Source organism: Anomalospiza imberbis, chromosome 2, assembly GCF_031753505.1.
Source record: "Anomalospiza imberbis isolate Cuckoo-Finch-1a 21T00152 chromosome 2, ASM3175350v1, whole genome shotgun sequence".
Lineage (NCBI taxonomy): Eukaryota > Metazoa > Chordata > Aves > Passeriformes > Viduidae > Anomalospiza > Anomalospiza imberbis.
In genome coordinates this window covers 8,797,710-8,941,888 of record NC_089682.1, presented here as the reverse complement: position 1 = coordinate 8,941,888, position 144,179 = coordinate 8,797,710, and the positions used below count along the sequence as shown (strand labels likewise).

Here is a 144,179-nt window from a genome sequence, read left to right as displayed (position 1 = left end):
CTCTGCCCAAATTAAGACAAAGCAATGTTTTCTGCTGAGAACATTTTTGTACTGTGCATTGTGCATTGTTTTGTGGACAAAGATGGCTGATAAGCCATTTGCAGCTCTTGTCAAGATTTCTGTTATGTCTTCTAAATTAAAATACTGAAATGCTGTTGTGTCTTTGTCTCTCCTAAAATGAATTACTGGAAACTATGTCATCCAGGAGTATCCCATATTATCTCACTGAGGTAAAGACATCATATATATGTGATGCAATGGGCCTGGCATGTTTTCAGAGGTGGGACTACATTGATGGTGTCTCTGTCTCTCCTTTTTTTGTCTTAAAAGCACTTAAAGCATAGAAATTAAGCTATATTTTATTTCCTAAGCATTAAATTTGATTTCTTTTAAATATGTAATTCTAAGGAAAAGGAAAATACAGCATTCTCTTCCTCCTCACTATAAAATTATTTTACATGTATATTAACTCCACCTGTTCACCAGGTCCTCCCCTCCATTTCGCAATCTCCTGCCTCTTCCCTAGTTCAAGGTCCTGCCCACCTGACCATCCAGGTATGTTCAAAATGCATTTTTCTGTAATTTCTGGTGCTGATTTCTTTTTTAATTATAAGAAAAATCAACAAGCATTCGACCCCTCAATTTACACTTTCAGCAGAGTCGTGTTCAGTTCAACGTACCTCAGAGCTGAGAGCTCTCTTACATCTTCTTGTGGTTCTCCAGTGCCCTGGGCTGTTGTGTCTTGCTGTGCCTTCCCAGTGAGAAAGGAGGCAAGCCCTGCTCCTGGGCTCTGGGCTCGTGCTGCCTCTGCTCCCTCTGAAAGCCTGGCTCAGTTCCTGTGCCCAGGGTAAGGGGAGACCAGCTCAGCAGGGCTCAATGGTCTCTTGGTGTGGTTTGAGCACAGGGTCTTTTGCCCTCACACCACTCTTGTCTAGCTCGTCCCTCTGCTGGTTCTGGCCTTTATGGCCAGGTCAGACACCCAAAAACTGGAAAGCAGCTGCAGGTAGGGGAAGAGCCCTCCTGCCATTTCTCTGCTCTCTGTACCTTTGCTCAGGACTGTACTCAAGGACTTGCTTGAGGGTCTGGAAGACACCTCTGTCACTCCTGTACAACTGAACATTAGTTCCTCCTCCCCTTCTCTTGGAGGTGACAGATGACAAATTCTCAAATTGTAAATTTGAAGCATGGGCCATCCTAATTATTGAAATTCAGGTTTTGGTTACTTTCTGGCTGCATGGGTGGCAATGGGAGACATGTTGGTAACTAGATATGCACAAACGCATTCTGTATGGACACAGGCATTCCCATTTGTTCCCTCTGTGTTTCACAGCATGCAGCAGCTGGGTCACTGCTTGAAAGAGGCCAGAGAAAAAACACATGTGCTCTCCCCAGCTGCCCATGTCCTCACTGGCTCCTCTAGCTCAGGTAGCCTTGCTGCTCTCTGCCTTCCAGCAGCTGCAGGTGGTTTCCCACTCTTCCCCTCACCAAGCTGCCATAAAAATATCCTCCAGCCACAACTGGGGAGAGAGAAATGGGCAGCAGCTACATGGCCAAGAGGAGCTGTGCCACCTCCTGATGGTGTGAAGCACTTTTCACTTCCTGGGGATGTACAGCAGGAACAGAGACTGTGGTGAGTGGCTGGAAGCGATCAAGCACTGAGATTGCACAGCCTGAGCTCTATTATTCCCCCACCTCAATTTAAAAGGTGAGTTGTGATTGTAAGAGTATTTAAATACATTGTAGATTACTCTTTAGGCTCTGCATTTTCATTAATTACGTGATGCAGTCTGACTCATGCTCTTATGTAAATACTGAGCTGTAATGAAGTCCCATGTTGTGGTCATTTAGTGCAGAGCTGTGAAGGATCATTGGTGTTTTCATTAAAACACAACACTTTCTGTCCCAGAGGGCTTTGAACTTCAAGAATAGGGATGTGCAACTTCAAATTTGTTTCTCTTCTGCAGCTGTAGAGGAGGTGTGTGACAGCAGGGGTTGTTCTCATCTAATTAGGTGGATTATTGGGTAGAATCTGGGGAAAATCAGGCCATTTACAAAATTGGTTTTTGCTGAGAAACTGCTGCCTCCCACAATTTATCTTAATAGTTTTGTTTGTAAAAGATACTGCATGTCAGGAACAGTAATTCTTTTCTCATCTGAAATAACTGAAGTTTTCTGGTTCATGCTCAGAACCAGATTGATGTAGGAACCTCCAGCCCATGACTGTATCCACACACTGTGATGTGTCACATCTCCTGCAATGAACAGCCTGGAGGTGGGATGGAAAGGGTAAGACTTATGGCAGGTCTAATATTCATGTTTTCAATCAGCTTTGCATTCTGACAGCAGTGGTAGGATTGGAGCTATGGTAAGAAGAGCTGTGTTGACAGTAGGAAAGAGACTCCAGCCAGCATAACTTTGAGGGAGCAGAATTTCTTGTGAAATCTTTAATAAAAAAAGTGCAGTGGTGCAGATACTGAACCTTGCTTATGTAGTGTTTTTTTTTTTTCTGGGACCAGAAGTGTACAGGATGAGTTGCTGAAATATATTTGCATATATAAATGCTTGGCTAAAGCCAGAACTAGTTGTTCTAGTAAATCCCTTGTTCAAACACTCCCAAAAGGCCATTTACCAAATCCCTGCATACCATACATGCAGACTAATTTGACTTCAAAACAGAGATGGCAACATGGTATTTTTCACTGTTCCCCACAAAAACATAAAACAGAAAATGCCAGAAACCTTGTATTACTAATCAAGAGCAGCTTTTCTTAATCACAGGATTTTAATAGATGTTCTGTGCAGAATATAACTAGTAATCCAATCACTCATGCACTCTCCTCCACTTAATTCAATTTCCTGTAACAGCCTAGTGATTGCAATCACTTCCCTGATTGTAGCAATTTTAAAGCCCTGCTCCTGTTCATCCAGTCGTGAAAGATGCACTGACTCTGTACCTAAATCAAACTGGAGCAGCAGCAGATTGGAGTTGCAACAATACAGGAGAAAAATCAAACCCATCTGAGATTTTTATTTTTGTATTTTTTAAATCATTGGAAATCAGTTGCTCTCTTTTTTCAGTGAGGAAAGTGAGGGAACAAACCTCCCTAAATCTGTCCACTTGTGATTCATGCTCTGAGCATGTGCATGCAAAAGAACCTGAGCCAGAACTGGGGCCACAGCAGTCTGTGTGTGGATGTGTCCTTAGGCTGCCTCTGTTCCACAGGCACAGAATCACAGAATGGTTTGGGCTGGAAGGGACCTTAGAGATCATCTTGTTCCAATCTCCCTGCTGTGGGCAGGGAATCTTCCACAAGACATGCTCCAGAGAGCCCCATCCAACCTGGCCCTGAAAACCTCCAGATTCCTGGCCCTCAGCACCCTCAAAATTTCTTCCTACCATCTAAACCTGTCCTCCTTCAGCTTAAGGCCTTTTCTGTCACTGCATGCCCTTCTGAAAATCCCTCTCCAGCTCTCTTGCAGCCCCTTCAGGCTGCTCTAAGGTCTCCCTGGAGCCTTCTCTTCCAGGCTGAACAGCCCCAGTGCTCTCAGCCTGTCTCCACGGGAGAGATCCTCCAGCCCTTGGGCCACCTCAGTGGCTCCTCTCTGGTCTCCTTCCACAGGTCCATGTCCTTGGTGTGCCCAGCCCTGATCTCCTTAACCACTGACTGCTGTTAGGCAGCAGAGGGAAGGCAGCTTGGGGTACAGCTGTGTCCACCAGCCCACGGGCTCTTGCCCTCCTTGCTCCTTTACAGTGGGTTCAGTATTTATTGTTTGGTCAGGTCTGGAAGAAAAATGGCATTTCTGTGATTTTTGTCACCAATCCTGATCTCACCCCTTACTCCTAACACCAACATTTGGAAAGCCCAGGGCTTCCTTGCTCCTCAGTTGCTCATCCTGGCAAACTTGGCACCAGCACCTGCAGAGTTCAGGGTGTACCCTCAACTCCTTGGCCATTGGCACCAGCTCTACCAGGGCCAAGCCATGCTTTCACAGCTGCTCTTGGGTGTTCAGCAACACTCTCCTAACGCTGGGAAGCAGATCATCCTGTTCAGAAGACATGGCGTACCCCCACAAAGCTCCTCCTTGGTGCTGTCACGCTTCAGCCCACAAATTAGCTTTTGCTAGGAGGTGTCAAGGCCGACTTACCTCACTCTGTATCCAGTCCCTCATAAATTCACTTGCATGACCAATCTTTTTAAAAAGAGTTTCCTTTCCTTTTTTTTCTTTTTGTCATTTCAGAGGATGCAAGAGACCAAATTCTGGTAAGGATTGCTTTAAAGATGGTGCTAAAACTGTTCTTCTGCTGACACCACTGTAAAATTTAAAACTCTACCTTATGGTCAAAGTCAAACAAGCATTTGGCTGAAAAAAAGACTGTGCTCTTGAGGGGCAAGAATGAACAGCACAGATGCTGGGTGCTAGCTCAGACAGTCAAATCATACCTGATGAACAGGCATCCAAACTGTAACTCACAGTTTTCACTCCTCTGATACTTGTATTCTTTATGCATTATGTGTATTCTTTGCAGTGGATTGTCAAGACTGTGAGCTGTAATGAAACAAATGAAATTTTTTTCCTGTTCTGATTGCCTCCTGATATTTTTTATTTAACAGGAAACTTTTGTTAATTTCCAAGTGATGACTTGCAAACAAGTATTTTCACAGCTCTAGAAGTGGCAAATCCTTGATGAGGTTTCCCTGGAGTAATGTTTCCCTGCCATCAACTCAACAGCCTGGTCTGTCTCCAAGGTGAAAGGGAGGGGGGGAAGTCTGCTACTCCAAGACTGTTGGACATTAAAAGCCAGAAGCAGAAGTGTAGCAGGTAAGAACATATGTTCCTATTAAGAACTGCAGTACATGGGCCTTAGTAATTACTGCCCATCCTCTACACTGATCACTGCTCCTCCATCATGTTCCCTGTGGCAATGACTTCCATGCTCCTGCTATCACCAATTTTCTCCTTGCTGCTGCTGAAAATCAATGGTTTGTTGCCTTTGGTTCATACTTTTTCTCTGTGATTGACACTTTTTTTAGTGGAACTAAAAGGCACCAGTGGGTTCCTAATACACTTTCAATGTGAGGCTAATGTCTTATATAATGGTTTGTAGAAAGATATTTTGAACCAACTTTTGTATCAACTGACCAACTTTAACCCCCAAGAGGAATTTTAGACAACTATCTGTTTGCAAAACAATATTTTATTAATAAAAAGAATTATAAACAGTAAGAAAGAAACCCCAATTTTACACTGAATGAAAAATCCAAAATAAACTCCCAGAAACGTGCCTCAGTTCTTTACTCTCTGTACAAGAAATTCCATTAGGTAGTAAATCCTACATCCACATTCATCCAGCTGTGGGGTCTCCAGCAGGAGGAAGGACATCAACCTGTCAGAGCAAGTCCAGAGAAGGCCACCAAGGTGATCACAGGGACAGAGCACCTCTCCTGTGAGGAAAGGCTGAGAAAATGGGGATTGTTCAGCCTGGAAAAGAGAAGGCTTAGGAGTGACCTAATTGTGGCCTTCCAGTCCCTGAACAGAGCCTACAGGAAAGATGGAGAGGGATTTTTTACAAGAATCTGGAGTAACAGACAAGGGGGAATGGCTTGAACTTGTAAGAGAACAGGATCAGATTAGATATTAGGGGAAAATTCTTCACTGTGCAGGTGGTGAGGCACTGGCACAGGCTGCCCAGAGAAGCTGTGGCTGCCCCATCCCTGGAAGTGTTCAAGGCCAGGTTGGATGGGGCTCTGAGCAACCTGATCCAGTGCTAGATGTCCATGACAGCAGGGCTGGAGCTCAATGATATTTAAAGGCACTTCCAACCCAGGCCATTCTATGATCTAAAGATGACTGAAAGTACAAAAGAGCATCGTGCACCCTTCTATGCAGAGCAGCTGCATGGCTGGACAGATTTACCAATGCACACAGAAAACCACATCAGTGATTAAGCCATGCTTTGTGTAGCACCAAGGGGAGAATTCTGTAGATCAAAAAAAATTCACCGACAACTGCAGGCTCTGAAATGCTGAATTAGGGACATGACTGACCAATTTCTGCTTGCAGTTTCATCTCATCTTTTCTCAAGGGGAATTTGTCAATCAGGGCAAAGAGCTCAGCTGGTGTTGCTGGGAAAGGGTAGCGTTCCTTGTCCATGCCATGCTTGTCCATCACCACGATGTTGAAGTTGTAATGGGGGATCCTCAGCAGCAGCCTGCAAAGTAAGCAACTGGTTTTGTTAAAGGGCAGCACCAGCCTCTTGGGTCTGAGCAGAGGAAAGGGGGCACGGTCACAGGGGCTACACAGAGTGCAGGTTTGGTTTCAGCATTAACAAGGAGCCAAATAAAGAGCAGATGCCTGCACGTGCTGCAGGCTCTGCCTCTGCATTAGAGGAGTGTCAAGGTGACTACACCCAGCTCTGTCCTCTGCTATTACTCATTGCTGTCATAGGAGTGAAACAAGGTTAGACAAAAGAGGTAGTATGAACATTGCCTAAATAAACCCTTGTGATGAAGCTTGAGTTACAAGTAAGACTATTCCCTTTCTTGGCTTCCATTTCTTGGCTTTCCTTGGAATGAAAAGTCACAGTAAGAAAAAGCAGGACACAATTATCAGAGTCTGCTTTCACTGCTACCTAACAATAACAATCATCTGTGACTCTAATTTTAGAGGAACAAAAGCCACTGCTAATCATGGAGGAGTCCTTTTTCCGAAGTGGTGAAAGAGGTCATTTAAGCTCCTCTAGTAGCAAAAGCTACATAAGTAACAAAAGTTTATCTGTGGTGCTCTTTTCATCTTTTGATTGAAGGAGTAATGTACTAGAAGGTGCTTGGATATGCAGTCAGTCAACATCACTAGTGCGGGGTAAATAAATACAGGCAGCCATGAGAGAATGAGAGAAAGCTGCCATGAAGAAGAATCTGAGGGGATTTTGGAAAGGTATGAAGCACCAAAATTGGCCTTCCACAGCCTCCTAACAAGTTTGAGTGCTCTAGGCATAGTCTTGTTGCAATTAGGGAGCTTGGCCATTACATTCAAACTAAAATAAAGATTAAAGCTAAGCAATAGTGATAGAAAACTACACTCATCTTGCACCATATATTACCTAACAAAAAAATGCTTCGAAAAATCCAAACGCTAAACTTCTGTGCTTTCCAAAGTTTTAACTGGGGCACCTGTGCTCATTAGCTTAGTGAAATGTTAATTCTAGACAACACCTTTATTCTTAAGAGTGCATTTCATATTGATTTGAGCACCTTGCAGAAGTGGAAAGCTGTAATTCACACACTAAGCAATAATAAAGACAAAATCAATGGAAAACTAACTTTGAGTGCAGGGCAGGTCATACTATACCAATTTCTGAAATGTAGCTTCATTAAAGGTTGCAAGGGATCGGGGAATGCGATGTTAAGAGAGCTTATTATTTTCTACAGAGCCACAAGTAAACCATTTAAACTTTAGTAAAAACATCTTTATTCAAAAGAAAGAGTGTTCTTGTGCTCTCATTTTTATTTATTGAGAACAGTTTTTTTTAAATACTTCTTAAAAATCCCCTCTCTGCTGTGTCAGCAATTTTCATTGTCTCTAATTAAAACTTACTCCCTTTTCCTTAGGCATATCATAGATTATGTTGCTTAAAATGCTCCTTTACTTTTTTCTAAACAACTCTTTCCTGCCAACAAGGCTTTCACTTTTGTCTTTTTTTCCTCTTCCAGTCCTTAGGAAATGCTGGCACTTTAAGTCTTCCTTTCAACTGAAAACCAATCCTCTGCCAGTCTAAGCCCAAGTCAAAACAGTTTAGGCACCTCAGTAAAACTGCTGATGCTGCAGTCAGGCTGGGGAGGCTGAGATAATTTCCTCTTTGAAATACTGCCCATCTCATTCCTACATATGGGACTTCAAAGATTTTCCCCTTTAGCCTGGCCACAACCACCACCAGCCCTGGTGCAGAGGATGAGCTGTCTCTGCCACCTGGGGCAGTCCTTGCAAAGGAGCAACTCCAATACAAATACAGACAGACTCTGAAGTATTTTCAGTGGCAGCACCCAAAAATACAGACTTATATGCCTATGAGCATAGTCACATTAAATATATAATTAAATAAATTTGTTATTGTGCTTTAATTTGCTGAAGCTATTACACAGACAGCAAATTAATCCTAAAGTGTGCTCACCAATACCTACTTTCCAGTGTCTAGCTGTGTACATTAGAGTAGAAGACGTGGTGTTTGCAGAGTAAGTTGCAGGGATCAAAAGCAATGCAACTTGTAGGATAAGGTGCAAACACAACAGCAGTGAGAGCTTCCTTTACCTGAGCTGCAGGGCAAGTGATGGGGGCAGCAGCTTCACTCCTATTCTTCCTATCTGTGCTGGGAAGACACCAACCAGCTCCACCACGGTGACGTGTCGCAGGTCTAACCCACACTGCGCCGGCTGCAAGGGTTCAGAGGAGAAAGAGGGGGGTTGGTTATCCCTGAGAGAACAGGGAGATGTTTGGAGTGTGCAGCAAGGGTTCACAGAGCCCCCTCATCTTAAGTTAGTTAAATGTTTTAAACTGATTTGAGAGCATGTTTTGCGAACACTCAAATTCCCACAGCAAAGAACTGGAGCTTCGTGACTCCAGGGGAGGTTAAGTAACATTTTCAGATACTCTAAGAAAGCCAACACACAGGGACCACCTAGGAGAATGTTCAACTTGTCTCTGTAGTTATATGAGAAGATGCCAGGATACTAAGCATTGTACCAATAATTTAATTTGGCAATCAAAGCAAATTATGTGAAACAGAAGTTGACTGCAGAAAGTTTTCTTCCATGCCAACTCATTTGCCCGCTGCCAAGAAGTGGAAAATGTACTATAGCCATTAAATTCAGTTTGATCAATATATTGAATTTTCTTGCCAAGTTTATCTAATAGGGAAAAGGAGCTGCTTTGTTGGTTTTATTTTCCTTAAATACAAGTATAATTTAAGCCAGCAGTAAAAAACATCATCACATTCATATCTCGATTATTTATATTGCATTTTGTTATAATTTGTGAGAAGAAAAACAAGATCAGAGTGCTTGTAGCTGTGAAAGAATACAGGACTGGTTCCTTTCCTTCCTTTCCCTAAGGACACAGGTATGTTTTGGAGATCTATCCCTAAGACTAGCAAAAAGCCAACAAGGGCATCACACAACACATAAGAAGGAAAATTACCAGGTGTTTGGGGTTTTTGGAACAAAACACCCCAGTGTTAACTCCAGCACTCTGGATGATTTCTGTGTTGTGTCTCTGGTCCTTTGTTTGCTGGTGCACTTTTTATTTCTGAAGCTATGCACACTTCCCTTGCATTGTAGTTGCAAGTTCTGTAAGCCTGGTCTGCATGAGCTGCTTAAGAGCTGGAAGGTTGGGTTTGTGGGTTTTTTTTAAACTTCTTTAGCAGCTGAGATAGGGAATTATTATTGAGCACGAGTTAAATTAATTTGGGGAGGATGGAAGGGCCAGAACTGCCTGAGATTCAGCGACTGGTCAGAGGCAGCACAATCCAGAATGGAGCTGAGTTAGAGACTGGGTAGATATTTCAACTCAAACTGCTGTGAAAAGGATTAATCTGGAACCATGACTGCTTGAGCCAGATCTTCCAGTGACTACAATATAACAGCTGAAGTTTTTGGATTTACATAAAACAGTGAAGCTTCTTCTCTTGTGTCTTTCTTTAAAGAAAAAAAAATAGTTGCACATCCCTCTTAAATGTGTTTTACCTGCAGCATCCCCAGCTGCATCCTGTAGAAGAAGTTAGCTGCAGTAGGAGTTGAAATAATTAGCAGTCTCCGCTTCTCATAAAACTGATCCAGAAGTGCAGCTGCAGTCCTCACATTCACATTTATATTCATGGCTGGAATAAAATTAAAACAAAAGCTATGGAGCATACTGAAAACAAATCTATTTCTAGAGGCAGAGGTCAACAGCAGAAACACAAGAACAAATAATAAAGAAGACATGAGTGAAATGCTGGCCTCATTGAAGCCAACAGTTTTACTGTAGACTGTTCTAGCTTGCACAATGGATTGACTCCAGAATGTGACATTTTGTAGAAAGCTTTGAGCTGAAACAAACTCTAGGAAAGAGCAGTCAAAGATGTCAAAGGCTTCAGCTGTTAAGTGCAAACTGGCAGAGGAGACAAAAACGATGCTAAGTTTCCTACCTCTGGGACACTGCAGCTGTATTCCACCCCCCACCCCCTTTCCAAATTCTCACTGCCCTAAGAATCATTGTGCTGGATTCCTCCTGGTAGAGTGGTGAAATACTCACGTGCACAGGTTGGCTCCACTCCTGACCACCCCAAATTGTACTGGCAGACTCGAGCTGGGCTTCCTTGCAGCTCGTAGCCACCAATGCAGGAGAACTCACAGGTAGCACCATAGTTATTTCCATCACCGGAGCACTTGATGTAGCCATTATCTGGGGCATTTAACTTCACACAGCGCCTGACTTTGAGCAAGAGGAAAAAAAAAACCAAAATGAAAGACACAGCATGAATCACCATTTGTTACTAAGGCAGCACAGGTCAGTGGAATACCAGAACCAAAGACATTTTTCTGTTTGCTTTCTGTGTTATTAGTCATGCACTTAAAAACCCCAAGCAACCAACCCGAACTCCCCCACCCCTCAACTCTTATGTAAAGTGAAACAGATGTGTAGGTGTATGCATGTGACAAAAGGTCATGGAGCACAAAGGGCTGAAGCTGAAAACTATAGGTCACCTCTGTATATTCAACTCCAGTTGTTAACATCTGGACCTGTGAAAGGGCAGCCCTGCTTGGGAGATGTGAGCCTCAGCAGAAAAAAATGCCTTCACCTCCTTGTTTCAGCAGCTCACAAGCTATGTACCATGGAGAAGCTGGCAGGAGGGAAGGGGTGTGGAGCTGGAGGCAGGGCTGGTCAAAGCAGCTCTTCCTGGATGTGCAAGAATGCTGCAGACCTGGCCCCCAGGATTGTGGTATTCACATTCTCTGAACAGAGAGAGACATAATTCTCTCTCCCAAGATTTTTCCTGGGAAGTTGTGAGACACAATGAGAAAGCTCAGAGAAAGAAGAAAACAATTCTTATCTCTATTCACTACTCCTGTTGTTTGGCACATGTAGAATGTGTTATAAAGACTGTTTACCAAAGAGTGATTTGTTAATTACACACCAGTGATAGTTGTCTAGATTAACTGACCAAGTGAGTCAAACCTGTGTCGTGACTGTCTGGAGACAGTCACAGGTTTTTTTTTTATATCTTTTTAGTATAATATAGTTATAGTATAGTATAGCATTATTGCAATATAATTTAGCTTAATAAAAGCAATTTATTCAGCCTTCTACAACATGAAATCAGAACGCGTTATTCCCCACACAAAGAAATCACACTACTGCAATACAGGGTCTTCAGCAAGACTCTGTTCTCCCTTTCAGCATCAGCACAGCAGTTTATATACACAGACACATGCAGATAAATACAGAAATGAGGACATTTTCAAACTGCCTACTAAGCCAGATGCAAATCAATGTCTGTATTTACAGTGTAAAACATCATCTTTACCTCTGACTTTAACAAGAAATTTGCAAGTGCCTTTGTTTTCAGCTCTGTCGTACACAGTATATTGGATTTTGTGGTCACCTTCTGGAAAATGTGACCCTGGTGGCAGGCCTTTCAAAATAACACTAAAACAAGAGATAAAACAGGACAGACATTCATAAATCCACCAGTATTTATTTACTTACAATGGTGTAAAAGCCTGAAGAGGGAGGTTTGTGGCATGCTAGGATTGTCTGGCTGCCTGCAGGACAGAAGACTTGAAAGTAAGCAAAAGAAGAAGCTGAGCAGCAGCAACCAAATTATTTAAATTTGCTACCTACAGCACACCCTGCTGAGACAAGGGGGTTGGAGTGGGCAGGGTCTGCTCCCTTCGTATAAAACAATCCATAGTGTAGCCAAGCCCATCATGCCCAGAGGAGCTCAAGCTTCCTTTGCCTCACATAAGAAAAAGTCAACATTAAGAAAGAAAATTTCCAGCCTCTTACAGTGGGGATATATTCCCAACTGGCTGCTCTGAACTGCTCCTATGATTGTAATTTTGATTGTTAATATGTACAGAAATGGAACAGAAAGTGAGATTCAGTTTCACAGCAGAAGGCTGTAGGGATCAACAGCAGCATTTTCACCTGGAATGTGCCCTGTCCTGCAAACAAGGTGGGAGAATTCAGATGTGAAAAACATAATCTCAGTATTAAAGCAGAGCATGTAACCAAAGAGGCTTCCATGTGATAGAAAAGCTTTTGTACTCCTGAAACTGAAGGACTGTGCATTTAAGAAAAGCACTGCGTACTCTATAAAACAGCACAGTTTAGCAATATTTTATAAAAACAGAGATGTGGTTTATGGAAAAGCTTCCACTGAAGCAAGAGCTTGGTTCTTTTGAGCTGACAACAGTTACTTGTATGACAAAGTCTACATGGGATACTCCCCATTTTTTTATGCCTATCAGACATTCCTTTGTCAAAAAGACTTAGGAATGTCTTCATTCTGACATTTTCCAAGTTTTTACTTTACCAGGTGTAGTTTTTAGTGTTGTTAATTGTAACCAAATTGTTACATCAGACCTCAATGGCAATTAAGTTTTTAATTATGTAATGAATTCTTCTTTATGAAATTATTAAATTATAGCAATAAAAGGGCAATATCATTGTCTTACATTAGTTTTTTGTATTCACATAAAACTGTAAACACCTTCAAGCTTAAGAAGTTTGAGCTTTTAAGCTTTACTAGTTCACTAATGTAATGATGTAACTTGCTTACTGAAAGAAACAGATTTTCCATGCTCCCACCATCACAGTAATCCAGATATATTGACCTAAATCCTGCATGATAAAAATGGGAAAGTCAGAAACAGCAGTACCACCAGAAATACACCTACTCTTCTGGAAAATGGGACTGTGAAACCATAGAAATTGACAAAGAAACTTTTGAACTGTAATGTCTAAATCCAACGTTTAAATCCATCACGGTTACAAACAAGAAATGTTACTTTAAAGGTAACTGCAGAATCCTGGGACATCAGTAGCCAGCACTACCTTAGGAAGAAACCTAAAGATGATTGCAGATATAATTTTGTGACACACCTTGGCTTTTTTTAAGACAGTCAAACTCACCTCTTCTTTTACCTCCAATGCACTACTCTGTTTTCATTGTTATGGTTACTTGGTGTAAGAAAACTTGTTAATTACGAGACCCGCAAAGAAGCTCTGCAAAACTTCATAGGTGCAGTAAAAATGCTGCTGTTGTTTATTCCACCAGCTCTAAATACCCACAACTGGGTAACCAGTTCCTGAACAACTCACCTCCAAACATGCAGTTCTTTATAGAGCTGCATATGTGACAGCTATAAAAAAAGCCTCTGGGATGAATGAAGGGAAAAGGGTACCTGGCCTGCTGAACTGCTAACAGAAGAGTAAGAAGGAGAAAAAGCACACATGTAGAGATTTTCACCCACTCGGTCAGAATCCCGTCCGCGGTGTCCCGTCCCTCCGGGGTGTCCCAGAACACTCTGGCTGTCAGCTTGTTGGGCTCCGCGCTTTTCTCCTTCACGCTCGGGCACTGGATCCTCGGAGGCTCAGTATCTGTTGAAATGAATGCCACAGGAAAGGGCACTGAGCATCTGCCAGAGCTGTGCATTTTCTCCACAGCTCCCTCCCTGCTGTAAGGGTAGCCCAGGACCACCTCCAGCTGGCCTCCTCAGCCCTGGATTCATCCCAGCCAAGGCAGGGGGAGCCTTTACTTCTCACCTTTTTGTAAGAAGAGCTGACAGTGATCAGCCCTTTGCAATGCAGAAAACCCAAGTAAAAGTAGTTACTGAAAATTTCTGTACATAGTTCAGTTAAAAAGTCACGTTGACAAACGGATGGCTTTGAACTCCAAGGAGGGATGTCCAATATCACACCCAAGGAGCCTGGATGTTCTGTTTACCTGCATCCTTTTCTTCGTCCATCTGTGCAGTAGTTGATGTGAATAAGAGCATTTTTAAAGCACACTGAACATCAATCTGTTTCTGCACAGTAACTCTGCATGTTACTCTTAACATGCTGGTTATTTTTCCTGCAGTGATGGCAAAATGAGAAACAAGAGAAGACTGGTACAATTACCATTTTGTGGAGAATCAATGCTGCATTTGATTCTTTCCTAGTAACTCTTATAATAATGTCTTACATCAGTAGCCAGCACTACTAAGACAAGCATCCTATCAATACAGCCTCAGGATGTGACAAAAGGATGACTTAGCTTGGTGACAGCCATTTAGCACAACCTCTGTTAGACAATCTGCAGGAAAAGGCAATCTTTCCAGAAGAAAAGACAGGGACATTTTTTAATCTTCTAGAGGAAAGTATCTATTCCAATACATGTTACAGTGCATTAAAGATATAATGGAAATATTATTCAAATGAGTATTGGCATTTTTAGCTGACTGATAACCAAAACCAGGTGTACACTGATTTTTATTTTAATCAAAATTATTTCAGCAACATGAGGGATATCCTTCCTCTTACAGGGTGGGGGCAGGACACAGTCTGCTTTGTTACGCAGAATACTCACCAACTATAAGGACTTCTGTAAGTCACTGCTAGAACATATCTAATTTTAAAAATATATCTTTTTCCCCCTTTTAATTAATACATGTTTGACTACTGAAAGGCCTTATGCCTTTCCTACATGGATCTTCACTGCTCTACTGCAAAGCCCACATAATTTAGTGCAAAAATGCTATACAGTGCAACTGCAATATAAAAGGGGAGAGAAAAGCCCCGTGTTTCCAAGAGCACTTCAAGTTCAGGTCTGAAGTAATTTTAGCCATACTCAATACAAGAAGGTGTGGAATCCCCAGGAGACTTCAATGACATGAAATTTACCAGCCCATGCCTCTGATCACATTTAGCATCCCTACTGTGCACCACACAACTAACTGTTTGTATATTAAGCAGCCTCTTTGCCTTTGTATTTCTTTGCTCTCCTCAATTTCACTCCTCAGCTAAAAGTGAGCTGCTCAGCCAGTCCTCTCCTGGCCACTGTGTAGGCTGCAGCTCTGTAACTTCTGCATTACACGAAGGAACAAATGTTCAATTGCAAATGTCATTGTACTGTTAGAATTATGCCTGGCCACAATTATGTCTGTGATGTCTGGTCACAAAAAAATCTCTATCCTGTCTATCAAGAGGTCAAAATATAATTTTATTGAACACTCTGCTAACAGCAGATCTCACTATTTGCATACAGGAACTCTGTGCACACAAGATTTGAAGGGACCTTCTCCAAACTATGCAGTATTACCACAACTTAATTCTTAGTATTACTTTTACTGGAATACTTAGGACTTGTAATCCTAGGCAACAACTGGGACTTGAAACCCTGTGCAACAACTACTCTTCATTTTTGGAATAAAAAAAAGTGTTAGTGCTAACTTAGCCTTTTTGCTGCTTAGGGTACTTGCTTACATTACTCTGCAAGACAGCACCCTTTGTAATAAGCACACCACCTCTGCAAACAGATGAGTTTCTGAAAGTGCCAGGAAATATAGAGGACAATATTTTATCATTTCCAAACTTAAAAGGTTTGTTTTTCTTCCTCTGCCCACACCACTGAGAAGGACAAAGCTTGTTTTTGCAAACAAAAACAAGAGACACCACAAATGGTCTAGACCCAAGCAGCTCATTTCTACATTTGTGCAACACTAAATAACAGGAAACCTGAAAAATATTTTATGAACATCAGGCCACAGTGGAGAGGCTCCAAAGCCATTTGCCAACCTAGACTGAGCCACAAGCATTCTGAGGAACACCAAGTTATCATACACACAAGATACTAAGCACAAACACTCTACCACCCACATGCTTTAAATTACTGGCAGCCATTTCAGATGGTCAAAAAATATTCTTCCTTTCTGGGTGGCTGCTGAAGCTTTTATCAGAGGCTTCCCAGAAACAGGGGCAGCAGGCTGAGACTTCACTATGTGCTGAAATTTCATAAGTAGTCAGGAAAGTTAAATCTCAATATTTGTTTATCTCTCTTCTGATTTATGTATATAGAAATACTTATTCCAGCTAAGGTTCCCAGGAGACCACTGACTATGTGATGAAAATTGCTGGCGTAACTAGAGTGAACTAGGCTGAAAATTAAATTAGCTCACTGCAACCATGCTGGTAACTACAAGCCATGCACATTTTCCGGATATATTTGAAGACTATGATCCCAAGGAAGAAAAACAGTTCAGACAGTGGGTATACTTTCAAACCTGTTTTTAATCATTAAGCAGAAGAGTGTGAGAGACTCCAGCACAGAGAACATGCTGGAAGAGCAGCACAGTAACCACAGGCTACCAATGAGTCACTCAGGAATCACCAAAGGCTATTACAAGCATTGTAAAGTGCTGGCCATTTACACCAGACTCATCTCCATTAAAGTGGCAATGCTTGGCTACTCGCTTTGGACTGAGAGTAATGAGTGACAGAACCTTGCACCCTTGGAAAACTGTTCTCTGCTTCCTTAAGAGGGACAGTAGTTTTTTTTCCCCCCATGAACTGGATCAAAAAGGCAGTTTGGAGTTGATGTGTGCAGGACTTGGGCAGTGGCAGGTGGCTCGGGATGAGACCAAACAGCCCAGCACCGCACTCACCGACGCAGGCCGCCGGCCGGCCGCTCCAGGCTTTGCTGTCCATGCAGGTGACGATGCGGTCCCCCTTCAGCTGGTAGCCCGGGGAGCAGTAGTACTCACACCTCGAGCCAAAGTAGGCACCATCCAAGCACTTGAAGCCTCCGTTGGTCGGCATGGACAGGGTAGGGCAACGCTTTTCTGGAAAAGAAAACAGGGACTTCTGCAAACCCGTTACCCTCCCTTTACAGTAATGCACACGTGGGGTATTACACAGAAATAAAGACACAGCTGGCAAACAACAACTGGGAGAAAGTCTTGTTCCACGTGAGGTTTTTCCACACTGTTCTCATTAGCTGCATTTCAAATTTAACTCTACATAAGAGATTCTCATTTAATGAGAAAAGGGATGACAAGTACATATTCATCTCTTCTCAGGAAATGTTTTCCTGTTAAGAGCCCATTTAGACACCTGGTACAAATTGTGTCAACTTAGAAAGTCTAAGATGGGCAATATTTTAAAACAGCTTTATGGCTCTGTCATAAAACTATTCCCACAAATCAAAATCTCACACTGAAAAAATATTCCCTATCTGCCAAGTGTATTTGTACCACTGAGATGCTTATCATGTCATGCACCCCTGTGAGATTTTCAACATCAAACTAATCTACCTATTGAAGCATACTGCCAAACTTTAAAAAATAAAACCCAAAACAATTCAAAGACCAGTTTCAATGGCAAATAAGAAATTATTGTCTGAACCTGGAGCACAAGTCACACACAGAGACATTTTGCAACCACTTACGTTTGCACAGCACCTTCCCAGACCAGCGTTTGCTTGACTGACAAATTAGCTGGTGAGGGCCATGCAGCTCGTAGCCTTTCTGGCAGCGAATGTCACATCTTGTGCCCAACACATTCTTGTAATATTCCCCTTGAGGTGTCCTGCAGTTTGCATAACCATGTTTCACTTTAATGGGGGAGCACCACGGTGTTTCTGACACAGAGAAGAAAAAAGTCCCACACATAATGATTAGAAAAATGTAAAAGTTCAGACACAAATATAAAATCACTTTGCTTAATCAAGGTCACGGAGAAGAAAAGAAAAAACCCTCATTTAAAAAGCCACCAATCTTTAAACTGGAGAACACTGCAGAGGTGCACTTGCTCTTTTTTTATGACAAACATTAAAGATTGTAGCCATTATATTAGAGGGGTTTGTGAGGGCAGATGGGGTTTTACTACGCTTTTTGTCTGTGGAGTAAGTGTGCCACCATGTGGGCAGTTTGATGACAACTGGGCCATTGTTCCCTCTTGTTTTTAAGCAGACACATCTAACTGGTCTTTGATAACAGAAGTTTGCACTAGGAACATCTTGGTCTAGCTGCAGTTGTCAGCCTTCCACATTTAGCTTAGTGCTCATTAAAAGAAAAATTAAGTTCTGCTTCCACAATAATCTGTGCCTTGCAAAGCTCAGAGATGGTTCAAGCTCTCCCACAGTTAGAAGACACCACTTACATAAATCATACTGCCAACATGCCACATTGAACCTGCCTGAACTGAACCTTTACTGACTGGCCAGGGCTGTGCTGTAAAATATTCAGGACATGGGTACCCCCACCTTGTGAGGATTTACCACCACACTGTAGTGCTGATGAGAAGAGTACCAAGTAGAGACCTCCCTTCCCAGCAAAAGTTTCACATCCTTTGTTTAGCTTTGACAACAGGGTGCACCAAGAAAACAGGCAGCTCCTCAGTAGGAGGTTCCTACACCAGGAATGACTAAGCCTGCCCCTTTCTCAGATCCAAGATTTGAAAAGCACGTACTGGGAGAGGAGAGAGGGAGGGAGGGATTGCAAAGCAAAAAGGAAAGAAGACAAATCCTGAAATCCTGTGTGACAATGTGTGACATGAGGGAGGGGCATGAAAAAACATTTGAATTTTGCAAGAAAGATGGAAAAAAAACCCTAAACAAAGCACAGGATTTTTTGCCTTCATACTTACAAAGTCACCAACAACATTAAAAAAAAATTCTAAATCATGTTTGGCAGATGTTCACTTCTACCTCCATTCCCATAGTTATTAAGTGCATTTTCCTATACTAGTTGGATCAGCTCCATACATAAACAAACAATAATCAATACAGCATTTCTCATACATGGAATACTTATAATCAGCGTGCTATGTCTCCAGGACATATTTACACTTTCCCAATGGAAACTACATTTTACAGATGTATTTTTCAGTGCTGGTCCTGAATAAACACAAATAGCATCGGCAGACTAAAATTAGAGACTAACTATCAATCCTTTGCCTAGACCAAGGGTGCATTTCCTCTAGACTAGATCATTTCTGAAGCAGTTGTACTGTGATATGCTTATTTTTGTCTTTCAGCAATACAAGTAAAAACCCTTTACAAAAACGTGTAGGTAAAATTACTCCCAGTGTCACCAAACTCACAGTAACTGAGGCACAGGACACAAGCAGGCCAGTCTAACAGCACCCCTCAGGTTCAGGGTAAGTACAGTTCAGCTTTCAGCTTTTTGGCTCAGCCATGCAATCATACCAGCTCTGTTTCTTCCCACCTATAAGCCTGTTTTCTGAATGTCAAATACATCCTCTGCTATTTATCTTACAATTATACAAAGTGCTCTGGCAGAGAGTGGGTTTTGGTTTGGGGGTTTGATGGTTTTTTTTAGAACTATTTCCTGTCCTTCACCCTAATCTCTATCCCACAGCTCCCACAACACATTTAAAAAATCCCCACATCCACTCCTTTGGGCCATTTTGTTGAGGGGCTGTATCACAGTGCCTCCCATTTTTCATGCTTGTTGTGCACCAAATTAAAACTGAGACAACAGATGAGGTGTGTGAGCTAATGGGAGCAGAAGTCAATTGCTGAAATAATGAGAGATGCCAACACCCAGCACTGCCTCCTTAACTGCTATCCCAGGGCTGCTGGTGCAGTCTTGGGCACCACCTCTGACCACTCTCGGGGGGAAGCCAAACATCTTGGATTCACAGCCCCTGTCGCATTCACCTCCTGGAGAAATCCTCCTACTCCTGAACTTTCCCATAATCTCTGCTTCAGTGGTCTCATGCCCAAACTCTCCAGCTTTTCTGTCCCACTTGTCCTTCCCATGCCCACAGACCTTAAACTTCCATTTATTTACATACCCAAGCTTGTATGATCTCCTTAACTAAGAACTAGGCCTCAGTTTTTCTGCAGAAGGGCTTAAACCTGAAGTTACTAAGACAACACTGTCTGCAAGGGCAGGACTGGGTGGATGAAGATTGGGCTGAGCTTTCACCCCAGCCAGATACATAATCCTTCAGCAAACCAGTTCAAGACATTTATGCCTTGGGTTCTCCTCATGTATAAACTCCAAATACACATTGCTGACTTCCTTTGTAAAGGGTATTAAGACAAATATGCTTTGCAACATGATCAAGAGGCTAATAAAAATTTAAAAAGGCAAAGAAGCTGCTTCAGGTATAGCAAATTGCCTGAGTTTTTCTGCAATTTTTTGTGGTTTTACAAACACACCTGACTTGAGTAAACAGCTACCCATATATATATTAAAAAAGGTAACTAATAGCTAAAAAATACAGTTTAATGCACAAACACAACACTGAAAAAGTAAAAGCCTTTCCTGTAATATCGTTGCAGCTACAGTGGTTTCCAGAGAGAAACAAAACAAGCTCCTAGACAGGGGCAAAATGCATCTTACATTGGACCAAATGATTCTGCCAGAAAGAAAAACAAAAGCAAACATGCTTTTGGATGCAGATAACTTGAAGAGCTTAGGAGGAACATCTGTTTGATTTAAAACATTACAGTGCTTACTCTAGAACTGATTGTGATTAGAAGAAAGTGGGTGAGGTGGGGTTTACAAGCCATTTACAAATATTGGGGGTTAGACCAAGCAATACTGCTGGAAAAAACCCAGCTAACTTGAAAAGCACATCAAACAATATAACAAAGTTTTAGATCAAAGTTTGTTTATTTTTAAGTGAAGGCACATATTGGTTTTCAAAGGCTAAGCAGCTACATAGAGCACTTGTGGAATATTAGGTTTGTGTGAGGCCCCAAGGGGTTACACAAGCTGTTCCCTGCCTCAAGGCAAGATCAGCCATGTTCCTGAAGGCTTTGGGGATTATAAAAGCTAGAGATTTCCCACACACTTTTTCTGCAACTTCACCATCTATACCAGGCTCTTTTCACTCAACTGAAATTTGAGGTTTTAGGTACCAGGACCTACATACTGATTTTTTGTTTATTAGAAAGTCTGTACCTCAGCACAAAAAAGAATTAAAAAGTCCCTCAGTAATACAATAGTCTGAATTTTCACTTAGCAGTAAAAAAATCCAGAGACTCAATCCTCTGTTTCAAACCACTGGAAAACAGGTAGCAAACAGAAATGGTTGAAGCCCCAGTGTTGCCTTTAGAGCTATGGATACTGCTTGATCATTACAGTATCTGAGAAAAAATATTAGGAATGAGGATTGCCAGAGCTGTGATGAACACAGGAACTGCTGTATTCGGGAAACCTTTCCTCATGAAATATGATCAGAGATGCCAAGAGGCAGGAAGGAAAGCACTTTCTCGAGCATCATCTGCCCCAGCCCCTTGGTCCTGTTTGAACACCTTGAGCCCTTCCTTCACAAACAGCAGGCAAAGTGACCAGCTGTACTGCTGCTTGCTGCTACACCAGCCAACAGAGCTGATGGCTCACCAGGGAGGAAGGGAAAAACTCCTTAAAAATGCTGTAGGCACAGAAAATCTTGGCCATGTTTCTCTGGAAAGCTGAGCAAGTGGGAAAACATCCAGATGAAGACAAAAGGGTTTAGTAGGAGGTCAATATTCACCCCTCCCAGTAAACTGCAATGTTTTGTTTGCAGATGTCAAAGAGGATGAATCTGTGTGCTTGCTTGCACATGTGTAGAAAGAAAAGTCCAATGCTGCTTACATATGTGAACATCGATTACAAAAATCCATTCGGTTTCTGTTACTGGTAAGTTTTATTTGCTAAGAAATGGGCCACACCCAAAATGCTGGACTGCACATCTGAGGAGAGGCTCTGAAGACTGCTACACAGCCTGTTTTTCCTTGCTTTGTCTTCCTCCATCCCCTTCCCCCCAAAACCAACATAAAGAAGTATGCTAATGAAGAATCAGCCTTTTCTGTTCCAATGCTTTATATTCTTAGATTCACATTGTCTGTTCCTCAACATTTGGCAGTAGTGCTTCCAAACTTGGGGCAGTTTTTAATATCTGTGTGAATGAGTCATTATGTTTCACTTACCCTGGTGACATTTTGGCTGACATGAGTATAATCCATTTTGGATCACCATACAAAAGGAATTTACACAGAATCCACATTTTAACTACTTGCCTGCCCTGGCATGAATTGGCATTGATTTATCTTCATGATCTCTCAGTTCTCTTTCTATGTGTCTGCAGAGGATCACACGTTAGAAGGCAAAGAAAAATTACTTAACCTAAATCAACCTTTAGAGAATTATTTGTGCACATGTTTGAAAGCAAAATTTTATACTTGAGTATTTTACTGGGAGGAAGATGAGACATTTATGAAAACAGCAACATAGCCATAAAAGCTGTGTCTTCCCTTGGCTGTTCATAAATTTCTGAATTATTTTATGACTTACCTCTTATACAGTCCTTTGATTCTTTGCAGAGAATCAATAATGTACAACAAGACACCAATGACCAGCATTTTTAAGTAATCAAAATGATGACAACTCTAGTATAGCCATAGATTAATTTACTAAAAAGAAACACAGTTACCATTCAGGCGACAAATGAAATGCTACATTTCTTTAATGTCTAGGCTTCTGAGGAATTTTGGCAGAGGAGAGTGATATTAAGACAAAAGCAGTCTTTTTAGAAAATGGATACAGCAAATGGAAGATTTACTGGTAGTGGCAAAAAACTTTTCACTCTTGCTGAATGGCAAAGTCTTCCAGAATAGGGAAGAAAACCTGAATTTGCTTTATAAACATGCCCATCCCGTTCACTCATCCAGCTACGTAATTTGGTTTTGGAGTGCACACATGCGTTTGTTAAACAAACTTCACTTGGCACTTCAGGTAGCAGGTTAACCTGAAATGCAAGTAATTCTGTGGAAAGAAAAAGTCATGAAAATCAAGTTCTCTTGCCTTCTATACATTACCATCAGTAAGCCTAGGTTTTGAGTCAGCTTATCATTGATGGCTTTGTTAGCATGTATGGATAAGAAAGAGAAGCTCTTCCTGATTTTCATCATTCAACAATCTGATCTCCCAGTTGCAAAGGCAATGTAAAAGTTACTTACTCGGGTGCATGAAAGAGCTGTGATCAATATTTGGTCTAATTTCCATTGTTAAAAACAGCAGAAATTAAATCTTGAGCTAAATATCCATGAGAAAAAACAAGGAGCTGGATCACCAAGATTGTATAATCCATGGAAAGAAAAAAGAACGAAGCTTTCTGTCAGCAAGCAGTTGATCCTCTTTAGCACATAAGCAAAGCATTCACCTTTGTATCTACTGCGTGCATAAACATCCTCATCATCTTCAAGGGGTGAATATCCCGATCCTACAATACAAAATAAGAGAAAAAAAAACTGCAGCAAGAAAGGAAATATAAATTAAAAATAAAAGAAAGCCTTGAGAAAAGACATGCAAGATTAGGATGCAATAATCTATGCAATGTCATCAGCACGGGCTTCTCTGAAGCTCAGAGTCATAGCAGACCCACTTTATAGTGAATTTGGAAGGGGCAAATGGATTTGATAATCAAGTGAAATAGTAAATTTCTCTCGGTGCTCCTCGTGCAATGTTAAGTGGCACATGCCGAGTCACAGCTCCTCTGTTACAGATACCATGTAGGTGATCTACTGAGCAGAGAGAGCAGAGCAGGTACAGGTGAAGGGGCTCATCAGAGGTTTCACTGTAAAGTGGTTCCATAGCATCAATGGCAGTTAACAGCCATCAGGCCAAACAGCAAAAGTAAAATGTAAATAACTTAAGTACAACCATCCTTAATGACCTGTAAGATCCTGACATCAAGAACAAGACATTGAGGTACATGACCTGCAAACACAAGTTACACTCAAATCAAAAACACAGTTTGGTTTCAAGCATTCTTCTGGCATTGTTCAAATAAAGAGACAACAAAGCTCCATACTTTTAAAACTCTGTGCAATGGCTGAAAACTTAAAATAAAGGTAGAAGCTGCTTTCTAAAAACCAGAAACCAGCTGGAGCACTACTACTCAAATAAACCATCAATAAAACAAAGCAAGTTGGCATGAAAGCCTCCAAAATTCCTAAACAACACTTACTTTACATTATCAACTTCAGAGCATGAAGCCTAGTCTATTTCAGCAGAAATCAAACCCAAGATTTTGATTTCTGTCAACATCTGTCAACAGATTCCATTTCTTATTAAAAAAAAAAATCTGCTCAGGAAATGGTGAAACATGATTTCTTACTCTACCAAACTCAAGAAAACCCAGCCCATGTATCTGCAGCTGGTTCACAGGAGCACTTCCCCAGCACTGGATCACTGGGAATCCCTCCACCAGTTTGAGCTGGGACCTGAAGTGAATTTCCAAACAACTTCTCCTCTGAAAGGAGGGATTTGTACACAATGAAGTCTTATCACTTAGAATAATTTCTCTGGACTTTTTATATTTATTGTTGAGGTTCAATTTTGATACCTAAACACTGACATCTGAGAGACTTCTGAACATAAAACCAAACTTTTTCGCACTTGAAATCTGACTGCATAGCAAAAAGAGCAAGCTGTGATCCTGAGGGCTTTAGGAAAACCTTGATATGTAAATGAGCACCTAAGCATCAATTTTTGTGCCAGAAATTAGAATACTCTTAGCTAGTTACTCACTTTGAGGGTTATAAAGTTCAGTGTTATCACTAATAATTGTCCAAATTTAAGTGTGCAGTGACTTTAGCATTTAAAATTAGTAAATCTTAGAATTATGTGAGCTTTTATGCATTTGCCTTTCCTTAGATGAGAAACAATTAAGTGCTTTTGGAAGTTTTCTAAGAAAAACTGGCCTTAAAGATTTATTCACTACTTTTGCCCTGAGACAAGGCTCTCTTGATGGAGCTTGACATCTCTCATTTCCAGCTCATTTTCTACCTCAAAATGAGAAGTGAGTCAGATCTCTTTCCTAACAATCAATGTTTTCTTAATAACCACAACAGGCTTGGCTTGGGGAGCCATGGAAGAGGTGTTTCCACTTCATCTGTGTTTTCCCAGCCACAAATCAAAGTGTTTCTGCTTCACATACATTCAAAACTAGCTACCAAGCCATGTATGGAAAAAGCAAAATAAAATTCTGTCCCCATTACAGAGGTTCACTTCTACAAATCTGATGGCAAGATCAGGGCATAAGAACATTGTGCCAAGCCAGGCACTGCAAACACATGAACAACACTTCACATGCTTTAATTCCTTTGTAACAGAAAAAGAAGGAATGTGACACAGAAGAGGCAGATGAGGTATGAACACTTGCTTTCCCAGGACTAAAGAAAAACATTATAAAAAGAATTATAAAATAATTATTTACCACTTTGAGTTTAAATGAAAGTAAGCCATAGACAACTACAGTGTAGCACATAAAACTAACCTGAAACTTTTCAGTTTACTGCCCTGAAACAGCACAAGTTCTGGAACACAAGCTCTATAAGGAATTGCTGAAGGACCCAGGGCTGTTAAGCCTGGAGAAAAGGAGGCTCATCACTCTGTCTAACTCCCTGAAAAGATGCTGTAGCCAGGTGGGGTGTGTCTCTTCTCCCAGGTAATAACCAACAGGATGAGAGAGAGGAAATAGCCTCAGGCTGGGCCAGAGAAGTTTAAAATAGCTATTAGGAAAAATTTCTTCACTGAACGGGCTGTCAAAATCATTGGAACAGGCTGCCCAGGAAGTGGTTGAGTCAGTATCCCTGCAGGTATCTAGAAGATACCAAGATTTGGCACTTAGAGACATGGTTTAGTGGAGTACTAAAAAGAGACATTTTGGACAATCATTTTACAACCATCATTTTTTGGGGTATAAGCCCATACCTTCAGCTTCTGTAAACGGACTTTACCCCAGAGAGCACCTGAAGAAAGTGTGTCAGGAAACAGTACTCATCACTGTGTCTACCTTAGTGCACTTTTTATGCTGCCAAACGAACGGATAATTTGGCCTCCAAGATTCCTGGTAAGTACCTTGACGGGAGATTCTGAGAAAGCACTTACGCCACTGCAAAGTTCTGGCACGGAAAAGGGCGGTGAGCACGGCACGTGGGGAAAGCAGAGCTCGGTGCTGTCATTTCTACCCTAGAATTCAGTGCAGCGGCCCCGGCCCGGCCCCGCTCCCCGGCCCGGCTCTGCCCCGGCCCGGCTCTGCCCCGGCCCCGGCCCCGCCGCCCCTTCCTCACCCTCGTACTCCAGGCTGGCCCGGGCGCCCAGGGCGAGCAGCGCGGCGAGGCGCAGCCAGCAGCTCCCCATGCTCCACACGGCGGCTCTGCCCGGCCCGGGGCTGCGCGGCCGACGGGCAGCGGCAGCAGCAGGAGGAGGAGGAGAAGGGGGACGGGGACATTCTCCGAGCGGCTCCCGGGCGCCGCCGGAGTCTCCTCCTCCCGCTGCCCGGCCCCGCCTCGCCTCCCGGGAAGGCGCTCCGGGACTCCGGTGCCGCCTCCCGGGAAGGCGCTCCGGGACTCCGGTGCCGCCTCCCGGGAAGGCGCTCCGGGACTCCGGTGCCGCCTCCCGGGAAGGCGCTCCGGGACTCCGGTGCCGCCTCCCGGGAAGGCGCTCCGGGACTCCGGTGCCGCCTCCGGGACTCGCCCGGCGCTGCCCTGCCCGCAGAGATGTGCGGATTCCCCGCCTGGCCCGTGACCCGGACTTGCTGCGCCGGCCCTGCCTCAACCAGGGCACCGAGGGGCCGGGACAGCGTGCCTGTCCAGGTGTATTCCCATAGGATCACAGAATCAACTGGGTCGGAAAAGACACCTGAGATCATCGAGTCTAACCTGTGACCACCATGTCAACTATAACATGGCGCTGAGTGCCACGTCCAGTCGTTCCTTAAATACCTACAGGGAGAGTGACTCCCCCACCTCCCTGGACTGCCCATTCCGATGGGTCATCACCCTTTCTGTGAAAAAAAAACAAACTCTTCCTAATGCCCTCCCCTGGTGCAGCTGAAGACCACATCCTCTCATCCTATCGCTTGTTACCTGGTGGAAGAGACCAACCCTCATTTTGCTCTACCCTCCTTTCAGGGAGTGCTAGAGAGCAACACGGGGCCCACCGAGCTCCTTTATTCCAGGCTAAACCCAGCTCCCTCAGCCCCTCCTCACAGCACTTGTGTTCCAGATCCTTCCCAGCTCAGTTCCCCTTCTCTGGCATGCTCCAGCCCCTCAATGTCCTTGCTGAACTGAAGCGTCCAGAACTGCACACAGCACTGGTGGTGTGGCCTCACCAGTGCCCAGTACAGGGGACAATCACTGCCCTGGTCCTGCTGCCACACCACTGGTGACACAGGCCAGGTGCCACTGGCCTCCTTGGCCCCCTGGATTATGTTCAGCCACTGCTGACCAGCACTTCCAGGTCCTTCACCTCCAGGAACCTTTCCAGCCGCTCTGCCCCTAGCCTATAGTGCAAAGATCACTGCACTTCCAACTTTTTTAATGCTGCTGGGAAACGGAGAACAGCAAAAACCCCTAAAAATACAGCAGTAATAGCCAATTTCAGCTGCATGGCAGATTTTACAGAATATCAAACAGAAGAGAGCAAAAGGAAAAACAACCAAAAAAACAAAAAGCCACCTCAAAACCATAATGACTGTGTCTTCAGCACACAGAAACAACATTAATTAAATGAACCTAGGTGGCATCTTCTGTAGTGTGCAGACACTGGCTACTCTTGATACTGGGAGGAAAGAGAAAGCTCCTTCACATTTAACCTATTCTTCAAATCAGAGGAAAAAGTGCTTGGGAATTCCTCCCATTTTCAAAAAGTTCATCAGTTTAAGCATGTGTAAGGAGAGAGTGACCAGTTTCCACCAGTAAGTCCACAACATCTGGATTTAGTTCCTCCAATGTTTTGCCTCGGAGTTTTACATTCCACAGTACCTGCAGGCATATCAAATATGTGCCATACCAAATATGTGAATTTATAACCTTAGCTCTACTGCAGCAAACTGAAGAGCTTCTTGGAGTATGGCAGTGCTAAGGTCACTCTAAGACCTCAGGAGTCTGGAAGAAGCATACAATAGGGCAGAAAAGGCACAAAATGGTCATGATGTTCACATTTTATGCGTAATAATACTTGCACTCATCTTTATGATGGTACTAAGAATGGAAAGCTGGGTTTTTCATCTCATTCTTTACTGGCTGAACATTACACCCCAGAGGTCTGCAAAGTTCATGTTTTAAAACCATTCATTTGTTTAAAAACTGCCTGCACTGTAAAATGTTTTGTTGCATCTGAGCTATGAAGCCTTATATATATATTTTGTTGTTGTTGTTGTTGCTGTTTTATTGTAGAAATCCTACAATCATAGAATGGTTTGGGTTGGAATGGACCTTAAAGCATCGAAACACAACCATCTTGTATTCAGCAATAACTGTGCTTAACTGAGAAGCAGAGATCAAGAAAATCATGGCATGTTCCTGAATGCCAACCAAGTTAATAATCATATGTGCAGTTTATTAGCCCCAATGAATAACTTCCAGAGATGTTTAGGCATTTCCCTGCTCATATATATATAGAAATACACAGGTGTATATCACAGATTTGAGTTTTCATGCACAGCCACAATCTCCAGTCCACTGTTGTGCTCTATTCTTTGCAGGTGTGCAGCCTTTCAGGCACAAAATGCAATCCTACACCAAGAAGATCCCCCCTCAGGGCTGTACACAGATTAATTCACTGTGTCTCAGTATTGATTAAGATGCAAACACCGTGTATTAGTGCACAGGTTTTAACTTGCTTCAAAAGAGATGCCTCATACAAGATCCCATCAAAGAACAGCTCTTTCAAAGTCACAATCAAAGCACAACTGAAACACAGAACAGAAATATTCAGAATTATCAAGCTCAAAAGAGGTCAGGGATGCCTGAAGTTTGCACACCAGCGGTATCTTATGCTTTGTGAAGCAAAACCACCCAATTACACAGAAATCATGAACCAGATTAGGAAAATGCAGGCATGGGTTCTTCTCCCAAGATTAATCTCTTTCCTCCTCCCTTGCCATCTGTGACCCAATGTCACTGTGAGAAACACTGTAGCTGACACCAAACCCTGAAGGTGTTTCCAAATAGATTAATTACATGCTGAGAGAGCTATTGCTTTGAATAGAAGGTAGATAACAAAACAAAAGTCGTTTCATGTGTTGGCAAATACTGTCCAAAAAAAAAAAAAAAAAAAAAAAAGCACTACTCCTGGCTCAAGGAGTTTCCTTCACTTCAATGAAGTCCCATATCCAGAAGCAGGTAGCCATGCCCATGCAGTTTACTCTCAGAAAAATCAGTGATGGGATGGAAACTGCATGGATACAGAAGTTAGTGCTAGTCCAGGAAAGCTCTGTAAAATACAACTGAACCCTGCTTCCTTTTATAGACACACATAGATAACTTAGATACAGCAAAACCAAAGCAAAACACTTACCACCATTGATTTTGGTTTATTTTTCCACTCCAGACTGGCAATAAAAAGTGGAAGTGGCTCAAGTGGCTCTGACTCAATGCAGGCAGCAGTCCTGTAACACAGCTGCAGTGAAGGGAAAGCTGGCAGACATAACAAGAAGCTACAAACCCCTTTGCCAACACATCCATAAGATCCAGAAACCTTAGTGCAGTCCCAGGCTGCTCCTGGATACCTTGCTTCATTGCAAATGAATTTGTGATCAGGTGTTTGGTGTTAGAATGAGCATTATGTTCAAATGCTGCCTGCAGTTTACACAATTAAATGGCCAAAGTTGGGTTTTTAAATACTATTCACTTGAAGCTGTTAAAAAAAATGTCCTTAATGAAAATGGTGTCCTTATCTTCAATGGTGTCCTTATATTTTGTGAAAACAAACAAGAATTTCCAGAATACCAGTTCTGGAAATTCTAAAGAAAATTCCAGATTCCTAATTCTGGAAGTTCTGGTTTGCCCTGAATTGTTCTTGTGATGTGACATTTTGGGTGATTCAATGGAAAGTGACAATTTAATTTAATTTCAAGTTATCAAATGTGTATACATCTACATACTGGGTTTTCAACAGAAAATTAAGGAAAATGTAGACCTAAAAAAAGTGCAGTATATGGATGAAAGGCCTCTGCTATTGGAATAAAGTGTTGATTACTGTGGGGGGGAAAAAAGGAAGCTCAAAAAACCAATAAAGATACATTTGGGAGTTAACATTGGTACAACTTCAAGAAAAGTATCAGTCATCTCCTTTGTTGATCCATGTTTCCCCCACATAAGCCATGTTCCCTTGGTGGCTGAGCAGTATGAGCCACAAGGTGCCACAATGATTCACCAAGAAGATGAGATCAAGCTGGGAGCTTGGCTCAAAGGGAAAAAATCTGAATATTACATACATGAATAGTGCCCTCAAGTGATAGTGATTTTCAGCCTGACCAGTGAGTTGGTTTTTGTTTGTTTTGGCTCATTGCCCAAAGTCGTAAATAATGAGGAGCAGAGGAAAAAGAAGAGTTAGTTTCCATGATTTTTTAAGCTGTCAAGAGAAGGTCTGAAAGCCTCTTTCCTCCCTTTAAAGGACTCCACCTGAATAAGGAACTTTCAATACAGTGAAATACAGCAAAACAAAATTAAAACTTTGAAAAGACAGGCAAACAAAAGAAGTCACTGATCATTTGGAAAGGCACCTAGTTATGCCAGCAGGAGACTAACAGGGAGGAGACCGGAGAAAAATGTTTCCCTTGTTCAGGCTGTGAGGAACTCAAAGTTTACTCCTCAATAAATAATGCTAAAATATTTAGTGGCAGCATCTCTCTTTATGATCAGAAACTGTTAAAGGCTGTTACCAGAGAGAGGATGAAAAGTGTCATGAACACTAAAATGCAAACCAATTCAGCTGAACAAAATGTACATCCATAATCGATAGGTTTAAGGAAGCTACGTGCTGCATTACATCTACACAAAACAAACCTATTTAGCTGCATACTGCAAAATACATTTGTTATCCTGAACACAGATGTGTCTGTGCTTTCCTGTTATGCCTAAACTCTGGCTAAGCCTTCAAGAGGCACAGCAGCTAAGGGGTTGTCCATGGATATAGAAGAATGTTCCATACAGAAGAATTTGCTCTCTGTGTCTGACAAACTACAAGAGGCTCTGCAAAGGCTGTTTCTTGTGAGGGGTCAGAGCCTGGAGCAGTGTCTCAGTGGTTATTCCATACCATGAGATGGTGCTTAATCCATGTACACATCATCACTGCAGTCAGGAGTAAGGGACTCTCCCTTCTGGGAAGAAGGGAGTGACTTTGAGTGGAAAACAGAGAAATAATTCCTGTGAACATACTTCAATATGTTTGTTTTTTTTTTTTTTCCCTTACATTAAGACATTAAGTGTCTTTAACATAGGCTTAAATTTTAGGAGCACATTGAAAACAGGGAAAAGCAGGAAGTCACCTATAGAAGGCCACTAAGAGACTGAAAAGAGGTAGAACTACTAGTAACTGTTTAATTAAATAAAGATATTTAAGCTGAAAGTCTCTTTAATGACAAGTTCCAGTGGACTTTGGATAACTTTCCAAAGGAGGAGATTGAAAACTAATCCTGATCTATTCTGAATTGGTGGCAGATGGAAGAAATTTTTTTCTTTCTTTCTTTTTAGTGCTGACACTGGAAAATGGCACATCTCAGTTTCTAACTTTTAATACTACAGTACCAGATACACTGGGGTTTTTTTATCCTTCAGACACGTTATTTCTGAAGCTCTGCCATTTTAAAAAGGTTGTTCAGATTTTATGAGCAGACTAAAGAAAGGCTCCCTATGAAAAAAATCTCAGCTTCAAGTGTCAGACACTACACCAACACTTGAAAACTAGCATCAGGAGCTGCCTGTAATCCATAGGAAACTCTCCAACAAGTTCCTAGAAAATAGAAGGGGAGTGGAAAAATGAGATGTTACTCACAGTGATTTCCTCCTGCTCTTTAGTAAGTGGAGTCACAGTGTCAGAAGCAACACAGAAGTAGTGTAAACATAAGCTGGCAGTGAGCACCCTTATTTGAAGAAAATAAGGACTTTAGGGCTCCAGGGCTACTTCTGCTCATGCTTTAATAGTGCTTTGCAAGGGTATTAAAAAAGCAGGCATTACACCAGTGAGGAACAGCTGAAGGAACAGCTCCAGGGGAAGTAGGGCAGTCAAGAGGACAAAAACTGAGCAAAGACAACAGATAAACAGGTGGAACTCAAAATCCAAAAGAAGATGTAAAGGAGTTTCAAATTTAATAGCAAACCAGTAATTGAAGGAAAAAGTAAGCAACTGCTGTCAAGACTCAGGAGATAAGAATTTAATTTCTTTTTACTATGAAAAGCATTAAAAACAGCCTCACAACAAACAGTATTTAATATAGCCAAAAGCACAGAAGTTGTATAAGAAATTTATGAGAAGCAGCTTGCTCCTTTTGTTTAAAATAATCAATGTTAATCACATCCTAAGGTAGAGTCAAAAGTTCTTTTCACAGAAACAGCAAAAAATAATGCTGATTAGATTTTAAAGGAACATTTGAGACAGTCCCTCCAAACCCTTGCTTTTTTTCATTAATATTCATGTCAGTGGCAAATCCCCATCAGGAGGATGTTCTCGCTCCCATCAAAATCAAGAGGATACACAAATTTCCTTCTGAAAGAGTGGTTACCAAGGTCATGTGAGAGGATATTGGCTTTGAAGATCCAGCTTCACTGATGATACACACTGTTTGGAGCACCACAGTATAAACAAGATACAAAGCTATTAGAGAGCATCCAAAGGAGGCTACGAAGATGGAGAAGGGCCTTGAGGAGAAGCCCTGCGAGGAGAGGCTGAGGGCACGAGGAGGGGCAGGCACTGATCTCTGCTCTGTGGTGACAGTGACAGGACCTGAGGGAATGGCCTGAAGTTGTGTCAGGGCAGGTTTAGGTTGGGTATCAGGAAAAGGTTCTTCCCCCAGAGGGTGGTTGGGCACTGGAACAGGCTCCCAAGGGCAGTGGTCACAGCACCAAGCCTGACAGAGCTCAAGAAGCATTTGGACAATGCTATCAGGTGTGGCTCTTTGGGCTGCCCTGTGCAGAGCCAGGAGTTGAACTTCGATGATCCTAGTGGGTCCTTTCCAATCAATTCAGGATATTCTATGATTCTTTATCTATATACATCTGTGTATACACACACACACACACATATACACATAGCTGTAGTGCCAAAGACAATGCTCAGAAACTGCAAATGCCCCAGTCTAGAAAGTAAGTGAATAAAAGGAAATTAAAAAAATATTCCACTTCCTCTGCCTTTGGAACCCTAACTGCTGGTTTAAGGCAAAAGGATACCTGGCAACACCAATGTAATAACTTAAACAAACTCAATGATCTCAACACTGTGAGGCCATGTTTCCAGAATTACATCCTGCTTCTTCAGGAGAGGGAAAAGGGCTATGGAAAATCCACTGCCACTACCAGAAAACAGGAGAGGTGACTGAAGCACCTAAAATGGAATCCTAAAAGAAACCTGTTTGGAAAGAAGAGGAACATGGACATGGCCAACTTGTAGGTTTTAAATACAAAAAAAAAAAAGGTAAGGCTAGCACCATGGTCCTCAGCAAGAAGGATGATGATGCCCTGTTTCCTTCAGCACCTAAAAATGCAGTGGCAGGTCCAGGCCCAGCCTCCTGACATCAGAACAGAGTGTGCTGGGAAGCTGCAGGGCTAAGCAGGGAATTGTGAAGTTGTGCTGTGTTTGGTGCAGCTCTGATTCCTAAGGATGGCCATGCTCTGGGTCCCTTTCATAAAGGGCAGGCTGATATATAGGGATTGATGAACAACATCTGGCAGGAATGACCAGCTGCAGCAAGCAAAGCTGGCAGACAGCTTCAAATTACCAAGGTCAAGGTTCACTTAGCATAATTAGGATATCATCCATTAATAGTCAGTTCTGTGAATTTTAGTTTCCACAAAATCAGTTTAATACTAAAAAAATTCTCACGTTTCATAAACATCCTTAAGATGACAACTAAAGACTGTCAGAAAAAAAAAAAAACAAAAAACAAAAACAAAACATGAGAAACTTGTAGCAGAACAGCTATTTTTAAATAACAGATGTACAGACTTGTTGGTATTCTTGTTACACCAGTTTCTTCTGAGTGTCAAAATATTATACTAGTCAAAGACACTGAAAACATACACCAAAGATCAGGTGTTTGCCTCAGAATGGCAGGATTGAGATGCCATTGTATTTCTCACTGTTTCCTCCTCACAGAAGAACTGAAGTCTGAGAAACTGACTTGTGAGGTTTCAGGGCTTGCCATTAAAAGCAGACTGACAACCTGCAAATCTGCCATGTGGACTAGAGATGGATGTAAAAAGGGAGCATGTGAAACACACTGCGGGGAAAATAATCCACAGAAAAGGTACAAAGCTAGTAATAGTTCTCATGGAAAAATGAAACCACTGCTTAATTGTTCCTGAGAGTTAATACACTGGAAATAATGTGGAATTTCCCCCAAACATGTGATATGTATCACTAGCCATAACGCTCACAGCAGCTCCAGCGCTGACAGGGGCTTGGCCTCGGGGTGCCCCTGTCCCAGCAGCCAGAGCTGATCCCTGTCCCAGCTCTGCTCATGCCTCTGGCTGCTGTCCCACTACCAGCCCTCACAGAACCAGGACAGACCTTACCCTGAAGTCTTCTGTGTATAAAAGAGAAATTTGAATCCTCCCCCTTTATTTTTTAAATAATTGAAAAATATCAATTCTGCGGTTTCCTACGTGTCTCAACCAGGTACAAAATTTCATAGAAAAATAACCTCTTCAGCTGAGGAACCTACATAGGTTTTGCAAAAAGCCATAATGATTTGGACCACTCAGACACAAACATAAAATCAAGTGCTCACATTCCTGGATGCAATGCTTTCACCTTCCCTTTATAAATCTGAACCCATGTCATTAAAAATGCTCAAAGATTTGACATGGATTTCCACTGTAGACAGAACAAATAACCAAAGGATACCCAGAGTTGCCTATGTAAAAACGTGCTTCTGAGTTGATTCCTTTTCATGATTTCAAGTTTCCCCTCTTACAGAATTTTACTATAACACACAAAAAAATTAGAAACATACTGTACAGTCAGTTCCAGTAGTGTGTCTTGTGTGCAACAATCAGCATCACTTCCTGGCTATTATCACAGACCTGTACTGGCCTCATTACATCGAGGAAAATGGGATGTTGTGTTTGGCAGGAAGTCCTGGCAGAAGGCAAAGGGTCAGACAAGCCACACATGGCAGCTCCCCAGGCACTTACCTCTCGCTACTCTGCCGCTGTGCAGTCACAGGCTCTTATTTGTAAGGATTTAACAGCAACCTGAGACAAAATCAACATCTGACACTAAGAAAACAGCCGAAGGGCAACCTCCAGCAACACCTGACAGTAACCCAGCTCACTCTGGGAACAGGAAACATTTTCTGGGAAAAAGCAGATACATACAGCTTGTTTCAACCATCCCTCGACAACCCTCTGCCTTGGAAGGAGCTGTCAGCAGGAGCAGTCCATCAGCCAGCTGCCTGATGTGAGCTTGCTCCAGCTGTTGGAGTTTTTCAGGAGCCTGTTACAGGGCTGGAACACTCTCACTGCAGGTGGCTGACAAATAAAAGCCCAGAAGAGCTGCAGTCCTGCCTGAACTTGTGAGTTGCTGTGCACCGTGGTGCCTGCCAAGCTTTCACCCCCACTGCTCAAACACACACAGAAAGTGCCTCACTGCAAGGGCAGGGATTCCTCACAGCTCTTTCCACACTGGAAATGAGGGGTGACCAGGAATTGAACAGCATGGTTTTAAAAGCAATGTTTATAATACAAAACATGAGTTGCTGCATCAGCTCTGAAAAGGGCTTGGGAGGAGGGTGATGAGTTTGTTGAATGGAACTGGTGCCCAGGGCTTGCCAGCTGAACTTTATTTACATTACTGATCTTTGCAGCCATTAGGTCTTACTTTTGTTTTCCCTTTGTGCACTTCTGTTGCCATTTGTCAGTCCCACTTACCATGGTGCCTTCATACAGGAAAGGCCAACACCATTTTGGAGAGCATGGCTTCCTGTGAACTGGAACCTTGAACACCATCTACAGTACAAAATCCATTATTAATACTTTATTTTATTCTCATGTGTCACATACGACAAGTTTGATCTTTTTCTGTTCCCTGTCCTGCCTTCTTGTGTTCTGTGCAGTCAGAGAAGCTTTGTTAATGGCAGAAGAGTAAACAGAGACCGGGATTGTACTTTAGAGACAACATTCACCCACTGCAAATAAATCTAAGCCCATACTCCTTGTGATGGGCTTACAAATAGGGAAATATTTTCTAACTCAGATGGAGGAGCTACTTTCAATTCCTTTGGACTGACCTGTTTTGGCAAACCAATTTACTCTTCCAATAGGGAAATGAGCTATAAATCAATATTATCTTTCTGCAGAGCTAAAAGTTGCCTTTTATTACACACAAAATATTTATGGCTTTTAATGCATATTATTGCTAAAATGAGTGATTTTATAAGTATGACACATATTAATGATTTGCCTACAATATGGCAGACAAAAATATTGCAAAAGAATGGGTTTGAATAAAACAAAAGAACTTAAAGGGCTGCAGTGCATGTCTCATGCTGTTACTGGTATCTAAGAGGTCTGAAATGCCGTGCAGACATCTAAAGGTACAGTTTAATATTCTTGGTTTTGACATGCCGTTGGAGAGAGGTACAGAATCACCCAATTAGAAACACTTCTCCTAAAAACTGAGCCAAACACAATTCAGGTGTTCCAATTTCCAAAAAGATGACAAGCTGTCAGACAGTCAAACACTGCAAGCTTCCAAAGTGCAGGTGAAACAGAGGAATCAGTGATACACCAACAGCACTGCTGGCATTCCCACAAATGCTGCCTTCCCTTATTAAAAAAAACACTCAGGATTTGATGTATTTGACTGGAAATTTCCCTAAACTCTAAGTCAAAGTAAGTTTCCAATTATAGTTATCTCCTGTTCCTCCCAGACATATATTTCCTACCTCATTATAATAAATGTCAAGTACCAACAAGGAACTCAAAATATTGCTCCCAACACCCACCAAAATGGATGCACATCCAGAAGCATTAACTGAAGCAGTAAGGAGAGCAATGGAAAGACAAGCCAGAATAGCACACAGGAATGCCCAGAGCCACAACCAGGTCCAGGTCACCCCTTTTCAGCTCCAAAGAGACACAAAAGCCACGTGTAGCATTCCCATAATACACACACATGGTGTTACTCAATATGGTGCACTGCTCGTGCAATGGCAATAACTGCAGCTGAATGAATGTTTTCAGTCAAAGCTCTCTGGACAAACCATATTACAAAGGGGATGCAGACACAGGCCAACCAACTGTTTTAATGTGACAAAATAGAAATCAGTGCTGCAAAGCTGAAGCAAAACAAACTACCAGTCAGATGCCTTCAAAAGAAACACCTTCAGCAAGTCATCTGGTTTTTTTCTTACTACAGTAATGGGAAAGGTACCTGCTTTCAGCACAGGGCACTCACACCCACTCCTTTCCCAGAGAAGTATGGGAAACACCTTTTTATTATTTGTTGGGATGATTTTCTTATTTACACATTTCACTATGACTGTAACTCAGTGCTAGGTGTAATGTTTCTGGTATCTGTCCCTGGGCAGCTTAAAACAGGGAACGTCTGCAAGCCAACATGATTTTAATCTTCAGGAATAACGGTACAGAGGCATGTTAATTCTGGGCTCTTTTACTAACAAATCACACAGGATATATAACTAGAAAGCCACAATGGATAGACTCAAGACAGGCAGACTTGAATAGAATAATTATATTTGAGTGCATTGCCCTGAAGGTGACAACTCTAAAGAAAACTCCAACAGGCACACGATCACAATTTAGCTGAGGCAGGAGGTAGAAGCAGCATCTTCCCCCATCTGGCCAGTCAGCATCAGGAGGCCTGACAAAAGACCTCTGAGAGACACCAGGATAGACCACAGATTCTGGCAGGTTAAAACTCTCTTGACACAGCCTAAAAAGAGACAGACTTTGCTGAGTGAATCATGTTGCCAGCCCATGCTGGTTAAGTGTAGCTTTGGGTAAACCATGCAGCACCACATGGCATGGCTGCCAAAGCCTGAATACAGCACTACTTCCAAACTGCAGTGCTAATCTTAGCCAATGTGAGGGCAACACATCTCAATCCAGTACCCCAAATAGCAATGGCATTTCCTCAAAAGAACAAGAAGAGGGTGAGAAGTAGGGAAGAAAAAAATCAGATGCCTTTAATCATGCTGCTCAAATTATAAGGAAATGTGTCTATTCAGAGTTGTGACAAATTTTAAATTTTGCACAACAGGAAAGAAAGAGTTTCCTTCCATATCAACACCACAGTAATTTCAGAATCTTCAAAACAAGATTAACTTATAAAACTTCCAAATCATCCAATCTGCACATGTGCAGTACTCTCACACATGCAGATTTTTATCTACTGCAAGATCTGAAGCAAGTGATAGCACTAACATAAAATTTCATGTTATATATCTTACTGCAAAGCTGCAGAAGTTTCTTCTGTGTCTCCCTGAAGGACACAGCTGCACATCACAAATCAAAGATGTATACACACATATTCACCAGTTTCAAACAAATGAATGCAGTCAAGAATCTTTATGATACACATCCTGCATGTTTCAGTTGTGGGTCTTCTTTTCTCTCCTCGAAAACAGTTCATAATGGCCTGCTAGTGTCCCACAATAAGAACCGAAAATTTCAAGCATTCTTTGTTTTTCAGGTCTATGCATCAGGCAGCAAAACTTGGGTCTTTTAGAGCAGCCCATCTGAATCCCAGAGATGTCATCTGTCCTTAGCTGAAGACATATTTTCATTGAGCAAGCAAAAAAAGCATGAAGTTATACAAACGCTGTCTTCTCAAATGGCAAAAATCTTTGCCAAAAAATGTCCAGTCAGCCCCAGCTTGAGCTGCACAGGCTGGCAGAAGCTCAGCCCTTTGACAGGGCTGGAGGTGTTTCCCTCTCCCAGCCTGTAATTTGCCCTGCACGCTGCCAGGAGGGGACAGCAGCTCTTCACAAATACTGAGCCCATGTTTGACAGCCAAAAAGAGGGCAGTGAAGACGTGCAGAAGGCTGGAAGAGAGACAGCACCATCCAGAGCAGCAAGATGGGTCCCACCCTCAGTGCTTATTTCACATCAAATAGCACAAGAGGGCACAGGAGAGAACATCCAAGAAAAAATCATGTGAATCATGTCCTGATTTGGCTCACTAGCAGACCTCCCTCTCCCCAGAGGCTTGTGATCCCATGGAACCCACCCTGTTAACTCACAGCCAGGGATGCTCACCCAGGGGAAGACAGGACAGCGGACAGCCCACCTCAGAGGCCAGGGGTTAATTTAAAATACACAAGCAGGAGAAACTGCTTGTTTGAAAACTGCTGCCCAGGATGAGAGAGAGGGGAAGTTTCCAGAAGTGCAAAATAGGTTTGGGAGAAAGGGATTTTGGAAATCTCCCCCACGCTGCAGATATGCCTGGAAGCCCTGGCCAAGGTCTGGACCTGAACAGAGACTGAGGCAAAGGATCCTGCCCAAGGTCTTGTAAGCCTGGAATGAGGAGCAGGGATGGGTAGGAGGAGTCCAGGACAGCCATGGAGAGAATACGGAGTCCACCAGGACCAGCAACAGCCCAGAACTGCCTAATGTTTCTTGGAGGGAATACACAGCTCCCAAAAGCAATCAAATCAAGAGATGCTGCTGAGAAGAATGACAGGGTGAAGGAAGGCAAAGTAGCTGCTTTTTCAAGGTAGCATCTGCTAAGTGCTAGAGGAAAAGCACAAAAACAGCACTAAAAATAAAATCAAGAGGGCTGATGATAAGGGCCAGCCAGCCAGTCCAGTAACTTGTGTTTAGGAAACAAACCAAAACTCACGAGCAACCCTTTCTCTCCAAATAAGCCTTTCAGCAGAAAAAATTCATTTTAACAGTAGTCCAGCACCAGGGTATTTGGACAGACTCACTTTTGCAAGCTACTGTCAGGCTCTTAATGTGCCCCCAGTCCAAACGCATTCTCCCTCCATCTTCAGAGAAATGAAAAAGTGTAATTTTAGACATTTCTCTCAGGAAAAATTCCTGCCGCTGCCAAGAAACGTCATTTAGAGGTAATGGTGGATTGAGGAAGGATTTCTTATCATCCTGATGCTGCATTTCATAGAGCTTTACTCTCTGTGTAACTACTTCTTCCACATTTCTGTTTTATGTACATGCTAGAGATACCACTTATTTCCTCAGGCACAACAAAATCTGGTCAAGATTGTTCAGGCATATCAATGGAAAATATTGGCAAAGCTGAGCTTGCAATATGTATTAACTTGGGGAAACATTTTTTTTTCCTTGGATCTCTCCAGAAATACAAAAATCCTTTCTCTCTTCCTGTGAAGATGTGCCAAATGACAAGTCAAAGAGACAAAGTGGTTTCAAACTCAGGCAGAGAACTTAAGTGGCTATTTCAAGTTACAGGAAAGATCAAAATAGTTAAATTTAAAACCCTCAATTTGGAGCTGTTTTCAAGGTACTGCAGCACAAATTTTCAGTTTGAACAAACTTAACAGTAGCCTTTGGATACAACCAAAAGTTAGAAATAGTGGCAGGGAAGTGCCAGCCATGTCCTGTATGCTGAGATGTTCATTTAGTGCATTAAAAAAAATTAAGTGAATGCCTTGTGAAATGGGTCATACAAACACATTGTTATTTTTTACATAACTTGAAACAGCAAATTCAAAGGAAAAAAAAAAAACTCAAAACAACCAAAACACAGCCATTTTGGAAGCTGAAAAATTAGCCAAGTATTTAGAGGAACATGTAACTTGTTACCCCAGTCAGGGAGAACACAGAGTTTCAGAAGTTTCACGTAAGTACCAGGAAAGATTGACAATATTAAATTATGGTCTGTATTACAATGCATTACATATTAGGATTTTATGAAGTATTAGATTACTGATATGCTTTTTGGACAAAAAATTAGTAGTGTGATGGGGGTGCAGGGAGGGAGGCATGGGTTTTGGTTGCCTCTTCACTGCTTTCCACTCCAAACAATCACAGTGCTGGACTGTGGATCCCTGCCTTGGGAGCAGTCTCTCCCAACAAAGATACTCCTATTTAGCAACAAACATCAAAACAGCTCAGTGTGGGCTTAAGCCCATGCCCATCTCCAAACTCTGCTAAGGAAGTCTAAGCAGCTTGCCTAAGGCTATATGTAAAATGTGTATGGAGTGTAAATTTTCAAACCAGTGACTTATTCAACTGAATGCCAACACAAGAACTTGCCAAATCTTGCTCCCTTCACAAGCCACAAATTTGACCATCAGTACCCATTCTGTTCATAGCTCTAGAGTGAGAGAATAAAACCAGCTTTCAGTGATGTTCATTTCTAACTACTCATTTCAATTGCCAGACAAGGAGACAAAAGTAAAACACAAATCAACATTTCCAAACTATTTTCAGAATCAATGTTTTTGATAAACCAAATTATAAGCACATTCATACTCTTCACAGAAAGAACCTCACATATATCTCAAGTGCAAGCTTTTATAAACACTCTGGTTTTTACACTGTAGATGTTTGGCAAGCCCTTGTCATGCCAGCACTTCCTGCTGCAGTGGATAAGGGGTAGAGCAGCTTGTAGGCATGAAAACGGTCATTGATGGTTCTGTGGCACCTCCTGTACCACCTCCAATGCTTGCCCAGACCTGGCTACCCAAGGCATTAAATGCAGTTAATTTGTCTGTGCTTTGAGGCAAGGTGTATTTCACTTTGAGAGAAAGGACAGTTCAACAACTCATCGAAATATCCTTAATTTCACTCTCTCTTAATGTGATCTCACCCTGGAGATTACAGTTGCACTGAAGCCCCCAGGTGCTGCTGAAGGCTGAGCAGAGAGGATGCAATGACCTGATTATTTAAGACCACTCAGGAAGAAATGTACTGCCTTGATAACACTTAAAAGCCACCAGGAGTTTTCAGCAGGGAATGACTACAGCTCATGAAAATGCTCCACTTCACACAGGAATATATGAAGGCAGTGTCAGGAGATGAGTTAACATTACTGATTGATATTAGCATGACATATCTGTTATGCCTGAGGTCACCTGAGAATGTAATTTCTATCAGGCTTCTCTGCTGCTGGAAATCTTATTCATATGCAACTATCTAGGTAACTGGAGCTTGTTTAGACAGAGCCAGCCTATCCAAAGCACAACCGAGGATGAAGCCGTGCCTTAGAATACCTGTTTGTATTCAGAACATCCCAGAATCATAGAATGCTTTGGATTGGAAGGGATCTTAAAGCTGATCTAGTTCCAAGCCCCCTGCTGTGGACCAGGACACCTTTCCTTAGACTATTCATTCCCATGCTGGGTTTTGTGCTGTTTTTGGACAGCACACAACACGCCCAAGTCTGTGCCCACCACGGGTCACAAGTGGCGCCCGTGGCTCCACACTGGATCCTGCACATACAAATTGTCACCCAGAATTGGCAAGGGAGCCAGCAAACTGTGTTTAAAAGAAAAACACAACACAAGAACTCTCAGCTGACACAACAGGCCCCACCCTTGGCACTGCAGAGCACCAGCTGCTCAGGGCCCTGGAGATTGCTTCTTGACCATTCTGCAGCTTGGTCTGATGGAGAGGATCTAGGAGTAGGAATCAAATTATTGTGATGCCAGATTTTTTAAAAGCCTGCCCTTTGACTTTAAGCAATCTTAAATACTTACTTCCTTCAATTTTGTCCTCTTATCCTTTGTCTATTTGTAGTATAAACACTACTGAGTGTTTGTAGTATAAACACTACTGCCTCTCTCTGAAGAGCTGAGGCACTCAGAAGTCTCACTCACAGATGCACTCCTTGATCTAGCACACAGCTTTGAGAACTACCATTTCCACACCCTCACATCCATCTACTCATATTTAATCCAGAATATACATAGGTTATAAGCATATGGTGCTTATGTAGACATTGTTTTCTTTGAATTAAATCTCACACAGCTTTTGAAAATAGTTCCATAATGTTACATGGTTTTCAAGTGATTTTAGTGACATCTCTCTAAAGGTTCATGGCCCCTTCACACCAGTACCCTGTTCCAATGCACAGTTCCCATTCATTCTATCACAGCCAAGCTTTTCTTTTCATCTACCAAAAGTGTAAGACACAACTACCAGTCTTATATCATACAGTGCCACTCGATTTCACCTTCACACCCCCCAAATACTGAACAAGTGATCCCCATATATATGTACATATGGACAGCTGTACTCTCCCCAACACCACAGAAAATCACTGAAGAGCTCCAAGGGCACATCTCCCTCTTCAGCCCTTAGGGAAAAGGTTGTAGGCTTGTTTTAACTTCTAAAAGGTGCATCTCTAAACTGTTTTTGAAGAGAAAACAGACTTTCCTGTGAGTAGTGACACCAGAGAGATTTTGTCAGTGCCTTATTAGCTTTGAATGTACCAATGTAAGAATCCACAGCATCCTTTCAAAACTTGAAAATACAGTTACAGTTAAAACAACTGCTGCTTCAAGGCTTTTAAGTATTTTAAGAATTTTAATTATTTGGATATTTTTCAGTTTTCTTTCTTATGCCAAGCAGGTAATTAGTTCAATTACATTTTCCCAGGTGGAATACTGGCTTGATTTCTATTTGCCTGCCATCAAAAAATTGACAGCAGAATTCTTAGGGCAAGAAAATTACACCTATTTAGTGTGGTGTTTAACAGTGTCTTTGGAATTGTGGAGCACAAATGTCCTACACCAGAAACTTCAGTGTTACCAAATTATGAGTTCATAATTTCTGATATTTAAAGAACAATCTACTATTGAATTACAAGCATTTTGCATGAATCCAAAACAGACTGCTTGGCTTTTCCTACAAAGTAGACCAGAGTCAACATCTTGGAAAGGGTTCAATAAGCTTGTTCCTGTATAATCAAGAGGGCCCCACACACACGTGCTGTAGAGATTTTTTTAAGTCTATTTTAGTTTACTTAATGGTATTCTGTACCTAACGTGCATGGTTATATACCAACACAGTACCATTAGAGAAAAACCTATTAACAATTTCACTAGATTTCATACTGGGAATAAAGATCTCTACTAAAAATAAACAGAAGAAAAGTAACATGAAACATTAACTTAATATTAGGGTTAACAATTACAGCTGCTGATGATTTAAGCTCTTTGGAGCCTTTGACACTAAGCATAAGGAGGAAATTAGACTTGCAAATGAGTGAAAGACAAAACAAGCAGGCTTTTGTGCAGCCAACTTGAAGATTACATGCAAAAATTGGACTTTTGAGATTAAAGAGGTTACAAAACAGAGGATAGGATATTAGCATCCTCTGTAAACTACTTGAAGACTAACATTCACGTGAATCGCAAACGAAAGCATTCAGTCATCCTTCTAAGAAAATAACGAGAATTTGGCAGTACAATAATCCTCAGAGAAATGCCAGGACAGGAACTTCTGTCGTCCTTGTTGATTTAGCAACTGCTGTGTCCAATACCTTAGTGTTTGGTAAAGAAAGAGCATAAATGTGTGTTCCAACATCTTTCCTCTTGGAAAGAAGACACTTGTAACCTGCCAACGAAAATAAGGAAAGCTAAACCTCAACACACAAATACCACCACTATGCCATTTTACACTCCCCCATGGACAGAACTAGATATTAGGTAGGGATAGCTCCAGGAAACAAAAAATGGGCATCACCAACATGCAGCTTCGAGTTGTATGAGACACCTTTCTCGCCTGTCCACTGCCGTCCTTCCCTTTCGACCCAGTAACGCACCTCAGTTTGAAGCCATACCCACTTACGTGGAAGGATCTGTTTTGACCACAAATGCTCAAGGACTACACCTGTTAAACCACAACCAAGGCATGCCAGTTTACACTGGCTTTGCTTGCCATGTCTGCCAAATCAGAAGTGTTTAATCAGACAAGACACAGCTGCTGTAGAACAGGCAAAAACCACATACCCCTTTCCTTTCGCATGGAAATGGAACCTAAATGTGAGCTCATTTCAAATTTTGCTACAGGAAATGCAAACAATTAGAAATGAAATAGCATCAGCATGCTTTTTTTTTTTTATTTATTTATTAGGTGCCTAAGTCCAGTCAGACTGACCCATTCATTTTTCACATTAAAAACTGAGATTACTTTGCTGCATGCACAGTCTCACCCGGGCACCAAAAACCGCTGAAAGGCTCCGAAGTGCCACGGTCCAAGAGGCAGGGCTGGCCCATCGGACTTACATTTACACTTAGGGACAACACAGAGCCTCTCTTGTTCAGCAGCTTTGAGCGGGTGCCACCTCCCCTCTCCGAGCGCCCAGGTGGCGGCACGGAGGTGCAGATGTGACACCCGGGGCGAGAAGGCGCCGGACTGCCACCAACCCGCACCCGGCAGTGCTCACACCCGGCACGAATGGAAGCTCTACCGGCACCCTCCAGCAACAACCCGGCACTCCGCACCCAGCATGCGGCTTCATCCGCGCTGACGGGGCTGCACCGGACACGGAGCGAGACACAAAGCGCTGCGGGCGGGGAGCGAGCGAGCAGCACGGGCCCCCGGCCCCTCGGGCTGCCGCGGACACCGCGGCGCTCCCGCCGGCCCCGGCCCGGCCCCGCTCCCCGGCCCGGCTCTGCCCCGGCCCGGCTCTGCCCCGGCCCCGGCCCCGGCCCCGCCGCCCCTTCCTCACCCTCGTACTCCAGGCTGGCCCGGGCGCCCAGGGCGAGCAGCGCGGCGAGGCGCAGCCAGCAGCTCCCCATGCTCCACACGGCGGCTCTGCCCGGCCCGGGGCTGCGCGGCCGACGGGCAGCGGCAGCAGCAGCAGCAGGAGGAGGAGGAGGAGGAGGAGGAGGGGGACGGGGACATTCTCCGAGCGGCTCCCGGGCGCCGCCGGAGTCTCCTCCTCCCGCTGCCCGGCCCCGCCTCGCCTCCCGGGAAGGTTTGGGATCCGCCGCGGCTCCGGTGTCGGCTGTGCCGTGTGTTGTCTCCCCCGAGGGGCTCCCGGTGCCCGCTGCCCTCCGACGTGGCCTCCAGGAATATCCCGGTGATGCTCTGGCCGAGATGGGTCACAGAATCACAGGATCAGAATGGTTTGTGTTGGAAGGGACCGTAAAGATCACCTCGTTCCACCCCCGCCCCTCTGGACTCACTCCAGCAGCTTCGCGGCCTCCCTGTGCTGGGCTCCTCAGAGCTGGACGCACCGTCCAGGGTGGGGTCTGAGAGAGCAGCGGGGCAGAGCCCCCGCCCTGGACCTGCTGCCCACGCTGCTCTGGAGGCAGCCCGAGTGTGGAGCCCCGAGCTGAACCAGGGCGCCGAGCTGGCCCGGACAGTGTGTCTGTCACCGATGTCCTCCCATCTGTCCTTCCAAGGCAGGGAGCGAGGCAGGAAGGCTCCCAGTGAACAAGGGCACGATGGGGAGGATGAGCCCCTCCTGCTCCCTCCGGTAACGTTTCTGGCACGGTAGGACTTCCCTGGGGAGGTGTCATGCTGCCGGCCCCCATCCCATCCCATCCCATCCCATCCCATCCCATCCCATCCCATCCCATCCCATCCCATCCTATCCTATCCCATCCCATCCCATCCCATCCCATCCCAGGTGGCAGTGCCCTGTCTACGCAGGCCTGGGGTTTTGCAGGCAGCAGTCCAAGGAAACAGACTTCAAGATGAACTGCTCTGGTTGCTCAGCAGTTTGCAGATGGCCAGCTTTAAACGTTAAAAAAAAAATCCCTAAGTCATAAGAGTAAGAAAAGAAAGTTTGGAGTCATCACATTTCTCATTAATTTTTTGAGCTGCCAGGGTGTTGCGGAGTTACATTTTCAGGCTTTGTTCCATAACCACAAAGACTAGAGGCTTTTCTTCCTGACTCTAACATGAAAGCAAATTCCCCAGACACTCCAAGCCCACGGAGGCGGAGGCTTCAGGCAGAGCATCATATGCTCCAACACTTGATTTGACATCTGTCAACCCTGCAGATTGACTAGAGGTAGATTTGGGGTTTCTTTCTTTTTGTACTTCCTACCATGAGCATTTGATGTGCCATCTAAACTGGTGAAGGTGTGGGAAAAGCCCTAGCCTCAGCCAGAGTTTGTGTGCTGGAGCAGTACAGGGGAGCAAGCCCAGGGAATTCTGAGGGTTCCTTCCACATTCTGCACTGTTTCCTGGACAAATAGGGAAATACCATCTGGTCAGGAAAGGAATGCTTCTTTAAAAATAAGGGGCACAGAATTGAAGAGGAAGGAGAGTCATCTCAAGGGGAAATGTTAGTCTGGAAACAGAAGAAGGTGACAATTTTGCCACACTTTGAAGCTGTCTATACCAAAGTGGCCTAAGAAAAATGTCATCTTGCTGGTAATTAAAATAAAAATCTGTGTGGGTGCTGTGTTTGGCAGCTTTCTCCAAAGGATTTTCTTTTTATCTGACTTTTCCTTTGGATCAGGAGTGCCACTGGATACCTCCCCACTTGGATCCCCTAATTTGCTGTCTGAGACTGAGTGAGTGCACCTCCTGCATCCCCAGGGCCAAGCTAGAGCTGCTCTGGAGTAAAATACCTGGTAGGGTTGGGTGGGCACTGGGTCCTCAGCACAAACTGTTCTCCAAGTTGCTCTGCCCAGTACTGGTGGAGTCTGAGTATGCTTGGGCTCAATAATCCATTTTGAACTTGTTTGCCAAAAAATGAAAAAGGTGGTAACAAAACCAATGGCAGTTTCATCAGAGTAACTGCAATTTAACAGCCGAAGGAATTCGTAGATTTCCACATGTGAAGAGATTAAAATACTAACATTACTCTGTTTAACAAAGAACATCAGGAAAAGGAGTGCTTTAATCTGATAGTGATAATTGCTGTGGTTGATCTGTGCTGCAAGGCTTTGGTTAGAGCTCAGCGTTCCAATGTCCTGGAACAATAAAGGTACCTGAAGCAGATCTTAATGGGCCAGGTATCTCTTGCTTTCCCTTCGTGTATTGTCCTTGTAGCTGCCCATTTCCAAAACACTGGCTTTCATTTGGGTATTTCTGTGAGCATAAGGTCTGTACTGGTATGAGAGCATTGTACAAGAAGCCACTGCCAGCAGACGTGTGAATGCAGCTGCACTTCTCCATCAGCTGTCCCAACACCACCCTGCCCATAGGTCACAGCCTCTCTCCTGGGCAGCCTTTTTGGCCTTTTCAGGGTGCAGAAATGTAGTGATTGTGGTGACAAACCCTCCTTGCTGGGTTGTCTCCTCAGTGTGAGAGACAAAGGTGTCAGTACTAGGTGCCATCAGTGACTGCAGCTGTGGTGTCCAGGTTAGTACAGGCAAGAATCCTGTTTGATTCCCTGGAGTCAGTGGGACCTCAGACTGCTTTCCTGTTGCTCCTGGTTGTGCATGTGCAATTCCATCTGCTCAAACAACACAACCACTGGTGTTTGCAGAATTTTTACTCTGTCTTGCCTGTCCACTGAGCAGGGTTCTTGCAGTGGGCACTGTGAGCGGGCGTGCCTGCGATGCTGCTTTTCCTCTGACATCCAGCTCCTGGAGTGTCCTGACTGCCCTGAGAAAGGCAAGAGATTTAAGAGCTAACACAGTATGCAACTTGCAGCTCAATTTTAGACACAGTGAGCATAAGTAGCAGTGGGAATGTGTCCTTCGTGACCCATTTGAAATGAGCCTTGGGAAAACACCAGTGCCAAGGTGTGCCTTCATCCGGACTCCAGTTTGCTCTGGAGTTTCTCTGTGCAATGTAACACTCATTCTCCGTGTTTGATAGAATGACAGCAATGTGAAATCACTCAAAAGACTGGAGCTTGAAAAGCAAATTCAAGGCAACTTTAAAAAAAAATGTTGAATTCCTAATAACAAATTAGATTTTTGTAGTTTTCTTAAGGGACCTTTTAATAGGAGGAAGCATGTGGAACTATGAATGAATTAAACAAATCTCACATATATTGAATTTGAAGGCACAGTTCATTTTTTTTTCTCCCAGTTCAGCTTTTAATTTCTATAGAAAAAAATTTCAATTATTTAAGCTTGTGGTCAGTTGGAGTTCCTGGCACTCCTGGTATTACACACTAATTACTCAGTCTGCTTGTCATGGAAAATTCAGGTTTTGACTATTCAGAGGTAAAAGAACATTTTGAAGACTGAAATCAAGCAACACTAGAGGACTGAAATGTGTGAAAATGTCTTGGTTGAATAGAAAAATAAATCCCAAAGCAAAGCTAAGTGCTCTTGGAGACTTAAAAATATTCTTGTTACGTCAAAGAGTAATTATAAAGACATAATTTTTCTTTTCTGCTTCTTTTAATAGCAGTTCAGAAGTATAATTTTATTACTCTGAGCCAGAATAGCTGTAAAAACTGCAGTTACAGTGATAATAAAAATACAATTTTTGATGAAGAGGAGAAATAAATTAAAATCAAATTTTAATAATGTTTAACAATCTAATATTTTTAATCCAAATAGTAAAAGAATGATAAGGAAATAAAAACAATACCCAAACAGCCCACATGTGTGTAATGAAGTTTTGGAACCCCTGAGTGAGGTCTAATTAATCACAAGAGGATGACAAATAGGGCCCCAATCCAAACCACACAGTTTTAGTCCAGTGAATTGCCTGACTGAATGCAAATGCTCTGATACTTAGAATTACTCTTGTAAATATCTGGAGAAATAGACAGTCTTAAAATAAAATAATAATCATAATCATGCATTTCTTCTGTACAATTCCTATAATTCTTGGAGCTTGATATTACTTTGTCATCATGTTTAGTGGCAGCAACAGTTAAAAATACTCATTTGTAACTGAACACCTCCTTCCATCTGCTGGTCACTGCCAGCTCCTGTGGCCAGATTTTTCCCTCTGGATGTCAGCCTGTTGCACATGGGCTGCACTCAGACACTTGTCCCTTTGGGACCCCACTCAGAGACATTCCGTGGGGTGCACTCCAGTGTTGGGACATTTCAGAAATGTGGGAATCAGAAAAACAGAAACTTCCACAGACACTAAAGAGTTTGATCTGCAGCCTTAGAAGAAGCCTGGATTGCTGTAAAAATACAATACACAGACATTATGTAGAAAAATCTTGAACTTATGTTTCTGTAGTTGTAAGTAAGAAAGAAACTGTATTGGGTAAGATGATGAAGGGTCTATAGTATAGCAATGTGACTGTATAAAGTTAAGAGTATAAAAGTTATAATAGAAGCATAAGTGTATATGTGTGATAATAACCTATTGGGTCAAAATATCCACAGTGCAGTAGAAGTGAGTAAAGGTGATAGGTTAGAAAAGCAAAATAAACCTTGTAGTGACTGTCCATTGGATTAGAAAGTTATATATTGTCTTGTAACAAAGAACTTGTGACTACTCTTGAGCTATGGGCAGATACTTGCTCCTTTAAAATCTCACAGCCTCTGAGGCTGATGTTTATCTGAGCAATAAACTGTTCTTAGCCCACAAATAGTCCCATCCCTTCATTACTAGCAGCGATAAGGATACAGAAACTGACAGAGTCTGGGAGAGGGAGGCTGAAATGGAAGCAAAGATTGGGGTTGACCTGTGGAGGCAGCAGGCAGGAAGAGCAGATCTCCCATAGGTGCTGCTGTGGTGAAGGCATGAAGAGGAAAATAGGCAAAAATATTCAGAGGAAGACATGGGCAGATAGAGGCAGGTGGGTGAGTGTCACGTAGGGTGCTCTCTCAGGAATGATTGACAAAATTCCTCACACACTGTGCTGCTGCTGTCAGCTCATGAGTGGAACCCCAGTGCTAGCCAAGAAACACAACTGCTGGCCCAAGATCATCCCTTCATGCAGAGTTGGTACTTCACTCAGTGCAATTTTCAAAAGGCATCTCCCCTGCCCATGGACATGCCTGTCAAAGGCACTTGGCTCACTTTGCATTTTAAGTGACATATTCACATTTGTTAATAGGAAGCCGCTTTTCCTAAAATGACAGACAGGAAAGAAACACTTGGAGGCCAGCCTAAGAGAGGACAGCATTGGCTAAAAATGTCAGGAAGATGTACACCAGTGGAAGTTCTTGTTCTGGAGCTTAAATAACAGAGATGATGATCACACAGTTTCTTCACTTATATCCTAATAACTTTATTTCCTAGGTCACACCTAAACTTCAATGGCACACTCCTTGTCAAAAATATAAAATAAGATACTGCCCTGACTGTAAAAACAGCATATTTTAGGGAAGCGAAATGTTCTTCAGGGCAGCAGTCTCTGGCTGTGAGTCCCATCCCTGAGCACTTTCCTGCTCCCTACGCGTGTGATCTGAAGAAATCTCCTTGGCTCTTCCCAATTACAGGTGGCCTCCTAAAAATGGCACAAAGGAGATGGCAAGAGTAACTTTCCCTCAATTTCTCCACTGCCAAAACCCTTGCTGGAAAATGGAAAATTTCAATATGACAGTCTGGGTCAGGCACAGAGAAAGGACATACACGGAGTACACATGTAGCAGGTCTTGGAGAAGACCAAGTTGCCTTTTTCCATTCCATCTGGCAGGGTTGATGTGTCTTAGGCAGCCAGCAAAACAGAAAATTTTGTGGGGAACACAATATTTCATTCCCAGTTAGACACTGACTGGATGCATCAATATGTTGTAAATCAGCATGGTAAATGGTAAATCATGGTCTCATGTATAATAGGTGTACTGAAGAACAAAATGTCTGTATTTTTTATTTTCTTGATGATGTTAACATCCCTTAAAATTCTAGCTTCATAGCTCTTCAGTTTTTTATGAGTGTGATTGGAAACAGCTGTGTCTAAACTGTTTTGACATTAAATGGGAATGGTATTGAAAATAAAAGACTTCTATGTGTACAAATTAAAGAAGTACAGTTTAGCCAGATTTAGATTTTGCAAGGCTTTTGCTGAGCCATTACAATCTGGTCCTGAAAAATAAAGTGGTAATTACATAGCATGAACAAAATGTAATTGCAGAACAGTCTTGAAAGGCAGATAGGTGTGAACTTCAGAGCTCCTCACTATGAGATACTGAGCAAAGCAGATTTACTACCAAAGCATTAATATCTGCAATTCTCACCATTAATGGTGGTCTCATTACACTTAATCAAAATATTATTTAGGTCCTTAAAGGAATTTAGACATAACTGAGTGTGCAAATTTTGTAAACTCCCCTAAGTAATGAGTAGTATTAATAATATAGCTCTTAAAAGCACTATGAGGGAATGTAGCAAAAGTATATATTTTTTTAAATTTATATATATATATTTTAAAGAGCTAAAGTAGTTTGAGTACATAAGTATGTTTTAAGTGAACCCATACTTAGTCTCTCAATAGTCATGCAAGATTAGCTTCTGTATTCATGATTATCAGGGCTTACAGTGGTTTACCATCATGATATGAATTCAGTTTACTTTAAGTACCCTAATGTCAACAGTAGGACATAAAATATTCCTCAGGGACAAAGACTGGAACTATTTTGCATACTGTACAAGTAATACTTGGAAGAAAAAGGAAAAGTTAATTATGATTATTAACTTTGGGTGTATAAAATAGTGTCTAAACAGCATGTTCTCTCCTTTTTTAATTTCAGTCACCACAAACCTGCATAGGAACAGCAGCTGCATAAATGAATCCTGTGCTTCTAGAAATCAGTAAACTTGTATATGTAAATATATGGATTAAATGGAACTTTCAGGAGGCCAGGCACACATTTGATCATGCATGTGCACACACACACATGCACACATATATCTGTATATCTGTCTCTTTGTCTATAAATATACACATATACATATATATATTTATATGTGTAAATATACGCATATATCTCAGTGCATATATATATCTTTGTGTATGTAAGGTGCACCATACCACTTCAATTTAAATCAAACGTGTATCTAGACTTGATTTATTTATCAGAACTTGACCACTGTCCATCTGTGTATACTTAGAAATAAATGACCAACTGTATTTTTTAATCTTCATATTTTTACAAAGACATACAGTTTAAAACTTTCAAAATGCACTATATAAATACACTGAGGTATCAGAGTACTTAAATGCCAAAAGCAATATGCCAGAAAACATGAAGTTTTCTGAGAATTTGGAAACAGAAAATTTGATACAGAATGAGCATCTTTAACTTTTTTCAGGGGCCATGAGAAGGAGAATTTTTGGCTCCAGGGGCTGGTTATACCTTTGAAGAGCACAAACTCCACCTAGTGATAGGTTTAGTGGTGAAATTTTAGAAACCCAACAATTCTAAAGCACAATCTCAGCTGTATAGCAGGACTATAAAAATGAGAAATAGAGACTTAAGTTGATACACTTAATCTTTGGCAAAGTAAGAAGAAAACAGAGAAAGATGTACTAGAAATGTTTATAGAATTTTTTTGCTACTCATCTGTTTATAAAAACATTTCAATAATAAAAAATCTTCACATTTTTATCATAAATATTGTGAACTTGTTAAAAAACCATATAAATTAATACACGTACACATGTAAGTTGTTTTATTTGTTTAATCTTTTTTATTAAAAATGAAGACATGTAGAAAAGACATCAGAATGAATTTAATAGTTCCTGCTTCTTGTTGAGCAAAGTGTGTGGACAAGATAAATGTACCAGTCCCTGAAACTGCTCAGACATACAGCAGTTTACAGTCCATTACATAAATTTTTGTAGTGTTAGACTTAAGGGCAATTCCCATTTTAAAGTAATATTTCTCACTAAATTAGTTCACTTTTAAAAAAAGAAATTGTTCTTACAGTAACAATTTCTGTGACTGATCTCCCCTTAAAAAAATAATTAAAGCTTATTTAAATTAAAGAGGGCACCATTTACTATATTTCTCCTTTTCCACTTTATTCTTCTCAATAGTATCCAAGGAGAACAGAAACCACATGTGCATTCAGAAGAATAAGAAAATATGTGAATATAATGGAGGAAAAAAACCCTCATGTAAGGTTCACTGCAGAGCCCAGGAGTAGCCCAAAGAAAAATAAAAGACACAAAAGGATCCTAATTAACTCTGGCAAAGGATGACCCAAGCATCCAGGTTTTTAGTATGATGATTGTGGTAGCACAGGGGAAGCCCCATGAAAGAACCTGGGCATCTGCCATACTCAGAAGGACAAAGCATTTAGGTGAACCTACTCCTGGGATGAAATCAGTTCTGGACACTTCTGACCTGTTATATAAAATTTAAGCAACTCTGAAACTAGGAAAATTGGAGGAAGAATGGGAAAGCAACCAGTCCTGTTGTCCCACCTTTCACCAGTTCACTGTGTGGTCAGGGATCACTTTGGGGTCACCGACCACCAGGGACCAGCAAGGAGACCTCCAGGACAGAACGTGTGTAAATGGGAGGGAAAATATGTTAATGATTTCAGGGAAATTATTTATCATGTGTATGTTTATTCTGGAAAAATCAATGACTATATATGTAAAATAGAGTATGTAAACAGGAGCTTTTTCTGTATTCAGCCTGCACAGTATTTTGGAGGAGATATCCCCTTGAGCATCTGGCTGAATATAGAATTCCTGCTTCTTAATGCTGCAGTGGTGTTAAGCAGTTTTTATTTGTACTGATTTTTGGCTCCTCCTGCTAAGTGTCCATCTGAGGAAAAGCTAGTCTGCCTGAGAAAAACATGAATATTTACCCCATAATGATCAGTTTGTCATACTGATGCCACAGTACCTCTGGTTGCATTATTTTCCTGTGAGAAAAGCTTCACTGAAGACTCATGAAGGTGTGGATGTTCAGAGAATACAGGATTAGAATCCAAGTGAAACAAGAGTGAGGGTATCCAGATTTCACTGGGCCTGATTCAGTGAGGAGAGAGGCCCATCAGCTTATGCCAACTTCAGCAGGAGCAAAGGCTTTCAGCACCTCTCAGAAATAAAAGCTTTCTCCCTGTCCCAGTTTGGCAGGATACTTCCATCCTTACACTGTTTCCACTGGGACTGCTGCCATGTGTGAAGTTAGGCACATACTCAAGTAACTTCTTCCATAATGGCCTACAAGTTAACTTGAAGGTTTTACTGCTATTTTTTTCTATGTCAAAATAGAAAGAAACATGTATATTTCCAAGTGAGTACCTTCAATATTCTTAACTAGGTTGTTAAACCAAATAATATCTTACATCAAATATTATAATTTTGCAAGAGTATCATGCTGAAAGTAGTACTCCGTAGACTGAAAGAGAATAAAAATATTTAGCAAAAGCCATAAAATGCCTGTATTCAACTTTTCACATAAAAAACCCCCATATTTTGCTTTAGAACATCAACAGGTAAGGCCACAGATCTCCAGAAAGGTGCTGATAAGCATATCATTTCAAACTATTAAAATTACCAATAAATACCAAGAAAATAATCTGCCTATTTAAAATTACAGCAATCCAATCAATCAAAAAGAGCAGCCATCAACATCTTGAGTCATAACTGTTTTCAAGTAAAAATTGCACTATATGCCTTAAGACTGTCACAGTCTCATATATTATAACAGTGTTACAGCAATGTACATGTATTAACTTTCATCCTTCTGTCCTGGTTAGTCACAGTTTCACTGGAATTCTCCAGTGTATGATTCTGATTTTCATCCTTACTGCCTTCACCAGTTAAATCTTCCTTTTCCTTTTCTTCACTCTGCAATGGCTTTTCAGAGCTGTCTTCCTTTCTGCTACATACATTTTTCTGGCTTGTCAGTGGCTTTCGCTTAAACAGGGAAAACTGGAGTGAAAAAAACAGGTAAGTGACATGACTGAAACAGTTAGCAATGAAATTCAAGATGAAAAAAAAAAACCACAAAGCCCTTTTGTATATACCAAATATATTTTAAAAAATGACTAAAAATATTAGCGAGAAACATTTTTAATATTTAAAATGTGTTAAAATAGCACATGGGAGTCAGAAAAGTTAAAGTGATTGCATTTTGTCAAATTACACATTGTACAGTTTGTACAAAATGCTGTAAGTGGTGCATTTATTTGGGTTTCTTTCAAATAAGAGCCTGAGGCAAGGTCCAAAAATGAAGTGCCAGAGCAGAAAGTGCTTACTATGCCTCCTGATAAACTTGTGTACTGCCATAAATGACAGTGCCTGTGCTCAGTGAGATCACACTCTGTCAAAGTTAACTACTGCTTAGGGTCTTTGGTCAACTGGAAACTCAGCAGCCTCTGCAGGAGCCTCTGAATCCTACAACCTGTAAGAAATTCGGTATCAGGTACTCCTCAACGTGCTCATACACCTATATAGAGAGATATATAGGATCACAAAATCAGTGCATGTTGCAAACAGATGCAAGGTCAGTGAGCTCAGCTGCTACTTTCAGAGACAAATAGGAGGGGAAATCTTTTTAGATAATGTCCCATAGGAATGAAGTCCTAAGTTTTCACCTCACCAGTACCTGATGTGATAAACAATCTCTCTGTCAGTGACATGCCATCCATGAAGAGGTCATAATGGGCTTTCACTCATTTCTATTTTTTGGACAATTTAAAGTTATTTTATCAAAAAATAAAATCAAGTCTTAAACAGAAAGAACAGGTTGCCCAGCAATTTAATTATCTATGCAGATATGTGAGTTGAGGTATTTGCTTTAGTAACTGCCCACTGGCTTCTTAGTCATTGGCAAAGCTAGAAAGAAACATCAGGCCACAAACCTTTTTTCTCCCCACAATTCCTCCAGTTTTTTGGTCATCAGTGTTCTCTGAAGAATTGTTCACAGTGTGATTGTCAGTGCTTTCCTTCTCTACAATAATAATTTAATATAATTGTTTATATTAACTTTCTTCTGATTCATGCAAATCAGAAAAATATCACAGAAAAGCAGAAAAAATTACTCTTCAGATTATTTTTGAACTAGAGGTCACTGAATAAAACTGAAAAAGCAGTCAGAATATTCAGTAAAACTTGATGCCCAGCCTGAAAAGACTATTTTTATTTTTTAATCTCTCCATATAATGTCCTGATATTACTCTCCAGATGCTCAATTTTTAAGAACAGAACACTTACAGGTGTGACAATATATAAAATACTTTTACTTGACACTCACAGTTTCCTCTTGCAGACAGGAGACAATGTCTTGCACACTTATATGCAAGTATATTCTAATTTGGCAAAGCTGATTTTAGGCCAGGAGTTACGTTTCAGCATGAATTTTATTCCATAGAAACAATTCTGGGAAAGAAAATACTTTCCATCTCAGTTGATGTTCCTGTGTTTAAATTTTCCTATACTGTCTGTATGAATCATATAAATTTCAAACTTAGTATCAAAACTTCCAGATCACTGGATAGTAGAAAAATATTTAAGTACCCCTTCTGTACAAGCTATTTCCATTATAATATTGAAAATAAATAGCACAGCTTCTTCATTATAAAGGCTGTGGTCTGTTTTATACCACACTTGTTGTTTTCTTTCAAGGGAACCATTCTAGATTATTCCAGATTTCTAAAATAAAATAAGTCCTACACATATAGGGCACCCAACTTCATGTTCCCCAGCTATTCTAAAGGAATATACAGATCTCATAAACTGCCATCAAAACTGCAAGGAGCTTCTAGACTTACATCTTCAGCATCCTGAACAGTGTTCAGCAATTATCACATTTCACCTAAAATAATCTCTCTGTGAATAGAATGAAGAAATGTCAGCTGAAAAAGATGGGGAAGAATTCTGAGAAGCTTCGTGATTGAAGTGAGGCTCAGGGCACCTCACCTCATGAAGTTGCCTGGAAGATAATAAAATTCCCATGACTTTGGCACTGCACAGCCAGAACTGCTCTTAGCAGGACACAGTCCTGCAACATGTGACTGGGAAAATAATTTATTTCTTTCAAATCATTAACAATTAATAAAGGGGGTTTGCCCCTCAAATTTCATCACCTCTCAAGAACTGCTTTGCCAAATATGAACAAGAACTGTGTTGTCCAGTATCTTTACAATATTGTTTAGAAAACTTTTATCTGTCTTTAGAATGTCCAATTCTTAGGAATTGTATTCTTACCCTGCTGAACGATGGTCTCTTTCTGAGTAGTCTCCTCTGTCTATAGACCAAAAAAGAAACCAAAAAAACAACTCTTTCAAAATTGTTTTAAAAAAAAAAGTTGTTTAACTATTAACACCTACATGTGTTTCTTCCTCTACCAAAACCACCCAAAACAACAAATTTGCACTTGCAGGATAGGTACACATGTATCAAACTGAAGTCAGTTATAGAACCAGATTCTTTCAGAGACCAATAACTTGATAGGAGTAAATGCCTTTACCTCTCCAGTTTCCACAGTGCTACTACTACTGCTTGTCTCTCCCTCAGGTGATTTACGATCCTTCTCTTTTTCATTTTTTTCCTCTTTTTCTTCTTCTTTCTTTGTTCCTTCTTTTGTTTCATCTCCTTCTGTTTCTTCTTTTCCTTCTACATCTTCTGCTTCTGCTTCTTCTTCTTCTTCTTCTTCTTCTTCCTCCTCATCATCATCTATTTCTTCATCTCCAGACAAGTTTTGTTCCTTGGACAAAATTGCCAAAATATAATTTTGAAACTCAAGGTGTACAATGATCATGATCCTCATCCTACATCAGTTCATCACACATCAGAATTTGACTAAGAACAAGAAAACTCAAAAGGGAATGTTCTAAGGAGATAGAGTAAGAACAGACACAGGAGACCTCAATCAAAGTTTGCTAATTTTAATATGTTTTTTAAAAACTGACCTCCAGGGAACATTAGGAGTGCAGCTGACTTATGTTTTGCCAACATGTGCCTTCTTAAAGAAAAAGCAATGAAAATATCTTATTTTTGGAAAGAAAATATTTATTTTAAATGTTTGAAATGAGCCTAATAGACACAAGCAGTAATAATTCCAACACCAAAAAAGATTCAAATCTATTTCTCAAGAAAATGAAGAAATGCCAAATAAAAAGTTTTGATTCATGTGATTCAATACAGACATTATAATTTGAATTTAAATTATTTTCAGCCTAAGATAAAACTTCAATATAGTAAAAATAAAATGGTCAAGGGCATTATAAAATAAATATTTAAAAGCATGAATGCTATTTTTGTAAAATGTGCAGAAAAATGAATCAATTATATCCTTCTTACTCGCTTCAATCAGATTGTCATTATTATGCCAGTATGTACTTATAACAGCATAAAATGCAGTATTTAAATAAGAAGCATTCTCCTTCCCATTGCAGAAATATAAGGGCCTAAACCAAGGGCTTCCAAGGTCAAATCAAGTGAAGGCACATCACTGCCCAGAGGAGAACATTTCTGTTCCACTGCAGCCAATGTCACAGTGGAAGCTGGTGGGAAGTATCTGCACACCCTTTTGGAAGTGTGGTGGAGAAGTGAGCCTTACACTGAACTCCTTCCTACACCTGGTTCCAAATGTTGTCTCCTGTTGTTGGTAATGTTTTCCCTATTCTCTCTTACTTCTTTGGATTTTTGCCTGTTGTCTCCCCAGCTGCTCTCATGGTCATTAGAAGGTAACTTGCTGGTGAGGAGGAAACCACCAGTGAATGTTTCCAGAAGTTGGAACACAGAGACCTCCTTTGCTAAGCCCAACTCACATATCCCAGGAATCTGAGACATCCTTACAGGGGACTTATGGAGACCTGCATCATTCTGGAGCCCAGCTCACAGCCTACAGCACCTAAAATCACACTAGATGAATTTATTTCAGCAACTAAGCCATGCTCCTCATCCGAAATAAAAAAGGTGGAGGAGAGAGACACTCATTTTATTCCAAGGAAGCCACCTGTTTAACTGAACAGCTTCCCAGACTGACCCCATTTCCATTTACTGCAGCTTTTCACAGGTGTCTCTGGCTGTCACCTCATCTGCTCAACTCCTAAAATAGCACATTTTGCATCATAACTCTGATAGCACAGTTCTGTTCCTGTTACTTCTGCTTGCCCATTTATAGGCATGGTTTAGAGATTTCACCAATGGTAGGGAATGATCTGAGAATGTCATATTACAGATATGCTTTTATCTTGAAGGATGAATCATCTGACCATTCAAACTTATACCTGGAGAATTTAATTATCTAAGCATCTAGGCTACTAATTAAAGTACATATATGTGTGCATATATATATGGATCTGTTAAATGCATATATTATATATGTACCTATAATCTCTTTATTATTCTCTTTCATCATGCTTTAGGGGTTTATTTTCTTATTTGACTCTAAATTCCTTTTTCATAGAAAGAAAATGCTGACAGAATACCTTCAATACCTCTAAAGTTGAGACAGAGAGAAGCTGTCTGGGCCAAGGTCACACACAGAAAGTCAGAAGTAATAGAGAGCTTACAAGTGAAATATTTCAAATTGGTTTAATTTAGGCTTGAGGTTCCAGTTTCTTCAAGGACAAAACCATGGTTGTTACTATGAAAGAGCCTTAAACATTTTGTACCTACAGTATAATAAATCAGTGCAGCAGAACAGCAATCTAGAAAATATAACCTTGCAGATTTAACACAATACACAGATTTTTATAGAGCTGTCTTTGCTGATTTATTTTCACACATTTATATCGGTTTTCCTGTAAATCCAGACCTTCATAACTAGACATTCTTGAACATAAATTTGCTGTTTCCAAGCTTATGGGGACAAATGACTTTACTTGCACTGGTTTGGGCAAAAGTATTGCCTTAGTTAGTATAACTCAGTGTGTATAGCTGTCTTCTGCTAAAATGGCTGCAGCTGGCTTTTCTTTGGGCAGATTAATACAGAATAAAGACATTTCTTTTCAGAATGCTCTATAAAAATGTGGTCCTATGTCCACAGGAGAGAGGAGAAAAAACATCACTCTGTTCTGTACTGCTGTTTCACCTGGTGCCATGCTCTGGCTAAAAGTCTCACTGAAGACTGAGACTCATGGTAGACCTTGCTCAAATGACAGCTGCAAACTAGGTTTCTCTGTATTTCTGTAATTGTTTCATTGTGGACCCCTCCTGCTTAGTTTATGGAAACAGCTCTGGCAGATGGTCTGCTCATAATTAGCATTTCAGAAGGGAAGGCTTATGGTATTTTTCCACATCTCCTCAAGAAGTCAAAATAATGTTTGCCATGACCATTTTATATTTTTAGGGAAGAAAGTCTCAAACCCACTGATGGGACAATTTTAATTGCAGATCTCTTAAAAATCTGGTGAAAACTCAGTGATGAAGAGAAAGCTGTAATTACTATGGGTACCACTTGAAGTGAAGAGTTCTAGGAAGCTCTGGTTTACAGAAATGTTTCTGTTTCCAGTTGCCTTGGAAACAGTTAAAAATCCACAGAGAAGGTTATTAAAGAGAGTTGAGAATGAGCTAGGTAACTACATGCCTGTTGCTGTGTGGTGTTCTGCCAAGCAGCCATAAACCAGCAATTGCTTAGCAGAGTTTTTAATCATTTAAGGAACAGATTTCTCCATTACCTGCCCAGCTCATTAGCTTGACATGCCCAAAAGCATTCTCATGGCCCTTTGACATGTCTACAGGATAAATGAATGGTATAAATACCAAGCAGGAATTTCCCTAAGAAGCAGAAGACTCTGAGTAGATGGGTATTAGGTCCAAGGAGGTTGGGCAATGGGCATAATGCTTCATATGGGCCTGAACTTTCTGGAGCACTAGTAAAGACAAATACAAAACACATTCTACAGACTATCTTCTTGCTTTGATGCAGGATTGAAAAGGAATAGGCAGAGGAATCATATCCTATGCTAGCTGTCATTCTGCTCTCCAAAAACCTAGAGCACATCCATGTCACTCCTGAACTGTCCGTGCTGGGAAAATGCACGGGGTTAACATTTTACTAGAACAGCACTGAAAGTAACAATACCAACCCTGATCTTACATACAGATGAGTGAAAAAAACCCCAAAACCAAACAGCTCAGTTTTTCATTTGTGGGGTGGAGGTACATGGATGGATAGACGTAACATATTCTTGATACTGATCAGGGTGTCAAGGCATCTGATGTGAAGTGACTGGAAATACTCCCTGACAAAACTGCTGGAAAAGCTAAGATTCATACCATGTAGTTTCTTACTAAGCAGTTCCAGAGACAGCTTAACACCTTAAAGTCCACAAAGTGCTAGCCCCTTGTCATCAGGTATTTGAACTGGCTTTCATTTTGTAGCTGTTAATATAGAGGAGTTATTAGCTCAGCTACTCTAAGCCTTAGAGAAATATCCTTCACTTTAATGATTATTAAAGAAAGCTGTCCAGTTTAAAGACTGACAAAATTCAAAGACATGAGTACTCAAATGAGGGATTTAGCAGCTTATCCTTCCACCTACAAGCAGCAAGGCAGCCAAACTAAGCTTTCCTTATATATTGTCACAAACAGAAAAGCTCAGCTAAATAAACTTAGAAGAATTTCCAACAAAAAGTTGAGCCTGCCACCATAACTTGTCTAAAAGCTAACACCTAGCCTTCTACTAGATTATATTGGCTTCCCAATTACACAATTTTATGTAAAGAGCACTTAACATGGATTACCTGAAACTTATTACACTCCCTTAATGCTGCTGTTGTGTGTGTGTCCTGGAAAACGAAGGCAATGCTGCACTTGTAATTTCAGGCACACTGCGAAGTGAAACCACTGGAAACCAGTTTTATGTCAGATGGGAGTTTCCATTGTTAAATGTCAAAAACTGAACTTTAAAGATAGTTATGCCTTCTTGTAAATATAATGGAAAAAATAGTTTTGAAGCAGCAGTTGCCCCGTAGTGATATGTTGATTACGCTGGACATGTGGTGACTAATTACAACAGTGCCCTCCACCAGGATGGCATCACCCTGGGATAAAATAGTGAATACACAGCCGAAAATAATGCTGGTAGAGACTGACTGAACGGATTCATTTTCCATTAAGTTTTTTCACCCATACTTTGCTATGCAACATGTTTTATTTATTAAAAGCTGAACACAACAACCTACAAGTCTCCAAAGACCTGTGCATTTCTGTCACAGGCTGGCAGTGCACATACTTTGCATTAAGAGGATTAATCAAATTACATTTATTAACCAAGGCTTTAAGTGTCATCCTGAGACTGCACACTGGCAATGATTACACAGAGTAGCCAGTACTTTTAAAGGGCATTTTCTTAATGATTATTCCAGTTGGCTTTGGTGTTATTATTCTGTGGTCTGCCAGCTTGCTGCTGTAGCTGTACCTGGAGAAAGATATATATCTGCATTCTTCTGTGCATAAAAATGACTACTTACCAATGCATAAAATTGCAATGTAAAACTACATTCTGAGGAAGTATTTGTACTTTCAGTTTTTCACTAGAAATTTAAATAGATGTATCTAAAGTTTTATCCTCCCAGCAACTCAAAAGATATTTTTTGTTTATTCCCCAAGATAAAGCAACATCTGAAATAGCTCAGACGTACTACAACTTTCATATACAAAACAGTTATCTTCTCATAAAAGTTTTCTTTCTTTGGACAACAAACAGAAAATATAAATTTCCAATCAAAAAGGGGAAAAAAACCTTCTGTAGAGCTAGAAAGAATTTTAAGGTGTTTTGTGAAAACCATAAAACAAGTTAGAGACTGTTTACATCAAGTATAATATCTTATGAACTATTTTACACAGTAACGTAAGTAGCCTCTAATATTCAGGCACTCAGAAATAGCATACCAAAATAACTCCTGGGTACTTGAGCAAAACGGGAGAAATATAATCAGCAATTCCAGAATATGTTGGTGTTATCTGAAAAAGTCACTGTGTCTCTGGAAGATATTATGCTGTATAAAATGAATTCTTAATGCTAACAGACAGAGAAAAAAATTACTTGGGAATATTGGCCCAAACTTGAATGCAGATTGTGCATATTTTCCAAATCCTTATAGAAAAAAACTTAGTATCTGGAGTTTGTCAGCTCCCACATATTTGCAAGTGAATGAGGACAGTCACTACTTCTGCTTTTATTGCGCACATAGCTTCGATACTGCATGTCTCTCCCAAATCCTGCACTTTTCATTAAAATCCTGCCATAATCATGCTGGGTTTTATTCAGTGCTTTGATAAAAATACTGGTGAAGGCAAATTTTTGCCAAAGCACCAAAGCAGGCAGGCAGTTTTTTTGAGATTCTCTGGCTTTGTACATTCCCCAAAGAGCTGGTCCATGTGTCGCTGCTAAAACCTCCACAGACTGCAAGACTGGGTCTCAGGGAAGTGCCCCCACTTCAAAATTCTCTTATGTGAAAGTGGTAATTTTTACACAACCATCAATAATCTTTAAGCCCATTCTCATTTCACAGATTTTTCAAGGCACACCCAGCTCAGTAATGCAAGTGCCACCAGCTTCCCCATGGAATTGTTTTCCTGGTCATGCCAGCACTTGTGGAAGTTCTCCCTCAGCCACTGCAAGGCTGGCTTTAAAGCACAGCTTGACTTTTTCTGTACCCTTGATACAGGACACGTTCAGGTTTGCTTTGTTCTTTTTCTCCACACAGATGATAATGAAGTGCCTTCTAAAAGAGGTTAAATTTTGCAGCAGTTCTGCTGCTGTGTTTCTAATTATAAAAGTAGTTTTGTGCCTTGGATATATGCTGGATAGAATGAAAGCTGGATAGAATGAAAGTGAAGTATTTTATACTTCCTGTAAGAAAGCCAGGCTCTGCCAGGGTGGCTCACAAGCTCCTTTTAGGAGGTATTTAGGTTGGTATTTATTGCTCACTTTTAGGTGAGTATTTATTGCTCACTTTCCAGTTGAACAGCACAGGCTCTTATACTAACAACAGTACACGGGGGGGGGTTTGAAATATTACTCTTCAATACTACTGTGATCTATATCCTTACAAAAGAGGTGCAGATAAAGGCTTTGTTTAATATAAAATTCTTCTTTGAGCCACCTTTGTTTTTCTCTCTCACACTCTCCATATGACAGCACAAATACTTTACATTTCACACAAACCACAAATAAAACTCTGTGTGAAAGGTGTGCCAGTCATGACAAATTATAAGGCTCAAAATCCATACCATTGAACCTGGGCACTCCAGCAGACAGCCCTGCAACCCACCACAGACCAAAAGAGTAATTTCTGATTTTTCAATGCTGGAGAAATAAGAAAGCCAGAATGGTAAAAATTTTTACACTAGACATTTCAGGGCCCTGATAAGAATTATTTTCATAACTAAGCATGGGGGTTTGAGATAACAGTATTAATATTTGTTTAAATTATTATAACATAGGTTGACAAGCAAAAAAGCAATGAGCACTCTAATAAATCCTTAAAAAAAGAGAGCGATTAAGTGTACTTGCTTCTTCTTTTGGCAACAGAACAATAAAACCTCTGTTTCTCCCTGCAATGCAATTTTCTGATGCCAAAGCTGTCTCTCCAAAATCCTTTCAATCCTCTCCTGTCTCCATTAAAACACAAATAAGTGTATAAGAATGTTACAGCTCAGTGAGTGACTTTGGATCCCAAACATTCTCAGAACTTTACTGAGAACAATACCATGGGTTTGCCATTGTGCAAGCAAAGAATTTGCTCAGCTGCTCATAGAATGCCACAGTACTAAACACTGTCACTTCTACAGTTGGATGAAAAATTACCCTTTCACATTTACTTTGCCCTTTTTTGGCCTTTTTACAGATCCTTAATGTTATATGAGAGATAGGATCTAAAAGGGAGTGTCATCTTGAGAGAAAATAAGCTAAAATTTATATTAAAAGATGCCTAAAGGTAATAAAAACTAGGAGGGGAAAACATCTAAGAGCAATGGAAACAAAAACTAGATGTCCTTTAAGCATAATTCTGAAAGGCCCTGTTCTAAAGAATATCCATGTATTCATCCAGATAAGAAACTGGAACAAAAAATAATGAGTGAAACCTAGACATTTTTTTGCAGCTTGGAGAAGGACGTTTTTGTTATTCAGCATCAATTATGCAAAGAGATCTACTATCTGAATAAATGGTTTGATATGTTCAGCTGTAATGGAAAAACTTACCTGCTGAAATTTTGCAGGCAGAAGAGAAAAGCTGTGCTACAGAATATTCCAAAGTCACCCAGAGCATCCTCACCTCTAAGCAGAGCTGCACCCCCACCCTCTGAAAGTGCCAGGGGTGTTTGTATTGGATACCCACTGTAAAAGGCAGCACCTGTAATTCTGTGAATGTCTGTGAGAGTGTGCAGGGGATTAAAACCTCTGAGATGAGCTGCAGGGGATGCCTAGAAATGTCCATGTGCTTATTAACACTTTGAGGATGTTCAGTGTTGCTGCTCTTGAATTAAACATGTAGGTGGTTGATTGCTGGTTAACTGTAATTAATAAATCAATAAACCACTTATTCTTGACTTAAACTGAACTGAACACTTTTTCCACGTGATAATCATTAGGGAATAAATAATGAAGAGAGAATAAGTGCTCTTTTTTATAGTACAAGAATACAAAGACATCAAATGATGCAAATACAAAAGAGGAGTTACTTCTCCAAACAATATGCAAAGAAATCTAAGCATTCTTTGCCAAAACATGCTAAACAGGTTAAAAATTGATTGAAAGAAGTTCAATGAAGAAGTGAAGAAAATGGATGCTAAATGTAATGTTAATGTAATGCATACATCTGCTAAATGTAATACATATATCTGCTAAACCACAAATTATTGAAAATGCTGAATGTATTCATTATACTGAATGATTACAGGGGCAAAGTAACACTAAATGTTTGTGCTACTCTAATATTCTAATTTATTTTTTTCCCAGGCACTCACCAGTAGCCAGTGGTAGAAAAAAGATGGACAGATCTTTGGTCTGGGCAATTGCCTGTTTTTTTCTCTCTCTAACGCAGGATTTCTTTTCTCTATTCAAAACTAATTCAGGACTATTTCTGACATGTTTCTTCAGTACTGCATGTAAATCTCTCTGTTTGCCATAATAAATACCAGGGATAATACTGAATTTTCACAAAACCACAAGTAGCAAACTTTATAAACCAGAATGAGTCAAACCAAATAAAATTCCATTCGTTATGCTAATGGAGTTCCAAATTCCCCTCAAAGCCCAGAAATGCTGGAACAGAGCACAATTTATGTAACAAGTCTGTGGAAAACCCTTAGAAGTGCTGGAGTAAAGCTCTGCTTTTCCCCCACCACAGGAATGATCCACAAAACTACATAAAATCAGTTCTCAAATCAATGAATTTTCATCCAGACAAAACAAAGAAGAGGAGATGCCCATAAGCTGGCTTCCTTCACTCTCTTGGAAAGCTTTCTGCTATCAGCATATGTTAAGAGAGAAACAACAAATAGTCCTCATGTTCCTATGAATTTACATTAAATGCTGCAACCAAACAGTAAATGAAGGGCCATTCCTATGTGGAATTGGAAACCACTTGCTTTAAAATGCTCTCTTTTCTCTCTCTCTCTCTCTCTCTCTCTCTAGGAAATATTTTTCACTAGAAATAACAGTGTTGTTTCGTTTTTCACAGCCCAGTTTTCTTCCAGCGATGAACTCCAGAACCACAAAGAAGTAGATGTCATATTCAAGAAACCCAGTTTTAGGCCTATAAAAATACTTTTCAATACTACTCTAAATTTAATCACAGTAACATCCTAATCTTTCCTAAGAAAGATAAAATAACATATCACAGCTCCACTTAGGGAGGGAGTGTTTTCAGAGGAGTTCAGTGATAGCACAGCACACTGGCAAAATATCTGATGACTCCATTGATAGAGACAGCTGATTTCTTGGGAAAGGCATTTAACTGCTAAAATATTCTCTAACAGAATATGAGGATACTTACCCTGCTCCAAAGACACATGCTGAAGTCAAGACAATGTGTTCCAGAGAATTCCAAAGTTTGAAACAAATTTCACAGGGACAAAATAAAGCCCTGAGGTAACTTTTTGCTGTAGTCAGGCACAGAATGTGACTGAAGTGACCTTACCTTCAAATGCAGCATATGGAAGGGGTGAGTGAGGCAGGAAGGTTAGACCTAGCCTAGGATTTCCTGGCAAACTACTGATCTACTACAGGCTTTATAGAAAATAAATTCTGGAGACATCGTGCCAAAGATTGTTTAATGCCAGCATCTTACAAAACAATATTAAAATGTTTCATAATCTCAACATAAGTATTGATTCCATTCACATTTTTATTGAATGACATTTACTCATTTTGATTCCTTTCTTCTTCTCTCCTCATTTTCAAGTAGGGCTTAAACAACTATTTTTCTACAGAATGTCAATACTGAGATCTGTTTGCAAACATTTCCCAGACCAACCACTGGCATAATATTCAATTATATGATGATTAATATCATCAAAACAATGATGAGTCCCTCCCTCTTTACTTACCAGTTCAGTGCCAAATGGTTGAAAGAGTGATGCATTATCTTACAAAAATAATTTGCAAGATTCGTTTGTATATTTTAATGAAATTCTAAAATTATTAACTTTGTCTTTTCAAAAAAAAAATCAGACTTTCTTACCACTTTCTTTACTATTCCATCTGGCTTGTTGGTTTACCTCTTTTTGGAGATTACAGATAGGGTTTTTTAAAACCATAAATCTTCTCCAATGAGAAGAAGCTTTGGCTCTGATCCTGGAAACATATATGTGTTTCACACAGCAACAACATATATTCCCCCTCCTGGAGTACCTCAGAGTTAGAGGACTAATGTGACGTAGTCTTTTGTAGGCAGATATAGAGTCTTTTGTGTATTGCACAGTATAAACAAATATAATAAAACAAATTCAAACAAATAAAAATGTTTTACAGGTGTATATTTCAAATTCTTAGTACTATCCTATCACCAAGTGTGATATTCTAAAAATTATCCCTGAACTCTAAGGTAATCCAGGCCAGATTCTGAGATCTGTGTGTGTCTTTTTGCACAGAATTGTGTGCTGACACCAAAATAAGAAGTCAGCCTTAAGGCCCTTGGAAAGTCCCAGGCCATCACTTTTCCAGGCCTGCATTTCTATTTACCTCCCATCTGCTGACCCACGTAGATTTAGCAACTTGTCCTTTCTTTAATTTAGGTGCTTGAACATTTTACCAATGTATGAACAGAATAAAAGTAGGGGGAATAGATTATGGAGTGATGTGGAAGAGGTTTTACAGCAACTTCTGTGAGCCAGAGAGAAGAGGATTCATGTTTACCCCTGAAAGAATTTCCTACCAAGGTCATTGACATAGAAACCAAGAAAGAAAGAAAGATAAATAAGAGAAACCTGCAACTGTCTGTTCCAATAAACACTTGTCTCTCGCGACCAATGAGTAAAGTGTAAACCTATGAGTTTTGTAAGAATGTATAAAAAGCATGCTGCATGCTATAATAAAAACAGGTTTGAAGCCTTCTGAAAATGGAGTGTGTTGCTTTGTACTGTCTCAATTATGACAGAGTGATACCAAAATTTTAAAATAGTTACCTTTGCTAATTTACTCTTTTCATGTAAGGCACATTATCAAGTAAATTGCTCTGCAACTAAAATTGGTGTGTTGCTGATTCAAAGGCAAAGATTACACTGTTACAATGTAAAATTGATTTGTCAGCATGACATTACACTTTGTTTAAGAGGCAAACACAGTTTACCTCCACAGTAATTCATTTTTTATATATCATGCATGATAAACATGATTGTGAAAATGATTGTATCAATAAAGTATGATTTCTCTCATAAAAATATCCTAAATCTAAACATTTTATTCAGTCTTTTTCAAAAAATTGGCACTTAAATTATATGCATAATAGTATGCTTTGATTCCATGAGAAGTTTCTTTCAAGTAATAAAATCAATCTGTTTCCTGAATAGGCTTAAAATGCATCTGCATGAGTCTATGCTACTTCAGTGTTAAATAATGAGGTAGCACATTGTTCCAAAATTGTTCTGGATTATGTAAACCATTTGCTACATGACGTTTGGATTTCATGTTTTGTTTAGAGCTGTTTGGTAAAGCAGTACTTTCTGTCTTTTCTGGCTTCCGGGGTTTGCTTTTCTTTTCTGGAAGTTTACTACTATAATTTTTCCTTTTATCTTTTGCTTTTTCCTCTTCTTCTTCCTCCTCGTCTTCTTCTCCCTCATCCTCTTCTTCCTCGTCTACTAAATCTCCTTTCTCCTCATCTCCTTCTTCTCCCTCTTCCTCTTCACCTTCTCCTCCCTCTCCCTCTTCCCCTTCTTCCTCCTCGCCCTCTTCTCCCTTTTCTTCTTCCCCCTCTTCTTCTTCCTCCTCACCCTCTTCCCCTTTTTCTTCTTCCCCCTCTTCCTCTTCTTCTTCCTCTTCACCCTCTTCCTCTTCTTTCTCTTCCTCCTCCCCTTCTCCTTCATCTTCTTCTCCTTCTTCCTGTTCTCCCTCTTCCCCCTCCTCTACCTCTTCTTCTTCCTCTCCTGTTTCCTCATCTCCCCCTTCTTCCACTCCTTCTTCTTCCTCCTCATCTTCCTCTTCTTCTTCCACTCCCTCTTTTCCCTCATCTGCTCTGACACTCTCTTCTTCCTCCCCTACTCCCTCAACTTCTTCCTCTCCTTCTCCCTCTTCATCTTCCCCTTTCTCTTCATTTTCCCCCTCCTCTTCTTCCTTTTCATCTTCTTCCCCCTCATCCCCTTCTGCTTCTGCCTCTGTTCCTTCCTCTTTCTCATCTTCTCTTTCCTCTTCCACTTCATCCTCCCCATCTTTTCCTTCTTCCACTCCATCCTCACCCACTTCCTTAGCTTTTGTATTTGCATCTTCCTCATCCTGCTCTTCTTCAGATACCTCTTCTTCCCTCCCTGCCAATGATTCTCCCAACTCCTCCTCTTCACCCTCTTTGTCTTTTTCATTCTCCCTTTCTTTTTCCTCTTCATCTTCCTTTTCATCTTCTCCTTCCTCTTCTGCATCTACCTCTTTTTCTTCCCCTTCCTCTGTATCTTCCCCTCCTTCCTCGCTCTCATTTCTTTCCTCACTTTTAACCTGCTTTTTTTCTTTTTCAGTGCCTTCCTCTTTCTCATACTTCTCCTCCATATCCTCCTTTTCTCCCTCACTCACCATTTCTACTTCCTCCATCAACCTGCCTTGCTCATCTCTTTGCTCTTTGCCATCTTGCTGGCTGACCTCCTCAGTCTCCTCTGCACCCTCATTCCCACTGTCTCTTTCAGCCTGTGATTCTTCTTTTTCATTTTCTTCCTCATTATCTTCTCCCTCTTCATCTTTTTCTACTGAAACTTCATCTCTGTCTTTTTTAACCTCACTCTCTTCTTCCTCCCCTTCACTGTCAACTGTTTCATCTAGTTTTTCTTTTTCACTTTCACCCTTTTCACTGCTTTCATTCTCCTGCCCCTGATCAGATTCCTCCTCATTCTTAATTTCTAATGGCCTGTCTTCATCAGGTTTCGCATCAGAGCTTGTTTCTTCCTCATTCAGGCTTTTTAAATCAGTCTGTTCTACACATTCTTTCTCATTGTTTGTAGCTTGCATCTCCTCAATCTCACTGTCTTTTTCTAAGTCCAGATGTGTCACTGTCCTCCTTGCCCTCTGGACAACTCTGTGTTCAGAGTAGGTCTCTTCTTTAAGTATGTATTTTTGGAGATCATTAGTAATTTCCTCAGTTGAAGATGATGACGAAGTTACAGATACTTGTTTCAAAAACTGATGCTTTTTTTTAATCTCCTTCTGGTCTGCACTACTTTCTTCTCCTGTGACATTTATTCTTTCACACTTGTCAGATTTTTCAACACCATCCTTTATTTCGTTTTGACTATCTGTTGTTTTTTGACTCCCTTGCTTTTTAACAGGACTGTATTCTTGTACAATTAATGAATCAGTCTGGGGCTGATCCCTGGGAGCAGAAGGAAGTACCTCTATTTTAAGGGATTGCTTAGATTTAACAGCCTTTGACTTTTTATCGGAAGAATTTATTTTTTCAGTGGGAAGATTATATGTTGCATCCTCTCTGAACAATTCAGGATTTTCCACACATTCTTTTTCCCTTTTCACTAATACGCTTTTGTCCTCAGTAATTTCTTCAGCACCACTTTTCAAAGTACTATCACTTTGTGCATGCTCAGATTTGCCTTTCTTAATATTTTTTCTGGCCACAGGCTTCCCTACAAAGGCACTACTCTTTTCTAAATCTTGTCCAGTTGACTCTGAAAGTGAAGACTGCTTCTGTAAAGAGCCAGACTCTAACTTTGAGCCCTCCTTTATGAAATCAGAACCCTTGTTTTTCAGCCCACCCTTACCATCTCTTTTCAGTTTCACATTTTTATTGTTCTTCTATTCCACATGAGAAGCAGAAAATTAAAAAGAAAGAAAAAAAGCATTAAAGACAAATGGCAGCGAAAGAAAAAGATTACAAAAGCATCTGAACAAGAAAAGAAACAATTGGTGAAAGGGGATTAAAAGACAGCATAAAAGGTAAAATATTTCACATGAAATGAATTTACAAGTGCACATATTAGAAGAATGTAACATCCTGGTAATGATCAGTGTAATGCTACACCTTTCTCACTATCCAAGGAAATGCAGTAAGAATTGTGCAGCCAGTGCCACATCCCATAAACCAGAACAGGGGCAATGCATGAGGCTATGCAAGAAGGAAATTAATACAGTTCTCTTACACCTTCCTCCTTAGGAAACCTTCTGATGTGCTCACTGTTATGCTCTTTCTAATAAGTTTGAAAATCTGTTGTCTTTCTGCTTTAAATTTTACACTTATTTAACAAATTATGGACTTAAAAATCTAAAATAAAATTTTAATGGAATATAACAAAGTGCTGAAAAGCTGGGATCACTTTAGGAGTGAAATAGAAAGTACTACAAAGTACTTTAATTTCATAATTAAGACCGGTATTATTGCTCCTTTAAATATACTTCAGGGTGAATATCTGTAAATAAAATCTTTATTTACACTGAGTCCCAAAATATTTTCTTAGCAACAAACCAGTAGAAATGTATGTTATCACATGAAGTTACAAGGTGTATATAATAGTCTTTTGCTTCTTAAATTGGTGAAATATTACACACTCATCTCAAACTGCACTGGATATGTGGAGTTCTAGATGCCTGCCCAAATTCTCTCTGCCTTCATGCAGCTTCTTAGAATTTTAGGCCATGGATATTCAGAAAATTAGCAAGAGGAGGTCTATAAAATTTGCCTGACTTTTTGAAAACTCAAAGCAAAATAATGGACAATACAAGAATTGCATTAATGGACTAGGACAATACAAGAATTGCAGATTTTTAAACATCAGTATCAACATACAAATATGTAATTAGTTACAGTACCTTCTGTTTTTGGAGTGGTGATAATTTTAAGGACCAGTCACCAGGATTCAACTTCATTGCATGTGTCTGCAAAAAATAAGATCTCTATTAAAAAATAAATATATTTAATACAGAAAGCAGCATCAAAGCCCAGTTTTACTAAACTGAGCTAGTTTATGAACATTTTAATATTATTGCACAGTCAGGGTGAGACAAACCTGTATGATCATTCAGCTCACCCATTTCCCTTCCACTCCATCATTTTCTGCTTATAAAGAGAGTGGAGAACAAATGTCAACACCTAAACTGTCTGTAGAGACTGAACACTACCCTGAACCTTCTTGGAGCCCCTGGGCATGTTTGAGATCCACCTTCCACTCACTGTGAGGTTACAAATAGAACCTTACTCCATTATCATCACAAACTACAACTCAACATCCAATTTGACACCACAGCCTTGAAAGAATGTCTTCAAAGAAACATTGCACAGCAGAATTTTTCCTTGGAATCTAATGCCTTTATCTCTTCCACATGAAGCAAGAAACCAAAAGTCAACATAGACTACTACTAGGTGAGAATATATAATGAAGTTTTTCTCATCCCTTCCCCCATATTCCAAATGACAATATAATAATAATGTCTGCTGTTGAATATTATCTGCTCATGATTTAACCACTATATTCTTTTTCAACACAGTGACCATGGACAGTTCTGGTTTCAGACTCCCAATAATTTGTATCATCAATATAACATTAAAGATCTTTCCTCATTTTGTCACATGTGTCAATAAGATGTAAGTTGCCACAGTCTAGAAAAATAGAAAAAAATCTATGCTGTAGCAGATTGTTTTCATTCAGGTCTAAGAAGAGCAACCATTTATATTGTATTTTGACAGGTTTGCCTGATAGGCTTTTTTTCAAAGTGATGCTTAAAATTCTTTTTAATGTTTTAAAATTGATTCAGGATAGGTATAAAACTGAAAAGGATAAGGAAGTCTAGCACATAAAGTGTGAAATATGTAAATAATGCTTCAGTAAATTAATGGAGGCCATGCTGTGCATGGAATCTGATCACATTTTTTTCTTGTAAATCAAAATGAAGTTTTATAATAAATAAATGGCATGCACAAACAGACTGTTAAATTACTAAATATTTTTAAATGCAAACAAATAATAATTACTTTAGATGTTCAATCCCTCCAGCATAACTGTGCTTGCATTAAGGCCAGGATATATCCTTTCTGCTGAGAAAACAATATGTTTCAGAAAGTTGTACAAGTGATAAGGTGAACATGTTTTTTAAATAAAAGAAATATGTAGGAACAAGCTGGGGGATCACCAAATAATCAAATGTCTGGATTTTGGTTTTCCCTTTAATATGTTCCACCTGTATCAAAAAAAAAAAAAAAAAAAAAAAAAAAAAAACCTTCTCAAAACAGGAAAAGATGCTCTTCTGCTTCATTTCCCACAATTCTCTGTTGGAAATCATCAAGAAAAGCAAGGTCAGAGATAGAGATCACCATGTGGCCTCCAGCATCCTTTTCTTTCTGACTTCCAGAGCTGAAGTGTGTTACTTCAACTGCTTCATATCACAATACTACTTTGAAAATTAAAACATATTTTAGTATGGGGTAATGATGATACAAAATGCATGCTCATTTAACAGTGTGTCAGTACTTCTCATATTCACATAGGATGTTCTGGTAGTCAGGAATTCTGCATTAGAACCTGAAATACAATTCAGCTTGTCTCCCCCTGCAAAAAAATTACTGAATTACAGATCCATTATTGGAATATATTACCATATTTAGGATGTCAGTTGTGTCTCCAAGGTTTCTGTCAATATTTTCATTATCTGAATCTTGTTCTGAAGAGACTTCACTAGGTTTATCTTTTTGATGATTATTTTCTACAAGGTAAAATAGGGGCAAATAAACAAATGTCATAGGAACAAACACTGTATAGCAAACAGTACACCCCAAACTTATAAAATGAGATTATTCCTATTTTACTAACATAGAACTGAAGTCCTCAGATTCTTCATTCCCCCAGCCCAAGACACAGCAAAACCACTTCCATCTCCTTTCTTCGCTAACAACAGAGGTAGCTCAGCAATCTGGTCTCAGTGCACTGTAGATCTCTGACCATTTCTGCAGGCTTTCAAAGCCTAAATAATACATGGGACAAAGATTATTTTGGGTAATCTCTTTAATAATAGTGTAACAATTAGACCAAAGTAGCTGCAGTTTTGTTATCTCCCTTGCTCCTTATCTGTGTAATGGATGGAGAGACAGTGAGTTTCATGCCGCATTATAAAAATGTCCCTACATCATTAAGCTCATCAGGTCTATGACCACTTTGCACAGCACAAAACCTGAGGTTTTAGGTCTAAAAAGACTCTAAAGGAAATTCAAATTTCACTGCATTGCTTTCCTGTAACCAGAAATGCTAATGGACATGATGGCAGGCTTAAAAATAATCATATTCATTCTATGAATGAATTACTTTCAAATTAGATTTGGCTGTCCAGTAAATCTGAGCTAACAATTACACACAGAAGCTCTGCATTCTGCACTCTTCAGCACTGTTCTTTCTAGGAAATCACACAGGCCCAGGATTCCAGACAAGTCCAGAACTGCTCTAGAGAATCTGTGCCAAAGTCCAGAGCTGTGTTATGGTTATCCAGACTTTTCCATCAGCATTATTTTCCATAATATTATAAATCATTATTATCTTAGATAACAAAGAGTGAAGAGTACTTCTCTGCATTTCCAAGTGAAGAAGAAAGATCCCGTAAGAATTAGTAGACCTCTTTTTATGTTTTCTTATGCAAGTTCCTTGTAGGCTTATCTATGTCCTTAAGACTGTTCCTAATTTTTTTCTTCCTGTAATTTCACTCAAGCCTCCTCTTAATCTTTAAACTTGTTTTGCAAACATGAACAGTGTGAGGCAATTTTTTGTCTGCATTTCTCAGCTTTCATGCCTGTATGCTGCCAGACCATCCTAAGACTGAACCTGAACCTCTGCACATTTATTCATGAGTGATGAGAGTCAAACCATTCTTATTAGAAAACAACAGCAAGATGTGGGGACACTTCACCTCTATCATGGTCTCCATCCCTCCCAGATACAGCTTTAGGATGACTTGTTGCAGAAAACCAGAATGGGCTGGTGTTGCTTGTCACAGGCAATGAAGATTTGAAGAAGCCTTCCCCCATTGCAGGCAGAGTTTGTGCCATTCGAGCAAACTGCTCTGGTGACCTTTCCTTTAGAAGATCGAAAAACAATAAATTGAGAAAAAGGGTAGAAGAATAAAATGTAAGCAATCTCTCATACTTATTGTGGTATTTGCTGTTAGCTTGGGATGCAGTGTTGTAACTTAATATGCAGAAACAGATATCTTTAAAAATGTTAATTATTTATAGTCCTAGAAAGTGGGCAGGTACATAGTGGGATTTTTAATATCATCCCTATGCAATGATTTCAAGCAATCCTAAAATATAAACAAAGGAGAAAAAGAACTATTTTCTTTTTATCTAAAATAAAAAAACCTAAACTCTCAGATAACATCAAGGCATTTAATCCACAACATTAATACATTTTTATAGAATAAATACAGGTTTTGGTAGAGTTAGTTCTTAGACAGGTACGTGAAATGATTCAATTCATTGTGCTGTTTAAGGAAATCACATGGAATGTGTAGTGGAGACAAAAGAGCAGAAAGTAATATTTTAAGTAGCTGCATCTAATATTCTCCTTTGATATTTTATAAATTATGAAATTATTTAATATATTCAAGGATTCAGAGGGAACAGCAAAAGAGTCAGGTTCTAGCTATTTTTTAAAAACTATTTCTAAGGTAGCTTAAAAAGTGCAAAGGAGCAGGTTCTACATGTTAGAACAAAAAAATTACAAACCAAATTTGAATCTCTTTCACAGAAATAATTAAGCAAAATCTGACTAATACCTACTGTTTTTTTCTCCTGCATCAGTTTTTGGGACCAGGGTAAATGACTGTTTTTCATATTATACATTAAAATTAAACCCTTAGTTTAAGAAGATATATTTTATCGCTTGGCATATGCTGTGATTTTAGCTTTAAAAGTGATTTTAATTCCTGAAAGAAGCATGACAACTCTAAATATCTCTGAGCTTACCCTCTCTCGACGTCGCATTCGTGCTGCTGATAACCGTAAAGTGTTTGCCAGCACAAAGTCCCCCCTTGTTTGAGAGGTAGCAGCAGTCAAACGAGGCTCATATAAATCTTCCAAGGGTATATCAGATCCTTTAGGTCTTGGAGCAGCAAAAACCAGCATGTGACAACCCCCACAAGCAACCTACAGCTCAAAAAAAGGCCTGATTACTTCATTTGCAAGTATCAAGGATGCACTTTTCTTGCAATCATCTCTAGGGACTTAGATGATATGAAAGAAATGTAGTAGAAGTAAGACACAGCAAATGGCTTCTAATTTAGTTCCCAATTACACCAGCAAGATAATAGTACTTAATTACATTTATTAATGATTAGTGATCTATGTTCACTTCTTCTTAGTTAAATACAATGTATTTGTACTGAACAGAACAAAAGACAGGACTATCAAATCTTTTATACAAAAGATAGCAAAGATATTTCCACAGATTTTCAAGAGACTTGAGCTATTTATTTTGATACAAGTCACTTGAGAACAATACTGATAGTTTCAAACCTAATTGTTTTATCACAAAATCAACAAAATGTAAAATAAAATCAACACCCTCCAGTAGACACAATATTTTTACATAAACATAAGAGGTTTCACTTTTTAAAAAGGCTTAAAACACTCAACTGCTTCCAATAAAACTTCCTTCACCTCTAATTCCAGTAAACAAACAGAAGAGATCAATAGACTTTTGTTGCAAATTTTGTTCAATCCTGAGTCATGTTAATATTTTTGATGCTGACAATTCTCTGACATTTCTTCCAGTCCTCAAGAAGCATATGAAAAAACATCCCTTACACAAATCTCAAAAGAAAAGACTATTCTTGCTTTCTTGTCTGGTTTGGATTTAAAAAACCCAACACCTCACATTTTCTTGAGGTTTAAAAATATCCTACTGTACAAAAATTGTCAAAATTGAAAAGATTAGTTTCTGGTGTTTACAGAAAAGATATAATTTTCCCCATACTTCCAACCATCCAAGAGTAATAAATAATTCAGTTTATAAGCTGCCACAGCTCTGGAGACCAAAACACCATAGCACGAGAGTACTGAATAAAACCCTAAAGAGCAATCTGTGTGTGTGGCCCAAGTCAAAGACATTCTAAATTAAATGAACACTGTTTGGTTTGACCCAACTTCCTGAAAAAATTCACTTCCATGTCAAACCACGACAGCTAGGCATATATAATATCCTCTTTCCCTCAGTTGGTGTTGTCCGCTAATTAAATGTTATAGAAAGAAATAATTCTATAATGATATTTAGCTCTCATTAATGATGTGTTTCATAAAAACATAAATATTACAATGTCTGAGAGGAATGAACAAAGGTTTTACCAAAAGGACTGTGAACTTCAAGAAATTGTAACACAGAGTGGGATCAAACAGATTTGTAAAACTCTCTTCGCCAAATCCTAACTTGCCATGTCGTCCATCTCCAAAAGTAAACATGAGGCCATTCTCTGCATATGGGAATAAAAAGGATATTAAAACAAAGATTCAACACACAACCAGGACAGAGCCATTAAAAAGTAACAGGCTATGAAAGTAAGAAATATTTCCCTTCCAAAAACAAAATCTGAACAATTATTTTTAGATCTTCAACAGACTAATATTGTTAAAAATACACACATTTTCAGACAAAGTACTGTCTGAGATGTTGGTCTAGACAATTTGTAAAAAAAAAAACACCACAACAAAATAAAAGATTTAAACTATACAGAAAAACAATGGCTTCTAAACAAGAATATTTGTTAGCAAGGCATAATTAGGAGGTTATAATTCCCCAGGAGATGCAGAGTTATGCATAGCATGGCTGTGAGTCAGAAATTCCTGTTGAATTCACCTTTCTTACTGGCTCAATTCACACTTAGAAACAGTAATGGGTATGTCTGCTACTGCTCATTGTATAAGGAAAGCTTTTACAGCATAATAGAGAGTTGCTAGAAGTGGTTCTAGAATTTTGCACTCCCATACCTGCTATCACAGCAGTGTGATTTTCCCCACATGCAATGTCACATATTTTATGCCTCTTCAAGCGTTTCACAGGCTTCGGTACTGAACTTTCAAAGACAAAAGTTCCATGTCCCAGCTGCCCATATTGTCCAAGTCCAAAAGTATAAACATCTGTCTCTGAAATTATACAGGCAAAGTTAACAACAAATATGCTAATATGTATATTTATTTATATGATAATGATAACCAACGTTCTATTCACCAAATGGAAGGCTACTGACATGAACATCATGAAAAACTACTTAATCAATTAAAAATGTGCCAACTAATCCATTACATTTATCAATTATTAATTTACAACAAAATAAGAAAAACAGGAATTGAAGCATTGAAGTATACGCAGAGAATTTTAAATGGTTTTATGTGTGATACATTTTCTAACACGAATGCAAAATAAGCCACTGATCATATGTACACAAAGCAAAGTTTAAAAAATGTATGGGAATTTACATACTGCAATCAATTCAAGACTACAATGTTTATACATTTATATGCATTTTCACAATAGCCTCATCTTAATTACTCATTAGCTCCATGAACACTAAATGACCCTAAATTTAATAGACAAGACCTCATAATTTGTATGGAAGAAGAGATTGGAACAGTGACAGAATAGGTTTCAGTATTCTGTTCAGCTGCCAAATCAGCCCTGCAATAAATACAGAGAACACTATAACTGTGTTATCTTGTGACAGAATAATCATCTTTCCACATTTATATTTTGTCTGTTTAATGGACTGTGTGTGCCAGGAAAAAGAATGAGAGCTTCTCCAAAGCAATAAAGATTCTCGGTGCATCCATCCCTGGCACCCCATCACAACAGGGGAAGATTGTGAAGCTTGGAAATCTTGATGAGGTCATGCTTGAATGGAGAAGTTTTTTGGGAAAAAAGGAGAAGCTCTTCTAGAATTTTGTTTCCTGCCCCTTTTTCTTTTGCATGTAGGCAACAAAGGAAAAGTGAGAGAAATTCTACTTAAAGTACTTGAAAAATTATTATGAAAAAGAGAGAAAGATTATGAATTGACAAAAAATATTCCATGTTAACTTAAAAGAACTTTCCAATTTCAAAGGAACTGTGATGAAATAGTAACACTACATATGGAAATGTTCTTTCTAGGAAAGTCTTTTCCTTTCTGTTCCTTACAAATTGTTCCGTAATAAGATGTCATGAATTCACACCATAAAAAAAAAAAGCCCAAAGGTCTCACATTTTTTATAAATTGTAGATGAAAATTACTGAGCAAACCTGGGTTTTTTTACTATATGTAATGGTAAAGCTCCCTCTGCTGGAAATTTTAGTGCAAGAAAGTAAAACCTTCTCGGGAGCTTCACAAAGTAAATGTAGTAAGAATTTTCCTGTAATATTTAGAGTTCCTGCATAAGAATCAAAAAACCACACCTGAAAGACAGGAGCTTTCTCTAAGCAAGCAAAAGTCTCATCTTTATTTTAGTAAACTGCTTTCTCAGGATGGCTGATTCAAAAAATTCGGTTTAGAAGTACTGCATTTCTTTTAACAATTCTTTGGAAACTGGCAGATATTTTAACTCCATGGCTTTATCTGATTAACATAATTACTTTGAATTAACTACATTTTTTTTCTTTAATCCTAGTATGAAACATGCAAAGTCTTCTGCATTTGTGTTGAGAGGGAGATGTTCTCAAATGTTAATTTTAAAAGTGCAGGGAATTTTTTCTTTCCTGTGTTTCCACTGAAAATGAGGAAAAAGGCCAATCCCAAGCCAGGTTAGAGTGCCTTGATATGATGAATAATTTCTTCTGCTGCCCTTATAGACCAGTGGCACCTAAATGTTGCTCCTCCTAAATTTGCTTCTTAGTGAATTATCAGGGTAGAGGAAGAAAAAAAACCTTGCACCTTTCTTAAATGATTCACCACCCTGGTGCAGAAGTGAGGTCACACCTCACTAATAACCCCCTTTAGTAGAAATGAGGTATTTCCTCCCTTCTGTCTTTACAAATGTGTGGAAAGAGAAGTGTATGGAAAAGCAGCCTCACACACTTGATAAAATGACAGGGGTGAATTTCATCACTCTGAACACAGCAGCAGCCCATGAGAGGGCCCTTGAAGGATAAAGAGAGTTTCAGAGTTTGCACAGGAGACAATGGCTTTGCTGTTCCAAGTGATCTCCAGTACTTGAGTGCTGGAAGAGCTGCTTCTATACATCCTATTTCCCTCTTTGGAAGAACATGGATATTTCCCTGTAGCTGTTTTATCTTCCACCTTTGCAGGCATCCTTTGTGACCATTTGCACTATCAATAAAACAGTTCTAGGTAAAAAGCTATATAGCTTTCATACTATTTTTTTAAAAGATGCCATTTGCTGACAGAACTGTGTGAGCTCAGAGAATGTTTTTCAGAACCATGCATTCCCTGCTATGTGTCTAAGGCTACAGATGAAGTTAAAAATCCTCAGAACTAAAAAGGAAGCAGACAGGTAAGCTTATATCATAGCCACATAGAATGGTTTGGGTTGGAACAGACCTTAAAGATGATCTGGTTCCAACCTCTTGCAATGGGCAGGGATAATTTCAACTAGACCAAATTGCTCCCATCCAGCCTGGCTTTGAACACAGCCAGGGATGGGACACCCACAACTTCTCTGGGCAACCTGGGCCAGGGCCTCAACACTCTCACAGTAAAGAATTTATTCCTAATATCCAATCTAAACCTACTCTCTGTCAGTTTGAAGCCATTCCCCCTTGTCCTGTCACTTCAGGCTCTTGTAAATAGTCCCTCTACATTATTTCTTGTGGTCTCTGTTCAAGTATTGGAAGACTGCCATTAGATCAGCCCAGAACCTTCTCTTTTCCAGGCAGAACAATCCCAATTCTCTCAGCCTTTCCTCATAGGCGAGGTGCTGCATCCCTCTAATCATCCTGGTGGCCTGTCCACATAAATTAATTTCCTTTAATATTACCATTATTATTACTACTATAACTACTATGCCAATGAACTATTCACTCTCACAACAGCTTTACTTTTAAACAGCTTATGCTGAAAAATGTTACTGTAAGAAATCAACTGTCAACACAACGTTCAGTATTCAGAATTAGTAACTGGATATGCAGATTTCAGTATAAATAGTATACAGAGTTAAGAACAGCTTGAAAAATCTAATAATCCTATATGGTCTGAATTGTGAGTTCTGACAGGAAAAGGTAGAGTTTTTACACCCTTTTTGTCCTCTTTCAGGAGGGTGTCTTGGCTTTCTTTTCTTTTTATAAGACCTTGAGACAGAAGATGAAAAATCCAACATTTTACATACTAATGCACTAATGTTCTTATGTCAAACATTCTATTCTCAAAGGTCTGCTTCACTTTCTCCTTTGAAGACCTATCTTTGCTTTCCTTCCTTTCAGAGAATGAAAGGAAGTAATATATCCTTCTATAGAAAAAATTATTCCCAGAGGATCTGGCCTCATCTGAAAAAAACTGCAAGATATTAAGGTCACTCCATATAATCCGTTTCCTCTTTTCCAGTTTCTAGATTCAGATTCATTATTTTTCTACCTTTTAAAACACCTTATTGAAAAAAGCACACAAATCGAGATTGCTGTTTTCCCATATTTAATTTGAAAGTGATGACACCAACAGCTTTCATTTGCAGCAGGAAGTACCTCCAAACATTGGGGGTAGTCAGTGCAATTTTTTTTGAGTCTCTGAGAGAATGAATCTGGGATGAGGACAGGATTTTCTCAGACTGGCTGACTGACTGCCATGAAATGAAAAGCTTTGTGCTCTCGAGATTTTGCACTACAGAATTTTTAAATGCAATTCTGTTTATTGTCTAGAACAATTGCAAATATTAAAGGCAGAGGTAACAACAGAGCTTGTAAAGATGATGGTTTCCATTACCACACTCAACACTTCTAAAACCAATCTTTTAAAAATTGGGCTTTTTCCTAAATTATTGCTCTCAACAATTTAATTCTTGTTCTCCGGGAAAAATAATTGAGTTTCTCATTTTAGAATTTCAGAGGAAAAAAACCCAAATAATTATTTAAATATATATTTTCTACCTTTTACTCTGTTTGTAGAGATTCGAAGTAGTACCTTGATTTAATAACCCAGATAAGAGTGGTTCTCACCACACAAAATTGCCAATAGACTAGATAACAGTCATAAAAAAGAAATCATATGAAGTGCTTTGGAATAGACTAATTACACATGAGAGTCGGGAAGAAACTTGCCTTATACTCTGTAAGATAACTGAATTATGCTTTCTTCTAATTTGATCAACTCTAAGTAGAAATGATGTCAAGAAATGAGCCAAGATGAGCAAGTTTTTCCATGACATTTTCTCTTGTGCTTTTGCTATGCTAAATGAGATAGATGAAGCAGGGGAATATTCAATAGTCACACACTCAATTCTCGTTTCCTGAGACTGAAATGTCACATCCTTAAAAACTGGAAAGCCCCTGAAAGGATGAAAACCACACCAGTATATATTGTGTTCCTAAAGGAAAGCAGCATCCATTTTCATGGAGGATGACACTTGAAATTCAGAGTTTCTTCAAAATTGTATTATTTTCTTAATTCATGAAAATGAGCTTAAAAGCAGTGTAAATGTTTCTGTCCATCTTTAAAGATATCTCATCAGAATTCTCAGTTTATGGCCACACCACTTCACTCAAGATGTAATTTAGGACCAATTTCAAGTGAAGTTTCTGGTCCAAAGCCATTAATGTATGTATGTCACAGTCACTTAAAATTTTTAGTATCCATATCTACCTCTTTTCACAACTTTTTCCTCAAATTCTGCTTTGAGTCAGAAAATTTTCTCCATGTTAACACTTCTGACTAAGTATCTTTCCTTTGAGACAGCATTGCCACTATTCTCTACTGTTTCACTCAGTGTCTTAGTCAGAAGTTCACATTTGTCCCCTATTTAATAATAGCTGAATCACATTAAAAAAACCATCTGATTTTTCACTCTTATCACAACTATTAATATTTAGGAAATATATTTTGTCGGGGAATACAGTTTTCCTCTTTTTGTGACTGAGCTAGGTCCTCTGGCACTCAACACTTTGATCATCAATTGCCAGCTCAGCTAGCACTGAATTTTTTACTTACCTTCTACTAAACATTTATTTCCATAAGCAAGTAACTCTTACATACATGCATAATTATTACGGTATTTTCTTCACTGCATACATTCTGTGGAATTTATATTTATATGTCCCTCTTTGTTCTAGCTCTTACACAGATTTCACTGTAATGATGATGGCATCCAGGTCTGTATCTTTCTTCTAAATCTCTATAACAGTCATTGGTTATAAGGATTTTTTATCACACGAAACACCATTAAGTCAAAATATCTATTGGTTGAATTCAGATTTATGGTTTAAAAGATAATCAATTATGATAATCAAATTCTTTCTACAAAACTTCACTTTATAACTCATAATATAATGCTATGATTTATGCATTTGTTGGTCCCAAATTTATGGCAGTTTTTTCACTAATAATGATAATTTGATTTCACATACAGAAATCTATTTTGTGACATACAATATTGCCAGGGTAAGACTGTATCTTGGTGGAAGAAGGGAGACAAAGGCATTGAAATGTAGACAAATGTTCACATTACTTCCTGGATTAGCTACTGCCATTTCCTCTTTATAGTTTTCCCAAAGGAATTTTAACCTAGCCAGAATCTTGCAGCTTGACTCACTACACATAATCTTTCCCAGCATTTCACTTCCACCTTTACTCTTTCCAATGGCTTGCAGTACAACATCACTCACAATCTCCCTCAATTAGATTTTCCATTTATATTTTAGAAAGTTTGGCTTCATAACTTTGAATGCACACGACAAGATAGTCAAGAGATAACTACAGAGAACCTTCAGAATACAGATTCAAGGACTAATATATATATATATATATATATGTTATATATATATATGTATCTTGGTTTTACAGCTTTTTCATTTTGGCAGAAGAAAAATCACAGGCTATACAGTTTTACACGTATTATACTCATTACAAGCTAAAGCTGATATTTTTTGAACTATCTTCAGGTAAAGTCAAACTTACCTTTCCTGCTTCTACACCACTCTAGGTCAGGATAGGATTTGTGGAAAGAAATGGCTGGCACTGCTTTGCACATATGCCTTGGAAAAGCTAAGTCACCCCTGGCAGACAACTATTTAACAGTTCAGTAACACACAGCACTTTCCAAGTATTATATATGTGGCCCTGTGAATTAATATGTAACATCTGTATTTGCTGATTTTCATAACCTGCACAATATGTCAAATGTATATATCTATACTGGTTTCATATTTATGCTAAAGATTCTGCTCAAAGGCACAAGCAAATTCCGTATCACAATAAGAGATATTTAATCCATTCAGGCATGCAGTACATTGTGAAGCTACTTGAAAAGTGACTTCCTACATACCTTCCTAAATATTCAAGAGCATTTAAATTTACTACAGAATGGAAGCTTCCCTCTAGAATTTCCCTCTCACTGCAATAACAATTTCAAGCTCCTTAGAGGAAAGAAATATCAATCATCTGTGTTGCACCAGGTGGTGCTGCCTTATTACAATTCCAGTAAGAAAGGCACTCAGCCTATGGAAAGTTCTCTTACAATGTTATTTATTGGAGCTAAGAATATAAAGAAAAAGCAGACAGGATCAATAACCTTCTGTCCCTTCAGAGGCTGGGAGTCCCAAGCTGTGTGCAATTGAAAAGGACCCCAGCATAATGTCTAGATCCTATCCATGGAAGGTTACCTCAGTTTCAGCTCTTACAGGATCTTCTTACATCCAAAACCACTCTATACATCATTTATACTGATAAATTCAGCATTTTATACTGAATAAAAAGGACATTCACATGGGAACTTACTGCTGAAGTTTCAGATAAAGCAAGAACAGGCAATTGGTGTCAACCAGGAGCTGCCTAGAAGCCCCTCTGTTAAAATCACCTGGCCAAGTTCATCCTGTAGCCAAGGGACATGGGCAATGCAGCATAGGCCTGCCTTAGCTGGGTGGTACATGGATGTCTACATCCTTGGTGAAAAATGACCTTCCAGCTAGGATCAGCATCCAGCATTTCAGTGGGATGTAAATTCTTTACATCCCACTGGAGTTTACTAGAGTTTAAATTACAGGGCTGTAAGAAAAGCCTGTTAAATTGCATACCTGTCAGCACCACGGTGTGTTCTCCACCACAAGCAACCTTATTAACCTTTTCCATAATTGCCAGTACAGGCTGTGGGACTCTATTGTTCTTCAGCTGTTCAGGGAATAATCCCAGTTTCCCATTCACAGGTTCTCCAAAAGTATAGAGCTCACCATCTCCTGTGAAAATACAGAACAAAGTGTGGTTTCTAGCACACACTCAGGAGCAAGGATGGGTTGTCAAGACTGCTGCAGACACAAAATATAAAGACAAAAAAGTGTATGAACATATACAGGATAGCTGAACATATCTGTATAATGCCCAAACAGCTGTGAAAAGCACAGAATTCACAGAATGACTAGGCTAGAAGAGACCTTAAAGATCATAGAGTCCAAAACATGCCCTAACACCTCAACTAAACCATGGCACTGAGTGCCACATCCAATCTTTTTTTAAAAGATGGAGACTTCACCATCCTGGATGGTGGGCAGACAATTCCAGTACCTTATCACTGTTTCTGTAATTTTTTTTTCCTAATATCCAACCTGTATCTCCCTTGGCACAGCTTGAGACTGTGACCTCTGGGTCTGTCAGTTGCTGCCTGGAGAAAGAGACCAACCCCACCTGACTACAGCCACCTTTCAGGGAGCTGTAGAGAGTGATAAGGTCACCCCTGAGTCTCCTTTGCTCCAGGCTGAGCACCCCCAGCTCCCTCAGTCATTCCTGACAGGATTTGTGTTCCAAGCCCCTCACCTTCACTCTGCTTTGCTAGGACACAAAGGTGCCAGATTCGAGTCCCCTGTAAATTCCAAATCACAATATTTAGCCTGCAAGGGGAATGTAGCCACAGGAAAAACAAAACCATATACCTCTTGCTTCTGAGAGGTGGTAATTCTCTCTGTAATCAGTATTTAAGTCAACTGAAGAATTGCTTGTAAGAATCCGAACTGAAACAGAAAATAATTTTGTGTGGAATTTTGATGGAAAATCAACCTGCTCAAGCAGGGTCATCCCAGAGCACAGAGCACAGGATTGTGTCCAGACAATTTCTGGAATATCACCAGTGATGGAGGCTCCACACCCTCTCTGGGCAGTCTGTCCGAGTGCTGGGTCACTGCATAGTGAAGGAATTCTTCCTCATGTTCAGGTGGAACTTCCTGGCCATCAGTTCCTGCCTGTTCCTCCTGTCCCATTGCTGGGACCATGGAGCAGAGCCTGGTCCATCCCCTGAGCCCTCCCTGACAGACAAGGATGAGATCCCTCCTCAGCCTCTTCTTCTCAAGGCTCTCTTACATTCTTCTACACCTCTTCTCTAAGAATTTTTGCAGTCATTTCAATCTGTCTGTGCTTCTTAACAACCAGCAAATTATCTCAAGTGCAAAAAAGTGTATTTCATTTCAGACCTATGGCCCGTGTTCAGGTTTCTCCGTTCAGTTTGGTTTCCTGTTTTAATTCTGATTTTGTTCTTATATCTATGTGCAGAAATTCTCTGAACAATCTGATACTTTGCTGTTATTTGCATCAGCATCAATTTTCTGTTCTAAAACAGTAGCCCAATTAAAAAGATAAAAATCAACTGCAATGTGAGGTTTTCTGTAGCCAAAGCAGTCTGCTGACAAAAAGAGATTTTAAGCATTCTAAGGAGGAAAAAAAAGGGCAACAAAAAGAACCCTGTATTTTTTGGAAGGTGAGTATTTTTTCAGTACTCTTAGATCAGCCATATATTTCTAAAAACAAGTTTAAAAAAACCCAAAATCACTTGGGAGATAACTACTTATGCAGTTCTCTTTGAAGAGAGCAGCAGTTCTTTTTAAACACTATTGCAGTGAAAAAATTAATCCAATCACTAACTAATTAAGAGGATTAGAGATTCAAATGGCCAAGCCTCCCAAACTCATCAAGTTTATTACATTTTTTCCACTTAATAATCCAGCCAACAAAGATAAAACCATTTACCAAAGCAATTTTTGAATACATTACACATCCCTTTTAGGCAAATAGTGGTCTAAAAACTATGAAAAATAGCAATCAAGCATGAACAGAACCCAGTCAAACCCAGATAAATTTTGAGTGCAGTATGTGTGCAGTACATCTGCATGCTGAGGACATGATGTACTGTGTAGAGTACACCTGAATTTTAAGGACACTCTGTTCACAACAAAACCTGGTTATTTAATTTGTTCCTCACATATGAGTCACACTCTCACATGTTGAACTTTCCCTAATGTGATTTTCTGTATCACTACACTTAAAATCACAGGAGCATATCAAGAAAATGGACAAGCAAATGGAAAATGTCCCTCGAAGGAAAATGTGCATTTGAGTGCATAGATAAGAGACCTTGCTGGTGGCAAATGAGGGATAAAATTAAGTGGACAAAAGAATTGGATAACCCTAAGATTTCTTGAATAAATGAAGAAGAAAAAGAAAATAAATATTTATTAAGACCAAATTGGTTAAAAGTGTCTCAAACACTGAAATTCAGAGCATGGAAGTATTTGTGGGATGAATGTTTCTTAAACCAGTCCTTAAAAATAATGACAAAATACATTAAAAAAAATAATTCAAGGAACATGCAAAAGTCTCTATGAAAAGACATCTTCTCAATAAGAATCTATCTTGACCTTGATTACAGTTACAATTCAGGCAGGGGAAACACTAGAAGGAGTCTAATATATTCAGTTCTTTTCTGTCTCCAGAAATCTGATTCTGCTGTAGAAGCCAGAGCAGTGGTGAGATACACCAGTTTTTCCTGGTCTCCATCTCCTGCAGTGGACAAATGAGCTGTACAGGCTTGCCAAGCTTAATGCTTCCTGAAAAAATTGTCCCCTCCTGAGTGTGTGATCAAAGGAAAGTGAAGATGTGTGTAAGTGCTCAAAATTGTTGCTACACTCTCCCAGCAGTTTATTTCTCTGTTGATTTGCTTGAGACATAACCCTAATACTGGAACACAATGTCCAAAGCCTGCAAAAAGGGAGGAAAGAAAACTCACTGAAAAAATCCTGAAGAGAGCTGGAAGCGACAAGACTAAGAACTTCTTTTCAGTGGAACTCCTTGACAAATGCAAAGGAGAGGGAAAGGGAGCAAACAACCACCTTTTAAATATGAACTGAGTAATCAGAGTAGTTCCTAATTTGCATATGGAACTGAGTTAGCCATTGCCTGTGCATGTGCCTAGTCTAAATTTCAGAAGTGGTTTTTTTTTAGTTTAAAATATTCAGGATTTATTCTGTTTTTCTATTCTACAACCATTTTGTCATCAGTGGAGTCCACATGTACATGGCAGAATACAGGTGACACATGTTCAGCAGTTAAATTGTCTGCAAAGAAGGCCTTCTAGAAAGCAGAAGGAAGAAGGGTGACATCATCTTTTTGGAACTATAAGAGGCATTGCTCCTGTCTTTATAGCAGTTAAACACCCTAAATTAAAAGTCTACTAAAAAAAAATCTAAAACCCAGTAATTTTGAAAAAATAAGAACATTTTAAAAAGGAAAAAAAAAAAAGGTGGAATCCATACTTCACCATTTTTTAATTCAATACTCTCTTATTAATGAACATCCTGCCCTGGAGAGGGCACTCTGTGTCCACACTATGTTTTCTAGTGTCCTCATGAGCCCCTTTTAGTTTTAACCCAGATATGCCTGTGCTCCCAACAGGTTTTTCAGCCAGCACACACCTTATGTCAAATGTAAACATATTAAGAAAGGGAGCCATATGGTGCCATGTTCATCAGTTCAGTCTGACAGCATTTAGCAAGTCTTAAATCCTTCAAGTATGTTACGCTATTAGTGTATTGTTTGATGTCTAAAAATCAAAATGTGGTAATTCTATAGTATTCTAAAAACTGGTAAGTAACACATCCTAAGACTATGGTATACTCAGAAAAAATGCATAAAGTTAATTTTTAAACACTGTGTAGATATACACTGACAGTGGTGCAACAGAAAATCAATTCTGCAAAAGTACTTGGATGCCCAATACTAAATTTTTATGGTAGCTGAAGTATCAGTCAAATAAAACTGTTGGCAAGGGTCCAAAGGAAAGTAATAAAAAAATTTATCGTTTCACCACAAAGAAGGCCATGTGTGTGTCAGTAGCTTCAGCAACACAGACTGAATTCATGCAGGACTTGCAGATATTAAGGCTGAAAATTAAGATTTTCCACCTCATACTCAGGCCTGTTTAAGTAGTAATAGGTCCACCAACTCCTCATTTTCACAGGTAATAACCAGTTCATTCTTCCTATCAATATTTTAAGAAGCTCCATTTTTCTTAACCAGGTACAAGCCTAAGCCTTTTTTTCTTATCTCCTTCCACCAAAAGTTTCCACTTCCTTAGGGCACTTGGCACACACTGTTCTCTCTTTACTCTCAGATATTTGTCCTCAACCCTTCTACTAACAAGAACTTTTGTGGCATCCTGCTGCACTCCTGGACCTTCAGCCCTTGGCTCAAAGGCAGACATACACACATTACTGCTACATCCTTGAAGCAAGTATCTTTTTTTCCCGCCATTTATTCTGAGTCCAGGCAACTGTATTTTTCCTAACAGGTGCTGAGGTCCTGATCAGTCCCACACATTTAATTCCTTTACTGTAATAAAGCATTTGTAATAAAAAGTTGTATACTACCAGCCGAACACCTAATTAATATTTGTCCACTGTACCAAGCTCTCATTCTGTTAACAGCATGTTCTCAGAGAGCAATAAAGATATTGTATGTGGAAAAGTAACATTCATCAAGTAATCTGGGAAAGGTATCTGAAGGAATAGCTCCTGGGTACCCATTAAAAGCTTTACAATCAAAACTATTGATCCTTTGAAATCTTTAATTACTCTAAGGGGACCAAACAGTGAAGTTTAATAATGTAAATCTATATGGCTGAGAGGAATTCATAGCTGCTCATACATAATGCCATCAATACTGGCTGATAATTCATCCATACTGGCATTATTACAAGATGAGTGGAATCTTCACTTTGGAAACCAGTGGACAGTTGGGAAGAGAGAAGTGGAAAGCAATAGGGAGGTGTTTTGGTTTGGAGATCAGACAACAGCTCACTGCAACATTGCTTCTCCTCATATCACATACTGCCAGTTTAACTGACTTCAAAACCTAAATTTTAAGACCAAACAACAAATCTGGACAACAATCTTTTACTTCTAACAAGATTAATTTTTTCTCATAACACAGCATCTCAGTTCAATATTGGTATTTCTGGAGAAGATAAAGTTTATTATTTGATCATCAAAACAAAAACTCAAAAATAGTTGGATTTTTGAAACCATAGTTTTAATTCACCATATATGCAATAACCTTTATGAAAACAAACTGTGATATTTCATTTTTTCTAATATACTTTCTCACAACAATGTGCAAATGCAGAAAATTAACTGCAAGTTTTCTCTCTCTCTGTGATACAGAACTACATAGGAGGCTTTCTGTCACACGAAAATTTTTAAAAACTATAGGGTATCAAGTTTCAAACAACTATTTGAAAACCACTGTCTTGTCTCCACTAACCTCTATTCCCATTCTCTTACCTGTAATCAAGGCAGAATGATAATATCCACAGGATACAAAGGAAACAGATTTTCCAATATCCACTTTGCAGGGGACAATGACAGAGGTTTCACTGGCCAGGCCAATCTGACCTTCTGAATTATCACCCCACACAAAGAGCTGCCCATCCTCTAAAATGAAGACACAGATAGTTAACAGATTAAAAAAAAACTGATAAAAAGTGAATCCATTTATTGAAGAGTACTTCAGAAACTCTGTATACGATACTACTGAATGTCATGATCTCAAGGACATAAATGATAATTTAGCTCAATGCAAAAAAGAGCTGGAAATAAGAGGGTTTTTCTTAGGCTTTTCAAAAGTGACCCAGAGCATTTACACATCAACCAACGTTAGGCCATAAATTCCAACAGAAAAAATACTGTGTAAAAAACATTCCTTCAGAAAGAGGAAGACTGAGTAAGACAATTCAGTTGCCAGAGGTCAGTATGTAAATATTACAGTGAATTTAAGGCATCTTCTCATTCCTAGGTGTAAGTCACCCCTTCCTCATTCTTCCAAACTTATTCTCTGTTCTGACTTTGGTAGGCATCCCACCTATTCATGCCTTATCTTTCAGTTCTCCCTCCTCACAGGTGGTTATATTGACCAGCTTCATTTTGCTCTCCTTAAACTACAACAGCAGACGTTCCAGGTTTATTAAGACCAGCTTCTATTAAAGCAAAGACCAATGGCAATAGTAAAACAAAACAAAAAACCAAACCAAACCAAAAAAAAAAAAAAAAAGCAGTGAACGACATGAAAAGTCTGTAGATTCTTCTAGAAGAGATAGTCTTCTCATATTTTTTTCTGGTGGGAAATAAGTTGTGAATAAAAAAGTACCACCTACAGTACTACTGACGTGGTGTTAGAAGTTAAAATAATTCAAAATTGTCCTAAAAATCAAAAAAACTCAGGAGAATGTCAGCAATTGGCATAAAAAAAACCCCAAAACCAAACAAGCAGGCTAGCATCTCTCTCAAGTTCTAAAATTACAGGCTCAATAACTTACCCTAAACGGGTACAGAAAAAACTGCTTTCAGCAAGACTTGAAAAATTGCATTATAGGGAAATAAAGGACTACCCATCCACTTTGTGACTGGAAGCATTACAACTGTGTGGATTTCAGCATGTTGTGATGTATAATTGGTATAATTCTACCACCTGGGAAACAGGTGAGAGGCTCAGCCTCTCCCAGAATTAGTAAGAAATGACACAGCTGTGCAGCCTGAACCAATGGACTGCAATGGCTGCAGTAAGAAGTGGAATTAGAGATGCTTAGTTTTCATCGAATTCATGTTTTGTAGCTGCTTTCCCTGGAAATAAACTGAAGATTTTTATCCATTTGGAGGGTGTTCATACCATTCCTCCTCTGTAAGTATTTCTACAAAACTTTCACAAAAACTCTAAGAATTTAACGAGGCACACACCCCTTACCAGACTGTTAAAATAGGCAATTGACTGTCAAAAAATGACTGTGGCTACCAAGGAAAGAAGACAGTGAGAATAGAAAATGCACCCACTTATGCAGACAGAATGCTGGACTAAATGCCTTCCTGAACCAGGCTGGACACACATAAACAGATTTTATTAGCATTTGGTCTCACCAGTTACTGCTGCTGAGGTGTATGATCCAGCTGATAGCTGCTTGATCTTGTGCTGCTTGGTGAAAAAGCTGATCAAATGAAACGTGGTCCTTTCCTCTGTGTCACCTAATCCCAACTGGCCTTCACTGTTACCTCCAGCAGCATAGACATTTCCTTTTTCTGCATACAGAAAAGCACAGGTGACACACAGAAAGAAGAAACCAGAGCAAGTAATTTAATTTTCAATGGAGAAAACATCACAAAAACATTAGGGTCTGTTGCCCTGAAACACCCTCCAGCTGAAATTAGCAGTTTCTGTTGTAGCTATCGAGGTTTTCCTGCACACACTTAGAGCAGAAGTTCCTAAAGACCTTATTGCATTTCCAGCTATTCTGGAGACTGATGTAAAAATAAATGTGATTGGAAGTTCTGCAGGAGCTCTGAGAAAATGACTACCAGTAGCCCTGGCAACCAGAAGCAGCTCCTTCCACAAATAATGTATATTTTGAGATAAAGTGGGAGGAAAAGGGTGCATGATGTCACACACAAGAAAAACTGAAGCTGTATTAGTACGTAAATTACAAAAAATAATAACTTTATATTTTTGAGTGCTGTGAATGAAATATATTTGTACTTAGCTTTTTATTAGAAATATTTTACTTATTTTAATATTTAAATAACTTCCAATTTAATTAACCAGGGTTTTTTTTTTTTGGTATCTTGAATTTAACACTGATGACAGATATCTTCAACTTTAGGGAACTTTAAGATTTATACTTTTAATTTCAGTGTGTTTCACATCTAAAGTGCTCATCTATGAAAAAACAGATACATCCTATTATTAACAGAAACCCAGACAGAAATGTGATAAATAAACTGACATATAATGGCCACAAATTATCTAGCCAGTGTGTACACCAAATGTGACTAATATTTACCCTGTGCAGTCTTGCATACTTGATTCTTATTAATATGCTCTATTTTATTCTAACAATCTTATTTACAGTGTTCAGGGTCTCCATGTATATAAACCTCCTAATAATCAAACAATCCTCTTTACAATATTACTGAAAGCTAAAGGACTGCAATCACAGAGATGGCTATTCCATTACATAAATTATAGAAGCATGACAAGAACCTTAATAAATTCTCTGCATACTGTGTCTCTACAAATTTAAGTTTAAATTTACAGTTTATTTATTTATAGCTTAATAAAGCAACTAGTCATTGAAATAGAAGACTATGTTGTGTAACCAAAAATGCAGGAAAATTTGAAGAGTTGAAAACATTCAGTTCTGTTATATTTATTCAAATATATAACTTCACACTAATAAAGATTATTTATTATAGGTAAATTTGAGTACAGATGTATATAAAAATAACAATATATCTTTACTAGGCTTAAAGAAAATATTCATAATTGTTAACCACACCTCAAATGCCAGCAAGTAATTTTTCCATATGTCTATTACTAGGAAACTACTATCTAACATTAGTTTATAAATGCATTTGCTCAGAATAAATGTTAAAATTCTAACAAATTCTGAATTCTAAGAACTGGATGTCAAACCCCTAAGTTTTAGAAGACCCATTTTCAATTTTTTCCCTTCTTCAATGCTTCTGGGGTTCCTAATGTAATTTTGCATGAAAGCAAATGAAGAAATGCATCTTGAATATGTATGAAATAGAGGTTACATACCTGTGTAAACTAAAGTGTGGTTTCTTCCACAAACAGCAAGTTTTGCTTTTTCTGGTTTTAAAGCTAAGAATTAAAACCAAAGAGGAGAGAAAGTTATAAACAAGCTGATAGCTGGTTCAACAAAATGTTCTATGCTCTAGAGGGAGCTCTGATTTCTTCTTTTCACATTTTTATGAACAGAATTATTACAAAATTCATTGCCCATTTGAATCTAGCACATGACTTATCTCATCAGTATTCCCCCAAGATAAGAAAATAGGTCAAACCTCAAAAACTTAAAACTCTCAAGTTAACTTGATGATGGCTACTTCATCCCAGTGCCACAGTCCCTGGAATTTGCCATTTACAGGATATATTAAGTTGCAGGAATAGAATTAATGATTTAAGCTGTCTTCAGTTTTCATTAACAGTGCTATTGTTACTTCTCTCTTAGACTTTTTCCACTATTACAAATCTTTGAAACCATCCTGTTCCTTTGTCTTGCCATCCCTTCCTCCCTTTGTTGTGCTCACATCCCGTTTCTGCTCTGTTCTGATCACTTCCTGATCACTGATCTCAATTGCCAAGGGCAGTCCTACCTGAACTAGTGCCTACATTTTTTGCATGTGTCATCCTGTCTCAATTTCAGCTGAGTTACCACCAATGAGAGTGCCATGGCATGCACTTCTCTGCAGTCTGGTCACTTTGAAAGACTGGGAATGTATGTGAGGGGAGTCAGGAGTTATTTTGGTGGGAAAGAGAGAATACAGAAGCTCCTCTTCTCCTATGACAATTGTACTCCATTTCAGAAATAGAGAGGAAAAATGTCTCCCTGACTTTTCCATCCTTGCTCCAGTTACTGTTCATTGTCAACAAATTATCTTCTCTCAGTCATGTCCATGTACCCTATACAATGCTCTAAACCAGGATTATTTTTACATAATAAATCTTTAATTGCTTTTCCACTGCACTAGTCTGTAACAACAATCATCCCTTTCACAAACCCTTTTTCAGCCCTTACAGATCAACTTTCATCAGCTCTTTAACATCCAGATTAAGAAGCCTTCTACCAGGTCACCAAAGAAATCTATCAACTTAAGCATGAACTGCCCCTGGTCTGTCACACAGACACAAACTTAATTTATCCAAATTCAGGTTCCTGCCTCTTCTATCCAACACCTACCACTACCATCAGGCTGGAACCATAACATTTTCAATGGTGGTTTTTTCCTACAATCTTTATATCCCAACACTCTTCAATTTCAGAGATGATCTCAATCAGCTCTTCAGAAGCCTGTGCTCCCTAAACTTCCTCCCACTTAGGCTAACCAGTTCTATGTTATGAGACATGCTGTATTTATAATGTTGCTTGTGATTTTTCATAACCAATGTCATTAATCTCTAACCAAGTCCCAGATTTTTTTTTCCAGAAAACATGCAGACACAAGCATTTGGCTCCGAGCAGAAACTGCAAAGTGTCCTTGCAACCCCATTCCCAAAGCCAAGTGATGAACAAAGGCTACTGAGAAAAGCTCCAGGAATTCCTCCTGCTGTCTACTGCCAAGAGAAAAAAGACACCCCCCTTGTGACTTTTTTCAGTGGATACCAGGTCTGGTTTGAATTGCTGTCATCTTCTCTTCATCTTTTATTCTCCGTTGCAATTCAACAGAAAACCCAAAACTTGAAACCAAATCTATTTAAGCCAAGGTAGGAATCAATCTCTCACATGGCTGACAGAAGATGTGTACCTGAGAGTAGCTGCTTTCTCAATCTGAAGAGAGATGGAGGCAGGAGCAAATAAAGGACAGTAGAATAAACTAAATCAGGAAGAACAGAGTTTGAACAAGCAGGATAATTTGTTTTTAACAATAAGCTAACAGATCGATCTGCTGGCAGAAAGAGCGAAGATAAACATTTAATAGTGAAAAGAAATGTGTTAATGGGATAGATCTGACTTGACATAAGTAAAGTGATAAGGAAAAGTATTGACTCAGCTTTGTTTGACAAGATAAAAACAGCTAGGAAAGACCAAAAAGATCACAGTGCAATGAAAACATATTTTCCAAGACATAAAAGAATACAGGAATTTATTTTACTTCCTCATAAAAATGTATTAACATTGATGTCCCCTGGGACATTTCTTATACTTGTTAAAAACGTAGCAGTACTTGTGAAAAGTTTCCGATAGATTTTTTTAATTTACAAAGTTGCAATGAAAAAGTGACACAGAGGTTACACAATGCTGTTGGAACTATGGCTCCTAACACATAGACCATGCAGAGACCAAGCATCTGATTGTTGTCTGCAGTAAACAATGAAGATGTGGTTTGTCAGAATAGGCAAGTACTACATGAAGTTAGAGGCCTTAAAAATTACAGGATTCTACATATCTGAAGTAATCCTCAGATGCAAAAGGACACAGAATCTGAAGTAATAGAAAATCAATAAGGGATCCTTTTGAGCTATCTTCCTGATCTTGTGCAGTAATGTGCACATGTGATGAAGAATAAGAAAGAATCAGTTATTTTGGAATTGCATCCTATGAAGTACCTTTTCACAAGGGTCTCGTTTCAAAAAGACAAAAAAGGAAAAAAAAAAAAAGAAAAAAAGAAAAATCACACAGACCTTTAACACAGGTTGGTTTGCTGACAGTGCTCTTTGATCCTAGTCCTAACTGGCCCCAGTCGTTACTGCCGAACATGTATAGTTTACCTTTCCCTGAAAAAAAATCATAGACAGAATCCATACAAGTGTTTGAATACCTCATTGGAGACAAGATGGTCATTCACTCACAATGAACTTATCACTACCTTTTTAATGTAAGGTTTAAGTTTAGGCAATTTAGTACATAAGTGTAAACATTAATTAATATCCTTGTGATTTTACAGTTCAAAACCAGTAATTGCATTGTTTAAGTAAGAAATCCCCAGCCAGAAGAAGAAACATCCTCATCTTTAATTACAGCACAGAAAAAGTGCTCTTCAGAAAACAAGATGTACTTTTGGGCAGTCTCTGCAGTTCAGAAACCACAGTACCCCTAAGCTCCCTTATAAAATAATAGCACATCTAACTGAGCACCCACATCTTTTACTCCAAAGACAGGAATGAATAATGCAGCTATTTGATAAATACAAGTACAGATTTTTAATATTGGGTTAATTGATTGTTTAGGGTGGGATATTTATTTTACTGCTAAATATCTTCTCTTAAAATGATTTACAAATATGCACTTCTATCAAATGTAGTTTCTGATAAATTTTCACAAAATGTATTAATTTGTTATTCTGCATACAAAGACAGAATGTATAAACCCACCACGCAGTCAGAGAGCTATTTAAACCTAAATGCAAACATTAGCTTACAACTGTTCAAAAGGGACAATGCTAGAATTGCCTTTCAGAAATTCCTATGATGTGTCATTGGACTTGGATATTTGACCATTGCAAACAATGAACTGTTGCATTTCTGAACAACCAATGTTTTTTCTGAGGATGGTATATGAACAGAAGAGAATTCTGTCATATGGGATGAAAATTAGCCAGAAGTGACTCCTGACAATACCTTAAAATGAATTCATTTAATTTCATTTTTTAAACTATCACATCTTGTAAAGCTGTAAAGTTCCCACTGGAAAATAAAACACTTGTTCCAACAGAAATCTTTGCAAAACAATAGAAACTGATTTAGCAGAAAAACCCACAACAAAACAACATCCTCTCCCCAAACTCCCACCCTTTCACAACAATTAAAAGGACTTTGTTTACTTCTGAAGGTTTGCAGAGCTTTGTGCATTAGACTCCCATCTTAATGTTGTCACCCTAATCAGAAATTTGGTCATAGAGCTTATCACCCTCATCATCTACAATTACCACAATGACAATCCATAACTGCAATTCCATATAATAATGCCAAAATAATAAGGCTGTTCCCAGTGAAGGTTCTGATAGTGATTTACAGAGACTTTGAAATATGATATTGCAATGTTTTAAATATTACCCAAAAAATCATATTCTAATAAAAATATCGATTCATTTTCTTAAATATAACCACAAAGTTAAAAAGAAAAAAAAAAAAAAAACACACCAGTGCTTAACTATAGTATCTAAAATCCTGATTGTTAGATTTTACAATTCTTGGCACGTGGGACTATGTGTCAATATTATGTCTTTCCAAGAAAGCTGGAAGGGAAGAAAGACAGAGGTCAAATTCATGCTCACAGTGTTCTACTAACAGCATTTATATCTCCATCCTAATTTGGATAATGCAATCATGTCAAACACATGCAGAGCTGTCCCTGACAGCAAACACACCTTAACAGAAAGGATTGTTATCAGCAAATGACATCTATCCTGTATTGGTATGGCTTCCTTGTATCCTTGCTTTACACTTTCCAACTGCTTTCCTAAGACAGCAGTACTTTTGTGAGAGTATGATGCCAAGCTGCCCTAATTCAATTTAAGCACATTCTCTTTTATCCATGCAAAATTCAAACAAGGTCATGCTTTTCACCCTATAATCTGCTGGGTTTTATATCAGTCTTTAAATTCTCAGGCATTGCTTTGTAAGTCAAGGAGCTTAATAGATGAGAGGAATTTTTCCACATTCTTTTACAACTGAGTGACAGCCTTTTATCATTTCAGGTTTCCTAGGAGTATAACAGAAAATAAGAAATCTGGGAAGCAGTTAATTTAGAAAGAGAATGAGAATTGCTAGGCACTAAGGAGGAACCTAAACAAATGCCTGTAATGAAGCAACATTTCTCAGTCTGTACAGCAAATCAAGTTGCAGAAGAGACAGGATTCAATCTAAGCTGGCCAAGAAATCCAATATAATTTTGCATGTAAAATGCACAATTTTCATAACTGCATACTGAGATATCCCAGCCATCACACAGATGCACTGAATCCAACAGCAGACAAATAGGCACGAATCAAATTTCAAAATTTTGTAAATTCAGATTGCTCTTGGTTTTTTTTTTTTTTTTTTTTGCTTCCACTCTGGTGCCATCATCCAGATTGTGCCCACCTGCCAGGTGGAATGGCTGGCACAAGACAGGTCCAGCAGAGTAAGACTATGACTCTGGGCAGAAGGGAAACAACAGGATACAGTGAAAAGGCCTACTCAGACTGTTTTGGTGATGAAAACACACTTCCAACAGCAGTCTCTACCTTTATCCTGATGCAAAACTTAAGTATTTCTCCCAAGTAAGTGTTGCCTGGCAGGTACACCAGCAGATGTTTCACCAACAAAAATTCAGGGCCACCAGGGAAGCTACAAGACACTTCCATGTGTAACAACAGAGGTTTTGTGGGACACTTCAGTAAGAGATTGTCTCCCACCTCATTTCTCATGAATAGTTGCTATCACAGCTGTGATTCCTGGAAAGCCCATCAGTCTTGTGCACTTCTGGTTCATGAAGTGCTTTTAAAGGCAATCATTGGGCAGCTGGGAAATATCAGCTGAAGTCCCATGTGCTTTGTCATGGCAGGTAGCCAAGTACTCTAATCACCTATGTTTAAAGGTATGTTTTACGTATTCCCCCCCTTTCTTTTTAAATTATATGAGTGTGGGAGAGAAATAAGATGGGGAGGTGATGTACAGACCTTGAATATTTACTACAAGATCCTTCTGAGATACTGTATCTTAATAAAACATAGAAGGTAGTATTTTGTACAGAGTAGCAAATACCAGGGCACCAAGATTATTTTTTAAATTATTTTTATTTGAGCTATTTAGTGAATAAATTATGTTAACAGTTGATTTAAAACTCATATAGAAGTCAAATAAATCCCAGGAAAATAGGAGTGGCATCAGTTTTGTTAGACAAGTCATGCTATTTTCAGAAGCTTTATTGTGCAACAAGAACAGTCATGCTTAGGACATTTAGCATCACACAAGCAAAACCAGCACTGTACATTGCTTGCTCACATACATACACACAAATGTGTACTAATCTTTCTCATCCTCCCCTTGCAGTTGATGCAAAAGATATTGTGCCATGTTCTGATGACCTACTGGTAAGCAGAAAGAATAGAAGAAATCTGGTGACAAAACACCTGGAGAGCTTTCAAGATCTCTGTTGAATGTTCAATGCCTTACAAAATCTGAAATTATGAGTATACTATCTTCTTGTGGTTTCATATACACCTCTTTTCACTCCCACTTTTACAATTGATACTTCTTTCTTTCCTTATGCCTTCTTGTGTTGGGGGCTTCAATTCTCTCCAGGGCACTGAGTTCAGAAAAGGTGTCTTCATTCACCAGCATTTCCCCCTTGTGAACAGGATCAGTCTCTTTGATTAAATGTGGTTAAGCTGCCTAGGATACTCTAATCAAGGCAAATAAACAGTAAGATAGCTGTTAAGTTTGAGAGTTTTGTAGGAAACAAAATTTAATACATAAGCATTGTAAGGAGATTCTTAGAAGTATGCATATTTATACTTCTTCACATCAGCTCCCATGAGGATGAATGAATTGCTTTCCAAAGCCTGCAGTTATAGAAGATTCGGGGGACTATCAGTATTCTTGGGCCAAAAAATACAGAAATGAGGCAAGAACCATTATGAAACATGTTACAAGTGATGCTGGAATACATATTGCTTATGACTGCATTAAAGACCTAAAGAAGACCACTGCTTAAAAAAATTCCTGCTTGGACATTTTAATCAAGGTTATGCCAATGGTAGACAGCAAAAGAATAAAGAAACACAAATTTCAAACCTAAACTTACTTCCTGGAGAAGAAAACATTTCTTCAACTAGCTCAGCAAGCCAACTCAAAGTCAGCAAGTAACTATCTCTGCTCCCATCAATTCCAACATGCAGCCACTACATGTGAATAAAATTTTGGACTCTTAACTCCTGACCTAGAAATGCAAAGGATGGAGCGTTTTATATTTATTTTACACTTGTCTTTATAAAAGTCCTATGGGAATACTGATGCTGGATTAGATGAAAGTTTGAAAGGTTCTGAATATTTTGTTTGAATGCTAAATATCAGTTATTGTACATTTTCTTCATCAATATTCAGTCAAGATTTGTTGCTAGCTGTAGCCATCTCTCCTGCCCAAATCCAGCATTAAGGAATGTTTTGTATTGGTTTGGGTAATTGTTTTATTTATATTTGTTGAGCCATGTTAACTGTAAAATTGGTATAGTTCTTAATTTTCATCTACCTCATATTCCTACTGTCCCCTACAAAAACATCTCCCACTCCCCCTTTCAAGGTATGGGAAAAAAAAAGGAGGGGGGAAATTTTGTGACCTGTAAATAAAGACTGAAAGTAAAATGAAGTATGCATTAACACACACCTCTTTGAGATACTTTTCCTCCCTTGGTGATGTTTGCCTTTTATCTCTTCCAGGTCAGGTTCAGCTGAAGAATCTTTTGGTTTCCCACAAGGTCTGTGCCCTTCTCAGTAAACTCATTATCAGCATGAGCTTCTGAACCATTTATTCCAGGTGTTACTGCAGTTCAGAGTCACTCCCAAGGGCTGTATCATCCAATCCCATCTAACTGCAGAAATGTGAGGTGCACATGGGTATGCACTGGTGTGAAGAACAAATGAGGGAGAAGAGCTTTTTCCTTCCCTTCTTCACTTTTTTTGTACAACTCTTGGAGTTTCTCTACCTTTGCTTGCTGTTGATCCACCTTTACTCTCACTTTTGCCTTTCCTTTACAATGACCCAGAAAGCCTTTTGCTACCAAAGAAGTCTTTTTCTCATGCTTCTACAGTTCCTTGACAGCAAAAGCTTTGAGGAAATAAAAGATCTGATCATCTAGAAGCCTGCCTGGTGATGTACCTGCCCACTACCACAGCTAGGGCAAGCTACAGAGACACTTCTGCAACAAGCTGCATATACTAAAATAATGGAGAGAAGGGGAAATTATACAGAAATGGTGCTGCATGAAAATCTCTGCAAGATGACTTCTTCAAAAGCTTTATCTAAGTGGTCACTATTACAGTGATGTGGGAATTAGGGGACTGTTGCTGGCTGGGGTTAACAGTGCTGGCCTAGGCACATGCTGGGAGGCAATTCAAATTTACTGGTTTAAACACAGAACTGTTCCCGTGTTATTTCAAACTGGGTGTGGGCATATAAAAGTATATGTAAAAAGAAAATGCAAAAGGAAAATGTCACAGTGCCCCAGGTTACATCTGGATTAATTTAATGCAACAGGTAATTTAATATTATTGGTTCAATCCAAGAAAAAGTGTCAAGCTTTGTTCAAAATAAACTATTAATGTATATTTCATCTGCTGTGAAGTTAGGCTTGAAAATTTCATTGTGTAATTTCACCTCAGGGTGTTCTGCAGCCCATGAAATCTATAGTCTTTTTTATCTTGCCTGGAATAATTCTTTCTAAAAATTCAACATCTTCAATGTTGCTTGTGAACATTGCAAGAAACCCTCAGGAGATTATTTAATAACCAATGGGATATTGATAAGTAATAATTACATTCCAATTTAAAAAGTAATGAAAATACACATATATTTTTTTCAACAACAAAGTCTTATTATCTGTCAGCAGTTGATTGTCAATACAATCATCACACATGCTCATCCACAGAAGAGTAGTCCCTTCCATATAAAATAAAATGAACAAATTCTTTAATGAGTATTGTCTCCATCATTTCAAAGAAAAGAAGAAAACATTAATAATGCTGCCTCTATTACACCAGTTTCTTTGAACACTTTTTCTTTTTATTTCTGATTTTCATAGGATTTTCTGAAATCCTTTTATTGAGTTGCTCTTGCAGGGGTTATTTTCATCTGACAGTAATTCCAAGCTTAATTTGAGAGACACAATTGTATTTATTGTTTCAAGGAGATTTCTAGTGAACTTGTGGTGTTCAGCAGTTATTGTTACTTCCATGATACAATAAATGTAACATAGTAAACATTGTCAGATTCACGAGAAACATTCAACCTGAACTAAGTTATGCTTACTTTAAACCCTGTCATACACTCAGTTATTACAAACCTCCTCCAGACAGTTCTTGGGCATGTCCTGTGAAAACCTTGAGCGACCTCAAGGTTTTCCAAACTCCAAAGGCATCCAACAGTTCCCACAAAGCAGTCCTTTCTCCTCTCCCCAGCCTCAATTAATGTATTACCTCAGGATGCAAGTAAGATTCCTAACTTTCAAAGGTGTCCAAATACATCATTTTATAATATAGGTCAGCTTCACTACAAGAAAGACATTGAGGGGCTGGAATGTGTCCACAGAAGGGTCTGGAGTACACGTCCTATCAGGGAAGCTGTGGGAGAAGAGGCTCAAAGACCTTATCACCCTACAGCTTCCTGAAAGGACGTCGTAGCCAGAAGGACGTTGTAGCCAGGTCCACCAGCCTCTTGTCCCAGGTAACAAGAAAGAGGATGAGAGGAAATGGCCTCAAGTTGTGACAGGGAAGGTTTAGACCAGAGATTGGGAAAAATTTCTTCATGGAGCAGGATGCCCAGGGAAGTGGCTGAGTCATCATCCCTGGAGGCGTTTAAAAGATGTATAGATGTGGCATTTGGGGACATGGTTTGGTGGTGAACTTGGCGGTGCTGGGTTAATGGTTGGACTTGATAATCTTAACGGTCTCTTCCAACCTAAACAATTCTGAATCTATATCCTCCATTTCCAATACTGACCTGTAATAATAGCTGTATGTTCATCTCCACATGATATAAGTACAGGCTTGTCATTTTTGAACCAGAACTTGCTGGGAATATCCTCTGCAAATTTGCTTTTCCCAAATGTGAAAACAGCACCTGATTCTGAAACACAAAAAGATGCCAACTTTAGTGAAAGTAAAATTTTGTCTCACAGATTTTGAAGCAGATATGCTCTATCAATTCAGTGGCACATTTTATTTTCTTATTTTTCTCCTCTTCCTTCTCTCAGCCTTTGAAACATGAGTTTGCAAAACTCTCATTTCACCCAAACAGGAGGAAGAACTTTCCTGTGTGAGTGGCAGAGCACTGGAACAGGTTGCCCAGAGAAACTATGGAGTCTCCATCTCTGGAGATATTCAAAACCTGCCTTGAGGTGATCCTGTGCAACCTCCTCTGAGTGAACCTGCTTTAAGAAGGGGGTTGGACTAGATGGTCTCCAGAGATTTCTTCCAAGCCCATCCATTCTGTGACTCAGTGATAAGACCATGATCTAAAAAATCCAAACAAAACCATCCCAAAATAAAGTCCAAGCAGCTCTTCAGACTTTGTAGTCCTCCTGCTTTCTCAATTCTCACTTTCAAAAGTGTTAGCAACATTGTTTCAAATACAGAATGTTTACTATGTGCTCAGCTTTTGGTTAGGCATGTGGTTTGATAGAAAATACTAATTATACAGAAAAATAAACGAACTTACAAGTTAAACAATTTGTCAAAATCCTTGCAGACAATGTCAGCTCAGATATAAAAGCTCAATTAGACCTCCTATTTTAAAATGTCAAAGCCTGTGCTATAAAACATAGATTTTTTAAAAAACAAAGCCAAGAATAAACCAAACCTTTTCCTTGTAAATTTTGTTAGCATGTAACACGTGTTAGGAAATACACACAATAACAGTAGACTGTTTCTGAAAATTACATTGAGACATCTTAGTGCATTTACTTTCAATGAAAACAATCTCATCAACAATATGCACCCCAGCTCCAAAACCTAAAAGTTCTTTCTTAAAGTGTCTATTTGATTTGCATTTAAAATAATTATTTAATGCAAAAGCTTCCCCTATTTCCAAAGATGTTATTTTATGTATCAGATGGAGCAGACATTTATAAACTGTACTTATTACCTAATTAGATGTGTTTCTCACTTTCACTTGCTCAACAAACTTTGTGCAGACAAACTCAAGCCTTTTTAAAGAAAGAGTTGAGTTGTTTTCCTTATTTTACCTAGACACACCTACAACTACAGACAAGGTAAACAGCATCTGAAAACTGTTTGAAGTTTTCATCTCCAGCTGGCCAGCCATGCACTTCTCAACTTTCTTAGCAACCTCTGGCAGGCAGAGCTCTCTGGTTCATTTATTTTCCCTTCAGAAGGGTTAACATGAAAACATTTTATATTCTTTATTCAATGTACACAAAAAGCTGATACATTTTCCAATGCCTTTTGTATCTCATTCATTTGACTAAGCCACAACATTTCACAATTGGACACAACTACTGTGCCCGGTTCTGGGCTCCTCAGTACAAGTGAGACAAGGAGCTCACAAAGTGGGTGCAGGGTGCGGGGGGCAACAAGGATGTTTGGGGGACTGGAGCATCTCTCTTACGAGGAAAGGCTGAGGGATTTGGGCCTGTTCAGCCTCGAGAAGAGACAGCTTACAGGGAACCTTACTAATGTGAGTAAATATCTAAACCCAGGGGGTGCCAAGAAGATGCAGCCAGGCTCTGCTCGGTGGTGCTGAGCAATAGGGCAAGAGGCAGTGGGCAGAAACTGATGCTCGGGAAGTTCCACCTGAACAAGAGGAAGAAATTCTTTTCTGTGTGTTTTGGAGTCTCCCTCACTGGACGTAGCCCAGAAGCGTCTGGACACAATCCTGGGCCATGTGCTGTGGGATGACCCTGCCTGAGCAGGGAGGTGGGACCAGCAAACACGCGGCGGTCCCTTCCAGCCTGACCCATTCTGCGCTTCAGCGCTGCCATCAGTTTGGAAACTGAATCCCACCAACTCAGTAAATTAAATCCCACAGGACGTACACGAGGCGTTTGTTATCCCAGCAACGAGCCAACGTTTGAACATTACCCTGGGCCAAACCGCGACACAAAGTAACCATTAATGCTCCGAATTAACCGCGCTCCCCCCAGTGCCCAGCGCTGCCCCCGGCCCCGCCGCTCACGGGCTGCCCCGCCCGAGCTCTGACGGCAGCGGACGCGTTTCCCCCCAGACGCTCCGAGGCACCGGCCCGGCGCGGGGCCCGCAGCCGGGAGAGACCCGCGGGGGTGAGGCGGGCAGGGGCCGGCACAGGCGGACGCACTTCCCCCAGGTGCCTCGAGGAGCGGCCGCACTCACCGGGCACGGGCAGCTCGGACCCCGCGGCGGGAGCGGCCATGGCGGCCGGGAGGAAGCCCCGCCGGGCCGGGGGCGCCGGGCCGCCGGCAGCGCCGCCTGGCGGCCGGCGGGGGCGGCACCGGGCCCGGCCGGGCCCTGGGGGCGGGCGGGGGGAAAGGCCCAGGGCTGTGGGCACGGCATCACCGCAGGATGGGCTGTGCCGGGCACGGGGACAGGCCTGGCACAGGGCTGTGGGCACGGCATCACCGCAGGATGGGCCCTGCCGGGCACGGGGACAGGTCTGGCACAGGGCTGTGGGCACGGCATCACCGCAGGATGGGCTGTGCCGGGCACAGGGACAGGCCCGGCACAGGGCTGTGAGCACGGCATCACCGCAGGATGGGCTGTGCCGGGCACGGGGACAGGCCTGGCACAGGGCTGTGGGCACGGCATCACCGCAGGATGGGCTGTGCCGGGAACGGGGACAGGCCTGGCACAGGGCTGTGAGCACGGCATCACCGCAGGATGGGCCCTGCCGGGCACGGGGACAGGCCCGGCACAGGGCTGTGGGCACGGCATCACCGCAGGATGGGCTGTGCCGGGCACGGGGACAGGCCCGGCACAGGGCTGTGGGCACGGCATCACCGCAGGATGGGCTGTGCCGGGCACGGGGACAGGCCCGGCACAGGGCTGTGGGCACGGCATCACCGCAGGATGGGCTGTGCCGGGCACGGGGACAGGCCCGGCACAGGGCTGTGGGCACGGCATCACCGCAGGATGGGCTGTGCCGGGCACGGGGACAGGCCTGGCACAGGGCTGTGGGCACGGCATCACCGCAGGATGGGCCCTGCCGGGCACGGGGACAGGTCTGGCACAGGGCTGTGGGCACGGCATCACCGCAGGATGGGCTGTGCCGGGCACAGGGACAGGCCCGGCACAGGGCTGTGAGCACGGCATCACCGCAGGATGGGCTGTGCCGGGCACGGGGACAGGCCTGGCACAGGGCTGTGGGCACGGCATCACCGCAGGATGGGCTGTGCCGGGAACGGGGACAGGCCTGGCACAGGGCTGTGAGCACGGCATCACCGCAGGATGGGCCCTGCCGGGCACGGGGACAGGCCCGGCACAGGGCTGTGGGCACGGCATCACCGCAGGATGGGCTGTGCCGGGCACGGGGACAGGCCCGGCACAGGGCTGTGGGCACGGCATCACCGCAGGATGGGCTGTGCCGGGCACGGGGACAGGCCCGGCACAGGGCTGTGGGCACGGCATCACCGCAGGATGGGCTGTGCCGGGCACGGGGACAGGCCCGGCACAGGGCTGTGGGCACGGCATCACCGCAGGATGGGCTGTGCCGGGCACGGGGACAGGCCCGGCACAGGGCTGTGGGCACGGCATCACCGCAGGATGGGCTGTGCCGGGCACGGGGACAGGCCCGGCACAGGGCTGTGGGCACGGCATCACCGCAGGATGGGCTGTGCCGGGCACGGGGACAGGCCTGGCACAGGGCTGTGGGCACGGCATCACCGCAGGATGGGCTGTGCCGGGAACGGGGACAGGCCCGGCACAGGGCTGTGGGCACGGCATCACCGCAGGATGGGCTGTGCCGGGCACGGGGACAGGCCTGGCACAGGGCTGTGGGCACGGCATCACCGCAGGATGGGCTGTGCTGGAAATGACCTCTGGGATCACCAGGTCCAACCTACGGCCAGTGCCACCATGGCACTCAGTGCCACATCCAGTTTTCCCTTAAACACCTCCGGGGACGGTGGCTCCAGCACCTCCCTGGGCGGCCGGTGGTGGGGCAGCACCGGGCCTGGCACAGCGCCCTGAGCTCCCGGGGAAAGCTTCTCTATGAAATCCACGCCCACAGTGCCCAGGCAGTGCCCCTGGGGACCCCAGACCTCTTGTTGGCCAGATCAATACTGGTCCCAGGACCTTTGCTCTCTCTTCCCACCTTTTTAAAAATTATTCTTTTATTTCTCTTGCTACTAGGAGATAAGGAGCTAACTTATACCAATTAACATGCCACATGTATAATTTACTAATAAAACTTTGTACATTTTTTTTGAACCTTCTGGCATTTGCTGTTCCTTTTCAGCCACAGGCATCTGTAAAGCTTGGCTGTTCCCTTCCTTTAGGTGACACTCATTCACAGGAGCTTGCTATGAAATTGGTCCATGTGGGAATTGGGGTCAGGCAGCCTCTATACAGGGGTGTGGTGGATTGGCCTTCACTGGACACCATGTGCCCACCAAGACACTTCATTTTGGCTCAGCTCAGGGCCAACAGTTCCTGCCTGGGCTGTGCTAGAGCCCCCATGGCCACAGTCCCATCCCTAGGGGGGCACCCTGCTCATGCTGATCCTGCAAGTCTTCTTTTGCCTTTTTCTATCAGCACATGCTCCTGTACAAATATTTAACACAAAATAGCTATGAAATAGTATTGACACAGGTATGATATGACGTGATGAGCCCACACAGAAGAACGCAAACTGCGAGTGGTGCAATGGGCCCTGGGAAAAATCTCTGTATCTGTAGGGTTTGACCGAAGAAAAGGTTCAGGGTCAGCCCCAGCCTGGCCCAGCCCTGGCTGGGACAGCCAAAACAAGGACCTTGGTTCTTGGTGTTCTCTCATTTGCACAGCAGCACAGCTCACTCTGCTTCCTACACCTTCCTTCCTCATAACTTTATTTGTGGGTTAAGAGAAGTCTTAATGCAAACAGAAGATGCTGTTTAATAGGAGGAATCTTGTCACTATTGCAAAACTAGCAGGAACCAGCAAGCAGCTGCTGCGACAGTTTTGGTGAGCTTATCTTTTAATTTTATCTGGTGTGTGGTGTTTGGTCAGAAACCTGGAGTCAAAAGCAGAGGAATCCTGTGAAGGAGTGAGTGTTTTAGAGAAAGGCTCTGGGGGGCTTTTCCCTGCAATTTTAGCGTCCTTTCACCTCACCAGCAAGCTCTGTGATTTCAGGAGACTGGAGGATTATCTGATTTTAGTGTTTGTGGAATACCATTAATTTGTTCTGTGGGATTTAGCTGCAAAATCAGGAAGGAATGTTTATTCTTGAGGTCAGTGTGTGCTGCAGGTACTGTAACCAGTAAATAACTATCTGAATAAAGGTAATCTATCTGCATTTAGACATATATTGTGACCAGTTTGGGTGGGGAATTCTCTCCTTGAAGCTGCAAGGTGAATCTGTGTCTCATTATTTTGTGTCTCTATATACCCTGGAGGCATGCAGGAAATGCATGATGTGATGGGAGATTCAAAGTCAAGCAGGCAGACCTGCCTCTATGACCTGGCTTTGGGTTCTTTCTGCACCCACACAACTGGGCCTGTCCCCCCTGATTTCAGGAAAGAACCTGTATGACAGCATTTCACTAAGCTGCTCCTCAGGTTTGTCACATCTCCAAAATCAGGTTAAAATTTTAGAAAACCGTGTTTTCACGTGGTTTTAGGTCAGCTTCAATAAGAATAGAATTAACACTTGTTACGTAACAAGTGATTAATTCTAGAAAACAATATGCAGAAATTTCACATTCACAGGAATCCTAATATGCAATAAGTAATTTTGTTTATAATTTCAACATTGCATCATATGAAAACCAAATGTGTTCCAAATTCTATGATTTATTTGCAATAGTTTTAGAGTGGTCCTAAAGGCTGGGTGTTAATTTTTTTAATGAATTTTGGATTTTTACTGCAGCCAGTTGGGAAATTTCTGCAGTTAACAGATATGATGGAAAAGAAAGTTTGGAAAACAGCTGTAGTAAATCTGGTTTTCCAAGGAGGTAATCCAATTTGTTAAGTTCCGCACATAGCATTGTTATTTTTGGTGGGTTTTTTAACATTATAGCATAATGTTGGCATAAGCTATCACCACTGTCTGTGGGTATTCCCAGCTAAGCACACTCTGTTTGATACTTCAGGATAATCTAATGCCTGTGAGTCTGTGCTAATAGTCCAAAGTTATGCTGTCCCTGCTCAGAAAGGAAGAAGCCAAAACTGCTTGACCTTGCAATTCTGCCTGTTACATTTTAACTTTGGTATGTTGTCTCATGCTCCTTCTCTGGAATTAATTTTTCCACTTCTGCCCCTCTCTCACATATGGATAACAGGGAAGGGAGCAAATTACTTGGAGGTCATAGCAATAAAACAGAATCTTCAAGAGGTCAGGAGCAGATCTCTAGTCCAACTTTTTGCTTACAGCCTGTCAAACACCATATGACAGCAGCTATGCCTTTGCTTAGGCACCTCTTGAAAATACTTAAGGATGGTAATTCCAAATCCTCTCTGAGTAACCAATTTAAGTGCTTCACTATTTGCCTGTGGAGAAAATAGTGGTGAATATTTCTCAGTCCACTTCTCAATCATGCCAGATGGTGAAACACGACCAATGAACAGAAGTTGTTGTTTGGCAAATTGAGATTAGATAATCTCTAAATCCCTGGAAGGAATTGCAGGCTGAAATGAGAAAAACAAGGAGCAGCCCCAAAGCTGTTCTGGAAACAAGGAGGCAAAGGAGAGTAGGGAGCAGTAAGCAATTGCATAGATTTTATAGCAGGATTAGTTTTTTTTTTTTTTTTTTTTTTTTTTTTTTTTTTTTTTCCCCACAAACAAGTTAAAAAAGCAAATCCCTGTTTTGAAAACTTAAAATAATTTAAAAAGTCCCACTTATAAAACTATTTTCCTTCAGAATATACACAATGAAAATTAAAGCCAATCCTATGATTTGAAACTGTCTTGATATTTCAGAGTGGATTTCAGTAGATTTTCTTGGTGGGCTGTTTTTCATGGTGTAGTAGAAACTACTTGACCCATGAATGTCCCTACACTTGCTTCCATTTTCTTCCTCCCTCTGCTTTGAGCTGTGAGTATGATTGAAAATGTCCAGCCGACAAACATTGGCTTCTGCTCTGGGAGCCCACAAGGCTTTGGGACCTTGTCATCTGCACCTGCACAGCTCCCTTGGGAGGCACAGCAGAAACAGCACCCAAGGAGCCTCAGTAATTCCCCTCTGTGATCCATGGCGCACACTGCGGTGGTCTAGAATTCCAATTTCCAGCAAGGAAAAGATGTTCCTGCCTTCTAAGGTAAAGCTCTGAAAGGTCTGAAACCCAAGTGGAGCAAGATCTTACAATTTCATCTCACTGCCAGCCTTGTAACTTAATCCAGGGCTGTTTTAGCACATGGACTGGGAAAAATGACGTGGTGAGACCCTGGCTGAGCTGCCACAGGTACAGATGGACACTAGGGAAGAAACAGAGCAGGCAAAGAAAGGCAGAAGAGGAAGGAGGACACAAAGAGCGCTAAGCTGAGACAGTGCCACTCTGAAAACCAAAGCGGAACCTACATGAAAAGGAACCGAAATAAAGAATTTGGAAAGCCCTGAAATGGCTTAAACCCAAGTGGAACAAGAGCTCTGAGGGACAGCCCCCATCCCTGGCCTGCAGCTGCACATGGAGTCTCTGCCCACAAGTCCCTGGCTGTGTCCATCTGGCCAATGCTTTGTGCCCTGTTTAGCCCACCCTCCAAAGCCAGGGCTCTGCACTGTGGGGCTCAGGCTGTCATGTGGGATTGTGTCCAAAGACTCACAGGGGTATATCTGGGCATATTTGCCTAGCTGTGGACTTCAGGGCTTGGCAATTCGCAGGTGCTGCATCTGAACCTAGTCTCAATGGTGAGCTAAGGTGAAATATAAAACAGATTGGAAATAGAAAAGTATTAGCTGGACTCAGTCCACTTCTTTGCAATGTTTTGGTCTCCATTTCATTAAATCAATCTAAAAATATTGACTTTAAATAAAAGACATGTTTAGCTCATACCCATCAAGACCTTGGACTGTGTAGAGCTAAGGAGGGCTGCAAGTACAAAGCCAGAGAAAGGGCTGAACTGCCACACTTCCCTGTTAACCTTCAGCCTGTGAAACATGGACTTGGCCAAGGCTTTCGTTAAGATGCCTCATCTAATCTAGAGGAAATTTGATCATGTAACTTCTGTGGGTGATTATCAAAATGCATTTTCATGTGATTCTGAAGTCCTAAATATGGATGGAGGCCAGAATACACTGAATAAACACCACATGTCCAGAATATCTCTTGTGTAGTACAGTAAAGCTGTTTTGTTGGGCTTTTTTTACCCTTTTTCCCCAGTGTAATGAAGAGATTTCATACACATTTATAGAAATGCCACCTATTGTGAGAATGGGGTCGGAATGTGGCAAGTGTCTGGTCATGCACAAAGCAAAAAGGAGGGAGAAACAGCACAGAGACCCATTTCTGTTATTCTGTCCCTTGAAAGGGCAGCTTTGAGGTCTACACATAAGTAATTTTTCAGGTTCTGAATGGCTTTATTTGACAGGCAGCATGCAGTTGCCATATGCATCTCAGAAGACAGAAGAAATTACATGTAATGTACATTTTATAACACAATTTGAAACATTGTTACAGTGGTCATCGATATAGTGCCTAGTGGCATGCTGTGCCTGTCTGACAGAGGGAGTCATTTAAACTAATTAACAGGATAATCCAGCTGGGTCATGGAAGGGGAGTGGGAGTGGGAGAGGAGAGTGGGAGAGATTTCAGGTGCTTGCTCACTGGCTTTAACACATAAATAATTTAGTATTGAATGGCAAAAAATACATATTTTTTGCTCTTTTGACACAGGTATGGAACACCAGCTCAAATGAATGTTGATCTGAAAGGTCGGGACCTCCTTACTCTACAGAACTACACAGCTGATGAACTGAAGTATTTGCTGTGGATGGCATCAGATTTGAAACAAAGGATAAAGCATGAAGGAGAGGTAAAATGATTTAACTGTCATTTAAGTCCCTCAGATGTTGAAATAAATACTGTTCTGAAGGGTATTGTGAAAAAGCCTTTTAGCTGTCTTGTCCTAAACAAAATCTCCTGAGCTCTTAAATACTGTAAATCGTGTGCTACAAATCAAAGAACCTTCCTGTGAAGTGTCCAGAGATATTCTTTAAACACTTCAGATGACTTTGTGAGTGGAAAGGATAAACAGGTTTGTACAGCTAGATCCCTGTTGTCAGCTAACCCCATCCATCCACACACGGTGTACAGGCAACACTAAATGTAGGAAACGGAAGACACTTCCCTGTATGGGATTAAAATAGTATCTGAGTTCTCCTTAATGCTGGCTCAAATTGAGTGCCAAAATGCAGTTGCTTTTGGGCTTAGAATTACTTCTTTGCCTTTAACCTTTCCATTGCTAATAAATTTATTGAAGAGCAGGAGAACAAAACCACAGGTAAAAAAAACCCACTTTTGCGACTTTCCTAATAGTGAATTAAAATGTGCAAGAAGTGTTTCATACCTTAAAAAGCACAACGATTAAAAAATTGAAATAACTTCATTTTTCATGTTTCAGTATTTGCCTTTGATGCAAGGCAAATCTTTGGCCATGATTTTTGAGAAGAGAAGCACAAGAACAAGATTATCTGCAGAAACAGGTAGGTCTGAGCAATGGCACAGTAAGACTTCATATGAAACTGTATACATTGCTTATGTACTGAAAAACACTGCATCATTTTGCATTTAGCATTTATACTCAGGAGAAACCTAAACTTTGAAAGCAAAAATAAGAAAAGAATGGTGGCTGTGTTTCACCTTGCATATTAATTTCACAAGCACATGGCTTTGGTCACTGAAATTTTGTCAAAATCTTCCAAAACACGGTAGATCAGAAATAAAGTAACAGGCAGAAGTAAGCATTTCTGGTGTAAGCTCCCAGCTGTACTGGCAAGATGTACATTTCCTAACATGTACTTCAGTAAGCATCACAAATTTAATTTTGTTCAAGCTCTAATAAATATATTTCTAATGTAATATGCATTACCATTGTTATATTTCAAAGTATGTGCTTAGGCTGGGAATCACAGTAATGCTTTGATATAAATTCAGGGGAAAAATTAACATGATTACCTACAGGGGAAGATAACTTGATGGAGACTCAGGGATATTAGCCTAATAATATCAGGCACTGGAAAATTTTTGTTTTAGGTTACAGTCCTGCATACACTGAAACATGTACCTATGGCATCTTTATTTACATGGCAGTTGTTCTGAATTCAGTGGCACTGCTGAAATAAATCACTCATCAATCAATCATTCATAGCAGAAATAACTCTGAACTGGTGATGCATCAAGGAAGAACTTGCTCTTCTCTCATTTAAGTTGACCCAGCCTCCCTCACTTATCCCTAGTAAAGGAACAGGAAACCTGTTGCGTATTCAGATTTCTTGTAAAGAAATGTAAGAGAGAAGGTAAAAATAGTGGAAGGAAGAAGCAGATACATTAACTCCAAGCATTTCTGAATTTGCCTTTGTCTTGTCTGGCACAGCCATTTGCCTGCTGTTCATGCTCTTTAAGCAGACTTGTTGTTGCTTTCTGTTTTCTCCTGATAATGAGGACTTACTAATGTGCATTCCCTCTCTGTGAAGACCACCCACCTTTTAATTCCTGAGTTTTTAGTCCAGTTTCTAGTTTCCTGCCATCCAGGTATGTGGCCAGATAATGAATTCTCTGGATCTGTTTATCCTTCATTCTTCTGTATTCTGAGGGAAACACTGCTTAGTCCTCAGCTTTTGAAGGCTTATGGAAGGGGGAAGCTCAGGAAAGTTCAAATGAATTAACTTAAGAATGGGAGTTAATGCACATAAATTCATCCCAGGGAGAATTAAGCTCCAGTGAAATAAAACAAATGTATTTCTGAGTGAAAGCTTCCACAAGAGAGTTTAATGCAGTTCAGCTTCTGTGCATTAACTTCACACCTTCAGTTAATTGGTCTTAAGTCTGTTAAACCTAAGACTTTGCTTCAAAGGCAGACTCAAGTTTTTTCTGTCCACAAAACCTCTATACATTTCAGCTGCTTTTTTAACATAAATTATTCCCTCATTGGAATTTCTAACTCGAAACAAATGTGAAGCCACATATGTTCCTTTTAGCTAAACAAGATAATTTAATACCAATTTTCTAATGTCTAGTGAAAGTGGACAATTGCAGTGGATTGAAGTGTTTATTTATAAAGTTCTTGAGTCATCTCAAATAGCCCTTCCCAAGAGTTGCCCCTTCAATAACTTGAGAGAGGTCACTTGTAGGGCAGGGTCCTGGGGATGAGATTAATCTAAACAAACCTTGCATCTCTCAGGAACAGCTAATTCAGTGCATTTCATTACAGAGTAGAGACTTGGAAAGCACTGATTACAAAATCTTCTCTGGGCAGTGTGTATGAGTTTGTTGGGACATACTAACACCATGGAAGTGTTTTCAGAACTCCGACTGTCTCTTGTCTATAAAGAGCAACATTATTGAAAAATAAATAAACAGAACAGTTGAAGTTGGAAGTAATCTCTGAAGGTCATCTAGTCCAATCCCCTGCTCAAGCAGGGTCTTCTAGAGCCTGTTGTCCAGGACCATGTCCAGAAGCCTTTTGAATATCTCCACAGCGGAGATTTTCCACAATCTTCTGTGGAAACCTGTGCCATTGCTCAATCAGCTTTTCAGTGAACAGAACTTGCTATTCAGAGGGATCTTCCCAGTTTGTGCCCATTGCAGTATTGAAAAAACACCTGGCTCTGTCTTCTTTGCCTCCTCCCTTCAGGTGTTTATATACATTGGCAATAGTTTCCCCGAGCCTTCTGTTCTCTAGGCTGTGCTGTCACAGCTCTCTCAGCTTTTCTTCTCATATGAAATATGCTTCAGTCCCTCAGCCATCTTTGTGACCCTTTGTTAGCATGGTCATACCAACTGTAAACTCTATCCCATATGTCCATGTTTCTCATTCTGAGGACCCCAAATCCAGACCCTCGAGATCACCAGTGCTGTATAAAGAGGAAAGATCACCTCCCTCCACCTCCTTGCAGTATTTGTCTGGTGCAGTCCAGGACACCATTCACCACCCTTGCTGGAAAGGTACACATATTTCTGGATCGTGTTCAATTTGCTGTCCACCAGGACCCTCAAGTCCTTTTCTGCCAAGCTAATCCCCAGCTGGGAGGCCCCCATCACGTCCTGGTGCAGGAGCTGTTCTTCCTCAGGCGCAGGACTTTGCACCTCTCCTTGCTGAACTTCATGGGGCTCCTGTCAGACCATTTTTTCCAGGCTGTCAAGATCCCTCTGGACAGCAGCATGACCCTATGATGTACCAGCCCATCCTCCCAGTTTTGTGTCAACAGCAGAATCGCTGAAACCACACTCAGTCATCGAGACCCTTAACACAGGTGTTAAACTGGACTGGACACAAATGGACCCTGAGGGTACTGCTGGTCACTGGCCTCCAGATGGACTTTGTGCTGGTGGTCACCACTCTCAGGCCTGGCCATCTGGACAGTTCTGAGCCCACCCCATGCTCTGCTCACCCAGCCGGGCATCCTCAGCTTGGCTGGGAGGATCTTGTGGGAGACACTCTCAATGGACACAATCAAGTCCAGGCAGACAAAACCCACTGCCCACCCCTCATCTACTAGGCCAGTCATAGAATCATAGAGGTTGATAAGGCTGCTCAAGCATGGCTTCCTCTTGGTGAAGCCATGCTGACTACTCCTGACAAATTTCTTGCCCTTAATCTGCCTTAATGGTTTCCAGGATTAGCTGCTTCATCACTTTCCCATGGATTGAGGTGAGGCTGCTTGGCCTGTATTCTCTGGATTCTCTATGCCCTTTAACTTAGGGGTGACCTTTTTGCATTTCTCCCTGTTGTCAAGATCAATTGAAGATTATGAAAACATTAATTTATGATGCATTGTAATAGATCAGTTGATATTTAAGGTTTTCCAACATCCTGTTTCTCTGAACTGTTTTATTCTAATGACATTGCAACTTGGGGTATAATTAATTGCCTCTTTAATCTTGTCCTAATGTGTATTTCTGAAACCCATATAGTTTTACTGTTTCTAAGTACTGATGTTGTAAGTTTAATGCAGCACTATAAGTAACTTCCATAGAGTAGTGGCAGAATAAATCCAGTTCTATAAGCCTAGGAGATTTATCTCTATCACTGGCTATTTTATTGGAAAATGTGACATATCTGCTATTACACTGGAAAATACCATCTCTTCACAGTCAGAATTCCATACCCATTCTGCATAAAATTTTGTGTACTTTTTGAAAACAGAACTATTCACATGGTCATATATTACTTGAAAAATAAACATCCTCAGGCATGGCACAAAGGTGAATGCCCTCTTGTTGTTATAGCTGTGGTGTAAAATAATCTGATTGTCACTGTTGCTCTTAAAATATACAGCTGCAGTTATGTTTTAGTGAATAAGTCATAAATAAATCCAACCATCTCACAGACACTGAATGCAGGCAATATTTCACAGGGTAGAAATAGAGAGGAAGCACTGCAGCTAGGAAAGCTCAGCCTGCCTTCTCTCGTGCACTGGAATATACAAGATCTTAACAGCCTTACAGGGGTTCAGTGCCACTGGCTTTAGTGGAATTACTCCCAACTCACTCCTCCTACACAGTGGGGTGAGAGAAGCATGATGGCCATGCCTGAAGACTGCTACAGAGTCACAGAAATAACTGCATCATAGCATATGAACTGTAGTGGGGATGGTATTACATGGTACAGGGTCTGTTTTCTGTTGGAGTGGCTAAGTGTTACTTTAGCTTGGCCTCATTACAGAGGGCCCAAATGCACTCTTAGTTTACTCTTCACTTAAAAGGGTAGCTTAAAAATAACTTTTAAAAACTGCTTATCAGTTTTTAGCTTCTGCTTTAAAAATGTTCTCTAACTGCTGCCTAGGAGAGTTCTTTGTTATCAGTCTAAAAGGAAAAAATACTTCCTATTTTGTAAGTCTGGGCAGGCAATAAGGAAATTAATAAATGCAAATCCATATGTCTTGAAATTCTGAAAAAGATCCTTCCTTTGAGTCTGAGAAGATGACTGTGTGTATCTCCTGGAGACAGCCCCAGAACTGTGTAGCCAACCTGTGAACTACAGGATTCATTTTGGCCCCCTTGCCCCATGCAGCAGGGACAGCCTGGGATGAAGATTTCACTTGTGTCCTGTCTGAAAGAGACTGCATAAGTGGGGTCAATAATGTGCCACAGCATGAGGTGTGAAACTGTGTATTTTGAAAACTAACAGTAGTGAGAACTGTGGACATGAGGTAATAATCTATTCTGGATTTGCAGTATGAACATTTAGTAGTTTATTGAAGATATCAGAATTCATATAAATATTTAGCATGTGGCCTTGGATATGACCAGGTTGTGACAACAAAAGATTAGATCTCCCAGTTTAACACAGCACTCCAATGTTTATTTGCTGAATTGGTGCCTACATACCTTCAAAAGTCTTTTTTTTTTTTTTCACTTTCTACTGGTAGTCTGGAGGAAAGAATCTGAAAAAGATTCTGTCTCTGCAACTATATAGAAAGCTAGAGCACAGAGCTCCTGTATTTCCAGATGGAAAGTTTTGTATGGAAATATGTTCCTAGGCCCTGCACAGATGGCCAGTTCATGAGCAGAAAGCCCAACACATCAGGGCTCTGCTATGTACACAGACTCCAGGTGGCAGCTCTGACTGGGCTGCCTGACGTCTGGCAATTTGGAATAAATGTTCAGATTCCCATTTTTTTACCTGGGCATCATTTCTAGAAAACAGAACATGTCCATTGGATCCTGCCTAGACTGCGAATCATCTACCAAAGTGTATGCATTTAGAATCCTAAAAGCAGACCTGTTGTATTGTGTGGAACTTGCAGGAATAAATAACTGACCTAAATATATATGACTCCAAAAAAATCCACAAGAATTTGGGAAGGAAAAGTTACTGCCAATGACAGCTCATCCTTGAGGTCTTGACTTAAAAATTTACATTGAATGAACAGGCTGTAATGTGTAGTTTGCATACACTGTCCTTTAAATATGGTGTTTGTGTCTGAGCTGCAGAGGGGAGGTGAAAAAAGCAAAAGTAGAATAAATGGTGCTTCATCCTTAAAAGTTTGCTCTATCTGACTTGCAATATTGTTGAGATTTGGAGCAATCCTTAAAGAAAACAACAAGCAATTTAAAAGGGACCATTCAATAAAATGAGTGTACACTGGCTACAGGAGCAGAAATTTGCCCTTCAGGTGGGACCTGGAGCATCATAACTTTTAATCTGACATTTAAGGAAATTGAGGCAGTCCAAAGACAATGATTTTCCAGTATTGTTTTTATCTATTGTATTTTAAACTCCAGATGCTGCTGAACTGATGAAAAGCAGAAAACCTCACCTCAACCCTGCTGCCAGCAGGAGATGGAAGTTAATAAGGGTTGCCCTATGTAAGGAGCCCATTTGTGGGGCCCAGACCTGCTGCCTGTACCTGTTGGTTTTATCTGTGAAAGTTTTCAGTGCTCAGTCCTGGATTAATCCTCTTTTAAAGAGTTGCTGTGGGACGAAGTTTTTAATCCACGGCAGACCTGTACAACCGCCGTGCTGAAGTTGCAGTGCTGAATCTGTCAGCAGTGCCATCTAATGGATACAGCCAGCTGGAGCAGCTTTTGACCTTCTAGTTTTTTCTTCCTTTTCCACTCTTTTTTTTTTCTCTCTCTTTTTAATTATTTTTTTCCTAACAGCACGAAATTCATCAGCATCTCCACGACATCACAGTTTGGTAAACAAAGTGGGGGTCTCTACTCTTCTGTGCTGTGTGCAGCCTTTCTCTTCCTGGCAATATAAATATAAAGATGGGCTTCTTTCTAGATTTTTGTCACAAGACTCATGCCCCCACAGTGCTGTCTCGACAAGGCTGGCTTGTCCATACTAAGATTCTCTGGAAATTTCCTCCACCAGAAATGCTAGTGACAGGGCAGGATCTGCCTGCAGAAAATCTCTGTATTGGAAGGGAGTGACAGTTCACAAAACAGCCCCATCAGGCCCCATCCTCCCAGTGTGGCCATGAGGGACTTTACACTCAGATTCAGTAGAAAGAGGACTCAGACTTAAACCAGGCAAAGGCAGAGAGACTCCGACATTGGTGAAAAGAAGATGTTTTCTTCCCTGTCTGTATCGGATGGTTGCTTGTGATAATTTTCTGCTGGTGGTGCAATTAAAATAAAGCAGCAGAGAACCTGAGAGTTGCCCTTACCATGTAATTTGTCTTCATCCAAAACACTGTTCAGACACCTTTGACGTTCCCCAAAGTGTTTTTTATTCTTAAATTTTGCTCAGGCCTTTCCATGGTTTCCTGCTCAGGAATGAATTTTATTCTTCATACCTAATCCATCCAGTTCTTTGGACCTTCGTGCAAATTCCTAATTATTGTAGGGTAGAGGGATGCTGGCAGGGCCTGAGACCTTTCCTCTTCTCTCTCTCACATTATCATTTTTAAGGCACTTGGTCATTTGAGACCAAATTCAGGTTTGTTACAGTGTGTGAGGAGGGTTTTCTGTCTGAGTGACTTTACATGAAAGAAAATGTTGATCCTTACAAGAATGTGGAAGTGCACCATGACTCGGATGGTCCTTCTAGGATGAAAAGTTCCATGAAGCAGAAATGCAGCATGATTAATAGATTATCTGGCTCTTAACAGGGAGCAACAGTGATGCTTGTGGCAATGTGTAGCTCTGGAGCTTGAGTCACTGTTCCTGCGATCACAGATACAAACTCATGGCTAAGGATTTCAGTAACACATACATTTGAGTGGGTTTATTCCAAAGCATATTTATTTGAAATTTTGTGTGTCAAATGCTAATCATTTTAACATTTTGATATTCTGATGATTTCTACTTTTATTTTTGTAAATGTATTTTATATCAAGAAGATTTTTGAATCTTCGCTGTAAATATGATTTTATTTTTTAATTTTTCCTCACTGTAGGATTTGCTCTCCTTGGAGGACATCCTTCCTTCCTTACAACACAAGATATACATCTGGGCACTAATGAGAGTCTCACAGATACAGCAAGGTTGGTAAAATGTCACTTGATTGATCACTGCATTTGATTATTGATTGGGCTGACACCTCTCTCACAGAATTTTGGAAGCTGATATTTTCTTTATGGAAAATGTCAGAAGGTAGTACAAATTTCTTAAATATTTACAGATCAGCTCACAGAATCTGTAGCTCAGTAAACCTCTATTCCATCCTCTCAAGCTATCCTACACTTACCACACTGAGAATTATTTTGGCATATAGAGTGTTAATTAGAGTTACATTTACAAATGGAACAATTTTATGAATCTCAGTAGTCACGTAATTGCACTGATGACAGCACATATATTCTAACAAGACTCAAACCTTCTGGTTCTGCTGCCCTTGGAGCAAAATCAAAAAGCAAAGACAATTTATGTTTGTTAGGTCAGCTGCTGGTGGGCCTTAGCCTGCTGTAGTATTGTCCCTGCAGTGACAGGGTGGCACTGAGGGCCTTTCTGATCACCCCCATTTCAGCAGCATGAAACTGGACCAACACTTTGTAGCCAGTTTCAGATTTCCTGCACCCTCCTTCCCAGCTGTACCCACTGCCAGGACTGCTGTGGAGGCTGGGCTGTGGCTCCCTTCTCTCACTGGCATCCCTGGAAGATGCTAGTCATGCCCAGAATCACATGCAGGCAGGGGTGGGTAGCAGCCTGTCTCCATTGCAGTGGCAGGGAGGACCTGAGCTCAGAGTTTTGCTACAGTGGGCTGCCTCTGATGTCGAAGAAAGCTGGCAGAGCATGAGGTCATGTTTTGCAGGTGCTCCTGCTGTTTCCCATAGCACTCCAGCTATTAAAGCTTCATCCAGCCTTAGCAATATCCTGCTTTCTAGGCAGCCCTTTTGCAGCCTGAGGTCGATTCAGTCAGGCCCAGCTACTGGAAGGTTAGCAGTGTCTGAGTGGTTCTTTTTGCTCTGGTGAAAGATATGCCGTGCCAAGGTCATCAGGCTCAATTCAAAATGTGCAAGCAGGCAAATGAGTTCCATTGCCTTTGCTGAATACCACAGTTCTCAGAAAGTGGGAGAGACTGAGAACTGTGTTGCTGTTCTCTGTTATGAAATCCAACAAAAATTAAAAAGATTAAACATTTGAACATTTTAAATTTTCCTTGCTTGTTTTTTTTTTTACTACTGAAATGGAAGACATATGGTGTTGATAGTAGAAAGTAAAAATCTCAGTCCTTTGAGGCCTGGAAGTACTTAACTCTCACTGCCTGCTAGATACATAAATCTGTCAGAATCAAAGTGAGCTGCAACAATAGAATCATAGAATATTTTGGGTTGGAAGAGACTTTAAATATCATCTTGTTCCAACCCCCCTGTCATGGACAAGGACACATTCCACTAGACCAGGTTGCTCAGAGCCCCGTCCAGCCTGGCCCTGAACACTGCCAGGGATGGGGCATCCACAGATTCTCTGGGCAGCCTGTGCCAGGGCCTCACCATCCTCATAGTCAAGATTTTTTTCTTAATATCATCTAAACCTACTCTCTGTCAGTTTGAAGCCATTCCTCACTCCAGGCTCTTGTAAATCATCCCTCTCCATCTTTTGTGTGGGCTCTGTTCAGGTATTGGAAGGCTGCAATTAGGTCAGTCTGTAGCCTTCTCTTTTCAAGGCTGAATAATGCCAGTTCTTTCAGCCTTTGCTCGTAGGTGAGATGCTCCCTCCCTCTGATCACCTTGCAGCTCTCATCTGCACTACTGCAAAGCTGGCTGTAAACCCCAGCAGCCAAACCTTCAGGAAGGGGAAGGATGGGCCCTTCCGAAGTGCTTCCTTGTAATAACCTTTACCAGCATTCTCCCACCAGCCATGCAGGACTGTCACCTGGAGCCTCTCTGCCAGTCAGATGCTGAACCTACAGCAAATCTGACACAAAACCAGATATGCTTAATATAGGCTAGTTGTCACGTTTCCTTCTTCCCAAATGTGACAGTAAAGGGACATTAAATCTTTTGTTTACAATGTCCTGAATGGCCTTTGTTTGCACAAGCAAAAAAGGAAAAAGGCAGACAATAAACTAAAAGAAATAAGGCAATAAATAGAAGCAAGTAAATCTTCCAGCTGTTCTGAAGGCATCCCCATTCTGTGGATAAAGTTCCTACAATATCCACTTCCCAAGCAAACCTTCAGCCCCCTTTTCTCTGTCACTGCTTGCTCTTCCAGGACAAGTCCCTATTTATGACTCTTACCTGGGGATTTTGCTCCCCTGCTGAGTCAGAGCTCTCACCTGCCACAGTGGACAGGGTTTTCCCAAATGCTGTCCCAGTAAAGAGTCCCAGTGCTCTGCTCCACTCCTGCTGTCATGAGCAGAAATACTACTGACTGCATAATCAAGGCTGAGTAGTTTACCCAAAAGAACAACTGGAGTGTTAATTCCTTGGTGCTTCTTGTGAATGAAAGATGACATCCCAACCTCATTCAGTTAGTGTAAGAACAGAAAAAGAATGCCTGTAGTAGACCCAGAGGGTATTTCAAATATTTACAGGCACATGTCTGGGGCTCTGAAGGCCTTTGAAGTACTGGAGATTGAGACTTAAAGTGAAAGGGGCACAGATCTATAAAAGTCACAGTTTTTATCAGAACTGCTGCAAGTAAGGGTTGAAAGCATTGCTGCTGTGAACTTATTTTTAGTGACTTATTACCTGCTCATAAATAAGTTCCTCCATGCTTCACAAGACATTTACATTTATGCTGACACTGTGGCAAAAAGTTACCGCCCATTAAGGAGCTCTGAGCCTTTCAGTGCTGTTTAGCATGTCTGATCTATTACCTGAAATGAAATATAAGTACTGTGTCTGTATTTCCCACTGTAGAGCAGTTCCACTGGGCACCACCAAAGCTCAGTGGAAATCAGGTTCAGTGGCAGCCCTGAAGTGCTCAAAGGGTGATTTAACCAGTCCACTGGAATTATTAGGGCATTAATCTCTGCATTTATGGGGAAAGGGTTTATTTTGCTGAGAACACATCCACTGTCTGTCCCTGTGAGACTGTGAGTGAAAGTGAAGTTGTTTTGTGAGAATTTGAAAGCTTTTGAGTGGATATAAAGTGCCAAACAAAAGCAAAACTACCTTGCACAGCAGTATACAAAATATGCATAATATATGCATATACAAAATATATGCAAATACCCCATTTTCAGATTCAGAGGTCTGCCATACCAAAAAGGCATATTCTGTGTTTCATTTTGGATTCCTCAGAGGATGCAGTTGAGGAAAAAAATTCAGATTTTCTCTGTAGAAATAAAAATTACTTTGAAAAGAGAGATATGCAGCATTTCAATGTACTCAGTGTTCCAATATAACATATCTCCAGGCTCTGGGATTTTGAAGTTCATAGTCTCAAGGTTTTGAAAAGGAATGAAAAGAGAGAAAGACCTAGTCATTGATAAAATAAGAACATTAAATATAGTCACCTGATGAACTTGTGCTTACGGCCCTCAGCTTCCAAAACTTCACTTTGATAAGACTCCTATATATTCAGGACTTTTTTTCCTATGCAATTCCAGCCTTACATGGTTTCTTTTAAATTGATTAAATTACTGGAGACTTAATCATTCCCCTGTAATCACAGACCTCCAGGTGAGGGTTATTCATGTTTTATTCCCCCCCAAGTTTAGTTTTATTTTGGTTTCACAAAAAATAAAGCCAGTTTACAGCTGATTTTCCTACTGTAAAACATGACATCTAGAAATGCTAGCAGAAGGACTGTCTGATGTCCTGCTGGTAGGTGTCTAATAAATCTGATATCTACTTCTAACAGACTAAAGATGAAAATCCAGCAGTTTTCACTAGTTGGTGATTATGACTCATTTTTTCCCTAATGGCATACCCTATGAAGGAACCATCTTTTTTAATTTCTTGATCAGCTGTATCAACTAGAAATCAGCTGTCCTGACATCCTAAAGGAAAAAATAGCTATAAGGAAAATGAGCAATTCCCCAGTGTGATTGCCCCTTTCCCTTGACTGATGGGGACTGGCTGTGTCTTGTTTAGGGTGTCCGCCAATTCAGAACAAAACAGGTTTCCCCCAAATAAAGGAACTGGTGAGCTAAGAAGAAATAATGGTACCAACAGCAACTGTTCCAGTACTTTGTAATCACTAAATACCTTGTTCAGTTCCTCCTTTTCATTTGTAGCTTCTATTGACAGTCTTTTCTTCAGAGAGAAGAAGAGAGAGCTCTACAGGCAATCTTGTAACATTTTATAAGAGCTTTGCTTGTGTGAGGAATGTCTGGTGTCAGTAGAAAATACTTATCACTGACTTCATCAGGAGCCCTTGCTGATGATGGTACTAACAGCCTTATTTCCACAAGAGGAGATGCAAGAATTTTCATGGCTAATCAGGAAGGCAGATACTGCAAGGATTTTTTCCACATATTTCTAATTCAGTCCTCCCTTGTTTTGTTTTAAGGTCCTATTTCAGATAACATGAAAACACACAAAATGCTACTTCAAAGTTAGGCTTCAGGGCCTGATTAAAACACAGAAATGCAGAGAAATTAAGAGCTCCAATCCATATTTAATTTATCTAAAAAATTCAGAATATACTATGCTAATCTCTGTCTTTCACACTTCAGCAAATGAAGTTAATGCCAGAGTGGTACAGGGGCTTCTGCAACCCCTTCCCTTCTTCTGAGTTTGAAATTTGGGCATTTTTTGAATGCTGATACCATGTGAGTAAATACACAGGTGTGTAGGTAGGAGAAAGCTGACCAGCAACCCCAGCCTGTTCTGTTTCTGTGTTTATTAAGATCAGATTGTGGTAATTTAAGATCTGTATTGCTGACCCTCACAGAGTCAGGCTACAATACAGAGCCTATAATATTCAGCCAATGCTGCATTTGTTCTTTGCTAAAAGACTGAAAAAAAGTCATATACCTTATCTCTTCTGAGGTTATCAAATTCTTCAACTGTTAAAATATCACACAATCTCTTATCTTAGTTCAGAGAGCTTAACATGTATCAATGTTCCATCTACAATGAAGTGCTAAAGAGAAAGGAATATAAAATAAAGCAGCAGTTTTCATTTACTTACTATTGTAGTTTTAGGAAGTGAAACTTCTTACTCATTAGCAGCTTGTTAAATGACTGCATTTGAGTCTGTTCTGCAGGCATGATAAATTATTCAGATAGCTGAAAAATATTGATTCATTACCATTTCTCATTAATATTTATGTGTTGCATGGTGAAGAGTGCAATAGGGGAATATTTATTATGTTTGACTTGAGTATTTTCTGCCATCTCTAGGGTGCTGTCCAGCATGACAGATGCAATCTTGGCTCGAGTTTATAACCATAATGATCTGCACCTAATGGCAAAAGAAGCCACGATCCCAATAATCAATGGATTGTCCGATTTATACCATCCTCTTCAGATTTTAGCCGATTACCTAACTCTTCAGGTAAAAATATAAACTTTTTTTTTTTTTTCTGCTAATTCTTAGCAAGTATTTGGGAAAGTCATCTTCAAAACCATCCCTAGGTTTTTCAAAGTAGCATTTACATGGCACTTTTTTTTTAAAGAGATCTTCATCCAGCAATATAATTAAGGACCTGTTTAATTTAAAACAATTACATAGTCCTATCAGCTGTAGTGGGACTGAAGTTTAGCATAAAATTAAATATTTAATTGGAATTAGTCTTCAATTCAAAGAATGTACAGAGGGCTGTACATATTAAGACAAAAATGAGAATCTGACTCAGGCAAAGCCAGCAGAAGGTTTTTCCATTGGCTTAAAAACACTCAGTAGTTTGCTCTTGATTCCTCCCTAATCTATGCACAGCTTAAAAGGAATTATTATTTATGTATTAGGAAATTGGTTGAACAAATTTGTTTTGAAAAGCCAGTTAATGTTACCAGTACAAATGCTTAGTGTTCAGGCACTTTAACCAGTTTAAACTTTTCTCACATCAAAGAACAGTTAAAAGAGATTGTATTTTATATTTTTTATTTAATGTAACAGTGGATCTGACAATGGGATAACATTTTACACACAGAATACTTGATGTTTATCTGTGAACAGAAGGACTATGTGGTTTTACAATCGGTTGAGGATTTGGCTTATAAAAAAGATCATTATACTGCAAGGCTGGTTGACAACTATGATGAACTCCTCTGACCTTGTTTACTTTCTGAATGAATAAAAAACACACTGCTTGAAAATGGTAGGGCAGAATAATTTCCTGATTCATTCAGCTATGTTTCTCAGCTGTTGGGGACTTTGCTATGGGACATTCAGTGTGTGGAAAAGATCTAGTGAGAGTAATATTAAATTATTCATGCTTTAGACCTTAAATACTGGAATACTCATGTGTTCGGTGAAAATCACTTCTTTATTTTAAGTATTTTTTTGTAAATTTTTTATATTCACGGTGAAGAGACCAGCAAAAATCAGTGAACTTGTGACTAAAATGCTTACAGACCTCAGAATTGTGAGATCACATTGAGCCAGCCTCAATGTTCAAATTGCATGAGAGACAGTAAGTTATAATGAGAACATCATTATTTTGTTGTAAACACTGTGTGCAAATATAAGTCAGGAGAATCTTCTGGTTATGTTTTGTGGGGTGTTCTGTCTTGGAAACGCCTTATTAATTATCATTTTATCACTTGTGAGTTACACTCTTCGGAACAATCTGTGACTCACAGCCCACACAGCCATGGGTATCTCTGCCCCTAAACATGGTTTTATCTAGGCCACTGACTCCAACACCCAGGCTCACAGTGCTGTTTCCCTCTACTCCACCTCCAGTTAATGAAGAGAGTCCATTGTGCATCCCAGTCACCTTCTGGAGATGCAACTCTTTCTCCACTGATCTTAGCAGGAAGCCTGTGGAAAGCAGCAGGATGAGAGCATGACTTGTTCATCACCCTCTGCTCCTCCTCTTTTGCATCCTCGTACAGGACAGCTGTGGCAGAAGCTCTGGGTGAATATGAGCCCACAGGCTGCACTCTTCCCTGGTTTGAATTCCAAGGGCAGCACCAACAGCTGGGTGCTCTGGGTGTCTTTGCTGCACCAAACATCAGGGAGGATGCCTTTGGTGATGAAGAAGTGGGTCCACAGCAGTTGGTGCGCAAAAAAAAGACATTTTTGACATGGAGAGGTGTCATCACAAAGTGAGCACTTACAGAGATCACAAGGAATGGCTCAGCTTTTATACAGACATGGAAGTTCTTTTTTAAATTTGCAGCACTTTCACACTCATCCCAATAAGCAGAGCACCATTTCCTCCATCTGCTCATCCCTCCCTGACTCTTTCCAGCATGTTCCTTAGCCCAAAATTTGTCAGGAGATCTTTATGGGGCAGCTGGGTGGCCACCCTGCTGTGCCAAGGGCATGTTGCACTGCTGGTTGCTGACTCACTTTCCATTCCTGCTTTATTATCCAGGAGAGAGGGGCAGGCAGGGGAGAGTTCTCAGCAGCTCCCTGTGGGTGATGGCACTGCCTGAACTCTCTGCTCCTCTGCTCCCCTTTTTTCCTCTTTGCACTGGACTGTGAGTTGGAGAAGACTGGAGTGGCATGTAACGAAACAAGGTTTTAATCATATCATGAACTTTGCCAGGCCACAGAAGTGAGATTAACTTTTGAAGAGGTGTGAGCCACAGGGTCTAGTTGCTACTTACCCCAATCAAGCTTCTCATGGGATTTTCAGCAAGACGTCATCCAAGTACTGCCTGCAAGAAGATTAATGCAGGGATGTGGAATGGTACCACTGATTCTTTAAATGAGTTGAAAGACCATATATAACATTTAGACTGTTTCTGTGCAATGCAAAGGCAATTTATTTGATTTATACATATATGCAAATTACAGTAGTGGCACAGACTGCTAGCCTAATATTTAAATGTACCTACAGATTTTGTGCAGCTTATTTCTCTTTAAAAAATGTCTCTTCACTATCCCCTTAAATATTTTCCTGCCTGGATCTGTTCCTCCCTGCTGTCATTACATACCCAAAATGTAGGTTTTTTATCTTCTTTTTTTGTTCTTTGTTTTCCAGTGGAGCTCTATATGCACACTGGCCCTCTTCATGCTTAGCATATTTTTCTATATCCTATAAAGTTTGTTGTGTGCCTTCTTGAACCCTCCTCAAGAACTTCCTCTTTGGTCTGAAACTACATAATTGCATGGTTTGTTTTGAAAAAATGTTTTGTTGCTTATAGCTTCTATTCCCTTTCCACAGGTTCATTTTAGTATCGTTATTTTAGTACAGTCCATTGCATCCCCCAAACAATGCAGATGGTTTATTTTCAGGGCTGTCAATTCTCATTCTGTATTCAGGGCAAATTCTCATCCTGGAAATGTTCTTTTCAGATCATGCAGTGTGTTCCTGTTATGGATACTGGGGTGAGATTCTGGGCAGGTACAGCATCCTCCTGCCCAGTGCCTTCTTCCTGAGCAACCTGGATCCCCTCACGTGTTTGAAATCTAAGCTGGCTCTGTCCTTTAATATTGTGCTCAGGGTTAATGCCCTCTATTAAGCCAAGAAAAATGTTTTTCTTAGCCTATATATACGCTACCTTTCTTCTTAAAATTTGTGTTGAATTGAGTGTGCTTGAGTTATAACACACTCAAAATAGTTGCAAACACGTAAAGAACCCGTTTTTGAGGATTTGGGGATTTGGCCTTTAAAGACTGTGAGTTTGTGAGCACACACTGAGCCCCTTAACTCCCTTGCTTGTTTAGTAACAGCCACGAGCTGAGTCCACTCAGTGCCCCTTGGTGTCCTGGGCAGGAGCTGTGGCTCAGCTTCTGCTCTGCTCAGCGTGGCTGGAGGGCAGCATCACACAATTTGTATTCCAGAGACAGCCTGGGTATTGACATTGATTCAATTGATATTAATGTCACTGGCCAAATCAGCTCATTTGTAGCTGACTGAAGGATGGCCAGACTGGTAATTAGAGTGGATCCATATGCCACTAGCTTTTCATGTCACTGGTCTGGGGGGAATTTGCTTTTTCAGAAAGCAACGGTTGGCATAAGAAATACATTGGTGATTTCTTTTTAAACAGCATAACAAATAATGTTGCCCAGCTTGAAAAGGGCTTCAATATATTATCAAATTCTCCTTGCTGTGTGATCCCAAGACCTCAAATTATTACAATTTTCAAATTCATCACCATCATCATCCTTATTATTCTAACAATTAGAAATCCCAACTAAGATTTGTCCTGATCCTCTAAAATATACTGTATCAATAACCATGACAAAACCAGTGTGGGAGTAGGAAAGATAACTGACCCAGCATCTGCCTTAAGCCCGGTTTGAGAACCAGAAGATCCAAGTTTGCCCAGTTTCTCATTTACTGGATTGCACTGTCTCCCGAAGGGCTAAAGCTTTGATTAGTGCCTGGGATTACATTTTAAAATTTGACAGATTATTGATTCATTATTCAAAAGCTTGTTTTAATTGAAGGCTGTTATGACAGTTGTGGTCAAACATTTCAGAATTAATCTATAATGGTGTCAGAGTTTCAGTCTCACTGGAAGCAAGTCCAGGCAGAGGCAGACACAAATGTCCTTAATTAGTTAACCCAGTCTTCTGCACACATACAGCAGGGTCAAATCACTGAGCATACTTATTTTTTCCCAGAGTTGCCTACACTAATACACTGCAGCCATGGATAAGAACAGAATGAAACATTGTAAAAACAACAAGAGGGTGAGAAAATTGAATGTAAAATTGGTATTACTTATTTAGCTGGGATTTTCATGAGAATAACCCAGGCAAGTTTTATGGCACTACAGCAGCAATAACTACTTTGCTGAAGAGGCTTCATAGGGGAGAAGGGCTCTAGACTTTCTAAATATGTTATTTTTTTTGTGTGGCTTTACTAGGAATTGTGTTCCAAATGTAGAGTGAAACTGCAGAACACCTATGCAGGAGTAAAGCCTACATCAATATAACATAATTTGTAAAAACTGGGGAAGGATACAAAGGGGTTCTGGTGATCACGTATTGTAAAGGCTCTCATTTAATTTAGAGTGTTATTATCACAGCAAAACACTTTTAGCAGGATTTCACCTGTGTGATTGTGTAAGCAATAAAAGAGGGAGAGGGCAGGAGGGGAAGTGTGTCTCATTTACTGTAGCTTTTGTATTCTGATTCTGACCAACAGTCACCTCATCTTTACTGGAAGCTGAGGGTTTGTGTTTGCTTATAAGCAGTGATCTGGCTTTAGATGAAGAGGTTTGAATTACAGCAGCAGTGCACCAGTGGCAGCATAAAGCCTAGCACAGGGTACAAAACAGGCTTCACTAGCACACACAAAGCTTGATTCAGCCTTGCTATGACTCCTTCCGTTAGCAAAACATCTTCATTAAAACCAGTTCAGCTATGTCCACTCTACACAGTAGCTGCTGCAGACGTGGTTTGCAATTTGCAGTGTGTATCAGGGATCATTATACAGACATGTCCAGTACTCCATATTTTATCTGTAACAGCTAGTAGCTTGGGAAAACAGAGGAAAGCACTTAGTATGCACTGTGCTTCTTTTAATGCAGAGTAGCAGCTGGCAATAAGGTGAAGTTGTTTAACATAGCAGTGTATTTGTGACTCTAGTCAATGCTTTGAGTATTAAGGCTGAGACGTCTATTTTTAAACAGTGAGATGAAAAGAACTCAGGACTGTGTCACTTGCTTCTGGCTGTGGGTTCTGGTCTCAGCTATCATTAAGCCCTAAATGGAAACAATACCTTAAATAAATGCTTCAGTTTGGCCTTCTCCTAGGAGCACCATTGCTAGGAGATGTGGAGGACTTTGAAAGATCCTTGGAGACCTGCAGAATAGTTATACTGAAACAATTTCCATGTCCACACAGTCCTGATTTGTTCTCCTGTAAATGCCCTTGCATCCAACCTCTGCCAATGAGCCTGCTGTTAAAAAACTTTGGCTGAAAAAGCAGTATTTTTGCAATACCATAGTTTTAGCCTTTAAACCTGAACAGTCTAGAACTCTATCCAGTTTAGGTATTTACAGCACTTTAATGTCATTCAATTTTCAAGTACTATTATTTTTTACTCAAAATTGTGGTCACTGAAAGAAATGCTAATAACTTTGTTCCGGAACAACTTCACAAACTATTTGTTTAGGAGAAGCTGCTGCCAGGAGAGGAGGGGGTGGTCCCAGCCCTTTTCCTGTTCAGTCTTTTGGCATCTTTTCGGCAACTGCCTGCAAGGTTGCCACTTAGTACAGTGTGGATGCTTATCCTCTCTGACAAGCACTGAATCGTGTCACACAAAGTGTTGAAACACTGCCTGGCTTCCAGCTACTACAATGCTATTGTAGCATGGCCCAGATTTGAACTAAGAATAAAAGCCTCTCCAGAAATTGTTTCAAGTCATGAGATGGAGTTTTACAGAGCAGGCTTATAGGAGAATTTGGTCATGTATTTGTAAAAATTTTGGTATCAGCTTAAGTGCCTATAAACATGCATATTTAAAACAAGGCTCATTCCAGAGCCTCAAATTGTACTGCTCTGGAAATATGTAACCCCTGTTACTCCTGTTCCTCCTTAGGCCTTATGTGCTTGGGGTGGAGGAACAGAGTAACTGCACATGGCCAGGCTGTAAGTGCCATCAGGCACAGCCACAGTTAACTCTGTAATGCTGTTTCAAGTTTGGTAATCCACATTTTTTAAAAAATCCCTGCACTCTTTGGCTGAACAATGGAGAACAAATGCTGCAGGCCATGAGTGGCACAGCTGCTGTCAGAGTGCTGCTCTTTGCTGTCCCGTGCAGCTGGGGGATGAAGATGCACTCCCAGGACCTGGCCACTGCCATGGCCACGGGGAACAGTGTGCAGAGGCAACCAAGCCAGAGCAAACCTCAGTAGCAATATTTTCACAATTTGGGGAAAAGCTAGAAGGAGTTCTATACCAGGCATTAGGACTGTCTCTACATTAAGAATTTCCAGCATTCACTGATGTTTATGAGGCCCAAAGAACAGCTGAACATCAGTGATGCTAAAATCACTTTATGTCTGGTGCTGAATCTCTCAGCCTGAACCTCACCACATGGCACATGTACCAATGTGTCCTTCCCACATGTGCCAATGTGTCCTTCTCCAGGGGAAGCTGCAGCACTTGGGCCTTCTTGCAGGACACGGGGGGCTTTCCTTCTGTGAGCATCCTGTAGGAGCAGCAATTCCAGGTGTGGTCCATGCAGGCAGCACTTGAAGGCAGCCGGCTGCCTTTGCACAGACCCTTCTGATCATTCTCTCTTGTCCATCAGCCTGCCCAGCTCCTCTGGAATGTAACCCCAGAGCCTGTGATTGCTTTGGCAGGAGCACTATGGAGGCCTGAAGGGGCTCACCATTGCCTGGATCGGGGACGGCAACAACGTCCTGCAATCCTTCATGACGAGCGCTGCTCAGCTGGGAATGCACCTGAGGATTGCTACTCCCAGGGTAAGAAAAACCAAACCCGTGGAGAAAGGAAGGCAAACTGCACCCAGGCTTGTCTCAAACTCTCAGGCATTGCTCAAGGGCCCCAGCTGGGGGTGCCTGCATCTATCTTGAGTGCCTGTTTTCAGAACCAAAGTACAAAATCCCAATCCAGTTATTTGGATGCAAAGCAGGAGTGATTCTACTGGGTCCAACATCAGAAATGGGAATATATGACAGGAGTATAAATCTAAATCATGGAGGATCACAGTTCCATTTGATAAATAAAGCCTTACAAAGCCATCCAATGCACTCTCCTCATTAAAAAAAAAAAAAAAAAAATTAATCCTGTTTCAGATAGGTGGAAATGTTGCATCTCATTTCATGTAAATTGGTGGTGCAGCATTTTAGAATTTTCATTGTAATACAATATAAATATATTTTTAAATCATTTTAGAACAAAAAAAATAGATGTTGAATATGCATTTAATTCTGTAACTGCCAAAATACATTTTTCTTATGTTTTTAGAACAATTTTCACCACTTTATCTCCAAAATAAACTTTCAATAAAACATAGTTTCCTCAAGTTTTACAGTTCTGAAAGGTATTCTTCTTCCATGGCCAATGGTTCAATAAGTATTTTTCTAGCCATTCTTATTAATTAGTGAAGTTCTTATCCATGTTCCATGATATCTTACCCATCATCTCTTTTGTCAGGGCTTTGAACCAGACCTCAGGATAACTAAAATAACTGAACAGAACTCCAAAGAGGTAGGAGCCTAAGAAACAGCCTAGTAGAATAGTTTGAATAGAGTTTATTTTCATTATAAATGAAGTTTCTTGTCTTAGTGATTTTCCTTATTTTATCCACATTAGTATGGTACCAAGTTACTTCTCACAACAGACCCTTTGGAAGCTGCAGACAGTGCCAATGTCTTAGTCACAGACACATGGATAAGCATGGGACAAGAAGAGGAGAAGAAAGAAAGACTCAAGGCCTTTCAAGGTTATCAGATTACAATGCAGGTAAAAACAGAGATTTTGGGTTTTATTTACATTTTTACACTTTGTATTTATAAGAATCAACATCAACCAAGCTTGAGTTTGGAGGGTTTTTGAGTGGGGTCGTGGAAAAGCCACATGCAAACCTCCCTCCAGCTTAGAAAACTCACAGAGATAACAAAGTTTGAGTTCTGTCATACACTCCCCATGGCTTGGCCTCTTTCAGAGCTTCCCAATGAGATCCAGCTCCAGAACATGTGCAGCAGAGGGGTTTTCACTCCCCTTCTAAAGTCAGAGAAATTGGAGTGACTTCTTGACTTTTGTGAAGTCAGCATTGAACTCTTACAGACTTGCATGGAGATATTCCCATCTTATTCACAGATGAGGAATTCTTTTGAAGTCTGTGGAATTCTTCTGAGTTCATCATCTAAGTAACCAGAGTGGGAGTTAATATAAAATTTGTTAACCTTTTTACTAGTTAAGGATTTTGCTAATGTCCTCACATATGTCTTTATTTTATATGCTTTTTAAACTACAGACTGCAAAAACTGCTGCTTCCAACTGGACTTTTTTACATTGTTTACCCAGAAAACCTGAAGAAGTTGATGATGAAGTATTTTATTCTCCACAATCATTGGTTTTCCAGGAGGCTGAAAACAGAAAATGGACAATTATGGTAAGAAAAAAGAAAAGAAGGTAACAGATTTGGAGGTTAGGGTTAATTATGTTCTGCCTTGCATAAAAGGTTTGAATTCAACCAGGTTCCACAATAAATAGTGAATGTTAAACCATATGTTTCAAATTTACCCCAGAGCACATCACAATTTTGACTATGGACAACATTAGTAGCACAAATGTGATCTATTTTGGTGATATTCTGCTGTTGCTTGACCCAGGTTTTATCACTAAGTGAAATGCACAATATAAACTGTCACTTTTTTTGGTAATTAAATCACTGGATTTACTCTAATGATTAACTCAACTTCTCAATTAAAACATGTTACATGCTGAGGTCCCAGGGTCTGGTCTTAAAAACTGCAGTTTCCCAAACACTTAAAACCAGTTATTTTCTCTCAGAAAAAGCTGCTGCTGACACCAGTGGGAACTTTCCCTGAGAAAATGCTGGAAGAGCAAAGATTTGAAAGATCCTGAAAAGTTATGGTGTGGGTGACACTGTGTGATCATGGGAACCATGAGGGGACACTTGGCATTTAACACAAACCATAACTCCCCTCTCAGCATTCCTGGAATTTCAGAAAATTACTGCCAGATCTCAGTAGCCTATTATTTATTTTTGGCTTTAGATCTACCAAACTGACAAAAGCTAGTGAAAACTTTCAGAGGTGAAAAGAAAAACAGAGATGGCATTGTCAGAGTTCTGAGATGAAGTCTAGATGTGCTCCAAATGAATAAATAAGGGTTGAGTGTTGTGTTTGCTAAAACCTCACACATTGGACACAGTCCAAATTACTAACAAATTTGTGTTAAATTCATAGTTTTGTCCTTAAAATTCAACAAAATGCTTGTATTTTCTAGTTTAATTTTGCAACGTTTCTAATTGCCCTAAATATTTTTTAAAAAAGAAAAGAAGCCCTTTACTTTGGGTTCCAGGTGCACTTTTCTGGGGGGCTCGAGGGGGGGGGGGTGAAAGGAAACGTCATTTTTGTATTTTTTCAACCTATAAAAATAATGAATGTATGGGTCTTGTTTATATAGTATTTTCTACCACTTGAAGCACAGAGAGCAAACTGAAGAATAGATTATTTACTCAGCTGTAGATGCAAGCAGGGCTGAGTGCAGCCAGGGCTGGGCAGCACAGAGGGGCTGCACAGCTGTAATTCAGGCACCTCTGTGTGCCTGGGCTGACCCTGTCACAGCGGGCAGTGACGAGAGGAAAGGAAGGACAGGCAGCAAGACCACAGCCTCTGGAGAGCCCTCACAAATCCAGTGCTGGCCAAAATAACAATGTGCAGTCAGACCTTGCTGTGAAATCACAGCACCAGCTAAAGAGCCAGGTTAAGCCTTGCCAAGGCCAGGCAAGTGTGGGGTTTGTTGTGAGCACAGGCGTGGGAGGGACAGCAGAGCTGCTGCAACACCACATTTCATTTAGCTGACTGAATCACTGCCATTTCACAGCTGTGCCTAAGGCTGGGCAGGCAGGGCAGGAGGGGTGGATGGCACACTCTTAACCTCAGTGAGGATTTTCCATGTTTCACTGCAGAAAGTATAGCTCAACTGGGATAGATTTCAGAGTCCATATTCTAGTGTGGCTCTCGCTGATGCTACTGGAAAGTGCTGGAATCCACAAGCCAGCCCATGTGATGTCTGGGTACCTACAGCATCTCCTAGAAGTAGCTGAGAATACATCACAACATGCCAAGAAGGCCTCAGCATTTGATCTAAATGCTTGTGTGAATTGCTCCTAAGCTGTCCATTAATATATTTTGTCCACACTGAGAAAATCTATCAGCTACAATACAGAACATCCTAACTGATTTTCAGCTCTTGCCTGATTCATCATCAGAAATTCTAGCAAATAAATCTAAGTGTGCCGTTTTTGTCAGGACAATAAGTTTCAACACAAGGCTTCAGAGCTGGAAAATATTTCCCCCTTATTTATTTTTATGGAGTATCTGTTTCCAATGTGATTGGATTTTTTTCTTCTCATCCTCCTCTAGGCTGTCATGGTTTCCCTGCTGACAGATTACTCACCACAGCTACGAAAACCCACATTTTGATGCTTGGATTCCTGCCAGGAGAAAAATATTCCTCATCAGCAGAATATTCTGGTCTTCCAACACAGATCTTCTTCAGAAAGGACCAAGGCAATGCGTGATTTTTTAATAAAACCATATAGTTAGCTGTATAATATTTCATTACACTTCTGAAAATGTTCAAGACGATAAACACCATTGCAGAAGCTGCTTTTCATCTGGATGCTCCACGCTGGCCCTCCTTTTTGGGGATCAGCATCATGGAAAACATTCCAGGGTTGTACTTTAATGGCTGGACCTACCAGCAGCATAGGCATGGTATAATCTACATGCAGCTGTGGTGGGCTTTGCACTGTGTGATATTGATGCCTAAAGATTTTTAGATTTTTCATATATTTGTAGCTTTGTAGATTTTTAATATATAGTTGTATAGTTTCTAGTGCTTTTCCTGCCCTCCCTCACATTTTAGAGCAATAAGCTAACCCTTTCTAACACATTCTTGAAATTCTGTTTAGTCTTATTCTCAAGAAGGGCATTTCAAACAAGGACACCTTGTTTTTCACCAGAATTTGAGAGACATAATAACATATAGGACAAACAACCCCCTGGACCAGCTCCAGAGGGGCAGACACAAGGGTGGATTACTGGGGCAACTGCTCTCTGATTGGATGTACCTGCCAGATATACTAATAAATTAACTTTATAAAAATTGTAGAAATCGTGTACCACACGTGCGCAGAGCCATTTTTGTGCACGTGAAAGCTTTCATTAAAAAATTGCTTTTTATCTTACTACTCTTAATATTGTTTGGAAATTTGGTCTTTTGATTCCAGGCAGCAATATGATAGACATAAACCTGTCCATTAAATTGCTGATCTCGGGAAGGGTGTGTGGAGCAGCAGTGCTGCAGTTTGCCTTGGCTGTCTGCATTTCCTGGGCACTCTGGCTCCTGTTTCTGTTCTCCAGCCAACCTCCAAGTCCCACTCCTGTGTGTCACCAAAAATATAGAGAACTTGTGAGCATTATCCTGCTCCATGACATTCCTGTGGGCTGGTGCAGGGGGATATTGCTGTGGAATTGGAATAGAGCCGTTTCCACAGAGCTGGATGCAGCAAAGAGAGACAGCCAGAAGGAACTGGTTCATTCTGTGCCTATCTCCCTTAGACCTTCATTCCCCAAACAGAATTTTGGCTAAAAAAGTGAATATCCTTTTTTTTTTTTTCCTAAGCAAATACAAAAGGCACCACACGATGAAACTTGCACAGCTTCTTCGCAGAAATTGCTGTATTTTGCCTTGCAGTGTAACACAGCATGCCTCTCAGCTACTCTTTCTCAGTAGTAAACAAATTCATAACATTTGTAGTTTTTGTGCTTTCTGGGTATGTGCATATAATATTTTGGGTAAAGCTTTGACTTAACTGTTAACAAACATCTTCTTTGTTGTTTCTAAATAGTTTCATTTTTTTCCCCCCCGTAATACTGGGACAATGTCTGTGATATTTAAAAAAAATCTGCAAATGGGTTTGCATTTTCTGACCAGCTGCAAAACATTATTCAGTTTCTAAATTGGAGTTCACTGCAGGGCCACACATCACTGAAATGAAAATAAAGATACTTTTTTTTTCTACCTATTTACAATAGATTTCTTAGTTTTTCAGGCATTTGTGTGTCTTGTTAAGATTAACATTTTCCTTTACAACATTAAAAGGATTTCAGTAATTCAATGAACATTTACACTTCAGCAGAGATATAGCTGCATCAATGATGTAGGAATAGGGTTTGTGCTAGAAATCAATGTTTTACTTCCCAGTTCAGCCTGTGGAGGAAAATGCATGGAATACAGTGTATTTCTGGTTGCAGTAAGTCCTGTTTTTTTTTTTTTAAATAGGTTCCAGTTCAGCAAGATATGTAGAAGTATGATTGGTCCTCTTGGATCTGGAGAGCTGTTCATGTGCTCAAATCTGAAGATGTCCTTATTGACCTGATTTTAGTGCTGTCTGAGAGTAAGACAGCTCACTTTGCTAGTCCTTTCATAAAAGCCACATTAATATCAGTTTTATGGTGTTGCTCAATGTACTGTCAGTGAAGTCACACACATTTATAATACCAAAGCTGCATAGTTAAATGTTTCATGGTGAACAGTTTAACAATCCTGCTCCTCTTTGGATTCTCAGTGCTCTGACTAGAGCTAACGTGCATCTTGGTTATTGCTGGCTTTTTTTTTTACTCAGGAATCTGAGCAGGATGCCAGGCAGCTGAATCCCCTTGACATTTTTATAACACATACATAGTGCTGCTGGCATAGCGTGTGAGTAAGAGGGTCCAACATTTCCAGGAGGGTAATTTCACTCATTCTATTCCTCTGTGAACACATACAGCAAAGGATGGCAACCCCTGCTCTGTCTTGCACAAACTGCTCACACCATGAGCTGCTCTGGTGCTTCATAGAAATACTGGGTGGACTTTATATATCCTGAGCACTGGATTCCACTGTGTGGAATCACTGAACCTCCTGTACCCTCCTGCATGTGCAATACCCAGCCTGTGTGCTGGGAGCCAAAAACATCCCAGCAGGCAGATTTATGGAACATGTGTAGACTGTCTGCGCAGCACTCGCAGAGCAGATCTGACACTTCCTAGAGGCATTGGAATGGTACCAAATAGACTTTCTGTCCCATGGACCCTGAAATGTGGTGCCCTGAAGGGTTTCTGTTATGCCTGTAGGGACTTTCACTGCCTTGACATACAGCAGAAAAGCCCTGCAAGGATTAATCCACTTGCACAGGTTAAGCATCCTGGGATTGCTTTGTGGTAGTTGTGGTAGTGTGCAAGACAGCATTATGATGCTACCCAGACTCCTCATTAATTCATTACTTGGATTTACTAGTGATGACTGCAAATGTGGTGAATAAGGAAAACAGCAATAATGTAGGGAGATTTTCTACAGGGGAAAACAGTTTATCAGCATTCAAAGGGCTTAAACCAAGTGCATAACAGGTAGCATAACTAATAGCTTACAGTGTTTTTCATTTTTCATTACATTTATTATGCTTTAATCAGTAGGAGTGCTGTTTTCATTGCTGTGTGTACTTGAAGGATAGGGTGCTGATTTTTCTGTGTTTTTACAGAGATGCTCCTGCCTGGCTCCTGATAGCCTAGACCTTCCTTCCACAAAAGTCCTGCTCTTCTGTTCGACCCAGAGAACAGGCCTGGGTCAGTGCAGGTCTATCAAGTCTCACCCACATCTGACTCATTCAATAATCCCCTGGTCCAATACATCACACCACACATCTGCATGGCTGTGCTCTAGCCCCTCTCCAGGACCCTGCACTGGTGGGGGCAGCTGCCAGCCAAATCCATCTCCTGCTCAGAGGCACAAGGAGTGGACTGACCCCCCCATCCTGTTCCTCTTCCCTGCAGGGCTGGCTGTGGGCTCCTGCTTGTGCAGGTACACCCAGATCTCACACACAGGCAGGCACTGAGGTTGTGCTGTGTCCCAAGAGGGAATATTCATGCTAACTTTGGTGCTCAAAGCCCAGGTGCAGATCCAAAGTTAGTACTAAATCTGGCTCTGATCCCAGCTGAGGCTATGGGGACCACAGGGGCCCAGAGGTATTTAATGTCATTTTAGACAGCTGGGAGTCTTGGATCCGCACAGATCCAGCAGATGGGACACAGGACCAATGAGGCACTGAGGGCAGAAACTAGTGGCCAGCAAGGACATCCTAGAGCAACTCATATGGCCCCAAATCCAGTGCTTTGGCAACCACTCCCTCACTACATTCATGGCCTGTAGAGGATTACTCCTATTCTATGCCTAGGAAGAAAAGTGCAGGATTGCTTATTAGCAGTTCACAGACTCTGTAAATACTTGTTCTGCAGCACATTAACAGCAATGGGGGGATTCTTTGATTATCTGTGTGTGATCTTCCAAAAATGAGCTAACATTAACTAGAGACTTAGTAGACAAAGAGGGGCAGAAATCTTCTTTATAATTTTCTCCAGGAGGAAGAACAGCATTTTTTCCTGTGTACTACAAGGAATAGAGAACAGTAACCACAGCAGGTAAGAGGCCTGCGGAAAGAATTTGCAAATGATTAGTGTAACTTAGGAAGAACTGAGTGGGGAGCCTGGACAACCAGGAGAGAACAAAGCAAAAATTCTTAAACATAATTAAATCTTTTATTTGAGCCAGCTTACATCAGGAATGACACCACATACAGCAGATTTACTCATTGTCTGCTAGCGGAAGCAGTCGCCTGTGTAAGTCTGAGCTGCTAAAAGGGAAATACAAGAATAACTAAATAGCGAGGAAGCACCAGGGTTTGGTTGCCTGAAGTCCTCTAGAACTCCTGAATTAATGTTTGTCTCTCATAAGAAAGGGCTGTAAGTAATCCATACTTCTCTTGCTGCCTTTCAAATTTTGTGAGAGAAGGAACAAGAGCTGCACAAAGGTCTGAGCAGTGCAGTGAACTGATCATTCAGTCTGGGGAAAGTTTTCATGGCTGAGCTGAGATATACTGAGCTTAGTTTTGTTTTCCAGGTATGTGTAACACTGGTGGAAAGCCTGAAAACTAGATTTCACAAAAAGAGAAAGGTTTCTTCTTTCTTCTGTGTCTCCCATTTCTCAGTTAATCACTTGGTTAATTAAGAAAATAAACAGTGCTTTTTTGATTATTTTGCCATGGCTATTTAGCCAGCTGCCTTTCAAATACAGAGCCCAGAATTTTTGGGTCTTGCCCAAGGTTATGTGTACAGAGACACTTCATAAGCCACAATCAACATTTAATTCAGCCCAGCATTTGTTCTCATGACTAATGGGATACAGCTATTTGCAAGGTTATTTGATTCTTACACAATCTTGTTACCAGCTTTTTGAAGAAATCCCAAACCTTTGTGGCCTCTGTAAAGGCTGATGATCTCTTCCATGTGTTTGTGTGTAGAGGATTTTTCTCTAGGGGCAGGAAATCTGAGGTGCCTCCATTCAGACAACAGATCCTTCACAACCACAGTCAAAGCATTGCCTGCCCTTGCCAAATCCCTTGGAAAGTTCCTTGTGGTCTGCATTATATGCTAGAGGATTAATGGATGCTGTTGCTCTTTAATGGGCCTATTTTCAGGGGATTGGCACTCATGCAAAGTAGGCTCCAACACAAGCATAATATATCTAGAAAGAGGGATGAGCACCAAGATGCTCAATCTTTGCTGATCAAAGTTTACTTAGTTGAGCCAAAACTCAATTCCAACTCTAAGGAACAGCAGTGATAGCTGGAGCAGTGTACTGAAGAGTTGGCAGGGCAAATGCAGGTCATGCCTAGTGATTTAAGTGCAAAATTATATTAATTGACGGGAGAAAGACAAAACACACAGGTTATAGAATCACAGAGTCACAGAATGGTTTGGGTCGGAAGGGACCTTAAAGGTCCTCTTGTTCCAACCATCCTGCCTCAGGCAGGGACACCTCCCACTAGGCCAGGCTGTTCAAGGCCTGATCCAACCTGGCCTTGAGCTCTCCCAGGGATGGGGCACCCACAAGTTCCCTGGACAACCTTTTCCAGTGTCCCAGCACCCCTGAAGTCATGGGACTTCACAGGTCCCTCTCCATCTCACAGGCAGCAAGTTCAATGCACCTGACTGACTTCTGTCTGTCCAGCAGCCTCACCTGATATGCCCACCCACCATAGGTGAGGTGAACGCTCTCCCTGGTCCCACTCCTGGCCAGTTTGGACTCCTGGAGGAGGAGCACTCCACGTCTCCCCTGCTGCTCATGGCCAATTCCCCGCTGGTGGCAGGGGGTGTGGGGTGGCTGTGTCCCAGCCCTGAGAGGTGGGAACCCCACCATGCC

At 40.5% G+C, this 144,179-nt stretch overlaps 3 protein-coding genes across 12 annotated transcripts; 1 reads left to right on the top strand and 2 right to left on the bottom strand.

Moving 5' to 3' along the window:
- Positions 1-5,179: 5,179 nt before the first annotated feature.
- On the bottom strand, positions 5,180-26,333 carry SRPX (sushi repeat containing protein X-linked). 3 transcript variants are annotated; one of them, XM_068179769.1, is made up of 10 exons: positions 26,111-26,303; positions 23,197-23,256; positions 17,465-17,656; positions 16,683-16,859; positions 13,512-13,638; positions 11,561-11,682; positions 10,288-10,467; positions 9,738-9,871; positions 8,308-8,429; positions 5,180-6,211 (listed from the first exon to the last, which is right to left on the bottom strand). In XM_068179769.1, the coding sequence occupies exons 1-10, from the start codon at positions 26,178-26,180 to the stop codon at positions 6,031-6,033; spliced, it is 1,365 nt and encodes a 454-aa protein (XP_068035870.1). In that variant the 5' UTR covers positions 26,181-26,303; the 3' UTR covers positions 5,180-6,030. The 3 variants fall into 3 exon arrangements, with proteins under 3 accessions (XP_068035870.1, XP_068035871.1, XP_068035872.1); XM_068179770.1 differs by lacking the exon at positions 23,197-23,256 and having other exon boundaries at positions 26,111-26,333; XM_068179771.1 differs by lacking the exons at positions 23,197-23,256; positions 26,111-26,303 and adding an exon at positions 22,994-23,171.
- A 26,576-nt stretch (positions 26,334-52,909) lies between these two features.
- Positions 52,910-107,447, bottom strand: RPGR (retinitis pigmentosa GTPase regulator). Of its 8 annotated transcripts, XM_068179768.1 has the most exons (18): positions 107,323-107,447; positions 104,957-105,082; positions 97,942-98,034; positions 95,338-95,400; positions 93,660-93,818; positions 92,034-92,183; positions 86,511-86,669; positions 79,295-79,450; positions 78,656-78,780; positions 77,279-77,458; positions 76,222-76,387; positions 74,924-75,030; positions 73,144-73,209; positions 69,928-72,132; positions 58,198-58,389; positions 57,936-57,975; positions 56,591-56,679; positions 52,910-55,658 (listed from the first exon to the last, which is right to left on the bottom strand). In XM_068179768.1, exons 1-18 carry the CDS (start codon positions 107,360-107,362, stop codon positions 55,437-55,439), a joined length of 4,338 nt encoding a protein of 1,445 aa, XP_068035869.1. In that variant the 5' UTR covers positions 107,363-107,447; the 3' UTR covers positions 52,910-55,436. The 8 variants fall into 8 exon arrangements, with proteins under 8 accessions (XP_068035869.1, XP_068035865.1, XP_068035867.1 ...); XM_068179764.1 differs by lacking the exons at positions 52,910-55,658; positions 56,591-56,679; positions 57,936-57,975; positions 58,198-58,389; positions 107,323-107,447 and adding exons at positions 102,626-102,862; positions 107,010-107,113 and having other exon boundaries at positions 69,504-72,132; XM_068179766.1 differs by lacking the exons at positions 52,910-55,658; positions 56,591-56,679; positions 57,936-57,975; positions 58,198-58,389; positions 107,323-107,447 and adding exons at positions 102,626-102,830; positions 107,010-107,113 and having other exon boundaries at positions 69,504-72,132.
- Positions 107,448-109,899: 2,452 nt separating this feature from the next.
- Positions 109,900-138,466, top strand: OTC (ornithine transcarbamylase). The gene is made up of 10 exons (XM_068179759.1): positions 109,900-110,106; positions 113,970-114,108; positions 114,697-114,778; positions 122,143-122,230; positions 127,484-127,637; positions 134,519-134,641; positions 135,336-135,389; positions 135,495-135,644; positions 136,159-136,296; positions 138,299-138,466. The coding sequence occupies exons 1-10, from the start codon at positions 110,030-110,032 to the stop codon at positions 138,356-138,358; spliced, it is 1,065 nt and encodes a 354-aa protein (XP_068035860.1). The 5' UTR covers positions 109,900-110,029; the 3' UTR covers positions 138,359-138,466.
- The last annotated feature ends 5,713 nt before the right edge of the window (positions 138,467-144,179 follow it).

Coding starts and splice junctions, on each gene's coding strand:
- SRPX (XM_068179769.1), bottom strand. CDS start 26,180: ATGGGGAGCTGCTGGCTGCGCCTCGCCGCGCTGCTCGCCCTGGGCGCC. Junction 9,872..10,287: donor AGTGGAGCCAACCTGTGCAC/GTGAGTATTTCA, acceptor ATTTTATTCCAG/CCATGAATATAAATGTGAAT. Junction 8,430..9,737: donor TGCAGCTGGGGATGCTGCAG/GTAAAACACATT, acceptor GAACCCTTGCAG/CCGGCGCAGTGTGGGTTAGA.
- RPGR (XM_068179768.1), bottom strand. CDS start 107,362: ATGGCCGCTCCCGCCGCGGGGTCCGAGCTGCCCGTGCCCG. Junction 105,083..107,322: donor GTCCGAGCTGCCCGTGCCCG/GTGAGTGCGGCC, acceptor TTTGTGTTTCAG/AATCAGGTGCTGTTTTCACA. Junction 95,401..97,941: donor CAAACCAACCTGTGTTAAAG/GTCTGTGTGATT, acceptor TTTAATTCTTAG/CTTTAAAACCAGAAAAAGCA.
- OTC (XM_068179759.1), top strand. CDS start 110,030: ATGCTGTTTAATAGGAGGAATCTTGTCACTATTGCAAAACTAGCAGGA. Junction 114,109..114,696: donor GGATAAAGCATGAAGGAGAG/GTAAAATGATTT, acceptor TTCATGTTTCAG/TATTTGCCTTTGATGCAAGG. Junction 135,390..135,494: donor CTGAACAGAACTCCAAAGAG/GTAGGAGCCTAA, acceptor TATCCACATTAG/TATGGTACCAAGTTACTTCT.